The 144,179-nt window shown below is 31.9% G+C and overlaps 10 protein-coding genes, 1 long non-coding RNA gene and 11 pseudogenes across 15 annotated transcripts in view; 20 read left to right on the forward strand and 2 right to left on the reverse strand.

Annotated features, from left to right (window-relative positions):
- Nucleotides 1-15,917: 15,917 nt before the first annotated feature.
- On the forward strand, nt 15,918-16,579 carry LOC145042295 (auxin-responsive protein SAUR21-like). The gene has a single exon (XM_078990697.1). It carries the CDS (start codon nt 15,991-15,993, stop codon nt 16,408-16,410), a length of 420 nt encoding a protein of 139 aa, XP_078846823.1. The 5' UTR covers nt 15,918-15,990; the 3' UTR covers nt 16,411-16,579.
- A 1,592-nt stretch (nt 16,580-18,171) lies between these two features.
- Nucleotides 18,172-18,752, forward strand: LOC145042296 (auxin-responsive protein SAUR22 pseudogene; annotated as a pseudogene).
- Nucleotides 18,753-26,592: 7,840 nt separating this feature from the next.
- Nucleotides 26,593-27,253, forward strand: LOC145042297 (auxin-responsive protein SAUR21-like). The gene has a single exon (XM_078990698.1). It carries the CDS (start codon nt 26,665-26,667, stop codon nt 27,082-27,084), a length of 420 nt encoding a protein of 139 aa, XP_078846824.1. The 5' UTR covers nt 26,593-26,664; the 3' UTR covers nt 27,085-27,253.
- A 1,664-nt stretch (nt 27,254-28,917) lies between these two features.
- Nucleotides 28,918-29,498, forward strand: LOC145042298 (auxin-responsive protein SAUR22 pseudogene; annotated as a pseudogene).
- A 7,980-nt stretch (nt 29,499-37,478) lies between these two features.
- Nucleotides 37,479-38,057, forward strand: LOC145042299 (auxin-responsive protein SAUR21-like). Its single transcript, XM_078990700.1, has one exon. The coding sequence runs from the start codon at nt 37,481-37,483 to the stop codon at nt 37,886-37,888; it is 408 nt and encodes a 135-aa protein (XP_078846826.1). The 5' UTR covers nt 37,479-37,480; the 3' UTR covers nt 37,889-38,057.
- Nucleotides 38,058-39,586: 1,529 nt separating this feature from the next.
- On the forward strand, nt 39,587-40,156 carry LOC145042300 (auxin-responsive protein SAUR22 pseudogene; annotated as a pseudogene).
- A 7,886-nt stretch (nt 40,157-48,042) lies between these two features.
- LOC145042301 (auxin-responsive protein SAUR21-like) lies at nt 48,043-48,703 on the forward strand. The gene has a single exon (XM_078990701.1). It carries the CDS (start codon nt 48,115-48,117, stop codon nt 48,532-48,534), a length of 420 nt encoding a protein of 139 aa, XP_078846827.1. The 5' UTR covers nt 48,043-48,114; the 3' UTR covers nt 48,535-48,703.
- A 1,640-nt stretch (nt 48,704-50,343) lies between these two features.
- On the forward strand, nt 50,344-50,924 carry LOC145042302 (auxin-responsive protein SAUR22 pseudogene; annotated as a pseudogene).
- Nucleotides 50,925-58,781: 7,857 nt separating this feature from the next.
- On the forward strand, nt 58,782-59,442 carry LOC145042303 (auxin-responsive protein SAUR21-like). Its single transcript, XM_078990702.1, has one exon. The coding sequence runs from the start codon at nt 58,854-58,856 to the stop codon at nt 59,271-59,273; it is 420 nt and encodes a 139-aa protein (XP_078846828.1). The 5' UTR covers nt 58,782-58,853; the 3' UTR covers nt 59,274-59,442.
- Nucleotides 59,443-61,030: 1,588 nt separating this feature from the next.
- Nucleotides 61,031-61,611, forward strand: LOC145042304 (auxin-responsive protein SAUR22 pseudogene; annotated as a pseudogene).
- Nucleotides 61,612-69,447: 7,836 nt separating this feature from the next.
- LOC145042306 (auxin-induced protein X15-like) lies at nt 69,448-70,160 on the forward strand (annotated as a pseudogene).
- Nucleotides 70,161-71,649: 1,489 nt separating this feature from the next.
- Nucleotides 71,650-72,219, forward strand: LOC145042307 (auxin-responsive protein SAUR22 pseudogene; annotated as a pseudogene).
- A 7,863-nt stretch (nt 72,220-80,082) lies between these two features.
- On the forward strand, nt 80,083-80,743 carry LOC145042308 (auxin-responsive protein SAUR21-like). The gene has a single exon (XM_078990703.1). It carries the CDS (start codon nt 80,155-80,157, stop codon nt 80,572-80,574), a length of 420 nt encoding a protein of 139 aa, XP_078846829.1. The 5' UTR covers nt 80,083-80,154; the 3' UTR covers nt 80,575-80,743.
- Nucleotides 80,744-82,251: 1,508 nt separating this feature from the next.
- On the forward strand, nt 82,252-82,832 carry LOC145042309 (auxin-responsive protein SAUR22 pseudogene; annotated as a pseudogene).
- A 7,901-nt stretch (nt 82,833-90,733) lies between these two features.
- LOC145042310 (auxin-responsive protein SAUR21-like) lies at nt 90,734-91,366 on the forward strand. The gene has a single exon (XM_078990705.1). The coding sequence runs from the start codon at nt 90,778-90,780 to the stop codon at nt 91,195-91,197; it is 420 nt and encodes a 139-aa protein (XP_078846831.1). The 5' UTR covers nt 90,734-90,777; the 3' UTR covers nt 91,198-91,366.
- A 1,478-nt stretch (nt 91,367-92,844) lies between these two features.
- On the forward strand, nt 92,845-93,384 carry LOC145042311 (auxin-responsive protein SAUR22 pseudogene; annotated as a pseudogene).
- A 3,427-nt stretch (nt 93,385-96,811) lies between these two features.
- Nucleotides 96,812-99,310, reverse strand: LOC145039850 (uncharacterized). The gene has a single exon (XM_078987856.1). It carries the CDS (start codon nt 99,308-99,310, stop codon nt 96,812-96,814), a length of 2,499 nt encoding a protein of 832 aa, XP_078843982.1.
- Nucleotides 99,311-109,470: 10,160 nt separating this feature from the next.
- On the forward strand, nt 109,471-110,131 carry LOC145042312 (auxin-responsive protein SAUR21-like). The gene has a single exon (XM_078990706.1). It carries the CDS (start codon nt 109,543-109,545, stop codon nt 109,960-109,962), a length of 420 nt encoding a protein of 139 aa, XP_078846832.1. The 5' UTR covers nt 109,471-109,542; the 3' UTR covers nt 109,963-110,131.
- A 1,501-nt stretch (nt 110,132-111,632) lies between these two features.
- LOC145042313 (auxin-responsive protein SAUR22 pseudogene) lies at nt 111,633-112,211 on the forward strand (annotated as a pseudogene).
- Nucleotides 112,212-122,685: 10,474 nt separating this feature from the next.
- On the forward strand, nt 122,686-123,933 carry LOC145042314 (auxin-responsive protein SAUR21 pseudogene; annotated as a pseudogene).
- Nucleotides 123,934-137,240: 13,307 nt separating this feature from the next.
- Nucleotides 137,241-138,438, forward strand: LOC145039851 (protein FAR-RED ELONGATED HYPOCOTYL 3-like). The gene is made up of 2 exons (XM_078987857.1): nt 137,241-137,711; nt 137,830-138,438. Exons 1-2 carry the CDS (start codon nt 137,241-137,243, stop codon nt 138,436-138,438), a joined length of 1,080 nt encoding a protein of 359 aa, XP_078843983.1.
- Nucleotides 138,439-142,978: 4,540 nt separating this feature from the next.
- LOC145042315 (uncharacterized) overlaps nt 142,979-144,179 on the reverse strand; it is a 4,715-nt gene continuing 3,514 nt past the window's right edge. For all 5 annotated transcript variants that reach the window (XR_013680647.1, XR_013680646.1, XR_013680644.1 and 2 more), the window contains 4 exons: nt 144,034-144,179; nt 143,746-143,858; nt 143,472-143,609; nt 142,979-143,394 (listed from right to left, as the gene is read on the reverse strand). The exon at nt 144,034-144,179 is cut by the window's right edge and continues 35 nt beyond it. This is a non-coding gene — a long non-coding RNA (uncharacterized LOC145042315). The remainder of the gene's footprint in view (nt 143,395-143,471; nt 143,610-143,745; nt 143,859-144,033) is intronic.

Here is a 144,179-nt window from a genome sequence, read left to right on the forward strand (position 1 = left end):
TAAACCATGAGCGTGCATAAAAAGAATGCCCAAATCTGACTTCGTATGAGGAAGTTATGATTTTTCGAAGTTTCGACTTAGCGGTATGCAGCCCGAATGCTCGATTTGAGACCGAGTGGTTTTTAGCCGAAACAATCTAAATGAGAATTGAAGATCTCATTAATTGTAGTAAAACGATAAAAAGATAGGCAAAAACGGACGTCGGATGAAGAAGTTATGATTTTATAACGAAGTTTTCCTGTCCCGGCCTACTAAAAATAAGTAATAAAAATAAAGTCAAAATTAGCCGACGGAGTCTAAACGAAAGTTGTAGAGCGTAGTCTCACCTTCGCGTGGATATAATGAACGTCGAAAACGGGGTTCGTATGAAGAAGATATGAATTTCCAAAGTTTATTAAATAATTTGTATTTAAATTTAATCTTTAATTCCCGCCTTATCCGAAGGGGAGTCACCGGGCTCATCCTGAGTACGCCCCGTGTACAACGAAGAGTGTCGACACTCGCACTCGAGGACTTCGGATGATGTACGCCATGACGAACTCGGAGCAGTACGCCCCGCGTACGGCGAGGCCTCAGCCTCCTATAAATAGGATGCGAGGGCAGCCAGCTTCTTTGCTATTTTTCTCCATTCTCTTTCCCGTTTTGCATCGATTTGCGTGCCAGAAGTACCTCGAAGCCCCGGCAATATTCCCGAGTCCCGAAGCAAGTCCCGAGATCCCGAAGATCCCGAGAAATGCGGTTTTCGAGCCGAAGCTCTGCCCGCGAGAAGTTCGATTTTTGTAGAGATCTTCTAGATCTGCTGAGGATTACTACTTTTGCAAGTCGTAGTGCTGTCCAATCATCTTCTGATCAGGTGAGTGTATACTACCTTTCATAAACGCATAATAATACAAGTATGGTTTGAGTGTATTAAGTATATTGTTGTTTATATGTGTGAGTGTGTTGTTACTTTCTCCTAACGTATAATTATGAAGTATTTTATACGAGATACGTGTTATATGTATATTTTGTTGTTATATGCGTGAATGTATATTCACTTTCTTCTATCTCATAGATATGATTTATTCTCTATGAAATACGTGTTATGTGTATGTGTCTCATCTGTTGTTTTGGAATATGTATTGAACGAGAATGCTATGCAGGTTTTAAACTATGTATAAAAATATATATTTTTGTCTACTAATATGTTGGGTAGAACATGGGTAGATAGTTGGTGTGTAATAAACAGATGAGAGGCCTCGATATCATTGTAATCCAGTCATCTAGCGGAATTCAGATGACGACCACGGACTTTTCTAAACAGTCCAGTGGAACGCTAGCAAGCTCATAACCTGTCGGTGTTAATGAACTTGGGTGTTCATTCGCTGTATTCCATCCCCTCATGGTTGCCTTATTTGACTTATATTGCTGAGGAACCCCCGAAGCATGTGTTGTCGCCCCGATGAAATATTCTTAGACTAGGTCCCTTATGTTAGTTGTCTTAGGGATGTAAGGTGAGAATAACGGGAATGGGTAATCGGGTTATTGTTGGTTGGTGGAAATTAAATATAATTATTTATTGTGGGTTGAAAACCCTATATGCTCACCTGGATCCCAAGCCTCACTCACTCAGTTTTCTTTGTATCACATGTATTAATACGAAGACATATTTCACAGAGAGATTTAAGGGAGATATAAATCAATTGTGTAATTAAATGTAAGTTCTGTTTATGCTTATATGTCTGTATCGGAACATGACATCCCGAGGTTTTATTATTAAATGAAAATACATTCTCTTTGAGAAATGTTTTGATAAGTTATTATCTTATCTTGTTTTGGGAACAAATTTCGCAACCATTTTCTTTAAAAGATTACTCTGATTTTATAAAACAAAGCATAAACAAATCGGTCTTTTCTGGCCGTAAAAATGGGGATGTCACAATATACACAGAGGGAACTAATGCGAAATGAAATTTTTGAATAAAATTTTTATAGGTATTATTACATGATTTTTTGGTACGGTATTGAACTAATGGACCAACAAATACACTTTTAATGACTTTTATTGCGGTTATAGGAGCCGCACAAGTTAACGCTTTAAATGGTGTGGTTGGTTGGTGTATTCATGTGAAATTCTTTTACTAGTATGGTTTTAACTACAACCATACCAAAAAAAAAAACCCTATCGCACCAAAAAAATAGGTTATGTACTAGTCTTGTCATAAATGGTTGATATGAAATGGAATGAAAATTCTGGTCTTATATATGTCTAATACTACAAAAAGTGTAATTAGGTCAAAAGTGACAAAAATAAGAAAGTATGATTGTTATTACCTTTATATATGTTATTATAAGTCATCTATTTTATTAGAAATGAGTTTCATGGAAATGAGGGCAAAATGAGAAGAATTTTGAAAAATTAAAATTTACATGAAATAATGAAAGTAGTAAAATTGGAGCTATGGGAAGCTAACCAAATGAAGGTGTTTAGGAACAAACATGCTTGAAAAGGAAAGAGGACGTGTAAGATTAAACAATGTAAAATGAATCAGCTTAATTGGTAAAACATTGAGCAAATTATAAGCTTGCAAAGTTAAAAGACAATTCATTTATAAGTTATACTTTTTTTTTTCTTTCAAAATTCCATGGTACTAACTTTGGAGGTTACTAGCTATAGAGCTAGAATGATTCAGAAAAATCTATAAAATGAAAGTTTTAAACATCGTTTCAACAGAAACATAGAAAAATGATTAAAGAAATTTGGAACTAAAATGAAGTAGTTATGGTCATTTAAAAAAAGTTAAGTTAACGCATAAAATTTATAGAAAGTGAGTATGAACCTATGTTTATGAGTTAATAGCTAAATATTTCTACATATTCAGCCAAAGATGTCTGAAGAGAAGTTGCCACACACTTTACTAACTTTCCACGTATATAAGATTCATTGAAATCCGGTATCATATGAAGAATCTATGGTTGTTACAAAATGAGAAGAAAAATAAGAAAGAAAGATAGAGAACGGCTATATTTTTCTAAGTTTAGGAAAACAACCATTAAGTGCCCTATCCCATCTGTTCGGCTAATGACCCTCCACCAATCAAGCAAGCGGTGGGTGTGAGTGTACACCCATTAAGCACCATTTTATAAGCAGCAACCTTATACCCACCTTATAGCCCGACTTCGTGAATGAGGCCTACTAGAGATAAGACTAGCTTATTCTTATATATATATATATATATATATATATATATATATATATATATATATACACACACACACACACACACACACATACATACATTAATCTTGTAATAATATAATAGTATATGGTTGAATTTTAAACTTGTAAAACTCTAAGGATTTGAAATTTAAATTGCTCAAAATTAAACTTTTAATCATAAAATTTAAATTTCAAAATTTAAGGACAAGTTTTGAACTTTTCAAAACAAAAGGGATCGAAAAACAAATAATTTAAATTAAACAATTAATTTCATAATTATCTATATTTGACTTAATCCAATTTTAGTTACAAGATAATTACCAAATAATATAGATAATCCATATTTATCATATAAATAAACTATTATTCAAAAGATTTGAAATTATGTATTGTTTTGGTAAGGATAATCATTCAAATACAATAAATTCGGATTTTATCTTTAAAAAATGATTTAGGCATTAATCCCATAACAAAACAGCAACAAAATCCCGAAATATCATCTGCCAGACGCACAGACTCGCCGAGTGGGGCCAACTCGCCGAGTCCAGATACTAACTCGCCGAGTTGAGTCGAGAATAGGCAAGAAAAAACGATTTTTAGCTATCAAACAGTTAAAGCATCACATACAACAGAAACCAATCAAGGCTCTGATACCATTGATGGGTTTTATGCATAAGAACAATCCTATGTGCTCATACAAACCCTAATGCTTGGATCTAGGTTTCTCTATTGTACATGCAATGAATCCAAGACTTACAACCCTAGATCTAACATGTATAATTCGAAATTATCATTATAAGAGTAGATCTAAGTGTTTACATCTTTCGAATTGCTTGGAATTCAAGATTAATGTGATTGTCCCCCCTTTGTCATTAAACAATGAACCGTATAAATACAAAAGGATCCCTAATAGAAAGGAAAGGATATACACCATCAATTACATAAATACATATACAAAATATATCTCACTAAGAGTCCCCCTCAGTCTTAGCGGTAGGAAGACGGACACTGAGACTGTCTCTAAAATCGAGAAATAGCTGTCGCGGAAGACCTTTAGTAAATATGTCAGTATATTGATAAGTAGATGGAATATTAAGAGCTCGAATCTGACCAATGGCGACCTTTTCACGAACAAAGTGTATATCCATTTCAATGTGCTTAGTACGTTGGTGTTGCACAGGATTATCGGATAAATAGACAGCAGAGACATTGTCACAATAGACGATCGTGGCACGTTTCAGAGGGGCATGTAGCTCGAGAAGAAGGTTGCGAAGCCAACAGGCTTCAACAAATACATTAGCAACACCACAGTATTCGGCTTCAGCACTGGATCTTGAAAGAGTAGCTTGATGTTTGGCAGACCATGAGATGAGATTGTCACCGAGAAAAACGCAATATCCGGATGTGGAGCGGCGGGTGTCCGGGCAACCGCCCCAATCAGCATCAGTATAAGACACTGGCTGAGTGGAAGGAGAGGAAAATAATGTGAGACCATGATCTAGGGTGCCTTTGATGTACCGTATAATCCGTTTTAAGGCATTAAGGTGGCCGATTTTCGGAGCGTGCATAAAGAGGCAGATCTGTTGCATGGCGTATGCAATGTTTGGACGTGTGAATGTAAGATATTAGAGGGCTCCCTCAAGACTCCGATATAGAGATGGATCAGCCACAGGATCACCAACATGAAGACTTAGTTTGGAATTAGTGTCAACGGGAGTGGTGACGGGTTTGCATGTTTCCATGTTGGCACGTTTGAGGATTTCTTCAACGTATTTATGTTGAGATAAGAACATGGTGTTCCTGGTGCGCGTGACAGCAATTCCAAGGAAGTAAGATAGTGGGCCAAGATCAATCATGTCGAATTCCCGTTTTAGAGCACCGAGGAGCCAAGTCTTGAGTGTTGTAGATGAGGTAGCTAACACTATGTCATCGACATACAACAGTAGATAAGCTGTCTCATGTTGTTTTTGGTAGATAAATAAGGAATTGTCACTCTTGCTGCACACAAATCCAATAGTTAGTAAATAAGATGCGAATCGTTGATACCATGCACGCGGTGCCTGTTTCAACCCATACAAGGATTTCTTTAATTTGCAAACATGGTCCGGATAACTAGTGTTAAAAAAACCAGGTGGCTGGTGCATATATACGATTTCCTTCAATTGACCATGTAAGAAAGCGTTTTTCACATCCAATTGATGTACATCCCAATCTCGTGCCATGGCGAGACTAAGGACAGTGCGAATAGTGGCAGGTTTGACAACCGGGCTGAAGGTTTCATCGCAATCAATACCAACCTCTTGTATTTTTCCATTCACTACAAGTCGTGCCTTGTAGCGCTCCAAAGTGCCATCTGCCTTAAACTTGTGCCGAAATAACCAGTGACATCGAATAACATTGTGATTGGATGGTCTGGGCACAAGATCCCATGTTCCCTATTTCAATAAAGCATTATATTCAGTAGTGATAGCATCGAGCCAGTTTTGATCTTGCAAAGCGACCCGTGGGTTGGATGGGATTGGGGATATTTGTTGAGTGTGGAGTGTGTATTTGGGGTTTGGTTTGACAATTCCACTTTTAGATCATGTATGCATGTGAGAGGATGGTGGAGGGTTAGGGATAATCGGCGGTGATGGTGGTGGGGAGGTGGGGAAGGTGGAGGTGAGAGTTGTGGTGAATTTTGAGGTACGGGTGGGGGTGAAGGTGGTGGGGAGGGTTATGTTGTATTCGTTGGGATGAGTTGAGGGTGAATTAAGTATGGTGATGGGTCGTTTGCATCTAGAAACTCATAGGATTCAACTCGATATTTTTCAATATTAGAATAAGGGAAAATGTGTTCATGAAAAGTGACATGGCGAGAGATTAGTGGTTTGGAGTTATCGAGTGGTAGGCATAGATAACCACGATGATAGTCGGGATACCCAAGGAATATACAAGGGAGGGATCGTGGGGCTAGTTTGTGGGGGATGGTGGATGTGGTGTTAGAGTAACATAGACACCCTAATGTTCATAAATGTTTATATGTGGGGGTACGAAGGTAAAGAACTTGCTGTTGCTGCTGTGCGGGTGAGAATCTAATGTTTGGACGAGGCCCCATAATTCCAACCTGAGGAGCAGTAGGGTACGGGCAAGGTGGGGCGGACCAGGGGTATGGGGGAAACCAACCGGGCCATTACCATGGGGTCTACTGCGACGAGAATCTACCGTTTCCACGTCCGCGTCCTCTGCCGCCTCGTTGTCCGCCGCGAGACCAGCGTCTTCCGCCACGCTGATTACCCCGGTGTTGACCACGGCCATTGTAGCCTGAGGTATGGTTATTAGTGCCGTTGTTAGAGTGTTCAGAAGTACCGAAGTCAGCTCGTTGAGTGACAAGAGCTTGGGGAATGGTGGGGTCAGGCTTGTTACGGCGGGCTTCTTCAAGGAGAAGGGAGGATTGCGCTTTTGTAAAGCTGGGAAGGGGGTTGGTTTGTTGTATAATGGTAGCGACAGTATCGTAGTCCCCCTTTGTAAGACCGGAGATGAGTTGGAGGACCATCTTCGTTTCTGACACTGGGTTTCCAACGTTTTCTAGTTGATCGGCTAGGTTCTTGAGGCGTGCACAATATTTAGTGATGTTAGAGAAGGCAGAGAGATGGGTGTTGTTAAATTGTGCCTCGAGGTAAACCGCACGAGTGTTTTTATTATCAAGAAATATCTCCTGAAGACGCTTCCAAAGGTCAAGGGCCGATGCACTAGGTTTCATGATGGTGTGAACGAGATCAGGTGTTATGGTGGTGTAGATCCATGATTTTACAAGGGCATCAAGACGATCCCATGTGTCCTTATCAACATCGGTGGGTTTGGGGGCTTTGTCATCGATATGATCCTTCACGTTGTAAGCACAAACGTGAATGTTGAAGAATTCCACCCATGAAGGATAGTGATCATCAGACCGGTTGAGAATGAGAGGTATGCCATTCTTGATGTTGCTCACTGTGAATGTCGGGTGGAATGTGGATTTGGTGGTTGCTGCGTCGTCTGGCATGTCGAGGAGATAAGAAGGAGCTATGGAGGGGGAGGGAAAAAGAACAGAGGTCGACTGCTGTGAAGGGTGCGACGGCTTAGGGACGGCTTAGGGTTAGGCCAAAAGAGGCTCTGATACCATCAAGATTAATGTGATTGTCCCCCCTTGTCATTAAATAATGAACCGTATAAATACAAAAGGATCCCTAATAGAAAGGAAAGGATATACACCATCAATTACATAAATACATATACAAAATATATCTCGCTAAGAGGAATGTTTTGAATCGTCTTGATCTTGAGCTTAGAGTCACAATTGTAACTCCTCTAATGGTTTACAAACCCCACAAGCAAGACGGCTATTAAGAGAGAGGAGGAAGAACACTAAAAATCAGCCCTAGGGATTCTTTTGGAGTCAAGCATCCGAAAATTGCATCCAACGGTCTCTATTTATAGTGTAGGCTTCTAGGGTTTCAGTCTAAACCCTAATGGACAACTTAGTCACCAAGCAGCCCATAGAACCTTCTAGATTAGGGCCTTTGGACAAAAATATGATGGATCCCCATCATAATTTCGTTCCCCCCTTAGTCCATTAGGTTTTCCAGCCCAAAACTCAACTATCATACATTTGATAGTTTATGCCCCTTTATTTAATTAATCTATTTTAGTTACCAAATTAATTCCTAATTAATTTATGACTAATACTAATTAAATAAACATGATCTCTCTTTTAATATATTATTCTTATAATATATTAATAAACCATAATATCCTCTCACTTTCTTAAATAACTTTGTCAAGTTGCTTTGGTGAAGGCAACCGAAAAGGACCATGAATAACCGGATCAAGTACATACCAAATATAGTTACGGACTTAGACACTAATCCAACAAGATTAATATAGGATCTAAATTATATCAATGATGAAAGATTAACAAAAGGATGTTAAATCTTATAACCAGTAGGGTTGGTCCATTAGGGTTGGTCCATTGGTTTTGCATGCCCACAACTAGATAAGAAAAATAAACCCCCTATGTTTGTACCTTATGACATTCCTAACAAATTTATAATTTTTTTTTTAAAAAAAAAAAGTAGAAAAATTTATAATTAAAGAAAATAAATATTAAAAAAAAAGACACAATCCAAAATGCATATGTCGTTTTTAAGGTTTGAACTCTCACAATCGAGTGTGGATAAAGTGCCATATACATTAAGAATGTTTCTTTTATCAACTTATTCAATTGTCTGATATAAGTAAATGTCGATTTTACCTGTATTGGGAATGATGATAAATAACAAATTCTTAACATAATAGATGTATAAATTAATAATTTTTTTGAACAACAATATATAAATGTAACTATATTTAATCACCAATATATTCAATTACTTAAATTAAACACCATTTACATATGTTTAACATATGATGGTAACCAAATTGAATTAATCATGGCATAACCAACCACATATATTGTGTCTTTATGAACAAAAAAGGAAAGGCCATTTAAGAGCACAAGTCTCTAAAGACAAAGTTTTCCAAACCTGTAACTATACATGATGAAGGGCTCTTGTGTCATCCTATAAGCATCTTCCTTATTGGCAAGTTTTCAAAGAACAATTTGAGATGCAACAAGATAATAAAAAAATGGATTAGCACCAAATAAACACCAAAAGTTAAGATAGAAAGAAAGATGTACAAAACAACCACATCAACGAAGGAAATGGTAAATAATCTTATTTGAATCAACATCAAATCGGCTAAAAGGTATACATGTATTAAAATATAAGGTTATTTGCTAAAATGACAATATTAAGTCTAATATTTTTAAAATTTTATTGACAAACACCGAAAATTGCTAGCAACTTTATCAATTAGAGAAGTCACAAAGTTAAAAAATAAAAAAATATATAAAAAAAACTTTAATTCAACCACACTGTAAAAAGAATCTTAAAAAATGTTTTAAAAAAAAAATCCCAAAGAGTTTTTATTTGGATATGATAAATCATTTCAAAAAACCATTAAATTTTCGAACTTATAGGTAGGCGAATCGAAGGTTGAATACTCCTTGCCCACACAATTGGTTGGAAAGCCACAAAATTAATAACTATGATATAACAACCTCATGATAAAAAAAAGTCCAGAGGGAAACCGAATTGGGATATCAATTAAAACATCCATCCTCAAAATGTACCAATGTCAACATCGATCGACTAAAGTGCAAGTTTGTACATTGAGAAAGAGAAGATCAAAATTTTGGGATATTTCAATATCAAAACGTTTAGGGTCCCAAAATGAAGACTTTTCCTGTCTTTCAGCATAAATCTAAAACTTGACAAGATAGTCAATTTTTTTCATTGCTCTGTGGGGTTCTGTAGGGATGGTCAACATATGATCAACGACACTAAACATGATGCGGTACGTCTCAAAAGTTCAAGACACGCGTAGTAATTGAGTTCGTCTAGACCAAGTATAAAGGGGAACATATATACCTTGATGATGGTAACGTCGAACGGCTGGTCTGAGTTCTTGGGGGTGGCAACCATCGGTGAGAAGATAAGGCGGTGACTATGGTTGTACCGAGACTAAAGACTAACAGGAAGAAAAGAGAGAAGATGTGGATTGGATGCTGAAGTGAGATAATCTGGAAAAATCTGTTAGAAACTTGATATTATATTAAAAGGTGTTTCCACATCAATCCCAATTCTCATTAAAGAAAACGAACATATACTTGTACAACATACATAGGCCGAATGTCAACATTAATGGGTCGGGTATGTATAAATACATAGATATACATACTGAAATGGGCTAACAAATATGCAACCTATAAGAGTTACATGGAGTATTGAGAGATAACAAGATTTTTAACCCAAGCTACCAAATTAAGATTAAATTTTTTCTTTCCGTTCAAAATCTACAAAAATAAAAATAAATAAAAATAAAAATAAAAATAAACCACGTTCAAACAACTCTCCTTTTTTCGGGTTAGATGAAAGAAACAACACCGATTTACGATCTAGGTGAATGCTCTTAACCCGGATTTACGATCAAATGAAGGGCTTATGACTATAAAATGAAAAAATCTATAAAATGAAGGGCTTATGACTATAAAATGAAAAAATAAACCACGTTCAAACAGCTCTCCGTTCAAACCACGTTCAAAATCTAGGTGAATGCTCTTAACCCGGATTTACGATCAAATGAAGGGCTTATGACTATAAAATAAAAAAACGAGGTAACACACCGATCATTTTCATTTGTATGTATCAATTTCAAAATCATGAAAGTTCACATGAACCCGAAGCACTTATTTACAAGTTTTAAATTATCATACGTTAATTACTCAAAGATAGTAATTGACATGTTATTAAGGCATACTAACATGTTTTAATCAAGTGTTATTGCTATATAATCATGATGCAAATTGTGATTATATACTCCATAAAGTTCATCATGATTAATCTTGAATTTTTGAAATTTGAATAGTAATTATGAAGTGATTAGTGTATGATTAGTAATTAAATGCTTATGATCATATGTGAGCTAAAGGTTTTTATGTTTATTGAACTCCGATACTTATATAAAGTTAAAAAGAGGATTATAGTATGTATATTCTTTTATCCTTTGACTTTAACCAGATAAAAAAATGTTTATGTTGTGTTGTATCTCCGAACAAAAAGCTTACTGTAGTTTTTGATGTTGTAAGTAGAATTTGTTACATTGTGTATTGTGTATATTACTTATTAACAATTAACATTTAACAATAAAGATTACAAAGGGCTTTATTCATTGGACATATCAATGATTATAAATATTAAATAATTTTAAATAAAGGAAAATACATAATGAAACGCTGCAATGCAAAACATAAAACTGATTTAAAAATATTCATTTTGGGCATGCTTTTGTTTTTTTTTACCAAAAACTTCTTATTGAAACTTGAAAATAACATACTCACGTCCTATCATTACAAACTGATTTTTTAAAAAAAAAAATGTTTTTTTAGTTGTTTTATAAACATATAATCAATATATTTTGTTTATTTTTCATCATACTATTTTTATTTTTGAATTGTTTCATTTTAATATCTTTTTAGACATTTATTATTATTTTGTTAATATATTGATGATACGTATATTATATTACAACGATTATTATTATATTAAACGAGTATTAATAATCATTAGTGTTTCATGTTTTTACACATAATAATTTTTTATACTTCTTTTAAAAGTTGTTTAATATTAAAACACATTTAATATATATTATTTTTTGAAATTAATATATATATATATATATATATATATATATATATATATATATATATATATATATATATATATAAACACACACACGCACGCTTTTATAATATTCTTTAAACTAAAATTTATACCTAGCTATGTTATTTTTATTACTGTATTTTATTAAATAAACTTAAATTTGTTATTAGCGTGTCTAGACGTTTGTTTATATTTTTAATATAATGATAACAAAGTAAATAATAAATAAAATGTTTACTAAGTCATACAACGCACTAGAGTTTCGTGGTTTAGGGTTTGGGATCTGGAGGCTGGAAATAAGGCCATCAAGTGGGAATTAGGATGCTTAAATAGGGTGCAAAAGCCCAGAATTTGGTTTCATCTTGGCAGCCCTACTCTTCGAGTGGAGGCTCTCAAATTATCGAGTAGACGACTTAAAATTCCGCGGCCATTCTGGTTTCAACTCGACAAATTTCTGGCTCCCGACTCGTCGAATAGCTCTATAAGAGAGAATAAATTATGATTAAATGCGTACCATGAACCAGACGTTACAATGTTCCTATGCTATGTGTACGATGTTGACCTCTTTTAACCACTTAAGTAACTTTATTTGTGTCCAGTTTCAATCACTTTAATTCAAAAAAAAAAAAAAAAAAAAAACACTTCCTAAAGTTATGTATGTGTGCTCATGCTGAGAAAACTAGGTGAATGCTCTTAACCCGGATTTAAGATCAAATGAAAGGGCTTATGACTATAAAATGAGAAAACGAGGTAACACACCGATTATTTTCATTTGTATGTATCAATTTCAAAATCATGAAAATTCACATGAACCCGAAGCACTTATTTACAAGTTTCAAATTATCATACGTTAATTACTCAAAGATAGGAATTGACATGTTATTAAGGCATAGTAACATGTTTTAATCAAGTGCTATTGTTATATGATCATGATGCAAATTGTGATTATATACTCCATAAAGTTCATAATGATTAATCTTGAATTTTTGAAATTTGAATACTAATTATGAAGTGATTAGTGTATGATTAGTAATTAAATGCTTATGATCATATGTGATCTACAGGTTTCTATGTTTATTGAACTCTGATACTAATATAAAGTTAAAAAGAGGATTATAGTGTGTATATTATTTTAACCTTTGACTTTAACCAGATAAAAATATGTTTATGTTTTTTTTTATCTTCGAACAAAAAGCTTACTGTAATTTTTGATGTTGTAAATGGAATTTGTTACATTGTGTATTTTGTATATTACTTATTAACAATTAACATTTAACAACAAAGATTACAAAGGGCTGTATCCGTTGGACATATTAATGATTATAAATATTAAATAATTTTAAATAAAGGAAAATACATAATGAAACGCTGCAATGCAAAACATAAAACTGATTTAAAAATATTCATTTTGGACGTGCTTTTTTTTCACCAAAAACTTCTTATTGAAACTTGAAAATGACAGACTAATTTTTTTTTTAAAAAAAAAAGTTTTTTAGTTGTTTTATAAATATATAATCAATATATTTTATTTATTTTTTATCATACTATTTTTATTTTTGAATTGTTTCATTTTAATATCTTTTTAGACATTTATTATTATATTGTTAACATATTGATGATACTTATATTATATTACAACGATTATTATTATATTAAACGAATATTAATAATCATTAATTAATGTTTCATTTTTTTACACATAATAATTTTTTTATACTTCTTTTAAAAGTTGTTTAATATTAAAACACATTTAATGTATATTATTTTTCGCAATTATATATATATATATATATATATATATATATATATATATATATATATATATATATATATATATATTATTGTAATATGCTTTAAACTAAAATTAATATCTAGCTATGTTATTTTTATTACTGTATTTTATTAAATAAACTTAAATTTGTTATTAGCATGTCGATACGTTTATTTATATTTTTAATATAATGATCACAAAGTAAATAATAAAAAAATGTTTACTAAATCATATCATATTGGTTAATATAGATATCTATTTTTGAATTAAGGTGAAGTTTTAACATATACACTCGAGAGTTATTCATACAACATAAACTTTTTGTAAAAAATCCATTCAAAATAGTCAAACCGCTATAATATTCATAAAATTCACTATTAATATTAAAAAAACACAAATATGTCCACAACATTACAAAAAGAAATAATTTAAAGAAAAATACTACTCCAAGCCTTTTTAGATGCAAAATCACTAATAATACTATCAAGATCAAATGTATTTCACATATCTTTCTTTATATATAATATTGCCAAACCGTTTAACGTTTCTTGTAACATCGACGAATTTAAATAATTCTTCAATAACTTCAACTTTGAAAAACGTTTCTCTCAATAGACGCAACAGTGATATTAATGGTTAGCAAAATACTATATGCAATAAATGTATTTGGGTAACAATCAACAACTTTAACAAATTCCAAAATTCCAGTAGCAAAAGCTACATTATTAGGTAAAATCATTTTCAATATTTTTAATTCTACAAAAAGTTTATTTGAATCCACAATTAAAAAGTGGAAGCCTTATCAGTTATCAAACTCAAAGCAAGCTATAAAAATAAGTAACAAAAATTATAAATATGATAACTAAATAAATCGCAAATCTAATAACCACCAATAAATAAGATACAATGTTACTTTGTTGTAGGATATCTAATAATCTATTAATAGTTTGAAGGTTTGAACTATGAAGCTAAAATTTTGTTATTCTTAAAGAAATAAGTCAGAACTAAGAATCAATACATTATAAATCTAATATATTCAAAGAAAAGAAACAAAAATATGATATACAAATAAATTTCTTAAACAAAATTATAGTATACAAAATACCTAATTGAGTGAAAATTCTTATTTCTACAACAGATAGCATTGATTTTCACTAACTCGGAATATACAACTTCAGAAATCTGATATATAAAGAAAAGAAACAAAAATCAGAAACTAAAAATCTGATATAACCTAAAAGTTTGGAAATTAGAATGAGAAAGAAAAACAAGAAACTAAAAATTGCATGCATGATGTCAATTTATGTGTGCCTGTGTCACAACTCGCAATCACAACTCCCCAGTACGAGCGGCCGACCCAATATGTTCGCTTGACAATCGTCCATCAGTGTCTACACTCTAGACTCAGAGACTCTCCGGATGGCAATTATCCATCATTCGAGACTACAAACGAGACAACAAATTAGTGATATGGAGATTTGGATTTTGGAATCGTCAAATCGAGAAAGAAGCGGTCAAGTAGAAGAGGAATTGGTAATTACAAATTAGTTGTTAGCGATTAGGTAAAGTGTTGATTGTGAGACGAGAAAGAAGGACTAATAGAGATGATTATGCCGATACAATTCTCAAGGCATCAATTGATTATATGGCGACCAAATAGGATATTTCCCACATTTCTACTTCCTTCCTTAGACTTTTGTACTACACGTTCAACAACAGCAAACAAAGCAGCCCATTATGTTAATTTTTTGGGCTAATCTGATTTTATAAGCTGGACTAATTTTGGGGCTTACACAAATATGCAGATAAATAAAAATTATATGAATATATACTACATATTCTAAAAAAATTGGGCCCCCTAGAGGTGTAGGCCCTGGGCGGTCGCCCGGGTTGCCCACCGTCAGGATTGGCCCTGGGCAGAAGACTAGGTCACTAATTCTGAGTAAAGTCAGAATTAAACCCAGCAGGTTGTACCGAGAATGAAGACTAACACGAAGAAAAGAGAGAAGATATGGATTGGAGGTTGAAGTGAGATAATCACGAAAAATTTGTTGCCTATTTGATATTATATTAAAACGTGTTTCCACATCAATCCCAATTCTCATTAAAGAAAACGAATATATACTTGTACAACATACATAGGCTGAATGTCAACATTAATGGGTCGGGTATGTATAAATACATAGATATACATACAAAACATACAAAACAAAACCACATTCAAACAGCTCTCCCTTTTTCGGGTTAGATAAAAAAAAAACAACATTTTCGACCAATCCCCCATAAGAACATCCCATGACACTCTCGATTCCCATTTAGTTAGTGTGGAACATTTTCTACAAAAGCAAATTAGTAGCTGGTTGATTCATATGCCTAATTAGATTTGATCCCTTTTCATTTTTTATAGTGTTCACCACGTCACCAGCTAAAATGCTTGTATGGTTGTACATAAAAAAAAAAAAAAAAAAATTATAAAGATGCAAAATGTTACAATTTTATATGAAACATAGCCATGTGAATAATAATGGTGCATGTCCTTTTGCTCACTCTTTTCCCCTTACATTGCTGCAGAAAATATGTGGCATACTTCATTCAACGTCTAAGCCTTTGGGTCCAATAACAACTTGGAAGACAAAACCATGTGATCTTGCATTTTGCAAGAATGTGTCACAATTAATCTCTTCCTAAAATTCCTACAATTACCCACTCTTATTGAAATCTTCTTACACCTATATATAATGCATCCAACTATGCCGATATCAAGCAAAACTCCTCCAAAAATCCACCACAGAACCTGTCACAAAACAAAATCCTTTCATATTGCATTTTTTCACCAAAACAAATTAAGTGACCGGACCCTTCATGTATACATGGCTATTCGTATGCCTGGGATCATTCAAGCAAAGAAAGTTCTTGGTCGATCATTGTCCAATGGAAGCCGTCACATCATCCCAAAAGGATATTTTGCAGTTTATGTTGGTGATCAAGAGAAAAGACGATTTGTTGTTCCTTTATCATTATTAAACCAGCATTCGTTCCAAGACTTGCTACATGAAGCAGAGGAAGAATTTGGATATGATCATCCAATGGGTGGCCTCACAATTCCGTGTCGTGAGGAAGTGTTCATTGATGTTGCCTGCCGCCTTTGCTCGTTATGATGAAGAGCTAGGCATGCATCGTGTTTGCTAACAGTTTTGTACAGTCAAAATCACCATGAGGATTAATTACTTGTAAATCAGAGGGAGTAATGTGGTCTCCATATTAATTGTATGATAAACAAATTTAATTAGTTTCTGCATTAATACATTAATGACGAGCATACTTCAACTTATGGTGTTCATGTCTATGCCATTAGGGCTTTCTTTATCAATGTCCTCTAATTAAACCCACCAGAACAACTTACTTACTTTTGTTCTTTAGCTTGTATCGTCAATCTGTTAAAAAAAGTGTGTATGCCGCATCTTTCTCCATATACTGAATGTGACTATAGCCTTAAGGTCTGGATCAGTTGTTTCTTCAACACCACCTACCCAAGAGCTATCAGTTATTGTTCTTTTACTGTAACCTGTTATGATGGGGACTGATTGGTGAAGAGAAGTCAGCCGATGATCAATGATGAATAGTTCGATAAAAATTCATGGTAGGATCACACATGTTAGTGAATGAACTCAAGGAAACAACTTTGTAAAGGGCCTGCTTATGTCTTTCTTGAGGAAGCTCGGAAGTTTAAAGAAAAGAACTCATACCATGGTACTTAGGCCATCTCCAATGGATTAAACCCATGAAGAGTTGTATGGATTGCCATGTTTGAAAAGAAATTTACACATTCAATTTAATTATTAAAAAATTCATAAATTTTCATTACAATTATGTCACTGAACTCGACACACTCTCTCCACTATATTATATTCACATTTAATCTATTAAACTCTCATACAACTCCTATATACAACTACCATTATGACCATATTACTAATTACGAAGGTTTCAATATAAAATCGAGCTACAAGTCTTGATTCCATGAAAACTATGGAAAAAGGCAAGGCATTGAGTTTCAAATATTATAATCACAAAAGAATTCCAACACAGACTCCTCTTGGAACATCCTAAACATCATCATATCCTACTTTCTTCCCAAGAGATTTATTCCGTTAAAAATCTTAATTACTCAAGCAACATGACAATCATTGACAACCTACCAAAATAGTTAGAAAGGCCCCACAACACATGGTATATATATATATATATATATATATATATATATATATATATATATATATATATATATATATATATATATTTCAACATAACAAGCTACTGCAGCTTGTAATCAATAAATGAATAATATAAAAACACAATGGGTCACTTACGTAGTTGATTTCAGAGTTACAGAAAAGCAAACAGCCAATCGGTTATAAGTTAAAGTCAAATAGCGGATCCTTTTATATTGATCATTGATAACAGAACAACCTTCAGAAGATATATTCAGGAGGGAAAAGACAAATATTTAAGTGCATACTATGAGTTTAATTCATATATCAGATTAGATATGAGCATTAATGTCTTTTTGGATGTTTTGTTGATTTCAGGACCTGAAATCGTGGACTTGTTGCTCTTGAAAAAAAGATGCCTAACCTTCTGATATTTTTGACAAGCATGACCATGTGAGAAATAATGATGTTTGTCCATAAGACTCACTTGTACATGGGCCCATAGTGTAGCTCAAGCTTGGCCACTCAGCATTACTGAAATTTTGTGGCATACTTCATTGTACATATATAATTCTTTGGGACCAATAACAAGTTGGAAGACAAAACCATGTGATTTTTCTTTTTTGTAGAATGTGTCACCATCTCTTCTTTGAAATTCCAACTATTATTCGATATTCACTGAAATCTTCATACACCTATAAAATGGATACAATTGGGCTGATATGAAGCACAACTCCTCCCAAAATACATCACAGCATCTTTCACATAAAAGAAATCCTTTGAGAAGAAAGAGACCCTAGCCTTCATATAAAAATGGCCATTCGTATGCCTCGAATCATTCAGGCCAAAAAAGTTCTCGGTCGATCCTTCTCCAATGGAAGACGCTCATCATTATCATCATCGGTAGACATCATCCCCAAAGGACATTTTGCAGTTTATGTTGGCGATCAAGAAAGAAGACGATTTGTTGTTCCTTTATCATTATTAGAGCAGCCTTCATTCCAAGATCTGCTACGTCAATCAGAGGAAGAATTTGGTTATGATCATCCAATGGGTGGCCTCACAATTCCATGTCGTGAGGATGTCTTCATTCATGTTGCTTCTGGCCTGATCTGCTCATTATGACCAAGAATTTTGCATTCTATTCGCTAACATATAACATAATTTTGTACAGTAGAAACTACCATGAAACCTAAGTATTTGTAAAGCAGTCTCCAAATTGTATGATAACCAACATTAGTTTCACCATTAACATAGCAACGAAGAACATCATTCAAATTTTGTATCTATATATGCATATGCCACCTTCCTTTATTAAAGTACCCTTATAAAGTGCTCAAAATCACATACTTCAGACTTTCTACGTCTATCTCACAAATGTTCAAAAAAGGTGTTGCAGAGCAGAGCGAATTAAAAATTTTGAATGAGAAACCATTTTCAAATGAGACTCTTTTTTCTATATAGTTAATGCCACATTTCTTCTGCGATAAGACAGCCACACGACTTCAATCAAGCGCCCAATTTCGCTGAACTCGACACAAAGACTCATCTAGATATATGGCTTCCTCGTGTGATCCACTTTACACAATCTCATCGGCGCGACATCATCACGACCTTCCAATTCGCGCTATAGGCAGCGAGTGAGAGGGATTTAAGACCATTTTTTAGTAAAAATTCGATTCCATCAAAACCAGGCCTTAAACACTTGTATTTCTCCATTATCTTTGGACCGCAAAAATCATATATGATTTTTGTATCTATTGACTGAGCCCATGGTCTTTCTTGCTTTTGGCTTTCTACAAAAATATTGGTGATTTTTTCTTAATATCAATCTTTCTTTACTAATTATTGTTGATTCTCATTTAGAAAGTAATGGTTCCATACATTGGAGGTATTATTTTGGATTATCAAACCGTATGGAGATGCATGTTCGATTATTTGGAACTTTGAATTTAACCAATATTGATAAACTTTGTTATTTTTGCTCATTTTTAACGAATATTATTGTGAAAAGCTTGCTAAAAACTAGTAGGACAAAGACGACATACGAAGGTTCTTTTTGACACGCCACAATTCGAGGTTTTTTTTTTTTTTTTATATATATATATATATATATTTATTTATTTTAAATAGTTAATTTTGGCATGTCAAAAAATATTATATAAACAAGTTTATATGTTAGGTTCGTAAAGAGCTACTCAAACTCGCGTTTCAACAAACTTTAAAATCTTTAATTAAATCGTCCCTTCGTATATGTTCATTTCCCTAGACTAAGGGCTAAGGAGCCAAAAGCGGATATAGAAGATAAGTAGCCTGTTGGTTAGCTAGTTAGTTGGTGCAATACCTTTATTTATTTATTTATTTATTTTTTTTTTTTTGTAAAAGTAAGCTACATTATTATAGAAATCATTTGTTTAAGCGTTTAACATTATTAACTAGTGTGAGTATGGAACCACACCTTTTATAACCACACCAATTGAACTTGCAATCACCTCCATTAAGCCTCCATAGATGATGCTCTTCAAGATCTCAAAAGATTTAGAACGGCGTCTTTATGTTTGACCTTGGATCAATGTAGGAGAGGTGGCTACTCGAATATCTTTCATGTTTTATTGGTGTTTTACTTTTACCACCCAAATGAGAAAGGACATCATGAATAAGCAGTGAGTCTTTTGGCTTTGAATAGGTTCCTACACTCGACCCATCAGTTTAACCTGCAGAACATCGATTCATATTATAAGATTTTTAACCACAGAAAAACTAGTAATTAAAAGATCGACATAATAAAGGATTTCACTTGGTTCTCCGACTTCGGGATCAGTAACAACATTGTTGGGTTATAACTCAAAAGATGCTAAAAGGCTTCCCTTCTTACATTTAACCGAAGTGTAAGACTTAAGTCGGTACATAGATAAAAATAAACAACTAACTTACAACATGAACCAAGCAGAATATAGTGTTTGAGGGTGGTAGTAATGGTGCTTCGAATGTTGGTAAACAAGAGGTCGTGGTGACTAGAGCTTGTCTACGTAAACTTGAATGAAATATTATAATGAAGAGGGAAGGGTATCCGGAGGGAACTAGCGCGAAATGAAATTTTTGAATAAAACTTTTAGAGGGATTATTACATGATATTTTGGTGCAGTATTGAATTAATGCACCAACAAATACGCCTTTAATGCCTTTATTGCGATTATAGGAGCCGCACCAATTACCTATTTAAATGGTGTGGTTGGTTCGTGTATTGATGCGGAATTGTTTTACTAGTATGGTTTTAGCTACAACCGTACCAAAAAAAATACCTTATCGCACCAAAAAAATATGTTATGTACTAGTGTTGTCATAAATTGTTGATATGAAATGGAATCAAAATTCTAGTCTTATATATGTGTAATACTACAAAAAGTGAAATTAGGTCAAAAGTGACAAAAATAAGAAAGTATGATTGTTATTACCTTTATATATGTTATTATAAGTCATATAATTTATTAGAAATGAGTTTCATGGAAATAAGGGTAAAATGAGAAGAATTATGAAAAATTAAAATTTACATGAAATAATGAAATTAGTAAATTTTGAGCTATGGGAGGCTAATCAAAGGAAGGTGTTCAGCAACAAAAAAAAGTTGAAAAGGAAAGAGTACATATAAGATTAAACAATGTAAAATGAATCAACTTAATTGGTAAAACATTGAACATATTATGAGCTTGCAAAGTTAGAAGACAATTCATTCATAAGTTATGGGTTTTTTTTTCCAAAATTCAAAGGTACTAATTTTAGAGGTCAATAGCTACAGAGCTAGAATAATTCAGAAAAATCTATAAAACGAAAGTTATAAACATTATGTAAACAGAAACATAGAAAAATGATTCAAGAAATTTGGAATTAAAATGAAGTAGTTATGATCATTTAAAAAAGTTAAGTTAACACATAAAATTTATAGAAAACCAATATTAACCTATGTTTATGAGTTAATAACTCAATATTTCTACATATCCAAAGATGTCTAAAGAGAAGTTGCAAGACACTTTAGTAACATTCCACGGATATAAGATTCATTAAAATCCAATATCTTATGAAGAATTTATGGTTGTTAAAAGATGAGAAGAAAAATAAGAAAGAAAGATGGAGAACGGCTAAATTTTTCTAAGTGTAGGAGAAAGGTCATGTGGGGCGCGCTACAAAATGGGTAAATAGCATCATTTAATCATAGTCTAACTTCACAAGCATTGTGGCCGTGTTAGACACAAGCCTAAGCCAAAACATGTTGCATGTGGATACTCACCCCCAAACACAAGCAGTGCATGGGTGCACGTGAGTGCTACCCCAAACCGTGAAATTTCAAGACATGTTATTACCTACATGTTTAAAACATCCCAAAAATACAATCCAAAAAATTCATTTAAACATATAAATAAAAACCATAATCGTCATTCATCATACAAAATCATTAGTCGTGTATCTCAAAATTATCATAGAAAACTATCTATATATCAAAATCATGTGACAAAACATCAGAGTAAATCATCTCAGGCTAAAAGTTGTGGTGTGTGCCATGCAGTCATCCCGAGCTCTTCCCCTTGCTAGCGGAAGTAGCTGAAACCACAACTGAAAACTGTAAGCACGAAGCTTAGTGAGTCACCTGAGACTATCATATAACATACACATAATCATATAATAGCATACATTTGGCCTTGCCCACTACATCGGGCGTCGCCCGACATCGGACCGAAGTTCGGCATCGAGCCCCACTCGACATTGGACCGAAGTCCGGTATGCACATAACATATCAACAAGCATATGACATAAGCACATAATATAAACATATAAACATTTATCGGGCTTGCCCTGATATCGGACCGAAGCCGGAACATATAAAACACAACATGTAATCTAAATATTCCTTGGGCTTTCCCTGGCATCGGACAGAAGCATGGAACATATAACATACATATGCTAGAATCACGAAGACATCAAGCATACAAAACATTCCTCGGGCTTGCCCCAACATCGGACCGAAGTTAGGAAGCATACAAGGCACTAGAGTTTCGTGGTTTAGGGTTTGACACTTGGAGGCAGGAAATAAGGCCATCAAGTGGGAATTAGGATGCTTAAATAGGGTGCAAAATCCAGAATTTGGTTTCATCTTGGCAACCCTACTCTTCGAGTCGAGTCTCTCAAATTATCGAGTAGACGACTTAAAATCCCGCGGCCATTCTGGTTTCAACTCGACAAATTTCTGGCTCCCAACTCGTCGAGTAGCTCTATAAGAGTGAATAAATTATGATTAAATGCGTACCATGAACCAGGCGTTACAATGTTCATATGCTATGTGTACGATGTTGACCTCTTTTAACCACTTAAGTAACTTTATCTGTGTCCAGTTTCAATCACTTTAATTCAATTTAAAAAAAAAAAAAAACACTTCCTAAAGTCATGTATGTGTGCTCATGCTGAGAAAACTAGGTGAATGCACTTAACCCGGATTTAAGATCAAATGAAATGGCTTATGACTATAAAATGAAAAAACAAGGTACCACACCGATCATTTACATTTGTATGTATCATTTTCAAAACCATTAAAGTTCACATGAAACCGAAGCACTTATTTACAAGTTTCAAATTATCATACGTTAATTACTCAAAGATAGCAATTGACATGTTATTAAGGCATACTAACATGTTTTAATCAAGTGCTATTGCTATATGATCATGATGCAAATTGTGATTATATACTCCATAAAGTTCATCATGATTAATTTTGAATTTTTGAAATTTGAATACTAATGATGAAGTGATTAGTGTATGATTAGTAATTAAATGCTTATGATCATATGTGATCTAAAGGTTTTTATGTTTATTGAACTCCGATACTAATATAAAGTTAAAAAGAGGATTATAGTGTGTATATTATTTTATCCTTTGACTTTAACGAGATAAAAAAATGTTTATGTTGTGTTATATTTCTGAACAAAAAGCTTACTGTAATTTTTGATGTTGTAAATAGAATTTGTTACATTGTGTATTGTGTATATTACTTATTAACAATTAACATTTAACAATAAAGATTACAAAGGGCTGTATTCGTTGGACATATTAATGATTATAAATATTAAATAATTTTAAATAAAGGAAAATACATAATGAAACGCTGCAATGCAAAACATAAAACTGATTTAAAAATATTCATTTTGGACGTGTTTTTTTTACCAAAAACTTCTTATTGAAACTTGAAACTCACAGACTAATTTTTTTTAAAAAAAAAAATATTTTTTAGTTTTATAAATATATAATCAATATATTTTGTTTATTTTTCATCATACTATTTTTATTTTTGAATTGTTTCATTTTAATATCTTTTTAGACATTTATTGTTATATTGTTAAAATATTGATGATACTTATATTATATTACAACGATTATTATTATATTAAACGAATATTAATAATCATTAATTTGTTCATTTTTTTACACATAATAATTTTTTATACTTCTTTTAAAAGTTGTTTAATATTAAAACACATTTGATGTATATTATTTTTCGCAATTAATATATATATATATATATATATATATATATATATATAAATGTATATATATGTTTTTATAATATGCTTTAAACTAAAATTAATACCTAGCTTAAATAAACTTAAATTTGTTATTAGTATGTCTAGACGTTTATTTATATTTTTAATATAATGATCACAAAGTAAATAATAAAAAAATGTTTAGTAAATCATATCATAGTGGTTAATATAGATATCTATTTTTGAATTAACGTGAAGTTTTAACATATACACTAGAGAGTTATTCATACAACATAAAGTTTTTGTAAAAAATCCATTCGCTAACTATGCGAACTTATACTATTATAATTAAACTAATAGACATTCGAGACTTATCATACAACATAAACATTTACATAGTATTTTGGATTTTTTACGAAATAAATATATATTTTATAATAAAACTAATATTATATTTTTATAAGGATATGGATTGAAAATGACATTAATATAAATAAATATGTAAGTTTAATGTTTGAAAAAATGTAGGCTATAGTCTCTGAACTTCTAGATAATTATGACTGCAATAAAACTTCACATTTTTCCAGAATTATTTTGAATTGGAAATAACGCTTAACGCATTTTATTTCATTAAAAACAATTTTTTTAACTCAAAATATCAAACGCCCTTTTATTAGTATCTTATGACAACACTACATTTATATTTTTTGACCAAAATATAAATATATTTTTAATCCAAAACCGCATATTTATATATTAAAATAAAAAACAAGTTATTTTTATTTTTAATTCAAAAATAAACGTAGTTTTATATTTAACTAAAAACACTATATAATTTTATTTGTAGCTCAAAATAATAGATGTAAATTACCTATATATCGTAATAAAAAACTATATTTTTTTGTTATTTTATTAAAATTATCTATTTTATTATAATAATTAGTTTTATAAGTAAGTCTAATTGATGGAATTCCTTTTGATCGAAAGAAAAAACAAAGTCATGTAATCATTGTTGTGTAGACCCCTCATTGCTTTTAGTCGTTAATATGATCCACTCCTGATTTATTCTTAAAATGTTCCAACCATGGTTACAAATTTTCACCTTACCATCTAAGTTTCTACAAATCCTGAAAACACCATAAAATATTTAGGCGATCTACCCCTTATAAAAATCAAATAAGTGTAATTATATTTGTTGCACTACCCCACCCCTTAAATCCTAAAACCTAAAGATAACTATCAATGTCATTCAAAAAGGAAACTAAATTTTGTTGAGAACTATTCCTTATAGTGAAACCAATCCCCGTCGTAAAATTATTTATCAATTTGAAATTATTCATCATAAAATATAGTCTAACTTGATGAAAGATGACTAATATAATTGAGCAGGTTTAGCTCAACTGAAAACATGAACATCAAAATCCATAAAAGTGGAACCGAACGAAAAAAATCTAAAACTCAACCAAAACAACCTGAATTCGAACAAAAAAAGAAAACATAAAGAGTCTGTAGACCAATCAACGACCGAGACACCCAAAATAGATCAAAGACAATCAATTAGACGGCTAGGAACATCTAATTAATCGTTGGAATGAAACTATTTGCCGACAGCCGTATCGCGCAGGTAAGCTACTAGTCAGAATTAACAATAATCCATGAATTACTCCTAATGAAAAGGCATGAGACTAGGTCACAAATTCTGAGTCACGTAACAATTAAACCCAACAGGTTGTACCGAGAATGAAGACTAACAGGAAGAAAAGAGAGAAGATATGGATTGGAGGTTGAAGTGAGATAATCACAAAAAATTTGTTGCCTATTTGATATTATATTAAAACGTGTTTCCACATCAATCCCAATTCTCATTAAAGAAAACGAATATATACTTGTACAACATACATAGGGTGAATGTCAACATTAATGGGTCGGGTATGTATAAATACATAGATATACATACCGAAATGGGCTAACAAATATGCAAGCTATAAGATTTACATGGAGTTTTGAGAGATAACTAGATTTTTAACCCAAGCTATGAAATTAAGATTAAATTTTTTTTTTCTGTTTAAAATCTATAAAAAAAAAAATAAAAAAAAAAAAATTAAATAAAATAAAATTAAAAAAAAAAAACAAAAACAAAACAAAACCACATTCAAACAGCTCTCCCTTTTTCGGGTTAGATAAAAAAAAACAACATTTTCGACCAATCCCCCATAAGAACATCCCATGACACTCTCGATTCCCATTTAGTTAGTGTGGAACATTTTCTACAAAAGCAAATTAGTAGCTGGTTGATTCATATGCCTAATTAGATTTGATCCCTTTTCATTTTTGATAGTGTTCACCACGTCACCAGCTAAAATGCTTGTATGGTTGTACATAAAAAAAAAAAAAAAAAAAAAAAATTATAAAGATGCAAAATGTTACAATTTTATATGAAACATAGCCATGTGAATAATAATGGTGCATGTCCTTTTGCTCACTCTTTTCCCCTTACATTGCTGCAGAAAATATGTGGCATACTTCATTCAACGTCTAAGCCTTTGGGTCCAATAACAACTTGGAAGACAAAACCATGTGATCTTGCATTTTGCAAGAATGTGTCACAATTAATCTCTTCCTAAAATTCCTACAATTACCCACTCTTATTGAAATCTTCTTACACCTATATATAATGCATCCAACTATGCCGATATCAAGCAAAACTCCTCCAAAAATCCACCACAGAACCTGTCACAAAACAAAATCCTTTCATATTGCATTTTTTCACCAAAACAAATTAAGTGACCGGACCCTTCATGTATACATGGCTATTCGTATGCCTGGGATCATTCAAGCAAAGAAAGTTCTTGGTCGATCATTGTCCAATGGAAGCCGTCACATCATCCCAAAAGGATATTTTGCAGTTTATGTTGGTGATCAAGAGAAAAGACGATTTGTTGTTCCTTTATCATTATTAAACCAGCATTCGTTCCAAGACTTGCTACATGAAGCAGAGGAAGAATTTGGATATGATCATCCAATGGGTGGCCTCACAATTCCGTGTCGTGAGGAAGTGTTCATTGATGTTGCCTGCCGCCTTTGCTCGTTATGATGAAGAGCTAGGCATGCATCGTGTTTGCTAACAGTTTTGTACAGTCAAAATCACCATGAGGATTAATTACTTGTAAATCAGAGGGAGTAATGTGGTCTCCATATTAATTGTATGATAAACAAATTTAATTAGTTTCTGCATTAATACATTAATGACGAGCATACTTCAACTTATGGTGTTCATGTCTATGCCATTAGGGCTTTCTTTATCAATGTCCTCTAATTAAACCCACCAGAACAACTTACTTACTTTTGTTCTTTAGCTTGTATCGTCAATCTGTTAAAAAAAGTGTGTATGCCGCATCTTTCTCCATATACTGAATGTGACTATAGCCTTAAGGTCTGGATCAGTTGTTTCTTCAACACCACCTACCCAAGAGCTATCAGTTATTGTTCTTTTACTGTAACCTGTTATGATGGGGACTGATTGGTGAAGAGAAGTCAGCCGATGATCAATGATGAATAGTTCGATAAAAATTCATGGTAGGATCACACATGTTAGTGAATGAACTCAAGGAAACAACTTTGTAAAGGGCCTGCTTATGTCTTTCTTGAGGAAGCTCGGAAGTTTAAAGAAAAGAACTCATACCATGGTACTTAGGCCATCTCCAATGGATTAAACCCATGAAGAGTTGTATGGATTGCCATGTTTGAAAAGAAATTTACACATTCAATTTAATTATTACAAAATTCATAAATTTTCATTACAATTATGTCACTGAACTCGACACACTCTCTCCACTATATTATATTCACATTTAATCTATTAAACTCTCATACAACTCCTATATACAACTACCATTATGACCATATTACTAATTACGAAGGTTTCAATATAAAATCGAGCTACAAGTCTTGATTCCATGAAAACTATGGAAAAAGGCAAGGCATTGAGTTTCAAATATTATAATCACAAAAGAATTCCAACACAGACTCCTCTTGGAACATCCTAAACATCATCATATCCTACTTTCTTCCCAAGAGATTTATTCCGTTAAAAATCTTAATTACTCAAGCAACATGACAATCATTGACAACCTACCAAAATAGTTAGAAAGGCCCCACAACACATGGTATATATATATATATATATATATATATATATATATATATATATATATATATATATATATATATATATATATATATATATATATATATATATATATATATATATATATATATATATATATATATATATATATATATATATATTTCAACATAACAAGCTACTGCAGCTTGTAATCAATAAATGAATAATATAAAAACACAATGGGTCACTTACGTAGTTGATTTCAGAGTTACAGAAAAGCAAACAGCCAATCGGTTATAAGTTAAAGTCAAATAGCGGATCCTTTTATATTGATCATTGATAACAGAACAACCTTCAGAAGATATATTCAGGAGGGAAAAGACAAATATTTAAGTGCATACTATGAGTTTAATTCATATATCAGATTAGATATGAGCATTAATGTCTTTTTGGATGTTTTGTTGATTTCAGGACCTGAAATCGTGGACTTGTTGCTCTTGAAAAAAAGATGCCTAACCTTCTGATATTTTTGACAAGCATGACCATGTGAGAAATAATGATGTTTGTCCATAAGACTCACTTGTACATGGGCCCATAGTGTAGCTCAAGCTTGGCCACTCAGCATTACTGAAATTTTGTGGCATACTTCATTGTACATATATAATTCTTTGGGACCAATAACAAGTTGGAAGACAAAACCATGTGATTTTTCTTTTTTGTAGAATGTGTCACCATCTCTTCTTTGAAATTCCAACTATTATTCGATATTCACTGAAATCTTCATACACCTATAAAATGGATACAATTGGGCTGATATGAAGCACAACTCCTCCCAAAATACATCACAGCATCTTTCACATAAAAGAAATCCTTTGAGAAGAAAGAGACCCTAGCCTTCATATAAAAATGGCCATTCGTATGCCTCGAATCATTCAGGCCAAAAAAGTTCTCGGTCGATCCTTCTCCAATGGAAGACGCTCATCATTATCATCATCGGTAGACATCATCCCCAAAGGACATTTTGCAGTTTATGTTGGCGATCAAGAAAGAAGACGATTTGTTGTTCCTTTATCATTATTAGAGCAGCCTTCATTCCAAGATCTGCTACGTCAATCAGAGGAAGAATTTGGTTATGATCATCCAATGGGTGGCCTCACAATTCCATGTCGTGAGGATGTCTTCATTCATGTTGCTTCTGGCCTGATCTGCTCATTATGACCAAGAATTTTGCATTCTATTCGCTAACATATAACATAATTTTGTACAGTAGAAACTACCATGAAACCTAAGTATTTGTAAAGCAGTCTCCAAATTGTATGATAACCAACATTAGTTTCACCATTAACATAGCAATGAAGAACATCATTCAAATTTTGTATCTATATATGCATATGCCACCTTCCTTTATTAAAGTACCCTTATAAAGTGCTCAAAATCACATACTTCAGACTTTCTACGTCTATCTCACAAATGTTCAAAAAAGGTGTTGCAGAGCAGAGCGAATTAAAAATTTTGAATGAGAAACCATTTTCAAATGAGACTCTTTTTTCTATATAGTTAATGCCACATTTCTTCTGCGATAAGACAGCCACACGACTTCAATCAAGCGCCCAATTTCGCTGAACTCGACACAAAGACTCATCTAGATATATGGCTTCCTCGTGTGATCCACTTTACACAATCTCATCGGCGCGACATCATCACGACCTTCCAATTCGCGCTATAGGCAGCGAGTGAGAGGGATTTAAGACCATTTTTTAGTAAAAATTCGATTCCATCAAAACCATGCCTTAAACACTTGTATTTCTCCATTATCTTTGGACCGCAAAAATCATATATGATTTTTGTATCTATTGACTGAGCCCATGGTCTTTCTTGCTTTTGGCTTTCTACAAAAATATTGGTGATTTTTTCTTAATATCAATCTTTCTTTACTAATTATTGTTGATTCTCATTTAGAAAGTAATGGTTCCATACATTGGAGGTATTATTTTGGATTATCAAACCGTATGGAGATGCATGTTCGATTATTTGGAACTTTGAATTTAACCAATATTGATAAACTTTGTTATTTTTGCTCATTTTTAACGGATATTATTGTGAAAAGCTTGCTAAAAACTAGTAGGACAAAGACGACATACGAAGGTTCTTTTTGACACGCCACAATTCGAGGTTTTTTTTTTTTTTTTTTTTTTTTTTATATATATATATATATATATATTTATTTATTTATTTTAAATAGTTAATTTTGGCATGTCAAAAAATATTATATAAACAAGTTTATATGTTAGGTTCGTAAAGAGCTACTCAAACTCGCGTTTCAACAAACTTTAAAATCTTTAATTAAATCGTCCCTTCGTATATGTTCATTTCCCTAGACTAAGGGCTAAGGAGCCAAAAGCGGATATAGAAGATAAGTAGCCTGTTGGTTAGCTAGTTAGTTGGTGCAATACCTTTATTTATTTATTTATTTATTTTTTTTTTTTTGTAAAAGTAAGCTACATTATTATAGAAATCATTTGTTTAAGCGTTTAACATTATTAACTAGTGTGAGTATGGAACCACACCTTTTATAACCACACCAATTGAACTTGCAATCACCTCCATTAAGCCTCCATAGATGATGCTCTTCAAGATCTCAAAAGATTTAGAACGGCGTCTTTATGTTTGACCTTGGATCAATGTAGGAGAGGTGGCTACTCGAATATCTTTCATGTTTTATTGGTGTTTTACTTTTACCACCCAAATGAGAAAGGACATCATGAATAAGCAGTGAGTCTTTTGGCTTTGAATAGGTTCCTACACTCGACCCATCAGTTTAACCTGCAGAACATCGATTCATATTATAAGATTTTTAACCACAGAAAAACTAGTAATTAAAAGATCGACATAATAAAGGATTTCACTTGGTTCTCCGACTTCGGGATCAGTAACAACATTGTTGGGTTATAACTCAAAAGATGCTAAAAGGCTTCCCTTCTTACATTTAACCGAAGTGTAAGACTTAAGTCGGTACATAGATAAAAATAAACAACTAACTTACAACATGAACCAAGCAGAATATAGTGTTTGAGGGTGGTAGTAATGGTGCTTCGAATGTTGGTAAACAAGAGGTCGTGGTGACTAGAGCTTGTCTACGTAAACTTGAATGAAATATTATAATGAAGAGGGAAGGGTATCTGGAGGGAATTAGCGCGAAATGAAATTTTTGAATAAAACTTTTAGAGGGATTATTACATGATATTTTGGTGCAGTATTGAATTAATGCACCAACAAATACGCTTTTAATGCCTTTATTGCGATTATAGGAGCCGCACCAATTACCTATTTAAATGGTGTGGTTGGTTCGTGTATTGATGCGGAATTGTTTTACTAGTATGGTTTTAGCTACAACCGTACCAAAAAAAATACCTTATCGCACCAAAAAAATATGTTATGTACTAGTGTTGTCATAAATTGTTGATATGAAATGGAATCAAAATTCTAGTCTTATATATGTGTAATACTACAAAAAGTGAAATTAGGTCAAAAGTGACAAAAATAAGAAAGTATGGTTGTTATTACCTTTATATATGTTATTATAAGTCATATAATTTATTAGAAATGAGTTTCATGGAAATAAGGGTAAAATGAGAAGAATTATGAAAAATTAAAATTTACATGAAATAATGAAATTAGTAAATTTTGAGCTATGGGAGGCTAACCAAAGGAAGGTGTTCAGCAACAAAAAAAAGTTGAAAAGGAAAGAGTACATATAAGATTAAACAATGTAAAATGAATCAACTTAATTGGTAAAACATTGAACATATTATGAGCTTGCAAAGTTAGAAGACAATTCATTCATAAGTTATGGGTTTTTTTTTTCCAAAATTCAAAGGTACTAATTTTAGAGGTCAATAGCTACAGAGCTAGAATAATTCAGAAAAATCTATAAAACGAAAGTTATAAACATTATGTAAACAGAAACATAGAAAAATGATTCAAGAAATTTGGAATTAAAATGAAGTAGTTATGATCATTTAAAAAAGTTAAGTTAACACATAAAATTTATAGAAAACCAATATTAACCTATGTTTATGAGTTAATAACTCAATATTTCTACATATCCAAAGATGTCTAAAGAGAAGTTGCAAGACACTTTAGTAACATTCCACGGATATAAGATTCATTAAAATCCAATATCTTATGAAGAATTTATGGTTGTTAAAAGATGAGAAGAAAAATAAGAAAGAAAGATGGAGAACGGCTAAATTTTTCTAAGTGTAGGAGAAAGGTCATGTGGGGCGCGCTACAAAATGGGTAAATAGCATCATTTAATCATAGTCTAACTTCACAAGCATTGTGGCCGTGTTAGACACAAGCCTAAGCCAAAACATGTTGCATGTGGATACTCACCCCCAAACACAAGCAGTGCATGGGTGCACGTGAGTGCTACCCCAAACCGTGAAATTTCAAGACATGTTATTACCTACATGTTTAAAACATCCCAAAAATACAATCCAAAAAATTCATTTAAACATATAAATAAAAACCATAATCGTCATTCATCATACAAAATCATTAGTCGTGTATCTCAAAATTATCATAGAAAACTATCTATATATCAAAATCATGTGACAAAACATCAGAGTAAATCATCTCAGGCTAAAAGTTGTGGTGTGTGCCATGCAGTCATCCCGAGCTCTTCCCCTTGCTAGCGGAAGTAGCTGAAACCACAACTGAAAACTGTAAGCACGAAGCTTAGTGAGTCACCTGAGACTATCATATAACATACACATAATCATATAATAGCATACATTTGGCCTTGCCCACTACATCGGGCGTCGCCCGACATCGGACCGAAGTTCGGCATCGAGCCCCACTCGACATTGGACCGAAGTCCGGTATGCACATAACATATCAACAAGCATATGACATAAGCACATAATATAAACATATAAACATTCATCGGGCTTGCCCTGATATCGGACCGAAGCCGGAACATATAAAACACAACATGTAATCTAAATATTCCTTGGGCTTTCCCTGGCATCGGACAGAAGCATGGAACATATAACATACATATGCTAGAATCACGAAGACATCAAGCATACAAAACATTCCTCGGGCTTGCCCCAACATCGGACCGAAGCTAGGAAGCATACAAGGCACTAGAGTTTCGTGGTTTAGGGTTTGACACTTGGAGGCAGGAAATAAGGCCATCAAGTGGGAATTAGGATGCTTAAATAGGGTGCAAAATCCAGAATTTGGTTTCATCTTGGCAACCCTACTCTTCGAGTCGAGTCTCTCAAATTATCGAGTAGACGACTTAAAATCCCGCGGCCATTCTGGTTTCAACTCGACAAATTTCTGGCTCCCAACTCGTCGAGTAGCTCTATAAGAGTGAATAAATTATGATTAAATGCGTACCATGAACCAGGCGTTACAATGTTCATATGCTATGTGTACGATGTTGACCTCTTTTAACCACTTAAGTAACTTTATCTGTGTCCAGTTTCAATCACTTTAATTCAATTTAAAAAAAAAAAAAACACTTCCTAAAGTCATGTATGTGTGCTCATGCTGAGAAAACTAGGTGAATGCTCTTAACCCGGATTTAAGATCAAATGAAATGGCTTATGACTATAAAATGAAAAAACAAGGTACCACACCGATCATTTTCATTTGTATGTATCATTTTCAAAACCATTAAAGTTCACATGAACCCGAAGCACTTATTTACAAGTTTCAAATTATCATACGTTAATTACTCAAAGATAGCAATTGACATGTTATTAAGGCATACTAACATGTTTTAATCAAGTGCTATTGCTATATGATCATGATGCAAATTGTGATTATATACTCCATAAAGTTCATCATGATTAATTTTGAATTTTTGAAATTTGAATACTAATGATGAAGTGATTAGTGTATGATTAGTAATTAAATGCTTATGATCATATGTGATCTAAAGGTTTTTATGTTTATTGAACTCCGATACTAATATAAAGTTAAAAAGAGGATTATAGTGTGTATATTATTTTATCCTTTGACTTTAACGAGATAAAAAAATGTTTATGTTGTGTTATATTTCTGAACAAAAAGCTTACTGTAATTTTTGATGTTGTAAATAGAATTTGTTACATTGTGTATTGTGTATATTACTTATTAACAATTAACATTTAACAATAAAGATTACAAAGGGCTGTATTCGTTGGACATATTAATGATTATAAATATTAAATAATTTTAAATAAAGGAAAATACATAATGAAATGCTGCAATGCAAAACATAAAACTGATTTAAAAATATTCATTTTGGACGTGTTCTTTTTACCAAAAACTTCTTATTGAAACTTGAAACTCACAGACTAATTTTTTTTTTAAAAAAAAATATTTTTTAGTTTTATAAATATATAATCAATATATTTTGTTTATTTTTCATCATACTATTTTTATTTTTGAATTGTTTCATTTTAATATCTTTTTATACATTTATTGTTATATTGTTAAAATATTGATGATACTTATATTATATTACAACGATTATTATTATATTAAACGAATATTAATAATCATTAATTTGTTCATTTTTTTTACACATAATAATTTTTTATACTTCTTTTAAAAGTTGTTTAATATTAAAACACATTTGATGTATATTATTTTTCGCAATTAATATATATATATATATATATATATATATATATATATATATATATATATATATATATATATATATATATATATATATATATAAATGTATATATATGTTTTTATAATATGCTTTAAACTAAAATTAATACCTAGCTTAAATAAACTTAAATTTGTTATTAGTATGTCTAGACGTTTATTTATATTTTTAATATAATGATCACAAAGTAAATAATAAAAAAATGTTTAGTAAATCATATCATAGTGGTTAATATAGATATCTATTTTTGAATTAACGTGAAGTTTTAACATATACACTAGAGAGTTATTCATACAACATAAAGTTTTTGTAAAAAATCCATTCGCTAACTATGCGAACTTATACTATTATAATTAAACTAATAGACATTCGAGACTTATCATACAACATAAACATTTACATAGTATTTTGGATTTTTTACGAAATAAATATATATTTTATAATAAAACTAATATTATATTTTTATAAGGATATGGATTGAAAATGACATTAATATAAATAAATATGTAAGTTTAATGTTTGAAAAAATGTAGGCTATAGTCTCTGAACTTCTAGATAATTATGACTGCAATAAAACTTCACATTTTTCCAGAATTATTTTGAATTGGAAATAACGCTTAACGCATTTTATTTCATTAAAAACAATTTTTTTTAACTCAAAATATCAAACGCCCTTTTATTAGTATCTTATGACAACACTACATTTATATTTTTTGACCAAAATATAAATATATTTTTAATCCAAAACGGCATATTTATATATTAAAATAAAAAACAAGTTATTTTTATTTTTAATTCAAAAATAAACGTAGTTTTATATTTAACTAAAAACACTATATAATTTTATTTTTAGCTCAAAATAATAGATGTAAATTACCTATATATCGTAATAAAAAACTATATTTTTTTGTTATTTTATTAAAATTATCTATTTTATTATAATAATTAGTTTTATAAGTAAGTCTAGTTGATGGAATTCCTTTTGATCGAAAGAAAAAACAAAGTCATGTAATCATTGTTGTGTAGACCCCTCATTGCTTTTAGTCGTTAATATGATCCACTCCTGATTTATTCTTAAAATGTTCCAACCATGGTTACAAATTTTCACCTTACCATCTAAGTTTCTACAAATCCTGAAAACACCATAAAATATTTAGGCGATCTACCCCTTATAAAAATCAAATAAGTGTAATTATATTTGTTGCACTACCCCACCCCTTAAATCCTAAAACCTAAAGATAACTATCAATGTCATTCAAAAAGGAAACTAAATTTTGTTGAGAACTATTCCTTATAGTGAAACCAATCCCCGTCGTAAAATTATTTATCAATTTGAAATTATTCATCATAAAATATAGTCTAACTTGATGAAAGATGACTAATATAATTGAGCAGGTTTAGCTCAACTGAAAACATGAACATCAAAATCCATAAAAGTGGAACCGAACGAAAAAAGTCTAAAACTCAACCAAAACAACCTGAATTCGAACAAAAAAAGAAAACATAAAGAGTCTGTAGACCAATCAACGACCGAGACACCCAAAATAGATCAAAGACAATCAATTAGACGGCTAGGAACATCTAATTAATCGTTGGAATGAAACTATTTGCCGACAGCCGTATCGCGCAGGTAAGCTACTAGTCAGAATTAACAATAATCCATGAATTACTCCTAATGAAAAGGCATGAGACTAGGTCACAAATTCTGAGTCACGTAACAATTAAACCCAACAGGTTGTACCGAGAATGAAGACTAACAGGAAGAAAAGAGAGAAGATATGGATTGGAGGTTGAAGTGAGATAATCACAAAAAATTTGTTGCCTATTTGATATTATATTAAAACGTGTTTCCACATCAATCCCAATTCTCATTAAAGAAAACGAATATATACTTGTACAACATACATAGGCTGAATGTCAACATTAATGGGTCGGGTATGTATAAATACATAGATATACATACCGAAATGGGCTAACAAATATGCAAGCTATAAGATTTACATGGAGTTTTGAGAGATAACTAGATTTTTAACCCAAGCTATGAAATTAAGATTAAATTTTTTTTTTCTGTTTAAAATCTATAAAAAAAAAAATAAAAAAAAAAAAATTAAATAAAATAAAATTAAAAAAAAAAAACAAAAACAAAACAAAACCACATTCAAACAGCTCTCCCTTTTTCGGGTTAGATAAAAAAAAACAACATTTTCGACCAATCCCCCATAAGAACATCCCATGACACTCTCGATTCCCATTTAGTTAGTGTGGAACATTTTCTACAAAAGCAAATTAGTAGCTGGTTGATTCATATGCCTAATTAGATTTGATCCCTTTTCATTTTTTATAGTGTTCACCACGTCACCAGCTAAAATGCTTGTATGGTTGTACATAAAAAAAAAAAAAAAAAAAATTATAAAGATGCAAAATGTTACAATTTTATATGAAACATAGCCATGTGAATAATAATGGTGCATGTCCTTTTGCTCACTCTTTTCCCCTTACATTGCTGCAGAAAATATGTGGCATACTTCATTCAACGTCTAAGCCTTTGGGTCCAATAACAACTTGGAAGACAAAACCATGTGATCTTGCATTTTGCAAGAATGTGTCACAATTAATCTCTTCCTAAAATTCCTACAATTACCCACTCTTATTGAAATCTTCTTACACCTATATATAATGCATCCAACTATGCCGATATCAAGCAAAACTCTTCCAAAAATCCACCACAGAACCTGTCACAAAACAAAATCCTTTCATATTGCATTTTTTCACCAAAACAAATTAAGTGACCGGACCCTTCATGTATACATGGCTATTCGTATGCCTGGGATCATTCAAGCAAAGAAAGTTCTTGGTCGATCATTGTCCAATGGAAGCCGTCACATCATCCCAAAAGGATATTTTGCAGTTTATGTTGGTGATCAAGAGAAAAGACGATTTGTTGTTCCTTTATCATTATTAAACCAGCATTCGTTCCAAGACTTGCTACATGAAGCAGAGGAAGAATTTGGATATGATCATCCAATGGGTGGCCTCACAATTCCGTGTCGTGAGGAAGTGTTCATTGATGTTGCCTGCCGCCTTTGCTCGTTATGATGAAGAGCTAGGCATGCATCGTGTTTGCTAACAGTTTTGTACAGTCAAAATCACCATGAGGATTAATTACTTGTAAATCAGAGGGAGTAATGTGGTCTCCATATTAATTGTATGATAAACAAATTTAATTAGTTTCTGCATTAATACATTAATGACGAGCATACTTCAACTTATGGTGTTCATGTCTATGCCATTAGGGCTTTCTTTATCAATGTCCTCTAATTAAACCCACCAGAACAACTTACTTACTTTTGTTCTTTAGCTTGTATCGTCAATCTGTTAAAAAAAGTGTGTATGCCGCATCTTTCTCCATATACTGAATGTGACTATAGCCTTAAGGTCTGGATCAGTTGTTTCTTCAACACCACCTACCCAAGAGCTATCAGTTATTGTTCTTTTACTGTAACCTGTTATGATGGGGACTGATTGGTGAAGAGAAGTCAGCCGATGATCAATGATGAATAGTTCGATAAAAATTCATGGTAGGATCACACATGTTAGTGAATGAACTCAAGGAAACAACTTTGTAAAGGGCCTGCTTATGTCTTTCTTGAGGAAGCTCGGAAGTTTAAAGAAAAGAACTCATACCATGGTACTTAGGCCATCTCCAATGGATTAAACCCATGAAGAGTTGTATGGATTGCCATGTTTGAAAAGAAATTTACACATTCAATTTAATTATTAAAAAATTCATAAATTTTCATTACAATTATGTCACTGAACTCGACACACTCTCTCCACTATATTATATTCACATTTAATCTATTAAACTCTCATACAACTCCTATATACAACTACCATTATGACCATATTACTAATTACGAAGGTTTCAATATAAAATCGAGCTACAAGTCTTGATTCCATGAAAACTATGGAAAAAGGCAAGGCATTGAGTTTCAAATATTATAATCACAAAAGAATTCCAACACAGACTCCTCTTGGAACATCCTAAACATCATCATATCCTACTTTCTTCCCAAGAGATTTATTCCGTTAAAAATCTTAATTACTCAAGCAACATGACAATCATTGACAACCTACCAAAATAGTTAGAAAGGCCCCACAACACATGGTATATATATATATATATATATATATATATATATATATATATATATATATATATATATATATATATATATATATATATATATATATATTTCAACATAACAAGCTACTGCAGCTTGTAATCAATAAATGAATAATATAAAAACACAATGGGTCACTTACGTAGTTGATTTCAGAGTTACAGAAAAGCAAACAGCCAATCGGTTATAAGTTAAAGTCAAATAGCGGATCCTTTTATATTGATCATTGATAACAGAACAACCTTCAGAAGATATATTCAGGAGGGAAAAGACAAATATTTAAGTGCATACTATGAGTTTAATTCATATATCAGATTAGATATGAGCATTAATGTCTTTTTGGATGTTTTGTTGATTTCAGGACCTGAAATCGTGGACTTGTTGCTCTTGAAATAGTGTAGCTCAAGCTTGGCCACTCAGCATTACTGAAATTTTGTGGCATACTTCATTGTACATATATAATTCTTTGGGACCAATAACAAGTTGGAAGACAAAACCATGTGATTTTTCTTTTTTGTAGAATGTGTCACCATCTCTTCTTTGAAATTCCAACTATTATTCGATATTCACTGAAATCTTCATACACCTATAAAATGGATACAATTGGGCTGATATGAAGCACAACTCCTCCCAAAATACATCACAGCATCTTTCACATAAAAGAAATCCTTTGAGAAGAAAGAGACCCTAGCCTTCATATAAAAATGTCCATTCGTATGCCTCGAATCATTCAGGCCAAAAAAGTTCTCGGTCGATCCTTCTCCAATGGAAGACGCTCATCATTATCATCATCGGTAGACATCATCCCCAAAGGACATTTTGCAGTTTATGTTGGCGATCAAGAAAGAAGACGATTTGTTGTTCCTTTATCATTATTAGAGCAGCCTTCATTCCAAGATCTGCTACGTCAATCAGAGGAAGAATTTGGTTATGATCATCCAATGGGTGGCCTCACAATTCCATGTCGTGAGGATGTCTTCATTCATGTTGCTTCTGGCCTGATCTGCTCATTATGACCAAGAATTTTGCATTCTATTCGCTAACATATAACATAATTTTGTACAGTAGAAACTACCATGAAACCTAAGTATTTGTAAAGCAGTCTCCAAATTGTATGATAACCAACATTAGTTTCACCATTAACATAGCAATGAAGAACATCATTCAAATTTTGTATCTATATATGCATATGCCACCTTCCTTTATTAAAGTACCCTTATAAAGTGCTCAAAATCACATACTTCAGACTTTCTACGTCTATCTCACAAATGTTCAAAAAAGGTGTTGCAGAGCAGAGCGAATTAAAAATTTTGAATGAGAAACCATTTTCAAATGAGACTCTTTTTTCTATATAGTTAATGCCACATTTCTTCTGCGATAAGACAGCCACACGACTTCAATCAAGCGCCCAATTTCGCTGAACTCGACACAAAGACTCATCTAGATATATGGCTTCCTCGTGTGATCCACTTTACACAATCTCATCGGCGCGACATCATCACGACCTTCCAATTCGCGCTATAGGCAGCGAGTGAGAGGGATTTAAGACCATTTTTTAGTAAAAATTCGATTCCATCAAAACCAGGCCTTAAACACTTGTATTTCTCCATTATCTTTGGACCGCAAAAATCATATATGATTTTTGTATCTATTGACTGAGCCCATGGTCTTTCTTGCTTTTGGCTTTCTACAAAAATATTGGTGATTTTTTCTTAATATCAATCTTTCTTTACTAATTATTGTTGATTCTCATTTAGAAAGTAATGGTTCCATACATTGGAGGTATTATTTTGGATTATCAAACCGTATGGAGATGCATGTTCGATTATTTGGAACTTTGAATTTAACCAATATTGATAAACTTTGTTATTTTTGCTCATTTTTAACGAATATTATTGTGAAAAGCTTGCTAAAAACTAGTAGGACAAAGACGACATACGAAGGTTCTTTTTGACACGCCACAATTCGAGGTTTTTTTTTTATATATATATATATATATATATATATATATATATATATATATATATATTTATTTATTTTAAATAGTTAATTTTGGCATGTCAAAAAATATTATATAAACAAGTTTATATGTTAGGTTCGTAAAGAGCTACTCAAACTCGCGTTTCAACAAACTTTAAAATCTTTAATTAAATCGTCCCTTCGTATATGTTCATTTCCCTAGACTAAGGGCTAAGGAGCCAAAAGCGGATATAGAAGATAAGTAGCCTGTTGGTTAGCTAGTTAGTTGGTGCAATACCTTTATTTATTTATTTATTTATTTTTTTTTTTTGTAAAAGTAAGCTACATTATTATAGAAATCATTTGTTTAAGCGTTTAACATTATTAACTAGTGTGAGTATGGAACCACACCTTTTATAACCACACCAATTGAACTTGCAATCACCTCCATTAAGCCTCCATAGATGATGCTCTTCAAGATCTCAAAAGATTTAGAACGGCGTCTTTATGTTTGACCTTGGATCAATGTAGGAGAGGTGGCTACTCGAATATCTTTCATGTTTTATTGGTGTTTTACTTTTACCACCCAAATGAGAAAGGACATCATGAATAAGCAGTGAGTCTTTTGGCTTTGAATAGGTTCCTACACTCGACCCATCAGTTTAACCTGCAGAACATCGATTCATATTATAAGATTTTTAACCACAGAAAAACTAGTAATTAAAAGATCGACATAATAAAGGATTTCACTTGGTTCTCCGACTTCGGGATCAGTAACAACATTGTTGGGTTATAACTCAAAAGATGCTAAAAGGCTTCCCTTCTTACATTTAACCGAAGTGTAAGACTTAAGTCGGTACATAGATAAAAATAAACAACTAACTTACAACATGAACCAAGCAGAATATAGTGTTTGAGGGTGGTAGTAATGGTGCTTCGAATGTTGGTAAACAAGAGGTCGTGGTGACTAGAGCTTGTCTACGTAAACTTGAATGAAATATTATAATGAAGAGGGAAGGGTATCTGGAGGGAACTAGCGCGAAATGAAATTTTTGAATAAAACTTTTAGAGGGATTATTACATGATATTTTGGTGCAGTATTGAATTAATGCACCAACAAATACGCTTTTAATGCCTTTATTGCGATTATAGGAGCCGCACCAATTACCTATTTAAATGGTGTGGTTGGTTCGTGTATTGATGCGGAATTGTTTTACTAGTATGGTTTTAGCTACAACCGTACCAAAAAAAATACCTTATCGCACCAAAAAAATATGTTATGTACTAGTGTTGTCATAAATTGTTGATATGAAATGGAATCAAAATTCTAGTCTTATATATGTGTAATACTACAAAAAGTGAAATTAGGTCAAAAGTGACAAAAATAAGAAAGTATGATTGTTATTACCTTTATATATGTTATTATAAGTCATATAATTTATTAGAAATGAGTTTCATGGAAATAAGGGTAAAATGAGAAGAATTATGAAAAATTAAAATTTACATGAAATAATGAAATTAGTAAATTTTGAGCTATGGGAGGCTAATCAAAGGAAGGTGTTCAGCAACAAAAAAAAGTTGAAAAGGAAAGAGTACATATAAGATTAAACAATGTAAAATGAATCAACTTAATTGGTAAAACATTGAACATATTATGAGCTTGCAAAGTTAGAAGACAATTCATTCATAAGTTATGGGTTTTTTTTTCCAAAATTCAAAGGTACTAATTTTAGAGGTCAATAGCTACAGAGCTAGAATAATTCAGAAAAATCTATAAAACGAAAGTTATAAACATTATGTAAACAGAAACATAGAAAAATGATTCAAGAAATTTGGAATTAAAATGAAGTAGTTATGATCATTTAAAAAAGTTAAGTTAACACATAAAATTTATAGAAAACCAATATTAACCTATGTTTATGAGTTAATAACTCAATATTTCTACATATCCAAAGATGTCTAAAGAGAAGTTGCAAGACACTTTAGTAACATTCCACGGATATAAGATTCATTAAAATCCAATATCTTATGAAGAATTTATGGTTGTTAAAAGATGAGAAGAAAAATAAGAAAGAAAGATGGAGAACGGCTAAATTTTTCTAAGTGTAGGAGAAAGGTCATGTGGGGCGCGCTACAAAATGGGTAAATAGCATCATTTAATCATAGTCTAACTTCACAAGCATTGTGGCCGTGTTAGACACAAGCCTAAGCCAAAACATGTTGCATGTGGATACTCACCCCCAAACACAAGCAGTGCATGGGTGCACGTGAGTGCTACCCCAAACCGTGAAATTTCAAGACATGTTATTACCTACATGTTTAAAACATCCCAAAAATACAATCCAAAAAATTCATTTAAACATATAAATAAAAACCATAATCGTCATTCATCATACAAAATCATTAGTCGTGTATCTCAAAATTATCATAGAAAACTATCTATATATCAAAATCATGTGACAAAACATCAGAGTAAATCATCTCAGGCTAAAAGTTGTGGTGTGTGCCATGCAGTCATCCCGAGCTCTTCCCCTTGCTAGCGGAAGTAGCTGAAACCACAACTGAAAACTGTAAGCACGAAGCTTAGTGAGTCACCTGAGACTATCATATAACATACACATAATCATATAATAGCATACATTTGGCCTTGCCCACTACATCGGGCGTCGCCCGACATCGGACCGAAGTTCGGCATCGAGCCCCACTCGACATTGGACCGAAGTCCGGTATGCACATAACATATCAACAAGCATATGACATAAGCACATAATATAAACATATAAACATTCATCGGGCTTGCCCTGATATCGGACCGAAGCCGGAACATATAAAACACAACATGTAATCTAAATATTCCTTGGGCTTTCCCTGGCATCGGACAGAAGCATGGAACATATAACATACATATGCTAGAATCACGAAGACATCAAGCATACAAAACATTCCTCGGGCTTGCCCCAACATCGGACCGAAGTTAGGAAGCATACAAGGCACTAGAGTTTCGTGGTTTAGGGTTTGACACTTGGAGGCAGGAAATAAGGCCATCAAGTGGGAATTAGGATGCTTAAATAGGGTGCAAAATCCAGAATTTGGTTTCATCTTGGCAACCCTACTCTTCGAGTCGAGTCTCTCAAATTATCGAGTAGACGACTTAAAATCCCGCGGCCATTCTGGTTTCAACTCGACAAATTTCTGGCTCCCAACTCGTCGAGTAGCTCTATAAGAGTGAATAAATTATGATTAAATGCGTACCATGAACCAGGCGTTACAATGTTCATATGCTATGTGTACGATGTTGACCTCTTTTAACCACTTAAGTAACTTTATCTGTGTCCAGTTTCAATCACTTTAATTCAATTTAAAAAAAAAAAAAAAAAACACTTCCTAAAGTCATGTATGTGTGCTCATGCTGAGAAAACTAGGTGAATGCTCTTAACCCGGATTTAAGATCAAATGAAATGGCTTATGACTATAAAATGAAAAAACAAGGTACCACACCGATCATTTTCATTTGTATGTATCATTTTCAAAACCATTAAAGTTCACATGAACCCGAAGCACTTATTTACAAGTTTCAAATTATCATACGTTAATTACTCAAAGATAGCAATTGACATGTTATTAAGGCATACTAACATGTTTTAATCAAGTGCTATTGCTATATGATCATGATGCAAATTGTGATTATATACTCCATAAAGTTCATCATGATTAATTTTGAATTTTTGAAATTTGAATACTAATGATGAAGTGATTAGTGTATGATTAGTAATTAAATGCTTATGATCATATGTGATCTAAAGGTTTTTATGTTTATTGAACTCCGATACTAATATAAAGTTAAAAAGAGGATTATAGTGTGTATATTATTTTATCCTTTGACTTTAACGAGATAAAAAAATGTTTATGTTGTGTTATATTTCTGAACAAAAAGCTTACTGTAATTTTTGATGTTGTAAATAGAATTTGTTACATTGTGTATTGTGTATATTACTTATTAACAATTAACATTTAACAATAAAGATTACAAAGGGCTGTATTCGTTGGACATATTAATGATTATAAATATTAAATAATTTTAAATAAAGGAAAATACATAATGAAACGCTGCAATGCAAAACATAAAACTGATTTAAAAATATTCATTTTGGACGTGTTTTTTTTACCAAAAACTTCTTATTGAAACTTGAAACTCACAGACTAATTTTTTTTTTTAAAAAAAATATTTTTTAGTTTTATAAATATATAATCAATATATTTTGTTTATTTTTCATCATACTATTTTTATTTTTGAATTGTTTCATTTTAATATCTTTTTAGACATTTATTGTTATATTGTTAAAATATTGATGATACTTATATTATATTACAACGATTATTATTATATTAAACGAATATTAATAATCATTAATTTGTTCATTTTTTTACACATAATAATTTTTTATACTTCTTTTAAAAGTTGTTTAATATTAAAACACATTTGATGTATATTATTTTTCGCAATTAATATATATATATATATATATATATATATATATATATATATATATATATATATATATATAATGTATATATATGTTTTTATAATATGCTTTAAACTAAAATTAATACCTAGCTTAAATAAACTTAAATTTGTTATTAGTATGTCTAGACGTTTATTTATATTTTTAATATAATGATCACAAAGTAAATAATAAAAAAATGTTTAGTAAATCATATCATAGTGGTTAATATAGATATCTATTTTTGAATTAACGTGAAGTTTTAACATATACACTAGAGAGTTATTCATACAACATAAAGTTTTTGTAAAAAATCCATTCGCTAACTATGCGAACTTATACTATTATAATTAAACTAATAGACATTCGAGACTTATCATACAACATAAACATTTACATAGTATTTTGGATTTTTTACGAAATAAATATATATTTTATAATAAAACTAATATTATATTTTTATAAGGATATGGATTGAAAATGACATTAATATAAATAAATATGTAAGTTTAATGTTTGAAAAAATGTAGGCTATAGTCTCTGAACTTCTAGATAATTATGACTATGACTGCAATAAAACTTCACATTTTTCCAGAATTATTTTGAATTGGAAATAACGCTTAACGCATTTTATTTCATTAAAAACAATTTTTTTTAACTCAAAATATCAAACGCCCTTTTATTAGTATCTTATGACAACACTACATTTATATTTTTTGACCAAAATATAAATATATTTTTAATCCAAAACCGCATATTTATATATTAAAATAAAAAACAACTTATTTTTATTTTTAATTCAAAAATAAACGTAGTTTTATATTTAACTAAAAACACTATATAATTTTATTTGTAGCTCAAAATAATAGATGTAAATTACCTATATATCGTAATAAAAAACTATATTTTTTTGTTATTTTATTAAAATTATCTATTTTATTATAATAATTAGTTTTATAAGTAAGTCTAATTGATGGAATTCCTTTTGATCGAAAGAAAAAACAAAGTCATGTAATCATTGTTGTGTAGACCCCTCATTGCTTTTAGTCGTTAATATGATCCACTCCTGATTTATTCTTAAAATGTTCCAACCATGGTTACAAATTTTCACCTTACCATCTAAGTTTCTACAAATCCTGAAAACACCATAAAATATTTAGGCGATCTACCCCTTATAAAAATCAAATAAGTGTAATTATATTTGTTGCACTACCCCACCCCTTAAATCCTAAAACCTAAAGATAACTATCAATGTCATTCAAAAAGGAAACTAAATTTTGTTGAGAACTATTCCTCATAGTGAAACCAATCCCCGTCGTAAAATTATTTATCAATTTGAAATTATTCATCATAAAATATAGTCTAACTTGATGAAAGATGACTAATATAATTGAGCAGGTTTAGCTCAACTGAAAACATGAACATCAAAATCCATAAAAGTGGAACCGAACGAAAAAAATCTAAAACTCAACCAAAACAACCTGAATTCGAACAAAAAAAGAAAACATAAAGAGTCTGTAGACCAATCAACGACCGAGACACCCAAAATAGATCAAAGACAATCAATTAGACGGCTAGGAACATCTAATTAATCGTTGGAATGAAACTATTTGCCGACAGCCGTATCGCGCAGGTAAGCTACTAGTCAGAATTAAAATACTAAACAATAATCCATGAATTACTCCTAATGAAAAGGCATGAGACTAGGTCACAAATTCTGAGTCACGTCACAATTAAACCCAACAGGTTGTACCGAGAATGAAGACTAACAGGAAGAAAAGAGAGAAGATATGGATTGGAGGTTGAAGTGAGATAATCACAAAAAATTTGTTGCCTATTTGATATTATATTAAAACGTGTTTCCACATCAATCCCAATTCTCATTAAAGAAAACGAATATATACTTGTACAACATACATAGGGTGAATGTCAACATTAATGGGTCGGGTATGTATAAATACATAGATATACATACCGAAATGGGCTAACAAATATGCAAGCTATAAGATTTACATGGAGTTTTGAGAGATAACTAGATTTTTAACCCAAGCTATGAAATTAAGATTAAATTTTTTTTTTTCTGTTTAAAATCTATAAAAAAAAAGAATAAAATAAAATAAAATAAAATAAAATTAAAAAAAAAAAAAACAAAAACAAAACAAAACCACATTCAAACAGCTCTCCCTTTTTCGGGTTAGATAAAAAAAAACAACATTTTCGACCAATCCCCCATAAGAACATCCCATGACACTCGATTCCGATTTAGTTAGTGTGGAACATTTTCTTCAAAAGCAAATTAGTAGCTGGTTGATTCATATGCCTAATTAGATTTGATCCCTTTTCATTTTTGATAGTGTTCACCACGTCACCAGCTAAAATGCTGGAATGGTTGTACATAAAAAAAAAAATTATAAAGATGCAAAATGTTACAATTTTATATGAAACATAGCCATGTGAATAATAATGGTGCATGTCCTTTTGCTCACTCTTTTCCCCTTACATTGCTGCAGAAAATATGTGGCATACTTCATTCAACGTCTAAGCCTTTGGGTCCAATAACAACTTGGAAGACAAAACCATGTGATCTTGCATTTTGCAAGAATGTGTCACAATTAATCTCTTCCTAAAATTCCTACAATTACCCACTCTTATTGAAATCTTCTTACACCTATATATAATGCATCCAACTATGCCGATATCAAGCAAAACTCCTCCAAAAATCCACCACAGAACCTGTCACAAAACAAAATCCTTTCATATTGCATTTTTTCACCAAAACAAATTAAGTGACCGGACCCTTCATGTATACATGGCTATTCGTATGCCTGGGATCATTCAAGCAAAGAAAGTTCTTGGTCGATCATTGTCCAATGGAAGCCGTCACATCATCCCAAAAGGATATTTTGCAGTTTATGTTGGTGATCAAGAGAAAAGACGATTTGTTGTTCCTTTATCATTATTAAACCAGCATTCGTTCCAAGACTTGCTACATGAAGCAGAGGAAGAATTTGGATATGATCATCCAATGGGTGGCCTCACAATTCCGTGTCGTGAGGAAGTGTTCATTGATGTTGCCTGCCGCCTTTGCTCGTTATGATGAAGAGCTAGGCATGCATCGTGTTTGCTAACAGTTTTGTACAGTCAAAATCACCATGAGGATTAATTACTTGTAAATCAGAGGGAGTAATGTGGTCTCCATATTAATTGTATGATAAACAAATTTAATTAGTTTCTGCATTAATACATTAATGACGAGCATACTTCAACTTATGGTGTTCATGTCTATGCCATTAGGGCTTTCTTTATCAATGTCCTCTAATTAAACCCACCAGAACAACTTACTTACTTTTGTTCTTTAGCTTGTATCGTCAATCTGTTAAAAAAAGTGTGTATGCCGCATCTTTCTCCATATACTGAATGTGACTATAGCCTTAAGGTCTGGATCAGTTGTTTCTTCAACACCACCTACCCAAGAGCTATCAGTTATTGTTCTTTTACTGTAACCTGTTATGATGGGGACTGATTGGTGAAGAGAAGTCAGCCGATGATCAATGATGAATAGTTCGATAAAAATTCATGGTAGGATCACACATGTTAGTGAATGAACTCAAGGAAACAACTTTGTAAAGGGCCTGCTTATGTCTTTCTTGAGGAAGCTCGGAAGTTTAAAGAAAAGAACTCATACCATGGTACTTAGGCCATCTCCAATGGATTAAACCCATGAAGAGTTGTATGGATTGCCATGTTTGAAAAGAAATTTACACATTCAATTTAATTATTAAAAAATTCATAAATTTTCATTACAATTATGTCACTGAACTCGACACACTCTCTCCACTATATTATATTCACATTTAATCTATTAAACTCTCATACAACTCCTATATACAACTACCATTATGACCATATTACTAATTACGAAGGTTTCAATATAAAATCGAGCTACAAGTCTTGATTCCATGAAAACTATGGAAAAAGGCAAGGCATTGAGTTTCAAATATTATAATCACAAAAGAATTCCAACACAGACTCCTCTTGGAACATCCTAAACATCATCATATCCTACTTTCTTCCCAAGAGATTTATTCCGTTAAAAATCTTAATTACTCAAGCAACATGACAATCATTGACAACCTACCAAAATAGTTAGAAAGGCCCCACAACACATGGTATATATATATATATATATATATATATATATATATATATATATATATATATATATATATATATATATATATATATATATATATATATATATATATATATATATATATATATATATATTTCAACATAACAAGCTACTGCAGCTTGTAATCAATAAATGAATAATATAAAAACACAATGGGTCACTTACGTAGTTGATTTCAGAGTTACAGAAAAGCAAACAGCCAATCGGTTATAAGTTAAAGTCAAATAGCGGATCCTTTTATATTGATCATTGATAACAGAACAACCTTCAGAAGATATATTCAGGAGGGAAAAGACAAATATTTAAGTGCATACTATGAGTTTAATTCATATATCAGATTAGATATGAGCATTAATGTCTTTTTGGATGTTTTGTTGATTTCAGGACCTGAAATCGTGGACTTGTTGCTCTTGAAAAAAAGATGCCTAACCTTCTGATATTTTTGACAAGCATGACCATGTGAGAAATAATGATGTTTGTCCATAAGACTCACTTGTACATGGGCCCATAGTGTAGCTCAAGCTTGGCCACTCAGCATTACTGAAATTTTGTGGCATACTTCATTGTACATATATAATTCTTTGGGACCAATAACAAGTTGGAAGACAAAACCATGTGATTTTTCTTTTTTGTAGAATGTGTCACCATCTCTTCTTTGAAATTCCAACTATTATTCGATATTCACTGAAATCTTCATACACCTATAAAATGGATACAATTGGGCTGATATGAAGCACAACTCCTCCCAAAATACATCACAGCATCTTTCACATAAAAGAAATCCTTTGAGAAGAAAGAGACCCTAGCCTTCATATAAAAATGGCCATTCGTATGCCTCGAATCATTCAGGCCAAAAAAGTTCTCGGTCGATCCTTCTCCAATGGAAGACGCTCATCATTATCATCATCGGTAGACATCATCCCCAAAGGACATTTTGCAGTTTATGTTGGCGATCAAGAAAGAAGACGATTTGTTGTTCCTTTATCATTATTAGAGCAGCCTTCATTCCAAGATCTGCTACGTCAATCAGAGGAAGAATTTGGTTATGATCATCCAATGGGTGGCCTCACAATTCCATGTCGTGAGGATGTCTTCATTCATGTTGCTTCTGGCCTGATCTGCTCATTATGACCAAGAATTTTGCATTCTATTCGCTAACATATAACATAATTTTGTACAGTAGAAACTACCATGAAACCTAAGTATTTGTAAAGCAGTCTCCAAATTGTATGATAACCAACATTAGTTTCACCATTAACATAGCAACGAAGAACATCATTCAAATTTTGTATCTATATATGCATATGCCACCTTCCTTTATTAAAGTACCCTTATAAAGTGCTCAAAATCACATACTTCAGACTTTCTACGTCTATCTCACAAATGTTCAAAAAAGGTGTTGCAGAGCAGAGCGAATTAAAAATTTTGAATGAGAAACCATTTTCAAATGAGACTCTTTTTTCTATATAGTTAATGCCACATTTCTTCTGCGATAAGACAGCCACACGACTTCAATCAAGCGCCCAATTTCGCTGAACTCGACACAAAGACTCATCTAGATATATGGCTTCCTCGTGTGATCCACTTTACACAATCTCATCGGCGCGACATCATCACGACCTTCCAATTCGCGCTATAGGCAGCGAGTGAGAGGGATTTAAGACCATTTTTTAGTAAAAATTCGATTCCATCAAAACCAGGCCTTAAACACTTGTATTTCTCCATTATCTTTGGACCGCAAAAATCATATATGATTTTTGTATCTATTGACTGAGCCCATGGTCTTTCTTGCTTTTGGCTTTCTACAAAAATATTGGTGATTTTTTCTTAATATCAATCTTTCTTTACTAATTATTGTTGATTCTCATTTAGAAAGTAATGGTTCCATACATTGGAGGTATTATTTTGGATTATCAAACCGTATGGAGATGCATGTTCGATTATTTGGAACTTTGAATTTAACCAATATTGATAAACTTTGTTATTTTTGCTCATTTTTAACGAATATTATTGTGAAAAGCTTGCTAAAAACTAGTAGGACAAAGACGACATACGAAGGTTCTTTTTGACACGCCACAATTCGAGGTTTTTTTTTTTTTTTTTATATATATATATATATATATTTATTTATTTTAAATAGTTAATTTTGGCATGTCAAAAAATATTATATAAACAAGTTTATATGTTAGGTTCGTAAAGAGCTACGCAAACTCGCGTTTCAACAAACTTTAAAATCTTTAATTAAATCGTCCCTTCGTATATGTTCATTTCCCTAGACTAAGGGCTAAGGAGCCAAAAGCGGATATAGAAGATAAGTAGCCTGTTGGTTAGCTAGTTAGTTGGTGCAATACCTTTATTTATTTATTTATTTATTTTTATTTTTTTTTTGTAAAAGTAAGCTACATTATTATAGAAATCATTTGTTTAAGCGTTTAACATTATTAACTAGTGTGAGTATGGAACCACACCTTTTATAACCACACCAATTGAACTTGCAATCACCTCCATTAAGCCTCCATAGATGATGCTCTTCAAGATCTCAAAAGATTTAGAACGGCGTCTTTATGTTTGACCTTGGATCAATGTAGGAGAGGTGGCTACTCGAATATCTTTCATGTTTTATTGGTGTTTTACTTTTACCACCCAAATGAGAAAGGACATCATGAATAAGCAGTGAGTCTTTTGGCTTTGAATAGGTTCCTACACTCGACCCATCAGTTTAACCTGCAGAACATCGATTCATATTATAAGATTTTTAACCACAGAAAAACTAGTAATTAAAAGATCGACATAATAAAGGATTTCACTTGGTTCTCCGACTTCGGGATCAGTAACAACATTGTTGGGTTATAACTCAAAAGATGCTAAAAGGCTTCCCTTCTTACATTTAACCGAAGTGTAAGACTTAAGTCGGTACATAGATAAAAATAAACAACTAACTTACAACATGAACCAAGCAGAATATAGTGTTTGAGGGTGGTAGTAATGGTGCTTCGAATGTTGGTAAACAAGAGGTCGTGGTGACTAGAGCTTGTCTACGTAAACTTGAATGAAATATTATAATGAAGAGGGAAGGGTATCCGGAGGGAACTAGCGCGAAATGAAATTTTTGAATAAAACTTTTAGAGGGATTATTACATGATATTTTGGTGCAGTATTGAATTAATGCACCAACAAATACGCCTTTAATGCCTTTATTGCGATTATAGGAGCCGCACCAATTACCTATTTAAATGGTGTGGTTGGTTCGTGTATTGATGCGGAATTGTTTTACTAGTATGGTTTTAGCTACAACCGTACCAAAAAAAATACCTTATCGCACCAAAAAAATATGTTATGTACTAGTGTTGTCATAAATTGTTGATATGAAATGGAATCAAAATTCTAGTCTTATATATGTGTAATACTACAAAAAGTGAAATTAGGTCAAAAGTGACAAAAATAAGAAAGTATGATTGTTATTACCTTTATATATGTTATTATAAGTCATATAATTTATTAGAAATGAGTTTCATGGAAATAAGGGTAAAATGAGAAGAATTATGAAAAATTAAAATTTACATGAAATAATGAAATTAGTAAATTTTGAGCTATGGGAGGCTAATCAAAGGAAGGTGTTCAGCAACAAAAAAAAGTTGAAAAGGAAAGAGTACATATAAGATTAAACAATGTAAAATGAATCAACTTAATTGGTAAAACATTGAACATATTATGAGCTTGCAAAGTTAGAAGACAATTCATTCACAAGTTATGGGTTTTTTTTTCCAAAATTCAAAGGTACTAATTTTAGAGGTCAATAGCTACAGAGCTAGAATAATTCAGAAAAATCTATAAAACGAAAGTTATAAACATTATGTAAACAGAAACATAGAAAAATGATTCAAGAAATTTGGAATTAAAATGAAGTAGTTATGATCATTTAAAAAAGTTAAGTTAACACATAAAATTTATAGAAAACCAATATTAACCTATGTTTATGAGTTAATAACTCAATATTTCTACATATCCAAAGATGTCTAAAGAGAAGTTGCAAGACACTTTAGTAACATTCCACGGATATAAGATTCATTAAAATCCAATATCTTATGAAGAATTTATGGTTGTTAAAAGATGAGAAGAAAAATAAGAAAGAAAGATGGAGAACGGCTAAATTTTTCTAAGTGTAGGAGAAAGGTCATGTGGGGCGCGCTACAAAATGGGTAAATAGCATCATTTAATCATAGTCTAACTTCACAAGCATTGTGGCCGTGTTAGACACAAGCCTAAGCCAAAACATGTTGCATGTGGATACTCACCCCCAAACACAAGCAGTGCATGGGTGCACGTGAGTGCTACCCCAAACCGTGAAATTTCAAGACATGTTATTACCTACATGTTTAAAACATCCCAAAAATACAATCCAAAAAATTCATTTAAACATATAAATAAAAACCATAATCGTCATTCATCATACAAAATCATTAGTCGTGTATCTCAAAATTATCATAGAAAACTATCTATATATCAAAATCATGTGACAAAACATCAGAGTAAATCATCTCAGGCTAAAAGTTGTGGTGTGTGCCATGCAGTCATCCCGAGCTCTTCCCCTTGCTAGCGGAAGTAGCTGAAACCACAACTGAAAACTGTAAGCACGAAGCTTAGTGAGTCACCTGAGACTATCATATAACATACACATAATCATATAATAGCATACATTTGGCCTTGCCCACTACATCGGGCGTCGCCCGACATCGGACCGAAGTTCGGCATCGAGCCCCACTCGACATTGGACCGAAGTCCGGTATGCACATAACATATCAACAAGCATATGACATAAGCACATAATATAAACATATAAACATTCATCGGGCTTGCCCTGATATCGGACCGAAGCCGGAACATATAAAACACAACATGTAATCTAAATATTCCTTGGGCTTTCCCTGGCATCGGACAGAAGCATGGAACATATAACATACATATGCTAGAATCACGAAGACATCAAGCATACAAAACATTCCTCGGGCTTGCCCCAACATCGGACCGAAGTTAGGAAGCATACAAGGCACTAGAGTTTCGTGGTTTAGGGTTTGACACTTGGAGGCAGGAAATAAGGCCATCAAGTGGGAATTAGGATGCTTAAATAGGGTGCAAAATCCAGAATTTGGTTTCATCTTGGCAACCCTACTCTTCGAGTCGAGTCTCTCAAATTATCGAGTAGACGACTTAAAATCCCGCGGCCATTCTGGTTTCAACTCGACAAATTTCTGGCTCCCAACTCGTCGAGTAGCTCTATAAGAGTGAATAAATTATGATTAAATGCGTACCATGAACCAGGCGTTACAATGTTCATATGCTATGTGTACGATGTTGACCTCTTTTAACCACTTAAGTAACTTTATCTGTGTCCAGTTTCAATCACTTTAATTCAATTTAAAAAAAAAAAAAAAACACTTCCTAAAGTCATGTATGTGTGCTCATGCTGAGAAAACTAGGTGAATGCACTTAACCCGGATTTAAGATCAAATGAAATGGCTTATGACTATAAAATGAAAAAACAAGGTACCACACCGATCATTTACATTTGTATGTATCATTTTCAAAACCATTAAAGTTCACATGAACCCGAAGCACTTATTTACAAGTTTCAAATTATCATACGTTAATTACTCAAAGATAGCAATTGACATGTTATTAAGGCATACTAACATGTTTTAATCAAGTGCTATTGCTATATGATCATGATGCAAATTGTGATTATATACTCCATAAAGTTCATCATGATTAATTTTGAATTTTTGAAATTTGAATACTAATGATGAAGTGATTAGTGTATGATTAGTAATTAAATGCTTATGATCATATGTGATCTAAAGGTTTTTATGTTTATTGAACTCCGATACTAATATAAAGTTAAAAAGAGGATTATAGTGTGTATATTATTTTATCCTTTGACTTTAACGAGATAAAAAAATGTTTATGTTGTGTTATATTTCTGAACAAAAAGCTTACTGTAATTTTTGATGTTGTAAATAGAATTTGTTACATTGTGTATTGTGTATATTACTTATTAACAATTAACATTTAACAATAAAGATTACAAAGGGCTGTATTCGTTGGACATATTAATGATTATAAATATTAAATAATTTTAAATAAAGGAAAATACATAATGAAACGCTGCAATGCAAAACATAAAACTGATTTAAAAATATTCATTTTGGACGTGTTTTTTTTACCAAAAACTTCTTATTGAAACTTGAAACTCACAGACTAATTTTTTTAAAAAAAAAAAAATATTTTTTAGTTTTATAAATATATAATCAATATATTTTGTTTATTTTTCATCATACTATTTTTATTTTTGAATTGTTTCATTTTAATATCTTTTTAGACATTTATTGTTATATTGTTAAAATATTGATGATACTTATATTATATTACAACGATTATTATTATATTAAACGAATATTAATAATCATTAATTTGTTCATTTTTTTACACATAATAATTTTTTATACTTCTTTTAAAAGTTGTTTAATATTAAAACACATTTGATGTATATTATTTTTCGCAATTAATATATATATATATATATATATATATATATATATATATATATATATATATATATATATAAATGTATATATATGTTTTTATAATATGCTTTAAACTAAAATTAATACCTAGCTTAAATAAACTTAAATTTGTTATTAGTATGTCTAGACGTTTATTTATATTTTTAATATAATGATCACAAAGTAAATAATAAAAAAATGTTTAGTAAATCATATCATAGTGGTTAATATAGATATCTATTTTTGAATTAACGTGAAGTTTTAACATATACACTAGAGAGTTATTCATACAACATAAAGTTTTTGTAAAAAATCCATTCGCTAACTATGCGAACTTATACTATTATAATTAAACTAATAGACATTCGAGACTTATCATACAACATAAACATTTACATAGTATTTTGGATTTTTTACGAAATAAATATATATTTTATAATAAAACTAATATTATATTTTTATAAGGATATGGATTGAAAATGACATTAATATAAATAAATATGTAAGTTTAATGTTTGAAAAAATGTAGGCTATAGTCTCTGAACTTCTAGATAATTATGACTGCAATAAAACTTCACATTTTTCCAGAATTATTTTGAATTGGAAATAACGCTTAACGCATTTTATTTCATTAAAAACAATTTTTTTAACTCAAAATATCAAACGCCCTTTTATTAGTATCTTATGACAACACTACATTTATATTTTTTGACCAAAATATAAATATATTTTTAATCCAAAACCGCATATTTATATATTAAAATAAAAAACAAGTTATTTTTATTTTTAATTCAAAAATAAACGTAGTTTTATATTTAACTAAAAACACTATATAATTTTATTTGTAGCTCAAAATAATAGATGTAAATTACCTATATATCGTAATAAAAAACTATATTTTTTTGTTATTTTATTAAAATTATCTATTTTATTATAATAATTAGTTTTATAAGTAAGTCTAATTGATGGAATTCCTTTTGATCGAAAGAAAAAACAAAGTCATGTAATCATTGTTGTGTAGACCCCTCATTGCTTTTAGTCGTTAATATGATCCACTCCTGATTTATTCTTAAAATGTTCCAACCATGGTTACAAATTTTCACCTTACCATCTAAGTTTCTACAAATCCTGAAAACACCATAAAATATTTAGGCGATCTACCCCTTATAAAAATCAAATAAGTGTAATTATATTTGTTGCACTACCCCACCCCTTAAATCCTAAAACCTAAAGATAACTATCAATGTCATTCAAAAAGGAAACTAAATTTTGTTGAGAACTATTCCTTATAGTGAAACCAATCCCCGTCGTAAAATTATTTATCAATTTGAAATTATTCATCATAAAATATAGTCTAACTTGATGAAAGATGACTAATATAATTGAGCAGGTTTAGCTCAACGAAAACATGAACATCAAAATCCATAAAAGTGGAACCGAACGAAAAAAATCTAAAACTCAACCAAAACAACCTGAATTCGAACAAAAAAAGAAAACATAAAGAGTCTGTAGACCAATCAACGACCGAGACACCCAAAATAGATCAAAGACAATCAATTAGACGGCTAGGAACATCTAATTAATCGTTGGAATGAAACTATTTGCCGACAGCCGTATCGCGCAGGTAAGCTACTAGTCAGAATTAACAATAATCCATGAATTACTCCTAATGAAAAGGCATGAGACTAGGTCACAAATTCTGAGTCACGTAACAATTAAACCCAACAGGTTGTACCGAGAATGAAGACTAACAGGAAGAAAAGAGAGAAGATATGGATTGGAGGTTGAAGTGAGATAATCACAAAAAATTTGTTGCCTATTTGATATTATATTAAAACGTGTTTCCACATCAATCCCAATTCTCATTAAAGAAAACGAATATATACTTGTACAACATACATAGGGTGAATGTCAACATTAATGGGTCGGGTATGTATAAATACATAGATATACATACCGAAATGGGCTAACAAATATGCAAGCTATAAGATTTACATGGAGTTTTGAGAGATAACTAGATTTTTAACCCAAGCTATGAAATTAAGATTAAATTTTTTTTTTCTGTTTAAAATCTATAAAAAAAAAAATTAAAAAAAAAAAATTAAATAAAATAAAATTAAAAAAAAAAAAACAAAAACAAAACAAAACCACATTCAAACAGCGGGTTAGATAAAAAAAAACAACATTTTCGACCAATCCCCCATAAGAACATCCCATGACACTCTCGATTCCCATTTAGTTAGTGTGGAACATTTTCTACAAAAGCAAATTAGTAGCTGGTTGATTCATATGCCTAATTAGATTTGATCCCTTTTCATTTTTGATAGTGTTCACCACGTCACCAGCTAAAATGCTTGTATGGTTGTACATAAAAAAAAAAAAAAAAAAAAAAAAATTATAAAGATGCAAAATGTTACAATTTTATATGAAACATAGCCATGTGAATAATAATGGTGCATGTCCTTTTGCTCACTCTTTTCCCCTTACATTGCTGCAGAAAATATGTGGCATACTTCATTCAACGTCTAAGCCTTTGGGTCCAATAACAACTTGGAAGACAAAACCATGTGATCTTGCATTTTGCAAGAATGTGTCACAATTAATCTCTTCCTAAAATTCCTACAATTACCCACTCTTATTGAAATCTTCTTACACCTATATATAATGCATCCAACTATGCCGATATCAAGCAAAACTCCTCCAAAAATCCACCACAGAACCTGTCACAAAACAAAATCCTTTCATATTGCATTTTTTCACCAAAACAAATTAAGTGACCGGACCCTTCATGTATACATGGCTATTCGTATGCCTGGGATCATTCAAGCAAAGAAAGTTCTTGGTCGATCATTGTCCAATGGAAGCCGTCACATCATCCCAAAAGGATATTTTGCAGTTTATGTTGGTGATCAAGAGAAAAGACGATTTGTTGTTCCTTTATCATTATTAAACCAGCATTCGTTCCAAGACTTGCTACATGAAGCAGAGGAAGAATTTGGATATGATCATCCAATGGGTGGCCTCACAATTCCGTGTCGTGAGGAAGTGTTCATTGATGTTGCCTGCCGCCTTTGCTCGTTATGATGAAGAGCTAGGCATGCATCGTGTTTGCTAACAGTTTTGTACAGTCAAAATCACCATGAGGATTAATTACTTGTAAATCAGAGGGAGTAATGTGGTCTCCATATTAATTGTATGATAAACAAATTTAATTAGTTTCTGCATTAATACATTAATGACGAGCATACTTCAACTTATGGTGTTCATGTCTATGCCATTAGGGCTTTCTTTATCAATGTCCTCTAATTAAACCCACCAGAACAACTTACTTACTTTTGTTCTTTAGCTTGTATCGTCAATCTGTTAAAAAAAGTGTGTATGCCGCATCTTTCTCCATATACTGAATGTGACTATAGCCTTAAGGTCTGGATCAGTTGTTTCTTCAACACCACCTACCCAAGAGCTATCAGTTATTGTTCTTTTACTGTAACCTGTTATGATGGGGACTGATTGGTGAAGAGAAGTCAGCCGATGATCAATGATGAATAGTTCGATAAAAATTCATGGTAGGATCACACATGTTAGTGAATGAACTCAAGGAAACAACTTTGTAAAGGGCCTGCTTATGTCTTTCTTGAGGAAGCTCGGAAGTTTAAAGAAAAGAACTCATACCATGGTACTTAGGCCATCTCCAATGGATTAAACCCATGAAGAGTTGTATGGATTGCCATGTTTGAAAAGAAATTTACACATTCAATTTAATTATTACAAAATTCATAAATTTTCATTACAATTATGTCACTGAACTCGACACACTCTCTCCACTATATTATATTCACATTTAATCTATTAAACTCTCATACAACTCCTATATACAACTACCATTATGACCATATTACTAATTACGAAGGTTTCAATATAAAATCGAGCTACAAGTCTTGATTCCATGAAAACTATGGAAAAAGGCAAGGCATTGAGTTTCAAATATTATAATCACAAAAGAATTCCAACACAGACTCCTCTTGGAACATCCTAAACATCATCATATCCTACTTTCTTCCCAAGAGATTTATTCCGTTAAAAATCTTAATTACTCAAGCAACATGACAATCATTGACAACCTACCAAAATAGTTAGAAAGGCCCCACAACACATGGTATATATATATATATATATATATATATATATATATATATATATATATATATATATATATATATATTTCAACATAACAAGCTACTGCAGCTTGTAATCAATAAATGAATAATATAAAAACACAATGGGTCACTTACGTAGTTGATTTCAGAGTTACAGAAAAGCAAACAGCCAATCGGTTATAAGTTAAAGTCAAATAGCGGATCCTTTTATATTGATCATTGATAACAGAACAACCTTCAGAAGATATATTCAGGAGGGAAAAGACAAATATTTAAGTGCATACTATGAGTTTAATTCATATATCAGATTAGATATGAGCATTAATGTCTTTTTGGATGTTTTGTTGATTTCAGGACCTGAAATCGTGGACTTGTTGCTCTTGAAAAAAAGATGCCTAACCTTCTGATATTTTTGACAAGCATGACCATGTGAGAAATAATGATGTTTGTCCATAAGACTCACTTGTACATGGGCCCATAGTGTAGCTCAAGCTTGGCCACTCAGCATTACTGAAATTTTGTGGCATACTTCATTGTACATATATAATTCTTTGGGACCAATAACAAGTTGGAAGACAAAACCATGTGATTTTTCTTTTTTGTAGAATGTGTCACCATCTCTTCTTTGAAATTCCAACTATTATTCGATATTCACTGAAATCTTCATACACCTATAAAATGGATACAATTGGGCTGATATGAAGCACAACTCCTCCCAAAATACATCACAGCATCTTTCACATAAAAGAAATCCTTTGAGAAGAAAGAGACCCTAGCCTTCATATAAAAATGGCCATTCGTATGCCTCGAATCATTCAGGCCAAAAAAGTTCTCGGTCGATCCTTCTCCAATGGAAGACGCTCATCATTATCATCATCGGTAGACATCATCCCCAAAGGACATTTTGCAGTTTATGTTGGCGATCAAGAAAGAAGACGATTTGTTGTTCCTTTATCATTATTAGAGCAGCCTTCATTCCAAGATCTGCTACGTCAATCAGAGGAAGAATTTGGTTATGATCATCCAATGGGTGGCCTCACAATTCCATGTCGTGAGGATGTCTTCATTCATGTTGCTTCTGGCCTGATCTGCTCATTATGACCAAGAATTTTGCATTCTATTCGCTAACATATAACATAATTTTGTACAGTAGAAACTACCATGAAACCTAAGTATTTGTAAAGCAGTCTCCAAATTGTATGATAACCAACATTAGTTTCACCATTAACATAGCAATGAAGAACATCATTCAAATTTTGTATCTATATATGCATATGCCACCTTCCTTTATTAAAGTACCCTTATAAAGTGCTCAAAATCACATACTTCAGACTTTCTACGTCTATCTCACAAATGTTCAAAAAAGGTGTTGCAGAGCAGAGCGAATTAAAAATTTTGAATGAGAAACCATTTTCAAATGAGACTCTTTTTTCTATATAGTTAATGCCACATTTCTTCTGCGATAAGACAGCCACACGACTTCAATCAAGCGCCCAATTTCGCTGAACTCGACACAAAGACTCATCTAGATATATGGCTTCCTCGTGTGATCCACTTTACACAATCTCATCGGCGCGACATCATCACGACCTTCCAATTCGCGCTATAGGCAGCGAGTGAGAGGGATTTAAGACCATTTTTTAGTAAAAATTCGATTCCATCAAAACCATGCCTTAAACACTTGTATTTCTCCATTATCTTTGGACCGCAAAAATCATATATGATTTTTGTATCTATTGACTGAGCCCATGGTCTTTCTTGCTTTTGGCTTTCTACAAAAATATTGGTGATTTTTTCTTAATATCAATCTTTCTTTACTAATTATTGTTGATTCTCATTTAGAAAGTAATGGTTCCATACATTGGAGGTATTATTTTGGATTATCAAACCGTATGGAGATGCATGTTCGATTATTTGGAACTTTGAATTTAACCAATATTGATAAACTTTGTTATTTTTGCTCATTTTTAACGGATATTATTGTGAAAAGCTTGCTAAAAACTAGTAGGACAAAGACGACATACGAAGGTTCTTTTTGACACGCCACAATTCGAGGTTTTTTTTTTTTTTTTTTTTTTATATATATATATATATATATATTTATTTATTTTAAATAGTTAATTTTGGCATGTCAAAAAATATTATATAAACAAGTTTATATGTTAGGTTCGTAAAGAGCTACTCAAACTCGCGTTTCAACAAACTTTAAAATCTTTAATTAAATCGTCCCTTCGTATATGTTCATTTCCCTAGACTAAGGGCTAAGGAGCCAAAAGCGGATATAGAAGATAAGTAGCCTGTTGGTTAGCTAGTTAGTTGGTGCAATACCTTTATTTATTTATTTATTTATTTTTTTTTTTTGTAAAAGTAAGCTACATTATTATAGAAATCATTTGTTTAAGCGTTTAACATTATTAACTAGTGTGAGTATGGAACCACACCTTTTATAACCACACCAATTGAACTTGTAATCACCTCCATTAAGCCTCCATAGATGATGCTCTTCAAGATCTCAAAAGATTTAGAACGGCGTCTTTATGTTTGACCTTGGATCAATGTAGGAGAGGTGGCTACTCGAATATCTTTCATGTTTTATTGGTGTTTTACTTTTACCACCCAAATGAGAAAGGACATCATGAATAAGCAGTGAGTCTTTTGGCTTTGAATAGGTTCCTACACTCGACCCATCAGTTTAACCTGCAGAACATCGATTCATATTATAAGATTTTTAACCACAGAAAAACTAGTAATTAAAAGATCGACATAATAAAGGATTTCACTTGGTTCTCCGACTTCGGGATCAGTAACAACATTGTTGGGTTATAACTCAAAAGATGCTAAAAGGCTTCCCTTCTTACATTTAACCGAAGTGTAAGACTTAAGTCGGTACATAGATAAAAATAAACAACTAACTTACAACATGAACCAAGCAGAATATAGTGTTTGAGGGTGGTAGTAATGGTGCTTCGAATGTTGGTAAACAAGAGGTCGTGGTGACTAGAGCTTGTCTACGTAAACTTGAATGAAATATTATAATGAAGAGGGAAGGGTATCTGGAGGGAATTAGCGCGAAATGAAATTTTTGAATAAAACTTTTAGAGGGATTATTACATGATATTTTGGTGCAGTATTGAATTAATGCACCAACAAATACGCTTTTAATGCCTTTATTGCGATTATAGGAGCCGCACCAATTACCTATTTAAATGGTGTGGTTGGTTCGTGTATTGATGCGGAATTGTTTTACTAGTATGGTTTTAGCTACAACCGTACCAAAAAAAATACCTTATCGCACCAAAAAAATATGTTATGTACTAGTGTTGTCATAAATTGTTGATATGAAATGGAATCAAAATTCTAGTCTTATATATGTGTAATACTACAAAAAGTGAAATTAGGTCAAAAGTGACAAAAATAAGAAAGTATGGTTGTTATTACCTTTATATATGTTATTATAAGTCATATAATTTATTAGAAATGAGTTTCATGGAAATAAGGGTAAAATGAGAAGAATTATGAAAAATTAAAATTTACATGAAATAATGAAATTAGTAAATTTTGAGCTATGGGAGGCTAACCAAAGGAAGGTGTTCAGCAACAAAAAAAAGTTGAAAAGGAAAGAGTACATATAAGATTAAACAATGTAAAATGAATCAACTTAATTGGTAAAACATTGAACATATTATGAGCTTGCAAAGTTAGAAGACAATTCATTCATAAGTTATGGGTTTTTTTTTTCCAAAATTCAAAGGTACTAATTTTAGAGGTCAATAGCTACAGAGCTAGAATAATTCAGAAAAATCTATAAAACGAAAGTTATAAACATTATGTAAACAGAAACATAGAAAAATGATTCAAGAAATTTGGAATTAAAATGAAGTAGTTATGATCATTTAAAAAAGTTAAGTTAACACATAAAATTTATAGAAAACCAATATTAACCTATGTTTATGAGTTAATAACTCAATATTTCTACATATCCAAAGATGTCTAAAGAGAAGTTGCAAGACACTTTAGTAACATTCCACGGATATAAGATTCATTAAAATCCAATATCTTATGAAGAATTTATGGTTGTTAAAAGATGAGAAGAAAAATAAGAAAGAAAGATGGAGAACGGCTAAATTTTTCTAAGTGTAGGAGAAAGGTCATGTGGGGCGCGCTACAAAATGGGTAAATAGCATCATTTAATCATAGTCTAACTTCACAAGCATTGTGGCCGTGTTAGACACAAGCCTAAGCCAAAACATGTTGCATGTGGATACTCACCCCCAAACACAAGCAGTGCATGGGTGCACGTGAGTGCTACCCCAAACCGTGAAATTTCAAGACATGTTATTACCTACATGTTTAAAACATCCCAAAAATACAATCCAAAAAATTCATTTAAACATATAAATAAAAACCATAATCGTCATTCATCATACAAAATCATTAGTCGTGTATCTCAAAATTATCATAGAAAACTATCTATATATCAAAATCATGTGACAAAACATCAGAGTAAATCATCTCAGGCTAAAAGTTGTGGTGTGTGCCATGCAGTCATCCCGAGCTCTTCCCCTTGCTAGCGGAAGTAGCTGAAACCACAACTGAAAACTGTAAGCACGAAGCTTAGTGAGTCACCTGAGACTATCATATAACATACACATAATCATATAATAGCATACATTTGGCCTTGCCCACTACATCGGGCGTCGCCCGACATCGGACCGAAGTTCGGCATCGAGCCCCACTCGACATTGGACCGAAGTCCGGTATGCACATAACATATCAACAAGCATATGACATAAGCACATAATATAAACATATAAACATTCATCGGGCTTGCCCTGATATCGGACCGAAGCCGGAACATATAAAACACAACATGTAATCTAAATATTCCTTGGGCTTTCCCTGGCATCGGACAGAAGCATGGAACATATAACATACATATGCTAGAATCACGAAGACATCAAGCATACAAAACATTCCTCGGGCTTGCCCCAACATCGGACCGAAGCTAGGAAGCATACAAGGCACTAGAGTTTCGTGGTTTAGGGTTTGACACTTGGAGGCAGGAAATAAGGCCATCAAGTGGGAATTAGGATGCTTAAATAGGGTGCAAAATCCAGAATTTGGTTTCATCTTGGCAACCCTACTCTTCGAGTCGAGTCTCTCAAATTATCGAGTAGACGACTTAAAATCCCGCGGCCATTCTGGTTTCAACTCGACAAATTTCTGGCTCCCAACTCGTCGAGTAGCTCTATAAGAGTGAATAAATTATGATTAAATGCGTACCATGAACCAGGCGTTACAATGTTCATATGCTATGTGTACGATGTTGACCTCTTTTAACCACTTAAGTAACTTTATCTGTGTCCAGTTTCAATCACTTTAATTCAATTTAAAAAAAAAAAAAACACTTCCTAAAGTCATGTATGTGTGCTCATGCTGAGAAAACTAGGTGAATGCTCTTAACCCGGATTTAAGATCAAATGAAATGGCTTATGACTATAAAATGAAAAAACAAGGTACCACACCGATCATTTTCATTTGTATGTATCATTTTCAAAACCATTAAAGTTCACATGAACCCGAAGCACTTATTTACAAGTTTCAAATTATCATACGTTAATTACTCAAAGATAGCAATTGACATGTTATTAAGGCATACTAACATGTTTTAATCAAGTGCTATTGCTATATGATCATGATGCAAATTGTGATTATATACTCCATAAAGTTCATCATGATTAATTTTGAATTTTTGAAATTTGAATACTAATGATGAAGTGATTAGTGTATGATTAGTAATTAAATGCTTATGATCATATGTGATCTAAAGGTTTTTATGTTTATTGAACTCCGATACTAATATAAAGTTAAAAAGAGGATTATAGTGTGTATATTATTTTATCCTTTGACTTTAACGAGATAAAAAAATGTTTATGTTGTGTTATATTTCTGAACAAAAAGCTTACTGTAATTTTTGATGTTGTAAATAGAATTTGTTACATTGTGTATTGTGTATATTACTTATTAACAATTAACATTTAACAATAAAGATTACAAAGGGCTGTATTCGTTGGACATATTAATGATTATAAATATTAAATAATTTTAAATAAAGGAAAATACATAATGAAACGCTGCAATGCAAAACATAAAACTGATTTAAAAATATTCATTTTGGACGTGTTCTTTTTACCAAAAACTTCTTATTGAAACTTGAAACTCACAGACTAATTTTTTTTTTAAAAAAAAATATTTTTTAGTTTTATAAATATATAATCAATATATTTTGTTTATTTTTCATCATACTATTTTTATTTTTGAATTGTTTCATTTTAATATCTTTTTATACATTTATTGTTATATTGTTAAAATATTGATGATACTTATATTATATTACAACGATTATTATTATATTAAACGAATATTAATAATCATTAATTTGTTCATTTTTTTACACATAATAATTTTTTATACTTCTTTTAAAAGTTGTTTAATATTAAAACACATTTGATGTATATTATTTTTCGCAATTAATATATATATATATATATATATATATATATATATATATATATATATATATATATATATAAATGTATATATATGTTTTTATAATATGCTTTAAACTAAAATTAATACCTAGCTTAAATAAACTTAAATTTGTTATTAGTATGTCTAGACGTTTATTTATATTTTTAATATAATGATCACAAAGTAAATAATAAAAAAATGTTTAGTAAATCATATCATAGTGGTTAATATAGATATCTATTTTTGAATTAACGTGAAGTTTTAACATATACACTAGAGAGTTATTCATACAACATAAAGTTTTTGTAAAAAATCCATTCGCTAACTATGCGAACTTATACTATTATAATTAAACTAATAGACATTCGAGACTTATCATACAACATAAACATTTACATAGTATTTTGGATTTTTTACGAAATAAATATATATTTTATAATAAAACTAATATTATATTTTTATAAGGATATGGATTGAAAATGACATTAATATAAATAAATATGTAAGTTTAATGTTTGAAAAAATGTAGGCTATAGTCTCTGAACTTCTAGATAATTATGACTGCAATAAAACTTCACATTTTTCCAGAATTATTTTGAATTGGAAATAACGCTTAACGCATTTTATTTCATTAAAAACAATTTTTTTTAACTCAAAATATCAAACGCCCTTTTATTAGTATCTTATGACAACACTACATTTATATTTTTTGACCAAAATATAAATATAATTTTAATCCAAAACCGCATATTTATATATTAAAATAAAAAACAAGTTATTTTTATTTTTAATTAAAAAATAAACGTAGTTTTATATTTAACTAAAAACACTATATAATTTTATTTGTAGCTCAAAATAATAGATGTAAATTACCTATATATCGTAATAAAAAACTATATTTTTTTGTTATTTTATTAAAATTATCTATTTTATTATAATAATTAGTTTTATAAGTAAGTCTAATTGATGGAATTCCTTTTGATCGAAAGAAAAAACAAAGTCATGTAATCATTGTTGTGTAGACCCCTCATTGCTTTTAGTCGTTAATATGATCCACTCCTGATTTATTCTTAAAATGTTCCAACCATGGTTACAAATTTTCACCTTACCATCTAAGTTTCTACAAATCCTGAAAACACCATAAAATATTTAGGCGATCTACCCCTTATAAAAATCAAATAAGTGTAATTATATTTGTTGCACTACCCCACCCCTTAAATCCTAAAACCTAAAGATAACTATCAATGTCATTCAAAAAGGAAACTAAATTTTGTTGAGAACTATTCCTCATAGTGAAACCAATCCCCGTCGTAAAATTATTTATCAATTTGAAATTATTCATCATAAAATATAGTCTAACTTGATGAAAGATGACTAATATAATTGAGTAGGTTTAGCTCAACTGAAAACATGAACATCAAAATCCATAAAAGTGGAACCGAACGAAAAAAATCTAAAACTCAACCAAAACAACCTGAATTCGAACAAAAAAAGAAAACATAAAGAGTCTGTAGACCAATCAACGACCGAGACACCCAAAATAGATCAAAGACAATCAATTAGACGGCTAGGAACATCTAATTAATCGTTGGAATGAAACTATTTGCCGACAGCCGTATCGCGCAGGTAAGCTACTAGTCAGAATTAAAATACTAAACAATAATCCATGAATTACTCCTAATGAAAAGGCATGAGACTAGGTCACAAATTCTGAGTCACGTCACAATTAAACCCAACAGGTTGTACCGAGAATGAAGACTAACAGGAAGAAAAGAGAGAAGATATGGATTGGAGGTTGAAGTGAGATAATCACAAAAAATTTGTTGCCTATTTGATATTATATTAAAACGTGTTTCCACATCAATCCCAATTCTCATTAAAGAAAACGAATATATACTTGTACAACATACATAGGCTGAATGTCAACATTAATGGGCCGGGTATGTATAAATACATAGATATACATACCGAAATGGGCTAACAAATATGCAAGCTATAAGATTTACATGGAGTTTTGAGAGATAACTAGATTTTTAACCCAAGCTATGAAATTAAGATTAAATTTTTTTTTTCTGTTTAAAATCTATAAAAAAAAAAAATAAAAAAAATAAAATAAAATAAAATAAAATTAAAAAAAAAAAAAAAAACAAAAACAAAACAAAACCACATTCAAACAGCTCTCCCTTTTTCGGGTTAGATAAAAAAAAACAACATTTTCGACCAATCCCCCATAAGAACATCCCATGACACTCTCGATTCCCATTTAGTTAGTGTGGAACATTTTCTACAAAAGCAAATTAGTAGCTGGTTGATTCATATGCCTAATTAGATTTGATCCCTTTTCATTTTTGATAGTGTTCACCACGTCACCAGCTAAAATGCTTGTATGGTTGTACATAAAAAAAAAAAAAAAAAAAAAAAAAATTATAAAGATGCAAAATGTTACAATTTTATATGAAACATAGCCATGTGAATAATAATGGTGCATGTCCTTTTGCTCACTCTTTTCCCCTTACATTGCTGCAGAAAATATGTGGCATACTTCATTCAACGTCTAAGCCTTTGGGTCCAATAACAACTTGGAAGACAAAACCATGTGATCTTGCATTTTGCAAGAATGTGTCACAATTAATCTCTTCCTAAAATTCCTACAATTACCCACTCTTATTGAAATCTTCTTACACCTATATATAATGCATCCAACTATGCCGATATCAAGCAAAACTCCTCCAAAAATCCACCACAGAACCTGTCACAAAACAAAATCCTTTCATATTGCATTTTTTCACCAAAACAAATTAAGTGACCGGACCCTTCATGTATACATGGCTATTCGTATGCCTCGGATCATTCAAGCAAAGAAAGTTCTTGGTCGATCATTGTCCAATGGAAGCCGTCACATCATCCCAAAAGGATATTTTGCAGTTTATGTTGGTGATCAAGAGAAAAGAAAGATTTGTTGTTCCTTTATCATTATTAAACCAGCATTCGTTCCAAGACTTGCTACATGAAGCAGAGGAAGAATTTGGATATGATCATCCAATGGGTGGCCTCACAATTCCGTGTCGTGAGGAAGTGTTCATTGATGTTGCCTGCCGCCTTTGCTCGTTATGATGAAGAGCTAGGCATGCATCGTGTTTGCTAACAGTTTTGTACAGTCAAAATCACCATGAGGATTAATTACTTGTAAATCAGAGGGAGTAATGTGGTCTCCATATTAATTGTATGATAAACAAATTTAATTAGTTTCTGCATTAATACATTAATGACGAGCATACTTCAACTTATGGTGTTCATGTCTATGCCATTAGGGCTTTCTTTATCAATGTCCTCTAATTAAACCCACCAGAACAACTTACTTACTTTTGTTCTTTAGCTTGTATCGTCAATCTGTTAAAAAAAGTGTGTATGCCGCATCTTTCTCCATATACTGAATGTGACTATAGCCTTAAGGTCTGGATCAGTTGTTTCTTCAACACCACCTACCCAAGAGCTATCAGTTATTGTTCTTTTACTGTAACCTGTTATGATGGGGACTGATTGGTGAAGAGAAGTCAGCCGATGATCAATGATGAATAGTTCGATAAAAATTCATGGTAGGATCACACATGTTAGTGAATGAACTCAAGGAAACAACTTTGTAAAGGGCCTGCTTATGTCTTTCTTGAGGAAGCTCGGAAGTTTAAAGAAAAGAACTCATACCATGGTACTTAGGCCATCTCCAATGGATTAAACCCATGAAGAGTTGTATGGATTGCCATGTTTGAAAAGAAATTTACACATTCAATTTAATTATTAAAAAATTCATAAATTTTCATTACAATTATGTCACTGAACTCGACACACTCTCTCCACTATATTATATTCACATTTAATCTATTAAACTCTCATACAACTCCTATATACAACTACCATTATGACCATATTACTAATTACGAAGGTTTCAATATAAAATCGAGCTACAAGTCTTGATTCCATGAAAACTATGGAAAAAGGCAAGGCATTGAGTTTCAAATATTATAATCACAAAAGAATTCCAACACAGACTCCTCTTGGAACATCCTAAACATCATCATATCCTACTTTCTTCCCAAGAGATTTATTCCGTTAAAAATCTTAATTACTCAAGCAACATGACAATCATTGACAACCTACCAAAATAGTTAGAAAGGCCCCACAACACATGGTATATATATATATATATATATATATATATATATATATATATATATATTTCAACATAACAAGCTACTGCAGCTTGTAATCAATAAATGAATAATATAAAAACACAATGGGTCACTTACGTAGTTGATTTCAGAGTTACAGAAAAGCAAACAGCCAATCGGTTATAAGTTAAAGTCAAATAGCGGATCCTTTTATATTGATCATTGATAACAGAACAACCTTCAGAAGATATATTCAGGAGGGAAAAGACAAATATTTAAGTGCATACTATGAGTTTAATTCATATATCAGATTAGATATGAGCATTAATGTCTTTTTGGATGTTTTGTTGATTTCAGGACCTGAAATCGTGGACTTGTTGCTCTTGAAATAGTGTAGCTCAAGCTTGGCCACTCAGCATTACTGAAATTTTGTGGCATACTTCATTGTACATATATAATTCTTTGGGACCAATAACAAGTTGGAAGACAAAACCATGTGATTTTTCTTTTTTGTAGAATGTGTCACCATCTCTTCTTTGAAATTCCAACTATTATTCGATATTCACTGAAATCTTCATACACCTATAAAATGGATACAATTGGGCTGATATGAAGCACAACTCCTCCCAAAATACATCACAGCATCTTTCACATAAAAGAAATCCTTTGAGAAGAAAGAGACCCTAGCCTTCATATAAAAATGTCCATTCGTATGCCTCGAATCATTCAGGCCAAAAAAGTTCTCGGTCGATCCTTCTCCAATGGAAGACGCTCATCATTATCATCATCGGTAGACATCATCCCCAAAGGACATTTTGCAGTTTATGTTGGCGATCAAGAAAGAAGACGATTTGTTGTTCCTTTATCATTATTAGAGCAGCCTTCATTCCAAGATCTGCTACGTCAATCAGAGGAAGAATTTGGTTATGATCATCCAATGGGTGGCCTCACAATTCCATGTCGTGAGGATGTCTTCATTCATGTTGCTTCTGGCCTGATCTGCTCATTATGACCAAGAATTTTGCATTCTATTCGCTAACATATAACATAATTTTGTACAGTAGAAACTACCATGAAACCTAAGTATTTGTAAAGCAGTCTCCAAATTGTATGATAACCAACATTAGTTTCACCATTAACATAGCAATGAAGAACATCATTCAAATTTTGTATCTATATATGCATATGCCACCTTCCTTTATTAAAGTACCCTTATAAAGTGCTCAAAATCACATACTTCAGACTTTCTACGTCTATCTCACAAATGTTCAAAAAAGGTGTTGCAGAGCAGAGCGAATTAAAAATTTTGAATGAGAAACCATTTTCAAATGAGACTCTTTTTTCTATATAGTTAATGCCACATTTCTTCTGCGATAAGACACCCCCACACGACTTCAATCAAGCGCCCAATTTCGCTGAACTCGACACAAAGACTCATCTAGATATATGGCTTCCTCGTGTGATCCACTTTACACAATCTCATCGGCGCGACATCATCACGACCTTCCAATTCGCGCTATAGGCAGCGAGTGAGAGGGATTTAAGACCATTTTTTAGTAAAAATTCGATTCCATCAAAACCAGGCCTTAAACACTTGTATTTCTCCATTATCTTTGGACCGCAAAAATCATATATGATTTTTGTATCTATTGACTGAGCCCATGGTCTTTCTTGCTTTTGGCTTTCTACAAAAATATTGGTGATTTTTTCTTAATATCAATCTTTCTTTACTAATTATTGTTGATTCTCATTTAGAAAGTAATGGTTCCATACATTGGAGGTATTATTTTGGATTATCAAACCGTATGGAGATGCATGTTCGATTATTTGGAACTTTGAATTTAACCAATATTGATAAACTTTGTTATTTTTGCTCATTTTTAACGAATATTATTGTGAAAAGCTTGCTAAAAACTAGTAGGACAAAGACGACATACGAAGGTTCTTTTTGACACGCCACAATTCGAGGTTTTTTTTTTTTTTTCTTTTTTTTTTTTTATAAATATATTTATTTATTTTAAATAGTTAATTTTGGCATGTCAAAAAATATTATATAAACAAGTTTATATGTTAGGTTCGTAAAGAGCTACTCAAACTCGCGTTTCAACATACTTTAAAATCTTTAATTAAATCGTCCCTTCGTATATGTTCATTTCCCTAGACTAAGGGCTAAGGAGCCAAAAGCGGATATAGAAGATAAGTAGCCTGTTGGTTAGCTAGTTAGTTGGTGCAATACCTTTATTTATTTATTTGTTTGTTTTTTTTTTTTTTGTAAAAGTAAGCTACATTATTATAGAAATCATTTGTTTAAGCGTTTAACATTATTAACTAGTGTGAGTATGGAACCACACCTTTTATAACCACACCAATTGAACTTGCAATCACCTCCATTAAGCCTCCATAGATGATGCTCTTCAAGATCTCAAAAGATTTAGAACGGCGTCTTTATGTTTGACCTTGGATCAATGTAGGAGAGGTGGCTACTCGAATATCTTTCATGTTTTATTGGTGTTTTACTTTTACCACCCAAATGAGAAAGGACATCATGAATAAGCAGTGAGTCTTTTGGCTTTGAATAGGTTCCTACACTCGACCCATCAGTTTAACCTGCAGAACATCGATTCATATTATAAGATTTTTAACCACAGAAAAACTAGTAATTAAAAGATCGACATAATAAAGGATTTCACTTGGTTCTCCGACTTCGGGATCAGTAACAACATTGTTGGGTTATAACTCAAAAGATGCTAAAAGGCTTCCCTTCTTACATTTAACCGAAGTGTAAGACTTAAGTCGGTACATAGATAAAAATAAACAACTAACTTACAACATGAACCAAGCAGAATATAGTGTTTGAGGGTGGTAGTAATGGTGCTTCGAATGTTGGTAAACAAGAGGTCGTGGTGACTAGAGCTTGTCTACGTAAACTTGAATGAAATATTATAATGAAGAGGGAAGGGTATCTGGAGGGAACTAGCGCGAAATGAAATTTTTGAATAAAACTTTTAGAGGGATTATTACATGATATTTTGGTGCAGTATTGAATTAATGCACCAACAAATACGCTTTTAATGCCTTTATTGCGATTATAGGAGCCGCACCAATTACCTATTTAAATGGTGTGGTTGGTTCGTGTATTGATGCGGAATTGTTTTACTAGTATGGTTTTAGCTACAACCGTACCAAAAAAAATACCTTATCGCACCAAAAAAATATGTTATGTACTAGTGTTGTCATAAATTGTTGATATGAAATGGAATCAAAATTCTAGTCTTATATATGTGTAATACTACAAAAAGTGAAATTAGGTCAAAAGTGACAAAAATAAGAAAGTATGGTTGTTATTACCTTTATATATGTTATTATAAGTCATATAATTTATTAGAAATGAGTTTCATGGAAATAAGGGTAAAATGAGAAGAATTATGAAAAATTAAAATTTACATGAAATAATGAAATTAGTAAATTTTGAGCTATGGGAGGCTAACCAAAGGAAGGTGTTCAGCAACAAAAAAAAGTTGAAAAGGAAAGAGTACATATAAGATTAAACAATGTAAAATGAATCAACTTAATTGGTAAAACATTGAACATATTATGAGCTTGCAAAGTTAGAAGACAATTCATTCATAAGTTATGGGTTTTTTTTTTCCAAAATTCAAAGCTACTAATTTTAGAGGTCAATAGCTACAGAGCTAGAATAATTCAGAAAAATCTATAAAACGAAAGTTATAAACATTATGTAAACAGAAACATAGAAAAACGATTCAAGAAATTTGGAATTAAAATGAAGTAGTTATGATCATTTAAAAAAGTTAAGTTAACACATAAAATTTATAGAAAACCAATATTAACCTATGTTTATGAGTTAATAACTCAATATTTCTACATATCCAAAGATGTCTAAAGAGAAGTTGCAAGACACTTTAGTAACATTCCACGGATATAAGATTCATTAAAATCCAATATCTTATGAAGAATTTATGGTTGTTAAAAGATGAGAAGAAAAATAAGAAAGAAAGATGGAGAACGGCTAAATTTTTCTAAGTGTAGGAGAAAGGTCATGTGGGGCGCGCTACAAAATGGGTAAATAGCATCATTTAATCATAGTCTAACTTCACAAGCATTGTGGCCGTGTTAGACACAAGCCTAAGCCAAAACATGTTGCATGTGGATACTCACCCCCAAACAGAAGCAGTGCATGGGTGCACGTGAGTGCTACCCCAAACCGTGAAATTTCAAGACATGTTATTACCTACATGTTTAAAACATCCCAAAAATACAATCCAAAAAATTCATTTAAACATATAAATAAAAACCATAATCGTCATTCATCATACAAAATCATTAGTCGTGTATCTCAAAATTATCATAGAAAACTATCTATATATCAAAATCATGTGAAAAAACATCAGAGTAAATCATCTCAGGCTAAAAGTTGTGGTGTGTGCCATGCAGTCATCCCGAGCTCTTCCCCTTGCTAGCGGAAGTAGCTGAAACCACAACTGAAAACTGTAAGCACGAAGCTTAGTGAGTCACCTGAGACTATCATATAACATACACATAATCATATAATAGCATACATTTGGCCTTGCCCACTACATCGGGCGTCGCCCGACATCGGACCGAAGTTCGGCATCGAGCCCCACTCGACATTGGACCGAAGTCCGGTATGCACATAACATATCAACAAGCATATGACATAAGCACATAATATAAACATATAAACATTCATCGGGCTTGCCCTGATATCGGACCGAAGCCGGAACATATAAAACACAACATGTAATCTAAATATTCCTTGGGCTTTCCCTGGCATCGGACAGAAGCATGGAACATATAACATACATATGCTAGAATCACGAAGACATCAAGCATACAAAACATTCCTCGGGCTTGCCCCAACATCGGACCGAAGCTAGGAAGCATACAAGGCACTAGAGTTTCGTGGTTTAGGGTTTGACACTTGGAGGCAGGAAATAAGGCCATCAAGTGGGAATTAGGATGCTTAAATAGGGTGCAAAATCCAGAATTTGGTTTCATCTTGGCAACCCTACTCTTCGAGTCGAGTCTCTCAAATTATCGAGTAGACGACTTAAAATCCCGCGGCCATTCTGGTTTCAACTCGACAAATTTCTGGCTCCCAACTCGTCGAGTAGCTCTATAAGAGTGAATAAATTATGATTAAATGCGTACCATGAACCAGGCGTTACAATGTTCATATGCTATGTGTACGATGTTGACCTCTTTTAACCACTTAAGTAACTTTATCTGTGTCCAGTTTCAATCACTTTAATTCAATTTAAAAAAAAAAAAAAAAAACACTTCCTAAAGTCATGTATGTGTGCTCATGCTGAGAAAACTAGGTGAATGCTCTTAACCCGGATTTAAGATCAAATGAAATGGCTTATGACTATAAAATGAAAAAACAAGGTACCACACCGATCATTTTCATTTGTATGTATCATTTTCAAAACCATTAAAGTTCACATGAACCCGAAGCACTTATTTACAAGTTTCAAATTATCATACGTTAATTACTCAAAGATAGCAATTGACATGTTATTAAGGCATACTAACATGTTTTAATCAAGTGCTATTGCTATATGATCATGATGCAAATTGTGATTATATACTCCATAAAGTTCATCATGATTAATTTTGAATTTTTGAAATTTGAATACTAATGATGAAGTGATTAGTGTATGATTAGTAATTAAATGCTTATGATCATATGTGATCTAAAGGTTTTTATGTTTATTGAACTCCGATACTAATATAAAGTTAAAAAGAGGATTATAGTGTGTATATTATTTTATCCTTTGATTTTAACGAGATAAAAAAATGTTTATGTTGTGTTATATCTCTGAACAAAAAGCTTACTGTAACTTTTGATGTTGTAAATAGAATTTGTTACCTTGTGTATTGTGTATATTACTTATTAACAATTAACATTTAACAATAAAGATTACAAAGGGTTGTATTCGTTGGACATATTAGTGATTATAAATATTAAATAATTTTAAATAAAGGAAAATACATAATGAAACGCTGCAATGCAAAACCTAAAACTGATTTAAAAATATTCATTTTGGACGTGTTTTTTTTACCAAAAACTTCTTATTGAAACTTGAAACTCACAGACTAATTTTTTTTAAAAAAAAAATATTTTTTAGTTTTATAAATATATAATCAATATATTTTGTTTATTTTTCATCATACTATTTTTATTTTTGAATTGTTTCATTTTAATATCTTTTTAGACATTTATTGTTATATTGTTAAAATATTGATGATACTTATATTATATTACAACGATTATTATTATATTAAACGAATATTAATAATCATTAATTTGTTCATTTTTTTACACATAATAATTTTTTATACTTCTTTTAAAAGTTGTTTAATATTAAAACACATTTAATGTATATTATTTTTCGCAATTAATATATATATATATATATATATATATATATATATATATATATGTATATGTATATATATGTTTTTATAATATGCTTTAAACTAAAATTAATACCTAGCTTAAATAAACTTAAATTTGTTATTAGTATGTCTAGACGTTTATTTATATTTTTAATATAATGATCACAAAGTAAATAATAAAAAAATGTTTACTAAATCATATCATAGTGGTTAATATAGATATCTATTTTTGAATTAACGTGAAGTTTTAACATATACACTAGAGAGTTATTCATACAACATAAAGTTTTTGTAAAAAATCCATTCGCTAACTATGCGAACTTATACTATTATAATTAAACTAATAGACATTCGAGACTTATCATACAACATAAACATTTACATAGTATTTTGGATTTTTTACGAAATAAATATATATTTTATAATAAAACTAATATTATATTTTTATAAGGATATGGATTGAAAATGACATTAATATAAAGGATCAAATATGTAAGTTTAATGTTTGAAAAAATGTAGGCTATAGTCTCTGAACTTCTAGATAATTATGACTGCAATAAAACTTCACATTTTTCCAGAATTATTTTGAATTGGAAATAACGCTTAACGCATTTTATTTCATTAAAAACAATTTTTTTTAACTCAAAATATCAAACGCCCTTTTATTAGTATCTTATGACAACACTACATTTATATTTTTTGACCAAAATATAAATATATTTTTAATCCAAAACCGCATATTTATATATTAAAATAAAAAACAAGTTGTTTTTATTTTTAATTCAAAAATAAACGTAGTTTTATATTTAACTAAAAACACTATATAATTTTATTTGTAGCTCAAAATAATAGATGTAAATTACCTATATATCGTAATAAAAAACTATATTTTTTTGTTATTTTATTAAAATTATCTATTTTATTATAATAATTAGTTTTATAAGTAAGTCTAATTGATGGAATTCCTTTTGATCGAAAGAAAAAACAAAGTCATGTAATCATTGTTGTGTAGACCCCTCATTGCTTTTAGTCGTTAATATGATCCACTCCTGATTTATTCTTAAAATGTTCCAACCATGGTTACAAATTTTCACCTTACCATCTAAGTTTCTACAAATCCTGAAAACACCATAAAATATTTAGGCGATCTACCCCTTATAAAAATCAAATAAGTGTAATTATATTTGTTGCACTACCCCACCCCTTAAATCCTAAAACCTAAAGATAACTATCAATGTCATTCAAAAAGGAAACTAAATTTTGTTGAGAACTATTCCTCATAGTGAAACCAATCCCCGTCGTAAAATTATTTATCAATTTGAAATTATTCATCATAAAATATAGTCTAACTTGATGAAAGATGACTAATATAATTGAGCAGGTTTAGCTCAACTGAAAACATGAACATCAAAATCCATAAAAGTGGAACCGAACGAAAAAAATCTAAAACTCAACCAAAACAACCTGAATTCGAACAAAAAAAGAAAACATAAAGAGTCTGTAGACCAATCAACGACCGAGACACCCAAAATAGATCAAAGACAATCAATTAGACGGCTAGGAACATCTAATTAATCGTTGGAATGAAACTATTTGCCGACAGCCGTATCGCGCAGGTAAGCTACTAGTCAGAATTAACAATAATCCATGAATTACTCCTAATGAAAAGGCATGAGACTAGGTCACAAATTCTGAGTCACGTCACAATTAAACCCAACAGGTTGTACCGAGAATGAAGACTAACAGGAAGAAAAGAGAGAAGATATGGATTGGAGGTTGAAGTGAGATAATCACAAAAAATTTGTTGCCTATTTGATATTATATTAAAACGTGTTTCCACATCAATCCCAATTCTCATTAAAGAAAACGAATATATACTTGTACAACATACATAGGCTAAATGTCAACATTAATGGGCCGGGTATGTATAAATACATAGATATACATACCGAAATGGGCTAACAAATATGCAAGCTATAAGATTTACATGGAGTTTTGAGAGATAACTAGATTTTTAACCCAAGCTATGAAATTAAGATTAAATTTTTTTTTTCTGTTTAAAATCTATAAAAAAAAAATAAAAAAAATAAAATAAAATAAAATAAAATTAAAAAAAAAAAACAAAAACAAAACAAAACCACATTCAAACAGCTCTCCCTTTTTCGGGTTAGATAAAAAAAAACAACATTTTCGACCAATCCCCCATAAGAACATCCCATGACACTCTCGATTCCCATTTAGTTAGTGTGGAACATTTTCTACAAAAGCAAATTAGTAGCTGGTTGATTCATATGCCTAATTAGATTTGATCCCTTTTCATTTTTGATAGTGTTCACCACGTCACCAGCTAAAATGCTTGTATGGTTGTACATAAAAAAAAAAAAAAAAAAAAAAAAAATTATAAAGATGCAAAATGTTACAATTTTATATGAAACATAGCCATGTGAATAATAATGGTGCATGTCCTTTTGCTCACTCTTTTCCCCTTACATTGCTGCAGAAAATATGTGGCATACTTCATTCAACGTCTAAGCCTTTGGGTCCAATAACAACTTGGAAGACAAAACCATGTGATCTTGCATTTTGCAAGAATGTGTCACAATTAATCTCTTCCTAAAATTCCTACAATTACCCACTCTTATTGAAATCTTCTTACACCTATATATAATGCATCCAACTATGCCGATATCAAGCAAAACTCCTCCAAAAATCCACCACAGAACCTGTCACAAAACAAAATCCTTTCATATTGCATTTTTTCACCAAAACAAATTAAGTGACCGGACCCTTCATGTATACATGGCTATTCGTATGCCTGGGATCATTCAAGCAAAGAAAGTTCTTGGTCGATCATTGTCCAATGGAAGCCGTCACATCATCCCAAAAGGATATTTTGCAGTTTATGTTGGTGATCAAGAGAAAAGACGATTTGTTGTTCCTTTATCATTATTAAACCAGCATTCGTTCCAAGACTTGCTACATGAAGCAGAGGAAGAATTTGGATATGATCATCCAATGGGTGGCCTCACAATTCCGTGTCGTGAGGAAGTGTTCATTGATGTTGCCTGCCGCCTTTGCTCGTTATGATGAAGAGCTAGGCATGCATCGTGTTTGCTAACAGTTTTGTACAGTCAAAATCACCATGAGGATTAATTACTTGTAAATCAGAGGGAGTAATGTGGTCTCCATATTAATTGTATGATAAACAAATTTAATTAGTTTCTGCATTAATACATTAATGACGAGCATACTTCAACTTATGGTGTTCATGTCTATGCCATTAGGGCTTTCTTTATCAATGTCCTCTAATTAAACCCACCAGAACAACTTACTTACTTTTGTTCTTTAGCTTGTATCGTCAATCTGTTAAAAAAAGTGTGTATGCCGCATCTTTCTCCATATACTGAATGTGACTATAGCCTTAAGGTCTGGATCAGTTGTTTCTTCAACACCACCTACCCAAGAGCTATCAGTTATTGTTCTTTTACTGTAACCTGTTATGATGGGGACTGATTGGTGAAGAGAAGTCAGCCGATGATCAATGATGAATAGTTCGATAAAAATTCATGGTAGGATCACACATGTTAGTGAATGAACTCAAGGAAACAACTTTGTAAAGGGCCTGCTTATGTCTTTCTTGAGGAAGCTCGGAAGTTTAAAGAAAAGAACTCATACCATGGTACTTAGGCCATCTCCAATGGATTAAACCCATGAAGAGTTGTATGGATTGCCATGTTTGAAAAGAAATTTACACATTCAATTTAATTATTAAAAAATTCATAAATTTTCATTACAATTATGTCACTGAACTCGACACACTCTCTCCACTATATTATATTCACATTTAATCTATTAAACTCTCATACAACTCCTATATACAACTACCATTATGACCATATTACTAATTACGAAGGTTTCAATATAAAATCGAGCTACAAGTCTTGATTCCATGAAAACTATGGAAAAAGGCAAGGCATTGAGTTTCAAATATTATAATCACAAAAGAATTCCAACACAGACTCCTCTTGGAACATCCTAAACATCATCATATCCTACTTTCTTCCCAAGAGATTTATTCCGTTAAAAATCTTAATTACTCAAGCAACATGACAATCATTGACAACCTACCAAAATAGTTAGAAAGGCCCCACAACACATGGTATATATATATATATATATATATATATATATATATATATATATATATATATATATATATATATATATATATATATATTTCAACATAACAAGCTACTGCAGCTTGTAATCAATAAATGAATAATATAAAAACACAATGGGTCACTTACGTAGTTGATTTCAGAGTTACAGAAAAGCAAACAGCCAATCGGTTATAAGTTAAAGTCAAATAGCGGATCCTTTTATATTGATCATTGATAACAGAACAACCTTCAGAAGATATATTCAGGAGGGAAAAGACAAATATTTAAGTGCATACTATGAGTTTAATTCATATATCAGATTAGATATGAGCATTAATGTCTTTTTGGATGTTTTGTTGATTTCAGGACCTGAAATCGTGGACTTGTTGCTCTTGAAATAGTGTAGCTCAAGCTTGGCCACTCAGCATTACTGAAATTTTGTGGCATACTTCATTGTACATATATAATTCTTTGGGACCAATAACAAGTTGGAAGACAAAACCATGTGATTTTTCTTTTTTGTAGAATGTGTCACCATCTCTTCTTTGAAATTCCAACTATTATTCGATATTCACTGAAATCTTCATACACCTATAAAATGGATACAATTGGGCTGATATGAAGCACAACTCCTCCCAAAATACATCACAGCATCTTTCACATAAAAGAAATCCTTTGAGAAGAAAGAGACCCTAGCCTTCATATAAAAATGGCCATTCGTATGCCTCGAATCATTCAGGCCAAAAAAGTTCTCGGTCGATCCTTCTCCAATGGAAGACGCTCATCATTATCATCATCGGTAGACATCATCCCCAAAGGACATTTTGCAGTTTATGTTGGCGATCAAGAAAGAAGACGATTTGTTGTTCCTTTATCATTATTAGAGCAGCCTTCATTCCAAGATCTGCTACGTCAATCAGAGGAAGAATTTGGTTATGATCATCCAATGGGTGGCCTCACAATTCCATGTCGTGAGGATGTCTTCATTCATGTTGCTTCTGGCCTGATCTGCTCATTATGACCAAGAATTTTGCATTCTATTCGCTAACATATAACATAATTTTGTACAGTAGAAACTACCATGAAACCTAAGTATTTGTAAAGCAGTCTCCAAATTGTATGATAACCAACATTAGTTTCACCATTAACATAGCAATGAAGAACATCATTCAAATTTTGTATCTATATATGCATATGCCACCTTCCTTTATTAAAGTACCCTTATAAAGTGCTCAAAATCACATACTTCAGACTTTCTACGTCTATCTCACAAATGTTCAAAAAAGGTGTTGCAGAGCAGAGCGAATTAAAAATTTTGAATGAGAAACCATTTTCAAATGAGACTCTTTTTTCTATATAGTTAATGCCACATTTCTTCTGCGATAAGACAGCCACACGACTTCAATCAAGCGCCCAATTTCGCTGAACTCGACACAAAGACTCATCTAGATATATGGCTTCCTCGTGTGATCCACTTTACACAATCTCATCGGCGCGACATCATCACGACCTTCCAATTCGCGCTATAGGCAGCGAGTGAGAGGAATTTAAGACCATTTTTTAGTAAAAATTCGATTCCATCAAAACCAGGCCTTAGACACTTGTATTTCTCCATTATCTTTGGACCGCAAAAATCATATATGATTTTTGTATCTATTGACTGAGCCCATGGTCTTTCTTGCTTTTGGCTTTCTACAAAAATATTGGTGATTTTTTCTTAATATCAATCTTTCTTTACTAATTATTGTTGATTCTCATTTAGAAAGTAATGGTTCCATACATTGGAGGTATTATTTTGGATTATCAAACCGTATGGAGATGCATGTTCGATTATTTGGAACTTTGAATTTAACCAATATTGATAAACTTTGTTATTTTTGCTCATTTTTAACGAATATTATTGTGAAAAGCTTGCTAAAAACTAGTAGGACAAAGACGACATACGAAGGTTCTTTTTGACACGCCACAATTCGAGGTTTTTTTTTTTTTTTTATATATATATATATATATTTATTTATTTATTTTAAATAGTTAATTTTGGCATGTCAAAAAATATTATATAAACAAGTTTATATGTTAGGTTCGTAAAGAGCTACTCAAACTCGCGTTTCAACAAACTTTAAAATCTTTAATTAAATCGTCCCTTCGTATATGTTCATTTCCCTAGACTAAGGGCTAAGGAGCCAAAAGCGGATATAGAAGATAAGTAGCCTGTTGGTTAGCTAGTTAGTTGGTGCAATACCTTTATTTATTTATTTATTTATTTTTTTTTTTTGTAAAAGTAAGCTACATTATTATAGAAATCATTTGTTTAAGCGTTTAACATTATTAACTAGTGTGAGTATGGAACCACACCTTTTATAACCACACCAATTGAACTTGCAATCACCTCCATTAAGCCTCCATAGATGATGCTCTTCAAGATCTCAAAAGATTTAGAACGGCGTCTTTATGTTTGACCTTGGATCAATGTAGGAGAGGTGGCTACTCGAATATCTTTCATGTTTTATTGGTGTTTTACTTTTACCACCCAAATGAGAAAGGACATCATGAATAAGCAGTGAGTCTTTTGGCTTTGAATAGGTTCCTACACTCGACCCATCAGTTTAACCTGCAGAACATCGATTCATATTATAAGATTTTTAACCACAGAAAAACTAGTAATTAAAAGATCGACATAATAAAGGATTTCACTTGGTTCTCCGACTTCGGGATCAGTAACAACATTGTTGGGTTATAACTCAAAAGATGCTAAAAGGCTTCCCTTCTTACATTTAACCGAAGTGTAAGACTTAAGTCGGTACATAGATAAAAATAAACAACTAACTTACAACATAAACCAAGCAGAATATAGTGTTTGAGGGTGGTAGTAATGGTGCTTCGAATGTTGGTAAACAAGAGGTCGTGGTGACTAGAGCTTGTCTACGTAAACTTGAATGAAATATTATAATGAAGAGGGAAGGGTATCTGGAGGGAACTAGCGCGAAATGAAATTTTTGAATAAAACTTTTAGAGGGATTATTACATGATATTTTGGTGCAGTATTGAATTAATGCACCAACAAATACGCTTTTAATGCCTTTATTGCGATTATAGGAGCCGCACCAATTACCTATTTAAATGGTGTGGTTGGTTCGTGTATTGATGCGGAATTGTTTTACTAGTATGGTTTTAGCTACAACCGTACCAAAAAAAATACCTTATCGCACCAAAAAAATATGTTATGTACTAGTGTTGTCATAAATTGTTGATATGAAATGGAATCAAAATTCTAGTCTTATATATGTGTAATACTACAAAAAGTGAAATTAGGTCAAAAGTGACAAAAATAAGAAAGTATGGTTGTTATTACCTTTATATATGTTATTATAAGTCATATAATTTATTAGAAATGAGTTTCATGGAAATAAGGGTAAAATGAGAAGAATTATGAAAAATTAAAATTTACATGAAATAATGAAATTAGTAAATTTTGAGCTATGGGAGGCTAACCAAAGGAAGGTGTTCAGCAACAAAAAAAAGTTGAAAAGGAAAGAGTACATATAAGATTAAACAATGTAAAATGAATCAACTTAATTGGTAAAACATTGAACATATTATGAGCTTGCAAAGTTAGAAGACAATTCATTCATAAGTTATGGGTTTTTTTTTTCCAAAATTCAAAGGTACTAATTTTAGAGGTCAATAGCTACAGAGCTAGAATAATTCAGAAAAATCTATAAAACGAAAGTTATAAACATTATGTAAACAGAAACATAGAAAAATGATTCAAGAAATTTGGAATTAAAATGAAGTAGTTATGATCATTTAAAAAAGTTAAGTTAACACATAAAATTTACAGAAAACCAATATTAACCTATGTTTATGAGTTAATAACTCAATATTTCTACATAGCCAAAGATGTCTAAAGAGAAGTTGCAAGACACTTTAGTAACATTCCACGGATATAAGATTCATTAAAATACAATATCTTATGAAGAATTTATGGTTGTTAAAAGATGAGAAGAAAAATAAGAAAGAAAGATGGAGAACGGCTAAATTTTTCTAACTGTAGGAGAAAGGTCATGTGGGGCGCGCTACAAAATGGGTAAATAGCATCATTTAATCATAGTCTAACTTCACAAGCATTGTGGCCGTGTTAGACACAAGCCTAAGCCAAAACATGTTGCATGTGGATACTCACCCCCAAACAGAAGCAGTGCATGGGTGCACATGAGTACTACCCCAAACCGTGAAATTTCAAGACATGTTATTACCTACATGTTTAAAACATCCCAAAAATACAATCCAAAAAATTCATTTAAACATATAAATAAAAACCATAATCGTCATTCATCATACAAAATCATTAGTCGTGTATCTCAAAATTATCATAGAAAACTATCTATATATCAAAATCATGTGACAAAACATCAGAGTAAATCATCTCAGGCTAAAAGTTGTGGTGTGTGCCATGCAGTCATCCCGAGCTCTTCCCCTTGCTAGCGGAACTAGCTGAAACCACAACTGAAAACTGTAAGCACGAAGCTTAGTGAGTCACCTGAGACTATCATATAACATACACATAATCATATAATAGCATACATTTGGCCTTGCCCACTACATCGGGCGTCGCCCGACATCGGACCGAAGTTCGGCATCGAGCCCCACTCGACATTGGACCGAAGTCCGGTATGCACATAACATATCAACAAGCATATGACATAAGCACATAATATAAACATATAAACATTCATCGGGCTTGCCCTGATATCGGACCGAAGCCGGAACATATAAAACACAACATGTAAGCTAAATATTCCTTGGGCTTTCCCTGGCATCGGACAGAAGCATGGAACATATAACATACATATGCTAGAATCACGAAGACATCAAGCATACAAAACATTCCTCGGGCTTGCCCCAACATCGGACCGAAGTTCGGAAGCATACAAGGCACTAGAGTTTCGTGGTTTAGGGTTTGACACTTGGAGGCAGGAAATAAGGCCATCAAGTGGGAATTAGGATGCTTAAATAGGGTGCAAAATCCAGAATTTGGTTTCATCTTGGCAACCCTACTCTTCGAGTCGAGTCTCTCAAATTATCGAGTAGACGACTTAAAATCCCGCGGCCATTCTGGTTTCAACTCGACAAATTTCTGGCTCCCAACTCGTCGAGTAGCTCTATAAGAGTGAATAAATTATGATTAAATGCGTACCATGAACCAGGCGTTACAATGTTCATATGCTATGTGTACGATGTTGACCTCTTTTAACCACTTAAGTAACTTTATCTGTGTCCAGTTTCAATCACTTTAATTCAATTTAAAAAAAAAAAAAAAAAAAAACACTTCCTAAAGTCATGTATGTGTGCTCATGCTGAGAAAACTAGGTGAATGCTCTTAACCCGGATTTAAGATCAAATGAAATGGCTTATGACTATAAAATGAAAAAACAAGGTACCACACCGATCATTTTCATTTGTATGTATCATTTTCAAAACCATTAAAGTTCAGATGAACCCGAAGCACTTATTTACAAGTTTCAAATTATCATACGTTAATTACTCAAAGATAGCAATTGACATGTTATTAAGGCATACTAACATGTTTTAATCAAGTGCTATTGCTATATGATCATGATGCAAATTGTGATTATATACTCCATAAAGTTCATCATGATTAATTTTGAATTTTTGAAATTTGAATACTAATGATGAAGTGATTAGTGTATGATTAGTAATTAAATGCTTATGATCATATGTGATCTAAAGGTTTTTATGTTTATTGAACTCCGATACTAATATAGAGTTAAAAAGAGGATTATAGTGTGTATATTATTTTATCCTTTGATTTTAACGAGATAAAAAAATGTTTATGTTGTGTTATATCTCTGAACAAAAAGCTTACTGTAATTTTTGATGTTGTAAATAGAATTTGTTACATTGTGTATTGTGTATATTACTTATTAACAATTAACATTTAACAATAAAGATTACAAAGGGCTGTATTCGTTGGACATATTAGTGATTATAAATATTAAATAATTTTAAATAAAGGAAAATACATAATGAAACGCTGCAATGCAAAACATAAAACTGATTTAAAAATATTCATTTTGGACGTGTTTTTTTTACCAAAAACTTCTTATTGAAACTTGAAACTCACAGACTAATTTTTTTAAAAAAAAAAATATTTTTTAGTTTTATAAATATATAATCAATATATTTTGTTTATTTTTCATCATACTATTTTTATTTTTGAATTGTTTCATTTTAATATCTTTTTAGACATTTATTGTTATATTGTTAAAATATTGATGATACTTATATTATATTACAACGATTATTATTATATTAAACGAATATTAATAATCATTAATTTGTTCATTTTTTTACACATAATAATTTTTTATACTTCTTTTAAAAGTTGTTTAATATTAAAACACATTTGATGTATATTATTTTTCGCAATTAATATATATATATATATATATATATATATATATATATATATATATATATATATATAAATGTATATATATGTTTTTATAATATGCTTTAAACTAAAATTAATACCTAGCTTAAATAAACTTAAATTTGTTATTAGTATGTCTAGACGTTTATTTATATTTTTAATATAATGATCACAAAGTAAATAATAAAAAAATGTTTAGTAAATCATATCATAGTGGTTAATATAGATATCTATTTTTGAATTAACGTGAAGTTTTAACATATACACTAGAGAGTTATTCATACAACATAAAGTTTTTGTAAAAAATCCATTCGCTAACTATGCGAACTTATACTATTATAATTAAACTAATAGACATTCGAGACTTATCATACAACATAAACATTTACATAGTATTTTGGATTTTTTACGAAATAAATATATATTTTATAATAAAACTAATATTATATTTTTATAAGGATATGGATTGAAAATGACATTAATATAAAGGATCAAATATGTAAGTTTAATGTTTGAAAAAATGTAGGCTATAGTCTCTGAACTTCTAGATAATTATGACTGCAATAAAACTTCACATTTTTCCAGAATTATTTTGAATTGGAAATAACGCTTAACGCATTTTATTTCATTAAAAACAATTTTTTTTAACTCAAAATATCAAACGCCCTTTTATTAGTATCTTATGACAACACTACATTTATATTTTTTGACCAAAATATAAATATATTTTTAATCCAAAACGGCATATTTATATATTAAAATAAAAAACAAGTTATTTTTATTTTTAATTCAAAAATAAACGTAGTTTTATATTTAACTAAAAACACTATATAATTTTATTTTTAGCTCAAAATAATAGATGTAAATTACCTATATATCGTAATAAAAAACTATATTTTTTGTTATTTTATTAAAATTATCTATTTTATTATAATAATTAGTTTTATAAGTAAGTCTAGTTGATGGAATTCCTTTTGATCGAAAGAAAAAACAAAGTCATGTAATCATTGTTGTGTAGACCCCTCATTGCTTTTTGTCGTTAATATGATCCACTCCTGATTTATTCTTAAAATGTTCCAACCATGGTTACAAATTTTCACCTTACCATCTAAGTTTCTACAAATCCTGAAAACACCATAAAATATTTAGGCGATCTACCCCTTATAAAAATCAAATAAGTGTAATTATATTTGTTGCACTACCCCACCCCTTAAATCCTAAAACCTAAAGATAACTATCAATGTCATTCAAAAAGGAAACTAAATTTTGTTGAGAACTATTCCTTATAGTGAAACCAATCCCCGTCGTAAAATTATTTATCAATTTGAAATTATTCATCATAAAATATAGTCTAACTTGATGAAAGATGACTAATATAATTGAGCAGGTTTAGCTCAACTGAAAACATGAACATCAAAATCCATAAAAGTGGAACCGAACGAAAAAAGTCTAAAACTCAACCAAAACAACCTGAATTCGAACAAAAAAAGAAAACATAAAGAGTCTGTAGACCAATCAACGACCGAGACACCCAAAATAGATCAAAGACAATCAATTAGACGGCTAGGAACATCTAATTAATCGTTGGAATGAAACTATTTGCCGACAGCCGTATCGCGCAGGTAAGCTACTAGTCAGAATTAACAATAATCCATGAATTACTCCTAATGAAAAGGCATGAGACTAGGTCACAAATTCTGAGTCACGTAACAATTAAACCCAACAGGTTGTACCGAGAATGAAGACTAACAGGAAGAAAAGAGAGAAGATATGGATTGGAGGTTGAAGTGAGATAATCACAAAAAATTTGTTGCCTATTTGATATTATATTAAAACGTGTTTCCACATCAATCCCAATTCTCATTAAAGAAAACGAATATATACTTGTACAACATACATAGGCTGAATGTCAACATTAATGGGTCGGGTATGTATAAATACATAGATATACATACCGAAATGGGCTAACAAATATGCAAGCTATAAGATTTACATGGAGTTTTGAGAGATAACTAGATTTTTAACCCAAGCTATGAAATTAAGATTAAATTTTTTTTTTCTGTTTAAAATCTATAAAAAAAAAAATAAAAAAAAAAAAATTAAATAAAATAAAATTAAAAAAAAAAAAACAAAAACAAAACAAAACCACATTCAAACAGCTCTCCCTTTTTCGGGTTAGATAAAAAAAAACAACATTTTCGACCAATCCCCCATAAGAACATCCCATGACACTCTCGATTCCCATTTAGTTAGTGTGGAACATTTTCTACAAAAGCAAATTAGTAGCTGGTTGATTCATATGCCTAATTAGATTTGATCCCTTTTCATTTTTGATAGTGTTCACCACGTCACCAGCTAAAATGCTTGTATGGTTGTACATAAAAAAAAAAAAAAAAAAAAAAAAAAATTATAAAGATGCAAAATGTTACAATTTTATATGAAACATAGCCATGTGAATAATAATGGTGCATGTCCTTTTGCTCTCTCTTTTCCCCTTACATTGCTGCAGAAAATATGTGGCATACTTCATTCAACGTCTAAGCCTTTGGGTCCAATAACAACTTGGAAGACAAAACCATGTGATCTTGTATTTTGCAAGAATGTGTCACAATTAATCTCTTCCTAAAATTCCTACAATTACCCACTCTTATTGAAATCTTCTTACACCTATATATAATGCATCCAACTATGCCGATATCAAGCAAAACTCCTCCAAAAATCCACCACAGAACCTGTCACAAAACAAAATCCTTTCATATTGCATTTTTTCACCAAAACAAATTAAGTGACCGGACCCTTCATGTATACATGGCTATTCGTATGCCTCGGATCATTCAAGCAAAGAAAGTTCTTGGTCGATCATTGTCCAATGGAAGCCGTCACATCATCCCAAAAGGATATTTTGCAGTTTATGTTGGTGATCAAGAGAAAAGACGATTTGTTGTTCCTTTATCATTATTAAACCAGCATTCGTTCCAAGACTTGCTACATGAAGCAGAGGAAGAATTTGGATATGATCATCCAATGGGTGGCCTCACAATTCCGTGTCGTGAGGAAGTGTTCATTGATGTTGCCTGCCGCCTTTGCTCGTTATGATGAAGAGCTAGGCATGCATCGTGTTTGCTAACAGTTTTGTACAGTCAAAATCACCATGAGGATTAATTACTTGTAAATCAGAGGGAGTAATGTGGTCTCCATATTAATTGTATGATAAACAAATTTAATTAGTTTCTGCATTAATACATTAATGACGAGCATACTTCAACTTATGGTGTTCATGTCTATGCCATTAGGGCTTTCTTTATCAATGTCCTCTAATTAAACCCACCAGAACAACTTACTTACTTTTGTTCTTTAGCTTGTATCGTCAATCTGTTAAAAAAAGTGTGTATGCCGCATCTTTCTCCATATACTGAATGTGACTATAGCCTTAAGGTCTGGATCAGTTGTTTCTTCAACACCACCTACCCAAGAGCTATCAGTTATTGTTCTTTTACTGTAACCTGTTATGATGGGGACTGATTGGTGAAGAGAAGTCAGCCGATGATCAATGATGAATAGTTCGATAAAAATTCATGGTAGGATCACACATGTTAGTGAATGAACTCAAGGAAACAACTTTGTAAAGGGCCTGCTTATGTCTTTCTTGAGGAAGCTCGGAAGTTTAAAGAAAAGAACTCATACCATGGTACTTAGGCCATCTCCAATGGATTAAACCCATGAAGAGTTGTATGGATTGCCATGTTTGAAAAGAAATTTACACATTCAATTTAATTATTACAAAATTCATAAATTTTCATTACAATTATGTCACTGAACTCGACACACTCTCTCCACTATATTATATTCACATTTAATCTATTAAACTCTCATACAACTCCTATATACAACTACCATTATGACCATATTACTAATTACGAAGGTTTCAATATAAAATCGAGCTACAAGTCTTGATTCCATGAAAACTATGGAAAAAGGCAAGGCATTGAGTTTCAAATATTATAATCACAAAAGAATTCCAACACAGACTCCTCTTGGAACATCCTAAACATCATCATATCCTACTTTCTTCCCAAGAGATTTATTCCGTTAAAAATCTTAATTACTCAAGCAACATGACAATCATTGACAACCTACCAAAATAGTTAGAAAGGCCCCACAACACATGGTATATATATATATATATATATATATATATATATATATATATATATATTTCAACATAACAAGCTACTGCAGCTTGTAATCAATAAATGAATAATATAAAAACTCAATGGGTCACTTACGTAGTTGATTTCAGAGTTACAGAAAAGCAAACAGCCAATCGGTTATAAGTTAAAGTCAAATAGCGGATCCTTTTATATTGATCATTGATAACAGAACAACCTTCAGAAGATATATTCAGGAGGGAAAAGACAAATATTTAAGTGCATACTATGAGTTTAATTCATATATCAGATTAGATATGAGCATTAATGTCTTTTTGGATGTTTTGTTGATTTCAGGACCTGAAATCGTGGACTTGTTGCTCTTGAAATAGTGTAGCTCAAGCTTGGCCACTCAGCATTACTGAAATTTTGTGGCATACTTCATTGTACATATATAATTCTTTGGGACCAATAACAAGTTGGAAGACAAAACCATGTGATTTTTCTTTTTTGTAGAATGTGTCACCATCTCTTCTTTGAAATTCCAACTATTATTCGATATTCACTGAAATCTTCATACACCTATAAAATGGATACAATTGGGCTGATATGAAGCACAACTCCTCCCAAAATACATCACAGCATCTTTCACATAAAAGAAATCCTTTGAGAAGAAAGAGACCCTAGCCTTCATATAAAAATGGCCATTCGTATGCCTCGAATCATTCAGGCCAAAAAAGTTCTCGGTCGATCCTTCTCCAATGGAAGACGCTCATCATTATCATCATCGGTAGACATCATCCCCAAAGGACATTTTGCAGTTTATGTTGGCGATCAAGAAAGAAGACGATTTGTTGTTCCTTTATCATTATTAGAGCAGCCTTCATTCCAAGATCTGCTACGTCAATCAGAGGAAGAATTTGGTTATGATCATCCAATGGGTGGCCTCACAATTCCATGTCGTGAGGATGTCTTCATTCATGTTGCTTCTGGCCTGATCTGCTCATTATGACCAAGAATTTTGCATTCTATTCGCTAACATATAACATAATTTTGTACAGTAGAAACTACCATGAAACCTAAGTATTTGTAAAGCAGTCTCCAAATTGTATGATAACCAACATTAGTTTCACCATTAACATAGCAATGAAGAACATCACACAACAAGGAAAAAGGCCATTACCGGCGACAAAAGTCGCCGGTAAAAGTCCCAAATGTCGCCGGTAATGATAATAGCGGCGACGCGTCGCCGGTAATGAGTCGCCGGTACTGACTCGTCGCTATTGATCAACTTGTCGCCGCTAAAGATAATAGTCGCCGCTATTAGTATGTCGCCGCTACTGACAATTGTTGCCGCTAATAATATTGTCGCCGGTAATGACATATGTCGCCGCTAATAGTGTCGCCGGGAAAAGTTGTCGCCGGTAATGATAACTGTCGCCGGTAAAAGTGTCGCCGGTAATTTGTTTTTCAATTTTTTTTTTTAAATAACGATTTTCGTTGCCGGTGATAATATCGCAGATAAAAGTGTTGCCGGTGATAATATCGCAGGTAAAAGTGTCGCCGGTAATAACAATATTCGATTAAATATCAAAACCAATAGTGTCGACGCTAATTACAAAACAAACATCCTATTAAATATCAAACATAATAGTGTCAAACAAACATCCAATATACAATTAAATATCAAAAGTCATACTATCCGAGTAGCAAAACAACAACATATGCAAATAAAACCCATTCTTTACATACCCTCATCGCTGTTCCCATCGTTTCCTTGATTGTTTTGGGATTGAAAAAACGAATAAAGCTCATCCCTACATGCCGGGTCGGCGAGCATTGCACGAAGATTTTCCAACTACATAATTAATAACAATATATATAAAATTATAAGTTAGATCGTCAAACATAAACAAAGTACATTGCTATATTTTCCAACTACATAATTAATAACATAAACTATCAAAATACATTGTTATTTTTAAAGTAAGATAGAAAACCAAAGTACATTGCTATATTTTGCACTTGGGACAAAAACTAAATTACCAAACTTTTTAGTAAATAACCACCACAAAACCAAAACTACCAAATCAACATGCATTTTACGATGCTAAAGTAGATTGCTATTTTACCTGTGATGGTTGTGATGGTGGTTGTGATGGTTGCGAAGGCTGTGGAATCGTCGGGAGACCAGAAGGTTTGCGGCCAATGCCTCTAATGTGGCCTCGTCGCTCTCCTAATACTTTCTCGAACGTAGCTCTTTCTTGAGTTGGCGTAAACTCACTTTCACCTTGAGTTTGTTCTAGCAGCTCTTCAACTAACCGATTCTGTAACTCCCAAAAGTGAGTAACAATTAAGTATAAATAAACATTTAAATATATGATAAAATTATAATTAAATACTTACATATTGTTGTTCCGATTCAGCAGTAACAAATACACCATTCTTATCGGTGTGAGCTTTGCGAAATGTTTCCACTCTCTTAAGGTTCTGTTTAAGTTTAAAAATTAGATTATATTTTAAATAAATAATTACATGTATCGTACGGTACCTTCTTATAGCAAGTACTGCTATACGAGCTCGAACCCCCACGATTCACAGTTGTTTGCTTTTCACGGATTTTTTTGTTCCTTTCTGAAGCAATTTTGTGTTCGTCAGTTTGAAAATACTCAACTGTCTTCTCCCAGTTATCAACAAGCATACCATCCGGAGGATTTGCCAATGCTCTCGGGATATCTTCATACCCTCCGACCATGTTGAAATATTCTTTTGCGTCGGCTTTACGCTCTCGAAAACCTCTTAACAAGGCTGCTTGAAAACTCTCTGTCAATAAAGTAGCTTGTGCATCCTGGTACATTTGATTGAGATCAAACTTTGTCTACAATTAAAAAAAAAAAGTTAACCAAGTAAGAAACAATTATAGTTAAACCTATAAAATATATTTAAATAAATAATTACCGCTAAATGTTGTAATACAGTTTCCTTTATTTCAGGGGAAACTCTTTTCCAACTCCATTTGTCGAAAGGGACCATCTGCCACATTGTTTTCCCAACTTCTCGGGAAAACATGTCTCCCGCCTCTCCTACGGGATTAAATGTGATATCTCTATCAAATTGCATGGCTATTGGTTTCCCCTGGTTCTGCAAGATTGCTTTTTCAAGCTTTATATTTTTTGCTTTTCCTCGAGCTTTCCTTCGGGCACGTCCCTCAACTACAAATGTAATTAAAATTATTAGAAACGACATTTAATTTATGATAATTGAACAAAAATAGTAAATAAAAATTCATGATAAGACTTACCGTCCTGCTCGTGCTGGCCAGGACCTCTACCACCTGGGAAAGGTGGGTCCTCAGCTCCGTCTCCCCCATGTCCACGACCCATGACAGCAGCCATGGTAAACATAAACAACAGCCACACTCTCATCATTTCCTGAAAAATTATAAGATATACAAATACAATTTTTATTATAGATACACATTACATAGGAATAAACATTTAGATAGGAATAAACATTTCCATTTAAACTAGAAATCCAAATACAGTTCATATTATAAACACATATTACAAATACATATTACATAAGAACTATTCTAATCAGAATCTTTCTCATATCCTTCAGTGTCTTCTTCGGTATCATAGTCAGAATCGGTGTCATCGTAATCAGTATCGCAATCAGAAACATCATTGACTCTACCAGTTGGCGGAGGAACTTCAGATGCACTTTCTACATCAACAATGACTCTAGGAATGTTTTGAAAGTACATGCTGAAATCGATAAAAAGTGGAGCATCGGATGAAGAGATATTTTGAAGTACATCGACATCGTCTACATTTTCGTGTGAGACATTGTCAACATTTTGAACAAGGTCATCGTTCGATGGTAGATCCCAAATACTTCGATGATTAACATGCTCGACAACACACCGATGGTTATTGTTTGGCTCTCTGATGTAGAACACTTGTTTGGCTTGTGACGCATATATGAGTTGATCATCTTTGTATGCTTCGCGTCGTGTGTCGATACTGGTGAAACTATCACTAGAAATAACTCCTATTTGAGTATCAAACCACTTGCAACGAAATAGTACAGTTGAATAATCATGTGTATACCTCAACTCTATAATCTCTTCTAACTGACCATAATACTTCTCGCCTTTCTCACCCACCGCTAAAACCCCAGAGTTTTGTGTTGTACGTTGTGTGTCACGACTAAGTACCATAAACCTAACACCATTGACTATGCATGCGGTGTAAGAATAGGCATTCATTTGCGGGCCCATTGCAAGAACCGACAACTCTTCGTGGAATTCTGGAGATTTTTCTATTTTCATTTGATGAACCTAACAATTATAAATTAATATGTATTATGTATTCGTTAGATCAATGAAAAAAATTTGTTTATTAATTTATATTACCTTTTCACGAAACCAATTACAAAATTCTCTCTTTTCATCACTTTGGGGATGCTCAGATTTGAATTTCCTATGTTGATGACCAAAAGATATAGATTTTAAAAAGATAAAATATAAAATTAAGAATGAAAGTTAGAGATAAGATTAATTACTTGATATACTGTCTGACTTCTTCACAGCTATTCAATACAAACCATTCCATGTTATGCATTTCCGTTAAATTAAGAGTTTTGATTTGAGTTGTGCTGGTCGGTCGACATTTAGACTCAAACATCCAAAACTTTGTTTTTTCAATGACAACATCTACATTTCTTTCCGGACGATTCTTTACATCTCGAAGGTACATTGAACAAAATGATAAAGCTTCTTCAGCAACATAACCCTCAGCTATAGAACCTTCTGGCTTCGCCTTGTTTCTGACATAGTTTTTTAGTTTTTTCATATATCTCTCGAATGGAAACATCCATCTCATACAAACCGGGCCTCCAGCAATTGCTTCATCAGGTAAATGCAAAAGTAAATGAACCATAATGTCAAAAAACGCCGGAGGATAAATCAATTCTAACTTGCACAAGATTGCAATAATGTCTACTTTTGCTTTCCTCATATCCTCCACCTTCAATGTTCTGGAACAAAGTTGCTTGAAAAACGTACAAAGGTCTACAATAGGTGTATAAGTATCTTTGTCTAACAACCCTCTTACTCCAATCGGTATCAAACGTTGAATAAGAATGTGGTGGTCATGCGATTTCAACCCAATAATGTTAGTATTGGTATCGTTCACTTTCTTACTAATGTTAGAACCAAACCCATCCGGCAACTTAACCTCTTTTATAAATTGACAAAAGAGTTGTCGACTAGATTTCGTGAAAGAGTATCTTGCCTGGGGTCTATGAAACTTGTCACCATTTTTTTGCAACCATTCATTTCTCCGAATGTTTAGAATTCTCAAGTCCTCTCGTGCATTTGATGTGTCTTTGCTTTTATCGTTCATTAGGAGAGTACCTAACAAACTCTCATCCACATTTTTTTGGACATGCATGACATCTATGTTGTGTTTCAACTGTAGAGAAGACCAATACTCTAGTTCAAAGAAAATGCTTCGCTTCGACCAGTTCAACTCATAATCTTGCCGCTTTGGCTCCCCGCCTCCATGCTCAGGATGTTTACCCGGTTTACGAGTTAGTAGACGACCTAGTTGCTCTTGTATGTCATCATTATTAAAGTGTCTCGGAGCGGGTCTTGTCTCTTCCATCCCATTAAAGTCCAACCTCTTTCTTAACGGATCATTAGCATCTAGGAAACGACGATGACCGATGTATACGACTTTGTTTGTTGCACGGTACGAAGGAGTGTCTTCATTGCAAGTAGCACATGCTCTATACCCTTGCCCACTCCAACCCGATAAACTACTACGAGCTGGCCAATCGTTTATTGTCCACAACAACATAGCTCTCATCGTGAAGAATGTGTTTGTCGCCGCATCTTTAATACGTACGCCTGAGTTCCACAAATGTTTAAGCTCTTCCACCAACGGTCTAAGGAAAACATCCATATCCTTACCTGGAGCTTTCGGTCCTGGAATCAACAAAGTCAACATGAATGATGACTCTTTCATACAAAGCCAGGGTGGCAGATTGTATGTGGTGAGTATGACCGGCCATGTGCTATGTGGATTACACATGTTTCCAAATGGATTGAAACCGTCAGCTGAAAGACCTAGGCGTACGTTACGGGGTTCACTCGAGAAGTCGGGGTATTTTTTATCAAAATCTTGCCAATGTTCCCCATCAACAGGATGAATCATCACACCATCTTCTGAACGTCTGGTACTATGCCAAATCATATTTTTGGCAGTGTGCCTCGAACAATATAAACGTCGTAGTCTAGGGGTCACAGGAAAGTACCGTAACACCTTATGAGGTACTTTCTTACCCTTGGTGTTTTTATCGATCCATCGGCTCTCTTTACAAACGGGACAAACTTGCAATGAATCATGTTCTTTCCAAAAGAGACAACAATCGTTTTTACACACATGTATCGACTCATACCCCAGGCCAATAGACTTTAGTTTCTTCTTGGCTAGATAATGTGAAAGGGGAACCTTGTTGCCTTTGGGAAATGCTAATTGCAAGAGCTCAAGGAGTTGATCAAATGAACTATCAGTCCATTTGTTGTTCACCTTGATATGCATTAACTTTGCTAGAAACTCAAGGGAAGAAAAGATGCAACCAGTATACAATTGAGTTTCCATTTCCTCCAACAACTGTGCAAAATCATCATCCACACCGCTACCCCTTGTATTCGAGGTTCCTTCATCGATGTTGGTATCATTTTCTCTCGACTCCCACATCACATCGTCGATTAAATCGGCCATTTCGTTACTTGGCAAAACAACGGGAGGAATAAAAGATTCACCATGATAGATCCAAATTTTGTACGCCTTACTGAAACCATTTATAAATATATGGCGTTCAACTACAGTCGGGTACTTGAAGTAACGGTTATCACATTTTTCACACGCACATCTGATTTTACCATTACTATCAACGTGCAACTTCGACTTCTCAATAAAAGCTTTGAGTCCTGCTTGGAACTCGGGATGGTTTCGATATGGATTAGTAGTCCAGCTTTTATCAATAGACATGATGTTGCTGAAACATAATTTTGGGTTTAGAGTTTAGTATACAGAATTAGCATTGTTTTTTTTCAATCCACATTTTTTTACATCTAAAATAATACAAAAATTAAGTAATAAAGAAATGAAAAAAATAAATTAAAAATTTTTATTTATGCATTTTTTTAATTATTTTTAATTAAAATTACTTGTAAGTTAGCTTGGGTAAAAACTAGAAGCTTTCTAGTTTGTGTATATAAGTTTTTAAACAATTTTATAGTTTTTTTTTGTGTTTTTTTTTTCAATTTATAAAAATAATGTATTTTTTTTCAATTATAGCATCCTACTTATAAGAAAACCACATACTTTTACATACGTATTATGTTGTTATGTTGTATTTTTTACCGTCGAGATTAAAATGTATATAAGTTTTTAAAGATTTTTATAATTTTTTTTGTGTTTTTTTTTCCAATTATAAGTTAACTATATAACTTATTGGTTAATTAATTTGGAGTTAGCTTGGGTAAAAACTAGAAGCTTTCTAGTTTTTGTATATAAGTTTTTAAACAATTTTATAGTTTTTTTTTGTGTTTTTTTTTTCAAATTATAAAAATAATGTAATTTTTTTTTATTTCAATTATAGCATCCTACTTATACCAAAACCACATAGTTTTACATACGTATTATGTTGTTGTGTTGTATTTTTTACCGTCGAGATTAAAATGTATATAAGTTTTTAAAGATTTTTATAATTTTTTTTGTGTTTTTTTTTCCAATTATAAGTTAACTATATAACTTATTGGTTAATTAATTTGGAGTTAGCTTGGGTAAAAACTAGAAGCTTTCTAGTTTTTTGTATATAAGTTTTTAAACAATTTTATAGTTTTTTTTTGTGTTTTTTTTTTTCAAATTATAAAAATAATGTATTTTTTTTTATTTCAATTATAGCATCCTACTTATACCAAAACCACATAGTTTTACATAATACATAAGAAGGTGAAATTCACATACTTTTACATACATATACCACATATACATCAAATACAAATACACACAAAATAACATCCTATTTAAACCAAATACACATAATTTCACATATATACATAATAACATCCTATTTATACCAAATACAAAAGTTTCACAATCATATATCACATTTACAACAAACATACATACATTCACATACACACAATAACATTCTACTTATAACAAATACATATAACTTCTACTAATATACCACATATACATCAAACACACATACATTGGAATATATATACCAAATTCACATATATTCAAACAAATACAAAATATACAATCCAATTTTCACATATGACAATTATCACATAATTTCACATATAAATATAACTTGAAGCTATACAACTAATTGCAATTAAATAACCACAAACAAAAAATTGAATAACTTGCTTCTAATCCAAAACAATACCACCAAAAACAAAAATATGAACAATTTATTATCATTCAATCACTACATAAAGCTACAAATCAAAATTCATACAAAATAAAAAAGAAATCATAAAAAAAAAAACTTACCTTTCTTCAACAAATGGAGGCACCTACAAATTGATCACAAAGCTTTAACCACTTGCTTGGAACAATGCTTCTAATCCAAAACAACACCACCAAAAATAAAGAACATGAGCAATTTATTATCATTCATACAACACAAAAATGAAATCATCAAAATAAAACTTACCTTTCTTCAAGAAATGGAGGTAGAAATTGATCCCAAACCTTTAACCACACCTAGGGACACTTGCTTGGAACAATGAAGGGAGAAATTTGCTAGAAAGAAGGAGATTGAAGAAGAAATCGGAAAAATGGTGAAGGAGCTCAAAGCAAACAGAAAGGGAGAAAGGGAAATGAAGAAGGCTGTAATCTGCGTGCGTTTTTTTTTTTTATCTGGGATCATCAATAGCGGCGACACCTTTAGCGGCGACATTTGTTAATAGCGGCGACAAACTGGAGGGAAGGGTACCGCGTCATTTTTAGCATACAATTAGCGGCGACTTTTTTAGGGTTTTAGCGGCGACACGCATGTCGCCGGTATTAGGTTAGACCGGATAAGGCACCCCACCCGTTGGATTGGATATCTCATCGAACGGTTGAGATGCAATGTAGGGGGAAAGTGCGGATTCGGGTGACAACTCTTTAGCGGCGACACCTTTAGCGGCGACTATGGGCTTTACCGGCGACTATAGCTATAGTCGCCGGTAAAGCCCATAGTCGCCGCTAAAGGTGTCGCCGCTAAAGGATATATTTCTTGTAGTGTCATTCAAATTTTGTATCTATATATGCATATGCCACCTTCCTTTATTAAAGTACCCTTATAAAGTGCTCAAAATCACATACTTCAGACTTTCTACGTCTATCTCACAAATGTTCAAAAAAGGTGTTGCAGAGCAGAGCGAATTAAAAATTTTGAATGAGAAACCATTTTCAAATGAGACTCTTTTTTCTATATAGTTAATGCCACATTTCTTCTGCGATAAGACAGCCACACGACTTCAATCAAGCGCCCAATTTCGCTGAACTCGACACAAAGACTCATCTAGATATATGGCTTCCTCGTGTGATCCACTTTACACAATCTCATCGGCGCGACATCATCACGACCTTCCAATTCGCGCTATAGGCAGCGAGTGAGAGGGATTTAAGACCATTTTTTAGTAAAAATTCGATTCCATCAAAACCAGGCCTTAAACACTTGTATTTCTCCATTATCTTTGGACCGCAAAAATCATATATGATTTTTGTATCTATTGACTGAGCCCATGGTCTTTCTTGCTTTTGGCTTTCTACAAAAATATTGGTGATTTTTTCTTAATATCAATCTTTCTTTACTAATTATTGTTGATTCTCATTTAGAAAGTAATGGTTCCATACATTGGAGGTATTATTTTGGATTATCAAACCGTATGGAGATGCATGTTCGATTATTTGGAACTTTGAATTTAACCAATATTGATAAACTTTGTTATTTTTGCTCATTTTTAACGAATATTATTGTGAAAAGCTTGCTAAAAACTAGTAGGACAAAGACGACATACGAAGGTTCTTTTTGACACGCCACAATTCGAGGTTTTTTTTTTTTTTTATATATATATATATATATATATTTATTTATTTTAAATAGTTAATTTTGGCATGTCAAAAAATATTATATAAACAAGTTTATATGTTAGGTTCGTAAAGAGCTACTCAAACTCGCGTTTCAACAAACTTTAAAATCTTTTATTAAATCGTCCCTTCGTATATGTTCATTTCCCTAGACTAAGGGCTAAGGAGCCAAAAGCGGATATAGAAGATAAGTAGCCTGTTGGTTAGCTAGTTAGTTGGTGCAATACCTTTATTTATTTATTTATTTTTATTTTTTTTGTAAAAGTAAGCTACATTATTATAGAAATCATTTGTTTAAGCGTTTAACATTATTAACTAGTGTGAGTATGGAACCACACCTTTTATAACCACACCAATTGAACTTGCAATCACCTCCATTAAGCCTCCATAGATGATGCTCTTCAAGATCTCAAAAGATTTAGAACGGCGTCTTTATGTTTGACCTTGGATCAATGTAGGAGAGGTGGCTACTCGAATATCTTTCATGTTTTATTGGTGTTTTACTTTTACCACCCAAATGAGAAAGGACATCATGAATAAGCAGTGAGTCTTTTGGCTTTGAATAGGTTCCTACACTCGACCCATCAGTTTAACCTGCAGAACATCGATTCATATTATAAGATTTTTAACCACAGAAAAACTAGTAATTAAAAGATCGACATAATAAAGGATTTCACTTGGTTCTCCGACTTCGGGATCAGTAACAACATTGTTGGGTTATAACTCAAAAGATGCTAAAAGGCTTCCCTTCTTACATTTAACCGAAGTGTAAGACTTAAGTCGGTACATAGATAAAAATAAACAACTAACTTACAACATGAACCAAGCAGAATATAGTGTTTGAGGGTGGTAGTAATGGTGCTTCGAATGTTGGTAAACAAGAGGTCGTGGTGACTAGAGCTTGTCTACGTAAACTTGAATGAAATATTATAATGAAGAGGGAAGGGTATCTGGAGGGAACTAGCGCGAAATGAAATTTTTGAATAAAACTTTTAGAGGGATTATTACATGATATTTTGGTGCAGTATTGAATTAATGCACCAACAAATACGCTTTTAATGCCTTTATTGCGATTATAGGAGCCGCACCAATTACCTATTTAAATGGTGTGGTTGGTTCGTGTATTGATGCGGAATTGTTTTACTAGTATGGTTTTAGCTACAACCGTACCAAAAAAAATACCTTATCGCACCAAAAAAATATGTTATGTACTAGTGTTGTCATAAATTGTTGATATGAAATGGAATCAAAATTCTAGTCTTATATATGTGTAATACTACAAAAAGTGAAATTAGGTCAAAAGTGACAAAAATAAGAAAGTATGGTTGTTATTACCTTTATATATGTTATTATAAGTCATATAATTTATTAGAAATGAGTTTCATGGAAATAAGGGTAAAATGAGAAGAATTATGAAAAATTAAAATTTACATGAAATAATGAAATTAGTAAATTTTGAGCTATGGGAGGCTAACCAAAGGAAGGTGTTCAGCAACAAAAAAAAGTTGAAAAGGAAAGAGTACATATAAGATTAAACAATGTAAAATGAATCAACTTAATTGGTAAAACATTGAACATATTATGAGCTTGCAAAGTTAGAAGACAATTCATTCATAAGTTATGGGTTTTTTTTTTCCAAAATTCAAAGGTACTAATTTTAGAGGTCAATAGCTACAGAGCTAGAATAATTCAGAAAAATCTATAAAACGAAAGTTATAAACATTATGTAAACAGAAACATAGAAAAATGATTCAAGAAATTTGGAATTAAAATGAAGTAGTTATGATCATTTAAAAAAGTTAAGTTAACACATAAAATTTATAGAAAACCAATATTAACCTATGTTTATGAGTTAATAACTCAATATTTCTACATACCTAAAGATGTCTAAAGAGAAGTTGCAAGACACTTTAGTAACATTCCACGGATATAAGATTCATTAAAATCCAATATCTTATGAAGAATTTATGGTTGTTAAAAGATGAGAAGAAAAATAAGAAAGAAAGATGGAGAACGGCTAAATTTTTCTAAGTGTAGGAGAAAGGTCATGTGGGGCGCGCTACAAAATGGGTAAATAGCATCATTTAATCATAGTCTAACTTCACAAGCATTGTGGCCGTGTTAGACACAAGCCTAAGCCAAAACATGTTGCATGTGGATACTCACCCCCAAACACAAGCAGTGCATGGGTGCACGTGAGTGCTACCCCAAACCGTGAAATTTCAAGACATGTTATTACCTACATGTTTAAAACATCCCAAAAATACAATCCAAAAAATTCATTTAAACATATAAATAAAAACCATAATCGTCATTCATCATACAAAATCATTAGTCGTGTATCTCAAAATTATCATAGAAAACTATCTATATATCAAAATCATGTGACAAAACATCAGAGTAAATCATCTCAGGCTAAAAGTTGTGGTGTGTGCCATGCAGTCATCCCGAGCTCTTCCCCTTGCTAGCGGAAGTAGCTGAAACCACAACTGAAAACTGTAAGCACGAAGCTTAGTGAGTCACCTGAGACTATCATATAACATACACATAATCATATAATAGCATACATTTGGCCTTGCCCACTACATCGGGCGTCGCCCGACATCGGACCGAAGTTCGGCATCGAGCCCCACTCGACATTGGACCGAAGTCCGGTATGCACATAACATATCAACAAGCATATGACATAAGCACATAATATAAACATATAAACATTCATCGGGCTTGCCCTGATATCGGACCGAAGCCGGAACATATAAAACACAACATGTAATCTAAATATTCCTTGGGCTTTCCCTGGCATCGGACAGAAGCATGGAACATATAACATACATATGCTAGAATCACGAAGACATCAAGCATACAAAACATTCCTCGGGCTTGCCCCAACATCGGACCGAAGTTAGGAAGCATACAAGGCACTAGAGTTTCGTGGTTTAGGGTTTGACACTTGGAGGCAGGAAATAAGGCCATCAAGTGGGAATTAGGATGCTTAAATAGGGTGCAAAATCCAGAATTTGGTTTCATCTTGGCAACCCTACTCTTCGAGTCGAGTCTCTCAAATTATCGAGTAGACGACTTAAAATCCCGCGGCCATTCTGGTTTCAACTCGACAAATTTCTGGCTCCCAACTCGTCGAGTAGCTCTATAAGAGTGAATAAATTATGATTAAATGCGTACCATGAACCAGGCGTTACAATGTTCATATGCTATGTGTACGATGTTGACCTCTTTTAACCACTTAAGTAACTTTATCTGTGTCCAGTTTCAATCACTTTAATTCAATTTAAAAAAAAAAAAAAAAAAAAAACACTTCCTAAAGTCATGTATGTGTGCTCATGCTGAGAAAACTAGGTGAATGCTCTTAACCCGGATTTAAGATCAAATGAAATGGCTTATGACTATAAAATGAAAAAACAAGGTACCACACCGATCATTTTCATTTGTATGTATCATTTTCAAAACCATTAAAGTTCACATGAACCCGAAGCACTTATTTACAAGTTTCAAATTATCATACGTTAATTACTCAAAGATAGCAATTGACATGTTATTAAGGCATACTAACATGTTTTAATCAAGTGCTATTGCTATATGATCATGATGCAAATTGTGATTATATACTCCATAAAGTTCATCATGATTAATTTTGAATTTTTGAAATTTGAATACTAATGATGAAGTGATTAGTGTATGATTAGTAATTAAATGCTTATGATCATATGTGATCTAAAGGTTTTTATGTTTATTGAACTCCGATACTAATATAAAGTTAAAAAGAGGATTATAGTGTGTATATTATTTTATCCTTTGACTTTAACGAGATAAAAAAATGTTTATGTTGTGTTATATTTCTGAACAAAAAGCTTACTGTAATTTTTGATGTTGTAAATAGAATTTGTTACATTGTGTATTGTGTATATTACTTATTAACAATTAACATTTAACAATAAAGATTACAAAGGGCTGTATTCGTTGGACATATTAATGATTATAAATATTAAATAATTTTAAATAAAGGAAAATACATAATGAAACGCTGCAATGCAAAACATAAAACTGATTTAAAAATATTCATTTTGGACGTGTTTTTTTTACCAAAAACTTCTTATTGAAACTTGAAACTCACAGACTAATTTTTTTTTTTAAAAAAAATATTTTTTAGTTTTATAAATATATAATCAATATATTTTGTTTATTTTTCATCATACTATTTTTATTTTTGAATTGTTTCATTTTAATATCTTTTTAGACATTTATTGTTATATTGTTAAAATATTGATGATACTTATATTATATTACAACGATTATTATTATATTAAACGAATATTAATAATCATTAATTTGTTCATTTTTTTACACATAATAATTTTTTATACTTCTTTTAAAAGTTGTTTAATATTAAAACACATTTGATGTATATTATTTTTCGCAATTAATATATATATATATATATATATATATATATATATATATATATATATATATATATATATATATATATATATATAAATGTATATATATGTTTTTATAATATGCTTTAAACTAAAATTAATACCTAGCTTAAATAAACTTAAATTTGTTATTAGTATGTCTAGACGTTTATTTATATTTTTAATATAATGATCACAAAGTAAATAATAAAAAAATGTTTAGTAAATCATATCATAGTGGTTAATATAGATATCTATTTTTGAATTAACGTGAAGTTTTAACATATACACTAGAGAGTTATTCATACAACATAAAGTTTTTGTAAAAAATCCATTCGCTAACTATGCGAACTTATACTATTATAATTAAACTAATAGACATTCGAGACTTATCATACAACATAAACATTTACATAGTATTTTGGATTTTTTACGAAATAAATATATATTTTATAATAAAACTAATATTATATTTTTATAAGGATATGGTTTGAAAATGACATTAATATAAATAAATATGTAAGTTTAATGTTTGAAAAAATGTAGGCTATAGTCTCTGAACTTCTAGATAATTATGACTGCAATAAAACTTCACATTTTTCCAGAATTATTTTGAATTGGAAATAACGCTTAACGCATTTTATTTCATTAAAAACAATTTTTTTTAACTCAAAATATCAAACGCCCTTTTATTAGTATCTTATGACAACACTACATTTATATTTTTTGACCAAAATATAAATATATTTTTAATCCAAAACGGCATATTTATATATTAAAATAAAAAACAAGTTATTTTTATTTTTAATTCAAAAATAAACGTAGTTTTATATTTAACTAAAAACACTATATAATTTTATTTTTAGCTCAAAATAATAGATGTAAATTACCTATATATCGTAATAAAAAACTATATTTTTTTGTTATTTTATTAAAATTATCTATTTTATTATAATAATTAGTTTTATAAGTAAGTCTAGTTGATGGAATTCCTTTTGATCGAAAGAAAAAACAAAGTCATGTAATCATTGTTGTGTAGACCCCTCATTGCTTTTAGTCGTTAATATGATCCACTCCTGATTTATTCTTAAAATGTTCCAACCATGGTTACAAATTTTCACCTTACCATCTAAGTTTCTACAAATCCTGAAAACACCATAAAATATTTAGGCGATCTACCCCTTATAAAAATCAAATAAGTGTAATTATATTTGTTGCACTACCCCACCCCTTAAATCCTAAAACCTAAAGATAACTATCAATGTCATTCAAAAAGGAAACTAAATTTTGTTGAGAACTATTCCTTATAGTGAAACCAATCCCCGTCGTAAAATTATTTATCAATTTGAAATTATTCATCATAAAATATAGTCTAACTTGATGAAAGATGACTAATATAATTGAGCAGGTTTAGCTCAACTGAAAACATGAACATCAAAATCCATAAAAGTGGAACCGAACGAAAAAAGTCTAAAACTCAACCAAAACAACCTGAATTCGAACAAAAAAAGAAAACATAAAGAGTCTGTAGACCAATCAACGACCGAGACACCCAAAATAGATCAAAGACAATCAATTAGACGGCTAGGAACATCTAATTAATCGTTGGAATGAAACTATTTGCCGACAGCCGTATCGCGCAGGTAAGCTACTAGTCAGAATTAACAATAATCCATGAATTACTCCTAATGAAAAGGCATGAGACTAGGTCACAAATTCTGAGTCACGTAACAATTAAACCCAACAGGTTGTACCGAGAATGAAGACTAACAGGAAGAAAAGAGAGAAGATATGGATTGGAGGTTGAAGTGAGATAATCACAAAAAATTTGTTGCCTATTTGATATTATATTAAAACGTGTTTCCACATCAATCCCAATTCTCATTAAAGAAAACGAATATATACTTGTACAACATACATAGGCTGAATGTCAACATTAATGGGTCGGGTATGTATAAATACATAGATATACATACCGAAATGGGCTAACAAATATGCAAGCTATAAGATTTACATGGAGTTTTGAGAGATAACTAGATTTTTAACCCAAGCTATGAAATTAAGATTAAATTTTTTTTTTCTGTTTAAAATCTATAAAAAAAAAAATAAAAAAAAAAAAATTAAATAAAATAAAATTAAAAAAAAAAAACAAAAACAAAACAAAACCACATTCAAACAGCTCTCCCTTTTTCGGGTTAGATAAAAAAAAACAACATTTTCGACCAATCCCCCATAAGAACATCCCATGACACTCTCGATTCCCATTTAGTTAGTGTGGAACATTTTCTACAAAAGCAAATTAGTAGCTGGTTGATTCATATGCCTAATTAGATTTGATCCCTTTTCATTTTTTATAGTGTTCACCACGTCACCAGCTAAAATGCTTGTATGGTTGTACATAAAAAAAAAAAAAAAAAAAAAATTATAAAGATGCAAAATGTTACAATTTTATATGAAACATAGCCATGTGAATAATAATGGTGCATGTCCTTTTGCTCACTCTTTTCCCCTTACATTGCTGCAGAAAATATGTGGCATACTTCATTCAACGTCTAAGCCTTTGGGTCCAATAACAACTTGGAAGACAAAACCATGTGATCTTGCATTTTGCAAGAATGTGTCACAATTAATCTCTTCCTAAAATTCCTACAATTACCCACTCTTATTGAAATCTTCTTACACCTATATATAATGCATCCAACTATGCCGATATCAAGCAAAACTCCTCCAAAAATCCACCACAGAACCTGTCACAAAACAAAATCCTTTCATATTGCATTTTTTCACCAAAACAAATTAAGTGACCGGACCCTTCATGTATACATGGCTATTCGTATGCCTGGGATCATTCAAGCAAAGAAAGTTCTTGGTCGATCATTGTCCAATGGAAGCCGTCACATCATCCCAAAAGGATATTTTGCAGTTTATGTTGGTGATCAAGAGAAAAGACGATTTGTTGTTCCTTTATCATTATTAAACCAGCATTCGTTCCAAGACTTGCTACATGAAGCAGAGGAAGAATTTGGATATGATCATCCAATGGGTGGCCTCACAATTCCGTGTCGTGAGGAAGTGTTCATTGATGTTGCCTGCCGCCTTTGCTCGTTATGATGAAGAGCTAGGCATGCATCGTGTTTGCTAACAGTTTTGTACAGTCAAAATCACCATGAGGATTAATTACTTGTAAATCAGAGGGAGTAATGTGGTCTCCATATTAATTGTATGATAAACAAATTTAATTAGTTTCTGCATTAATACATTAATGACGAGCATACTTCAACTTATGGTGTTCATGTCTATGCCATTAGGGCTTTCTTTATCAATGTCCTCTAATTAAACCCACCAGAACAACTTACTTACTTTTGTTCTTTAGCTTGTATCGTCAATCTGTTAAAAAAAGTGTGTATGCCGCATCTTTCTCCATATACTGAATGTGACTATAGCCTTAAGGTCTGGATCAGTTGTTTCTTCAACACCACCTACCCAAGAGCTATCAGTTATTGTTCTTTTACTGTAACCTGTTATGATGGGGACTGATTGGTGAAGAGAAGTCAGCCGATGATCAATGATGAATAGTTCGATAAAAATTCATGGTAGGATCACACATGTTAGTGAATGAACTCAAGGAAACAACTTTGTAAAGGGCCTGCTTATGTCTTTCTTGAGGAAGCTCGGAAGTTTAAAGAAAAGAACTCATACCATGGTACTTAGGCCATCTCCAATGGATTAAACCCATGAAGAGTTGTATGGATTGCCATGTTTGAAAAGAAATTTACACATTCAATTTAATTATTAAAAAATTCATAAATTTTCATTACAATTATGTCACTGAACTCGACACACTCTCTCCACTATATTATATTCACATTTAATCTATTAAACTCTCATACAACTCCTATATACAACTACCATTATGACCATATTACTAATTACGAAGGTTTCAATATAAAATCGAGCTACAAGTCTTGATTCCATGAAAACTATGGAAAAAGGCAAGGCATTGAGTTTCAAATATTATAATCACAAAAGAATTCCAACACAGACTCCTCTTGGAACATCCTAAACATCATCATATCCTACTTTCTTCCCAAGAGATTTATTCCGTTAAAAATCTTAATTACTCAAGCAACATGACAATCATTGACAACCTACCAAAATAGTTAGAAAGGCCCCACAACACATGGTATATATATATATATATATATATATATATATATATATATATATATATATATATATATATATATATATATATTTCAACATAACAAGCTACTGCAGCTTGTAATCAATAAATGAATAATATAAAAACACAATGGGTCACTTACGTAGTTGATTTCAGAGTTACAGAAAAGCAAACAGCCAATCGGTTATAAGTTAAAGTCAAATAGCGGATCCTTTTATATTGATCATTGATAACAGAACAACCTTCAGAAGATATATTCAGGAGGGAAAAGACAAATATTTAAGTGCATACTATGAGTTTAATTCATATATCAGATTAGATATGAGCATTAATGTCTTTTTGGATGTTTTGTTGATTTCAGGACCTGAAATCGTGGACTTGTTGCTCTTGAAATAGTGTAGCTCAAGCTTGGCCACTCAGCATTACTGAAATTTTGTGGCATACTTCATTGTACATATATAATTCTTTGGGACCAATAACAAGTTGGAAGACAAAACCATGTGATTTTTCTTTTTTGTAGAATGTGTCACCATCTCTTCTTTGAAATTCCAACTATTATTCGATATTCACTGAAATCTTCATACACCTATAAAATGGATACAATTGGGCTGATATGAAGCACAACTCCTCCCAAAATACATCACAGCATCTTTCACATAAAAGAAATCCTTTGAGAAGAAAGAGACCCTAGCCTTCATATAAAAATGGCCATTCGTATGCCTCGAATCATTCAGGCCAAAAAAGTTCTCGGTCGATCCTTCTCCAATGGAAGACGCTCATCATTATCATCATCGGTAGACATCATCCCCAAAGGACATTTTGCAGTTTATGTTGGCGATCAAGAAAGAAGACGATTTGTTGTTCCTTTATCATTATTAGAGCAGCCTTCATTCCAAGATCTGCTACGTCAATCAGAGGAAGAATTTGGTTATGATCATCCAATGGGTGGCCTCACAATTCCATGTCGTGAGGATGTCTTCATTCATGTTGCTTCTGGCCTGATCTGCTCATTATGACCAAGAATTTTGCATTCTATTCGCTAACATATAACATAATTTTGTACAGTAGTAACCACCATGAAACCTAAGTATTTGTAAAGCAGTCTCTAAATTTTATGATAACCAACATTTGTTTCACCATTAACATAACAATGAAGAACATCATTCAAATTTTGGTATCTATATATTCATATGCCACCTTGCTTTTTTAATGTAATCTTATAAGGTGCGTACTTCTTATAAGGTGCTCAAAATCACGTACTTCAAACTTTCTACATCGATCTCAAAAGTATTCAAAAATGGTGTTTATTTCACATCATTTTCTATATAGTTAATACCACATTTCTTCTGCGATAAGACAACCACATGACTTCAATCAAGCGCCCGATTTCGCTGAACTCAGCACAAAGATATACTGTACGGCTTCCTCGTGTGATCCACATTCCACAATCTCATCGGCGTGATGATGCGACATCATCACGACCTTCCAATTCATGTTATAGGCAGTGATACGGATTTAAGACCATTTTTCACTCAAAAATTGATTCCATCAAAATCAGGCCTTAAACACTTGTATTTCTCCATTTTCATTGGACCGTAAATATCATATATGATTTTTGTATCTCTTGATGATTAATTTACTCAGCCCATGGTCTTCATGCTTTGGGCTTTCTACAAAAATCTTGGTGATTTTGTCTTAATATCAATATTTCATTACTAATAAATGTTGATTCTCATTTATATAGTATTGGTTCTATACATTGGAGGTATTATTTTTGATTATCAAACCATATGGAAATGTATGTTCGATTATTTGGAACTTTAAACTTGGAGTTTTGATAAACACTCTGTTTTTATTCATTTTAATGAATATTATAGTGAAAGGCTCGCTAAAAACTAGCACGGAAAAGACGACATACGAACGTTCTTTCTGACAGGCCACAATTAGAATTTTTTTTAATTGTTATTTTCGGCATGTCAAAAAATATTTTATAAACAAATTTATAAGCTAGATTTTTAAAGAGCTACTTAAACTCCCATTTCAACAAAATTTAAAATCTTTTTTAAAATGCTCCCTTCATATATGTTCATTTCCCTATACCAAGGGCAAAGGAGCCAAAAGCGAAGATAGAAGAAAAGCAGTCTGTTGGTTAGCTAGTTAGGTGGTGCAATACTTTTTTTTTTTTTTTTTTTAGTAAAAGTAAGTTGCACTATTATAGAAAACAGTTGTTTATGCGGTTAACATGATTAAGCAGTGTGAGTATGGAATCACACCTTTTATAACTGCACCGTTTAAACTTGCAATCACCTCCATTAAACCTCCATAGACGATGCTCTTCAAGATCTCAAAAGATTTAGAATGGCGTCTTTATGTTTGACGATGGATCAATGGAGGAGAGGTGGCTACTAGAATATCTTTCATGTTTTTATTGGTGTTTTACTTTTACCACCCAAATGAGAAAGGACATTATTAGTAGTCGGTGAGTCTTTTGGCTTTGAATATGCTCCTACACTCGATCCATCATTTTCACGTACAACATTAGTTCATATTTAAGATTTTTAACCACTCAAAACTAGTATTTAAAAGATAGACATAATAAAAGATTGCACTTGGTTCCCCGACTTCTGGATCATTAGGATTTTTAGCAACAAAAAACTAGTTATAACTCGAAAGATGCTAAAACGTTTCCCTTCTTACATTTAACCGAACTGTAAGACTTATGTCGGTACACAGATAAAAAAACAACTAACTTACAACAAGAACCAGGCATAGTGATCAGGGTGATAGCGATGGTGCTTCGAATGTTGGTAAACAAGAGGTTCGGGTGACTCGAGCTTGTCTACATAAGCTTGAATGAAATATTAGAATGAAGAGGGAAGAATTGGGAAGGGTGTCTATATATACACGGAACTAACGCGAAATGAAAATTTTCGACTAAAGCACCAATGAAAACGCTTTTAACGCCTTTTATTGTGGTAATAGGAACCACACTAATAAATGCTTTAAATGGTGTGGTTGGTTGGTGTATTGATGTGAAATTCTCTTATTAGTACGGTTATAGTTACAACCGCACTAAAAAAACTTATCGCACCAAAAAGTTTTAGGCTACCACTGCACCAAAAACAATCACTATCGCACCAAAAAAATAGGTTATGTTGTCATAAATGTTTGATATGAAATGGATTGAAAATTCTAGTCTTATATATGTGTAATCTTCAAAAAATGTAATTAGGTCAAAAGCGGCAAAAATAAGAAACTATGATTGTTATTACTGTTATATGGAAATGAGTTTCATGGAAATGAGGGTAAAATGTGAAGAATTGAGGAAAAAAAATTTAGATGAAAGACGACATATGAAGGTTCTTTTTGACACATCACAATTCGAGTTTTTTTTATTTAAATGTTTTTTTCGGCATGTCAAAAAATATTTTATATACAAATTTATAAGCTAGATTTTTAAAGAGCTACTCAAACTCGCATTTCAACAAACTTTAAAATCTTTTATTAAAATCCTCCCTTCATATATGTTCATTTCCTTAGACCAAGGGCCAAGGAGCAAAAAAAGAAGATAAAAGAAAAGTAGTATGTCGGTTAACTAGTTAGTTGGTGCAATACTTTTTTTTTTTTTTTTTTTTGTTATAAAAGTAAGCTACCCTATTATAGAAATCATTTGTTTATGTGGTTAACATGATTAACTCGTGTGAGTCTGAAGCCTCACTTTTTATAACCACACCAATTGAACTTGCAATCACCTCCATTAAGCCTCTATAGATGATGCTCTTCAAGATCTTAAAAGATTTAGAATGGCATCTTTATAGTTAACCTTGGATCAATGCAAGAGAGGTGGCTACTCGAATATGTTTCATGTTTTATTGCTGTTTTACTTTTACCACCCAAATGAGAAAGGACATCATTAATAAGCGGCAAATCTTTTGGCTTTGAATAAGTTACTACACTCGGTCCACCAGTTTCACTTGCACAACATCCATTCATATTATAAGATTTTTAACCACAAAAAAACTAGTAATTAAAAGATAGACATAATAAAGGATTTCACTTGGTTCCTCGACTTCTGGATCATTAACAACATTGTTGGGTTACAACTCGAAAGATGCTAAAACACTTCCCTTCTTACATTTAACCGAAGTGTAAGACTTACGTCGGTACACAGATAAAAATAAACAACTAACTTACAACATAAGCAAAGCAGAATATAGTGTTGAGGGTGGTAGTGATAGTGCTTCGAATTTCGGTAAATAAGAGGTTGTGGTGACTAGAGCTTGTCTGCGTAAGCTTGAATGAAATATTAGAATGAAGAAGGAAGATTTGGGAAGGGTATTTATATACACAGAGGGAACTAGTGCGAAATGAAACTTTTAGTGTTGTCATAAATGGTTGATATGAATTGGAATGAAAATTCTAGTATTATATACGTGTAATACTACAAAAAGTGTAATTAGGTCAAAAGTGACAAAAATAAGAAAATATGATTGTTATTAACTTTATATATATATATATATATGTGTGTGTGTGTGTGTGTGTTATTATAAGTCATACTTTATTAGAAATGAGTTTCATGGAAATGAGGGCAAAATGAGAAGAATTTTGAAAAATTAAAATTTACATGAAATGATGAAAGTAGTAAATTTGGAGCTATGAGAAGCAAACCAAACGAAGGTGTTAAGGAACAAACAAGATTGAAAAGGAAAGAGGACGTATAAGATTAAACAATGTAAAATGAATCAGCTTAATTGGTAAAACATTGAGCAAATTCTGAGCTTGCAAAGTTAAAAGACAATTCATTTATAAGTTATGCGTTTTTTTTCAAAATTCCATGGTACTATTATTAGAGGTTACTAGCTACAGATAGTAACCTTTAATTCCATGGTACTATCTTTAGAATGCTTAAGAAAAATCTATAAAACAAAATTTATAAACATTGTGTCACCAAAAACATAGAAAAATGATTCAAGAAATTTGGAATTAAAATGAAGTAGTTATGATCATTGAAAAAAGTCAACACATAAAATTTATAGAAAACGAGTATGAACCTATGTTTATGAGTTAACGACTAAATATTTGTACATATTCAGCCAAAGATGTCTGAAGAGAAGTTGCCACACACTTTACTAACTTTCCACAGATATAAGATTCATTGAAACCCGATATCATATGAAGAATCTATGGTTGTTACAAGATGAGAAGAAAAATAAGAAAGAAAGATGGAGAACGACTAAATTTTTCTAAGTGTAGGAGAACGGCCATGTGGGTCGTGCCACAAAATGGGTAAATAGCATCATTTAATCATATTCTAGCTTCACAAGCCACGTGCCTGTGTTTGACACAAGCCCAAGCCAAAACATGTTGCAAGTGGACACTCACCCTAAAACACAAGCAATGCATGGGTGCACGTGAGTGATCCCCCAAGCCGTGAAACTTCGACACATGTTAATACATACATGTTTGAAACATCCCAAAAATACGTTCCAAAAATTTCATTTCAACGTATAAATAAAAACCATAATCGTTGTTCATCATATAAAATCATAAGTCGTGTATCTAAAGATTATCATAGAAAACTATCTATATATCAAAATCATGTGACAAAACATCAGAGTAAATCATCTCAGGCTAAAAGTTGTGGTGTGTGCGATGCAGTCATCCCGAGCTCTTCCCCTTGCTAGCGGAAGTACCTGAAACCAAAACTGAAAATTGTAAACACGAAGCTTAGTGAGTCTCCCAAACTACCATATACCATAAAGATAATTATATAATAGCATACATTGGGCCTTGCCCACTATATCGAGCCTCGCGCGACTTCGGAACAAATTCCGGCATCGGGCCCCGCCCGACATTGGACCGAAGTCTGGTATACATGTAACATACCAACAAGCATATAACATAAGCACATAAACATAAACATATAAACATTCATTGGGTTTTCCCCGGTATCAAACTGAAGCCCGGGACATATAACACATAACATATAAGCTAAATATTCCTCGGGCTTTCCCTAGCATCGGACAAAAGCTTGGAACATATAACATACACAAGAAAGAATCACGAAGACATCAAGCATACAAAAAATTCCTCGGGCTTGCCGCGACATCAGACCAAAGTTCAGAAGCATACAATCTACATCAGGCTAACCCTTACATCGAAACGAAGTCCGGCATACGCTAACATACATAAACGGGGTCGTCTAACATACATAAGCAAGCCGACTTTGGTCCCCTCAGCCAGTTCCTAATGGAGAAAACTCACCTCACAAAGCTGGCTGCTGAATCTCTTGGTAAGGGATCTCTATCGGCTGCTTCCGCGACTCCTTAGCTAACATCATCACAATAACACTTAATCAATATCCAAAATCTTTCTTAGGGTAAAATGACTACCTTACCCTTGGTCAAAGTCAACGTTCTGGTCAAATTCAACATTCTAGGCTGACCCAACTCGCTGAGTTGACCCATCAACTCGTCTAGTCATCCCCCTGACTCACCGAGTTCCTGTGCTACTCGTAGTCGCAATAAAACGAGTCATCTCGTCGAGTCCCTCCTCAGACTCGTCGAGTTCTACCTGGTACATAATCGGGACAAAACGACTCAACTCGTCGAGTTCCTCAATGGACTCGACAAGTTCCTCGGTCTGTTTGGGCTTTCTTAAAGGATTAAGCCCTTACTCTTCAGATCTAAGCTTCTTATCTCTCATGCATACTGAAATAGTCCTTTTAAGGGTAAAGTTTCGAACTTTACCCGTTAGTACTTCTATTTCATGGGTTTAGCTCAAACCCTAACCCTTTAGCACCTAGATCTTGGTCCACAAGCCATCCAAACTCAAAACTAAGGCATATTCTCTGAGATCTAGACTCTAAGCACTACATGAACACGTAAAGTTCCTGACTTTCCTCCTATGCATGGCCTCTTGGAGCTTTAAAAGGCTTAAATGACAACTTATACCGTGCATGGGGATTCCATGGCCATTAAGTTTGCACATTTATGCCATGTGAGCCCCTCAAGGTCATATATCTGAAAGTATATCCACTTGGGACGTCCATGTCCCAAAGATCATGTTTTCTTGAACTAAAAACCCCATAAAATGATAAAAATGAGATCTAACAATCTATTAAGAAAGCTTGAGACTTGCTTACCAAAAAATGTTGAAGATGAGTTGTTGTTTCTGGATCTGCTAGCTTTCTTTTGAATCCCCAAGCTCCTCCTTCTTGAACAAGCTTCAAAACACACAATATTCACTAAAAAATAACTCACAAGCTCATACAAGGCACTAGGGTTTCGTGTTTTAGGGTTTGGGACTTGGAGGCTGGAAATAAGGCCAGCAAGTGGGGATTAGTATGGTTAACTAGGGTGCACAACCCCGGAATTTGGTTTCATCCTGGCAGCTCTACTCATCGAGTCGAGGCTCTCAACTTATCGAGTAGACTACTTAAAATCTCGTGGCCATTCTGGTTTCAACTCGATGAGTTTGGGGCTCCCAACACATCGAGTAACTCTATAAGAGTGAATAAATTATGATTAAATGCATACCATGAACCAGGCGTTACAATGTTCATATGCTATGTGTACGATGTTGACATCTTTTAACCACCTAATTAACCTTATATGTGTCTAGTTTCAGTCATTTTAATTTAAAAAAAAAAAAAAAAAAAAAAAAAAACAGTTCCTATAGTTATGTATGTGTGCTCATGCTGAGAAAACTAGGTGAACGCTCTTAACCCGGATTTAAGATCAAATGAAAGGGCTTATGACTATAAAATGAAAAAATAAGGTAACACACCAATCAATTTCATTTGTATGTATCAATTTCAAAATCATAAAAGTTCACATGAACCCAAAGCACTTATTTACAAGTTTCAAATTATCATAGGTTAATTACTCAAAGATAGTAATTTACATGTTATTAAGGCATATTAACATGTTTTAATCAAGGGCTATTGCTATATGATCATGATGCAAATTGTGATTACAGACTCCATCAAGTTCATCATGATTAATCTTGAATTTTTGAAATTTGAATACTAATTATGAATTCATTAGTGTATGATTAGTAATTAAATGCTTATGATCATATGTAATCTAAAGGTTTCTATGTTTATTGAGCTCCGATACTAATATAAAGCTAAAAAAGAGGATTATAGTGTGGATATGTTTTTATCCTTTGACTTTAACCAGATAAAAAAATGTTTATGTTGTGTTATATCTCCGAATAAAAAGCTTACTATAATTTTTGATGTTGTAAATAGAATTTGTTACATTATGTATTGTCTATATTACTTATTAACAATTAACAGTTAACAATAAAGATTACAAAGGGCTTTATTTGTCGGACATATTAATGATTATAAATATTAAATAATTTTAAATAAAGGAAAATACATAATAAAATGTTGCAATGCAAAACATAAAAGTGATTTAAAAATATTCATTTTGGATGTGCTTTTTTTACCAAAAACTTCTTATTGAAACTTGAAAAATAACATACTCACATCCTATCATTACAAACTAACTTTTTTTATTCAAAAAAAATGTTTTTTAGTTGTTATATATATATATATATATATATATATATATATATATATATATATATATATATATATATATATATATATATATATATATTCAATATATTATGTTTATTTTTCATCATATATACTATTTTTATTTTTGAATTGTTGCATTTTAATATCTTTTTAGATGTTTCTTAATATTTTGATAATATATTGATGATACTTATATTATATTACAACTATTATTATTATATTACGAATATTAATAATCATTAATGTTTCTTTTTTTAAACATAATAATTTTTTATACTTCTTTTAAAAGTTGTTTAATATTAAAACACATTTAATATATATTATTTTTTGAAATTAATATATATATATATATATATATATATATATGTATATATATATATATATATATATATATATATATATATATATATATATAATCACGTTTTTATAATATGCTTTAAACTAAAGTTAATACCTAGCTATGTTATTTTTATTACTGTAGTTTATTAAATAAACCTAAATCTGTTATTTGCATGTCTAGTCGTTTGTTTATATTTTTAATAGAATGATAACAATGTAAATAATAAACAAAATGTTAACTAAGTTATATCATATTGATTAATATAGATATCTATTTTTGAATTAAGGTGAGGTTATAACATATACATTTGAGAGTTATTCATACAACATAAACTTTTTGTAAAAAAATCCATTCGCTATTTGTATGAACTTATTCTGTTATAGTTAAACTAATAGACATTCGAGATTTATCATACAACATAAACATTTAAATAGTATTTTGGATTTTCTACGAAATGGTTGTATATATTTTAGAATAAAATTAATATTATATTTTTATAAGGATATGGATTGAAAATGACATTAATATAAAGGATCAAAGATGTAAGTTTAATGTTTGAAAAAATATAGGCCAAAGTCTCTGAATTTCTAGGTAATTATGATTGAGTATAATTTCACAATTTTTCATAAGTATTTTGAATTGAAAATAATGCTTATGGCATTTTATTTCATTAAAAACAAATTTATTTATTTTTTAACTCAAAATATGAAAGGCCCTTTTATTAGTATCTTATAACAACACTACATTTATATTTTTCGACCAAAATATAAATATATTTTTAATCCAAAATGTCGTATTTATATATTAAAACAAAAAGCAAGTTATTTCTATTTTTAATCCTAAAATAAATGTACTTTTAAATTTAACTAAAATAATTATATAATTTTATTTTTAACTCAAAATAATAGATGTAAATTACCTGTGTATCGTAATAAAAAACTATATATATATATATATATATATATATATATATATATATATATATATATATATATATATAATTTTTTTTGTTATTTTATTAATATTATTTATTTTATTATAATAATTAGTTTTATAAGTCAGTCTAATTGATGGAATTCATTTTGATCGAAAGAAAAAACAAAGTCATGTAATCATTATTGTGTAGACCCCTCATTGCTTTTGGTCGTTAATAAGATCCACTCCTTATTTATTCTTAAAATGTTCTAACCATGGTTACAAATTGTCACCTTACCATCTAAGTTTCTACAAATCCTGAAAACACAACAAAATATTAACAGCGATCCACCCCTTATAAAAATCAAATAAGTGTAATTGTTGCACTACCCCGCCCCCTTAAACCCTAAAACCTAAAGATAACTATCAATGTCATTCAAAAAGAAAACTAAATTCTATTTAGAACTATTCCTCGTAGTGAAACTAATCCCCGTTGTAAAATTATTTGTCAATTTGAAACTATTCGTCATAAAATATAGTCGAATTTGAGGAAAGATGACTAATATAATTGATCGGGTTTAGCTCAACTGAAAACATGAACATCAAAATCCACAAAAGTGGAACCGAATGAAAAAACTAAAACTGAACCGAAACAACTAAAATTCGAACAAAAAAAGAAAACGTAAAGAGTCTGTAGACCAATCAACGACCGAGACACCGGAAATAGATTGAAGACAATCAATTAGACGGCCACGAACATCTAATTAATCGCTGCTGGCCGCCGCATCGCGAGGGTAAGCTACCGGTCAGAATTAAAATACTAGACAATAACTCATGAATTACTCCGAAAGAAAAGGCAGGAGACTCGGTCACTAATTCTGAGTAAAGTCAGAATTAAACCCAACAGGTTGTACCGAGAATGAAGACTAACAGGAAGAAAAGAGAAAAGATATTGATTCGTGGTTGAAGTGAGATAATCAGGAAAATTTTGTTGCCTATTTTATATTATATTAAAACGTGTTTCCACATCAATCCCAATTCTCATTAAAGAAAACGAATATATACTTATACAACATACATAGGCCGAATGTCAACATTAATGGGTCGGGTATGCATAAATACATAGATATACATACCGAAATGGGCTAACAAATATGCAAGCTATAAGATTTACATGGAGTTTTGAGAGATAATAAGATTTTTAACCCAAGCTACCAAATTAAGATTAAAATTGTTCTTTCTGTTTAAAATCTTCAAAAAAAAAAAAAAAAAAAAAAAAAAAAAAACCGACGTTCAAACAGCTCTCCCTCTTTCGGGTTAAGATGAAAGAAACAACATTTTCTTCTGAATGACCAATCCCACATAACAACATCCCATGACACTCTCGATTCCCATTTAGTTAGAGTGGAACATTTTCTTCAAAAGCAAATTAGAAGCTAGTTGAGTCATATGCTTAATTAGATTTGACCCCTTTTCATTTTTGATAGTGTTCACCACGTCACCAGCTAAACTGGTGGAATGGTTGTACATCAAAAAATAAATAAATTATAAAGATGCAAAATGTTACGATTTTTTATGAAACATAGCCATGTGAATAATAATGGTGCATGTCCTTCAGAATCCAATATACATATGGGCCATAGTTTTGCTCAATCTTTTCCACTTACATTGCAGAAAATATGTGGCATACTTCATTCAACGTCTAATCCTTTGGGTCCAATAACAACTTGGAAGACAAAACCATGTGATCTTGCATTTTGCAAGAATGTGTCACAATCTCTGCGCTAAAATTCCTACTATTAACCAATCTTATTGAAATCTTCTTACACCTATATAATGCATACAATTGTGCTGATATCAAGCACAACTTCTCCAAAACTCCTCCACGGCACCTGTCACAAAAGCATAATCCTTTCATATTGCATATCTTCACCAAAACAAATTAAGTGACTGTTCCCTTCATATATACATGGCTATTCGTATGCCTCGGATCATTCAAGCAAAGAAAGTTCTTGGTCGATCATTGTCCAATGGAAGCCGTCACATCATCCCAAAAGGACATTTTGCAGTTTATGTTGGTGATCAAGAGAAAAGACGATTTGTTGTTCCTTTATCATTATTAAACCAGCATTCGTTCCAAGACTTGCTACATGAAGCAGAGGAAGAATTTGGATATGATCATCCAATGGGTGGCCTCACAATTCCATGTCGTGAGGAAGTGTTCATTGATGTTGCCTGCCGCCTTTGCTCGTTATGATGAAGAGCTAGGCATGCATCGTGTTTGCTAACAGTTTTGTACAGTCACAATCACCATGAGGATTAATTACTTGTAAATCAGAGGGAGTAATGTGGTCTCCAAATTAATTGTAAGATTAAAAAAGTTAGTTTCAGCATTAATACATTAATGACGAACATAGTTCAACTTATGGTGTTCATGTCTTTGCCATTAAGGCTTTCTTTATCAATGTCCTCTAAGCCCACCAGAACCACTTACTTCTTTTCTTTAGCTTGTATCGTGAATCTGTTAAAAAAAGTGTGTATGCCACATCTTTCTCCATATACTGAATGTGACTATAGCTTTAAGGCCTGGATCAGTTGTTTCTTCAACACCACCTGCCCAAGACCTATCTGTTATTGTTCTTTTCCTCTAACCTGTTATGATAGGGACTGATTGGTGAAGAGAAATCGGCCGATGACCAATGATGAATAGTTCGATAAAAATTCATGGTAGGATCACACATGTTAGTGTATGAACTCAAGGAAACGACTTTGTAAAGGGTCTGCTTATGTCTTTCTTGAGGAAGCTCGGAAGTTTAAAGAAAAGAACTCATATAGCAAACACGATGGTACGTAGCTGCAGCTTCTGATGGCAAAATATTAGGCATATTTTTATTAGATTATGACCATATTACTAATTAGGAACTAGGAAGGTTTCAATATAAAGTCTATTCCATGATCTCCTACATCAATCAGAGGAAGAATTAGGTTATGATCATCCAATGGGTGGCCTCACAATTCCATGTCGTGAGGATGTCTTCATTCATGTTGCTTCTGGCCTGATCTGCTCATTATGACCAAGAATTTTGCATTCTATTCGCTAACATATACATAATTTTGTACAGAAGAAAGCACCATGAAACCTAAGTATTTGTAAAGCAGTCTCAAAATTGTATGATAACCAACATTAGTTTCACTATGAATTCAAATTTTGGTATCTATGTTGGGTTAATCGGTTTGTTAGCTTTTCTCACGTGCATGGCTGAAACTTTAGATTTAATAATTTATGTTTTATGCTTTAGATAGTAGTTTTTGTATTTAGAATTGGTCTATACTTTTGACCGGATTCTATGGAATTCTACAGGACTTTAGGTAGAGTAAGTAGCATGGGTTTAGGTGGGTATCTAAGAATCTATATATACAGTCTTTGTTGATATGAATAAAGCAGCCTCTAGAGTCGAAATTACATAGTTCTCTTTCATTCTTTATTCTCACATAAATCAATCAGAGTGTGTCGATTGTTTTCCAGTGAACAAAGGGCCTGATTTTCCAACTATCTATGTATGCATATGCTACCTTTCATTATTAATGCCTTCTTTTAAGGTGCTCAAAATCACGTACTACAAACGTTCTACATCCATCTCACAAGTGTTCAAAACAGGTGTTTATTTGACATCTTTTTCTATGTAGTTAATAGCAGTTTTCACTAGTCATAAGAAATTACATTTCATTTGTTGAGAACGATTCCTTCCAGTTCTGCGATAAGACAGCCATGCGACTGCAATCAAGCGCCTTCCAATTCGCGTACTGTGCGGCTTCCTCGTGTGAACCACATTCTACAATATCGGCGCAACATCATAGCCGCCTTCCAATTCGTGTTATAGGCAGTGACAGGATTTAAGATCATTTTTCACTCAAAATTCGATTCCACCAAAATCGGGCATTAAGTACTTGTATTTCTCCATTTTCTTTGGACCCTAAGTATCATATTTGACTTTTGTATCACCTGATGATTAATTTACTCATCCCATGGTCTTCCTGCTTTGGGCTTTCTACAAAAATTTTGGTGATTTTTTTCTTAGTATCAATATTTCTTTAGTAATTATTGTTGATTCTCATTTAGATAGCATTGGTACCATACATTGGAGGTGTCACTACAAGATTAAAGACCTTAGGGAACGACAAAAGTGGTCGCCATAGGGTGCAAATTCGTCGCTATAGACCCTAGAGACGACATGTCCCGCTTTACCGGTAGAGGCGCTTTGTCGTCACTTTAGCATAAAAAGTAAAAAATGTTTGGTCAACTCTATAGCGATGATATGTCATCCCTACAAGGTCACCTATAGCTAGGGCTGTTAATCGGATTAACCCGATCGGGTTTCGGGTTAAACGGATCGGGTTTGTCGGGTTTTTTTAGAAAATATATTTACCCAAAACCCAACCGTGGTAAGGTACGGGTTAGTCGGGTTCGGGTTAATAGGATCAGGTTAATCAGGTTAGTCGGGTTTTAATACATAATGCACATGTATGAAGACTTAAAACGTAAAGTTGGTATACAATATGAATTTTTGGAGTTTCTTTTACCATATTAGTATAGTAATGTAAACAATGAATAAAATTGGTAAAACTATTACAACACAGCCGTACTGTATTATGAGGAGAGGAAAGTTATACAATTTTATACATCTATATACATAGTAATTTTACTCTCTAGCTTGTTTAAATAAGAAATATGTATTAGTTGTAAAATTTCATAGAATCTTAAATTTATGTCATTCAACGCAGTAAAAAAAAATTTGGTTTGGGTTGACCCGAAACCTGAATTGTTTTGAAAAAATCAACCCTAAACCTGACACTAATAACAATTCGGGTTAATCGGTTTAATCCAAATAACCCGGTTAAGAGTTCTGACCCTATTAAACCCGATTCTAATTATTTGGGTTCGGGTCGGGTTAATCGAGTTCGGGTTTTTTGACACCCCTACCTATAGCGATGATTTTTGTCGTCCCTATAGGTTTCGTCTCTATAGATGAATATTATTGTAGTGTGTTATTTTGGATTATCAAACCATATGGACATGTTCGTTAATTTGGAACTTTAAACTTGGACTGGCTTTCACCGTTATCGATAAATTTTGTTATTTTTGTTCATTTTTTAAAAACTCCCAGGACAAAGACGACATACGAAGGTTCTGTTTGACAGCTACAATTCGAGTTTTATATATATATATATATATATATATATATATATATATATATATATATATATATATATATATATATATATATATATATATATGGATAACTTATATTGAGAACACTAAAAGGTTGAGAAACGCGAGAACAAATGTGGACGAATCGTTTCATAAGGGTCAAAAATAGGAAAGTATATACTTACGTGAATAGTAATTAGGCAGCATAAACATAACATAAACGTATTTAATAACACGTAACAGACGTTTTCCATGATTGAAGCTAGAACGATGAAGAAAGTCAATTGGATAAAAGTTATTGAAACCATATTCGTTATTGCTGCAATCCATAACGCCGACATCAAACGCGTAATCAAAATCTGCAAAATATTACATCAATATTGTTGTCGTTATCTGGATTTAAATTACGATTCGTTGATTGAATTCTGTTGCGATGAAGCACACCGAATGTGCGGATTGTTATGGCGATGAAAGTCAATTCACTGATCGATATTCTTGATGAAGGTAAAGGTACATGTGCTTGATTTCAGAAATTATTATTTCAATGTAATCATATTGCGAAACGAAAAAGGACAGTTAGATTCTGCTAAAACAAAATAGAGATGTTCAATTCGACGGAATTGATTTATGGTGATGAATTATACAGATGTGAAGTATATGTATATTACCAGTAAAAGCAGTAGCGATTGAGTTAAATGTTGTATGGGAATTAGATGTTGGAATATGATAATCAATAATGAATGAGTATTGTGTATTGCAGAGAATAAATTAAATTTAGTGTTGATTATGATGTTGTGTATATATGTAGCTAATTAACTTGTGGCAAACATATAGTTATTTTTTCCAAATTTTTCTGGTCGTAGGTTGATTCATAGCTGAATAGGTTGATTAAAACTCAAGGTCTTCTGCAATAATTTAAGAACTTATGCTCACCTGCTATCCTTCTAAGCACATGAGAATAATTATATTGAGTGTTGATTATGATGTTATGTATGTAAGTAGCTAATTAACTTGTGGCAAACATATAGTTGTTTTTTCCAAAGTTTGTGGTCGTAGGTTAATTCATAGTTGAATAGGTTGATTAACACTTAGACCCTTATTCAATGATGATTATTGTTGGATTAGTGTCTAAGTCCATAACTATTTTGGTATGTACTTGACCCGATGGTGCATGGTCCTTTTGGGTTGCCTTCACCAAAGCAACTTGATTGGAGAAATATATAGAGAGAGAGAGGATAATATGATTTATTAATATGTTATAAGAATAATATATTAAAGGAGAAATCATATTTGTTTAATTAATATTGGTCAATAATTAATTAGGAATTAATTTTGTGATCAAATGTAATTAATTAAACTAGAGGGGCTGATTTGTAATTATGTGATAGTTACAAAATAAGGTAAGGATTATCTTATTTATATGGTGGACGAATTTAAGGTTGGAAAGCCTTAGAATTCGAGTATGATAAGGATTCAAGGATTATCTTATTGGTTGCTTAATGGATAATCAGCTAGATAAGGATAATGACTGAAACCCTATCTCTACACCTATATAAACACCCCTAGGGTCATGAATTCGTGTATCTCTTCCCAATAAGTCCTAAGGATGAATTCTAACCTCTCTCCTCTCTCTTTATACCTTCTCCATTTGCTTATCGTGTTTGTGAGCCATTAGAGGAGTGACACTTGTGACTCTAAGCATTCCAAAGTCAATCCAAGGTGGAATTGGGATTGTTATTGCTATATAACAATCAAGGTATGATCTTAAACCTAATTACATATTAATATGATTACTTGTATGCTAGAATTAGGGTTTATAGTCATGGATTCAAAGCATGTACAATAGAGAAACCTAGATCCAAGCATTAGGGTTTGTATGAGCACATAGGATGTCTTATTACCAAAACCCATCAGTGGTATCAGAGCCATTGGTTTGGTTTCAATTGTAAGAACTTGATATATTAGTGTTTATTGCCAATAAACCCTAGGAGGCTAGGGTGTTTTGAGATTAGGGTTTGCAAACCCTAATTTGCAAGAGTTTGAATAAGACCTTCAAATCCTTTCCTTAAACCCTTAAATTTCGAAATCTAGGGTTTGTTAGAAATTTGCCTCCTCCCCAAGATAAGATCCTAATTTTTAGGGATTTGGATTATTCCATATCTTGTAATTATCCTCTAATTGTTATATATGGTAATTCAAGATCTTGCATTATCCATCCATATTTTCGAAATCTATATAGATATTTAAGGGATTAGGATAACTTAAATGTATAAATGGTAATTATCCTCATTATTTAGATAATCCCTTATGATTTAATAATTAAATTAATAGTCTAATTCAAGATAATTATTAAATCAAGAGTTTTAATATTTAAAATTTTAATTTAAATGTCATAAATTTGAAATTTTAAGATAGATTAAAACTGAATTGTTTTGAAATGTTTCAAAACTTGCCCTCAAGTTTTGGAATTTAAAAGTTGATTAAAAGTTTAATTAGGAATGTTAAATTCTAAAACCCTAGAAATGTTTTGAAAAGTTCAAATACACCCTTATGGTTTTATTAATTAATTAAGGAGTATAATTAAAAGAGATTTAATAAATCCATAAAAGTTTAGGTTAACCATTTAATTGAATTAAAAGTGTAATTATTAAAGTTAACCACATAGTATTTTAAAAGTATAAAATGCACCCTATACTATATATATAACATTAAAAGTCTAACATTATATATATGTATGAGTAAAAGTCAGTCTTACCGTTAGTAGGCCTCATTCACGAAGCTGGTCTATAAGGGGTGTTTAAGGAAATTGCCTATAAAATGGCGATTGAATGGGTATCCACTCTTACCCACCGCACTTTTGACTAGTGGAGGGTCGTTAGCTGAATAGGTAGGATAGGATGAAACCTTCCATTATAAGTATAATGAAATAAAAAGTAACTAAATGTTTTTACAAATTCCCAATCTTAGTTACTTAGGCAAAGTGAATTGATGCAATTCCATGAAATTACACTTTGTGCCCTTGCGAAGACGTTAGTGGAGCGTGCGTGGTTTACCGGCACACTAAATGGTTCTAAGCAAAGGTAGCAAAGGGTGACTCAATGTTTGTCATAGTTCGGTGGAGCGTGTGTGGTTTACCGGCACATCGAATAGGTGATTGTAACATGTGAGGGCACCATGTAGTTTGCATGGTTATTCACACCCGCTTTGTGATCCTCGGCATCCCAGTCACAAACAAGAGGGGCATATCGAGATTTAAGCATGCCATTGAAATGTTCAATGAATCTCAAAGGATCTAGGAGTTTTCATAGATTTAAAACTTAAATTTCTTTTTCGTTTTTCATGGTGGAAATTAGTGAATCGTCATTCACTTACCTTCAAATGTTCTGCAATTTGGGTTACGGCATCCCTCTCCCGAGTTGTAGGATATTGTATTGGGTCCTAGCCTTGGAATTTCATTTGGGTGATTTACCAAGGACTCAATCAATCAACTAACTTGAATTCGTTTTTCTCCCGATGTCAAAGTTCGACAACTATGGTCTTCTCAAATCCCGTGGAACAAGTATTCCACATGAAGATGATATTCCATGATTCGATCGAGGAACAAGAAATCATGCTTCACTTCCTCCTCCTCCTCCAATTATTCTCCCTAACCCACAAGATTGTAAAATTGAAAGGTTCAATATCACTCAAGCCCTTTTGGCAAGTAAATATAAAGAGAGCAAGTCGGTGTGTGCACACGTCTTAGGGATGAAGTCACACATTGATAGATTAAGAATGATGGGATCCGTTGTCGATGAAGCGATGGTTGTTGATTGGGTTCTTCAGTCACTTCCTAACTCGTATAGTGAGTTCGTAAGAGAGTACTATATGATGAACCACAACGTGACACTCATAGATCTCACCTACATGCTTATTGCTGCTGAATCAGCAATGGTTTGGTGCAATAGAAAAAGCAAAGTTAATTGGCGAATCTGCCTTCAAAACCTCTATGGATATAGACAATGGCAATGAAAGACATGCAATGATCGAAAAGTTTGATCATAAGAGAAAGGCAATGTTTGAAGTAGTTCCATGTGTTGTTCCTAAAGAGTCAATTTGCTTTTATTGCCAAGAGAAGGGGCATTGGAGACAAAGTTGCCCAATTTATCTAAGAGATCTAAGAGATAGGAGAGTCAAAAGTATGACTTCGCTTCAGGTAAAATACACTATCTAACTCCATTAAGTTCCTATTCATTGATTCTTAATACATGATGTGATAAGATTGCATTTGAATGTTTTGAAGGATAGGTGAAAAGAAAGGAAGCTTGATAAGAGAGCAAGATGAATCTAATCACAAGAGATGGATCTTGATCGCATGGACTTGAAGATTGGATTTTGAGCTTAGATAGTTATGATAAAGTTGTTAGAAATTTTCCTTTTACATAGTTTTCAATAGATTTTGCATTGTAAGGACAAATGTTTTTCCGCTATTTTTTTTTATAAATAAAATAAATTTTGACTTATTTATTTGTTTACTTCCTTGCAACGAAATCGTTTTGAAAACTGATGTTTTCATATTTCTACAACGAATGGATATGATTCTTATTTATGGAAATGTATAGAATTTACCAAATAGGGAGAGTTTCTCATCGCCCAAAGTTTCAATTGGACAGAAATTTGGAATCACGCAACTTGGTTGCATGATGAATGAGAAATTTCATATTTGGAAATTAGACAAATTCGTTGACAAAGTGTCAAGTGAAGGACTAGGAGATCGAGTATACAAAGTTGTGTGTTGATCAAGTTCACCATAAGAGTAACAAAGATATTCGTCATGATTTACTAAAGGCTTAGTAAATATGATTACACTTACAAGATTAAGTGTAATTCTGAATTGATTAAAGGGTTTAGATCAATAGTAGAACGAATAAGAAGAATCAAGTAGGCAGAAAGATAAAAGTTTCTCCATTCTAAGAAGAAGGGAGAGTAGCTTTTATGCTTTATAATGGGTCTTAATGATTAAGAACCATATTTCAATTGATCCTCTAAGTAAGTCTTAGTACAATTGTATGTTTAAGAAGAGGAATCAAAGATTGAAGAAATGGTCAAATCAAGAAGTCAATCATACTTCGTTCCAAAACAAGTCTTAAAGTCAAGATTGTGACATTGAGTGAATAGTATTAAGAAGGTTTATAACATTCATCAATTGTGGAAAGTTGTGATGTCTTGGATAAGACAAAGACCAACTAAGACCAAAATTATGAAGTGTTTTGTTTTGATATAAGCTACACTAACTCTTGAATCTTTGTTTATCAAAAAAAATGTTTTGATAAGAGAATCGTATATGTCAAGGAGTCAGTGGGAGTCTTAATAGTCTTGAAAAGTTTCAAGAACAAATCAAATAAGCCTTATCGATCATCACTAGCACACGAGTTGAGGTTTACAACCTATCGTGAAGACATTATTTTGTTTCTGTGCCAATCCAATCGAGTTAATTATGCATGTGAGTCCTATGAGTTCTCATTTGAATGCATAAAAGGCAAGGACCTTGATCAATGGAAAGTACATTGATAGGAAAAGGTGAGCTACTTAACTACTTGGAAGACGTGGTGGGCAGCTGTGCTACCATAAGGCAAGAAATCAAGATTAAGAAAGTTCGATCCATATGAGTTTGAATTTGTCGTAAACTTTAGTTTTAACAAATTCACATGGATAGGAACAAATACACCATTTAAATCTAAGTGTCATAAGATTTCCTCCTTCATGAAAATGATTGTGAGGAAATGCTTTCACTAAGAAAGATTTCAAGAAGATAGTGATTGTAAAATTACATTCTCGAATTCGATTATGGTTACGGTATCCCTTTCCATAATTTGAATTGTGAGGTTTGGCAATTAGTCTTAATTGTTGAGACACACATATGAACTATCTAAAGGCAAAGGTGTATAAGTTCAAGAAGCCTTGATAAAAGATTATCAAAGCATTAAGTATTAGAAACATGGACTTAAGAAATTCAATAGGTGTTGTTTTCTGAAAGTTAAGATGTTTATGAATACATGTCAAAGCTAGTGGGAGCATAAGTGTTATGTTTTACAATAATCATCATGATAGTAGGAGCATAAATATTATGATTGTATGATTATTAAGGCACGTATTGCAAAGTTGGCAATATTAATTATAGAAAACAAGAGTTAAACCTTGCAAAGTAGTAAGGGTTATAAAGTTGTTTTGCTATAATTAAGGGAGAGAATATTATGCTTCATTTCAAATCTAAAGGATTAGGTTGTGGAATGTTAATAAATTTAGTCAAAGGTACATTGTGTGTTCTTAAAATTTTGATTATGATTATGGCATTCCTCTTCACAATTCGAATTTTGAGAACATAGCAAATAAAACATTATGCGTCGTGTCCCATACGCTTCGGGTATAGGATCGATTGCAAATGCTTTAATGTTTGACCATTCTAAAATTTTCCAAATGTCTAGCGCAATTAGAGGGAAAAGGGACTAGAATTGGTTTTGACTAAAATAATTAAACAACTATCAAAGGACAATCAAAAGTTCGACGAGGATTGGTCGCTTGTGAGTAGTTGGAAGTATAGTATTGGAAAATATGGAAATGTTTCCATATTGGATGGACCATATCGACATCATTACAAATAGAAAAGATTCTATTAAGAATGAGCTGTCATGAGGAAAATATGGAAGCGTGTTCATATTAGGAAGTAAATATTGAAAATCTATGTCTAGATTAGAAACTTTTATGCAAAAGGATGTTCAAAGGAATGTACTTTGAGAGAGAGACATCATATCTAAGGAATTGTCTTGTAACAATCTCCGATAGAGGACTTTGTAATATAATTGGCAATAGTTTTTGTGACTTTGGTGCAGTGACATTACGAAAGGATCGTTGCATAAAGTGTTAGAATCTAGCATATTCTATAAGTAGCAAGAATTTGATATTCTTACACTTATGAAAAAGGATTTGGAGTTGTAAAATGAGAATGATTGGAAATGTGTTCAATTTGTCTATTTCACAAAAGTAAGAACCATAGGTAAACATTTTGTGCATGCTAGGAGCATGGGACAAGTGTTGGAATTCAAGTAAGAAGTTGATTACCCGAAACGACAAATAATGAGTAATGGATATGGTGATAAATAAAAGGAGTTTTATTTATACTCAAAGGGTTGAGGCTATATGGGATTAGTATTATTCTTGTGTTTCACTTTGCATGTTTTGACTTCCAGAATAATTGAGTTTATTAAGAATAATCGAATTATTCGAACGGGCCACAGTCATTCATATGTTGGAAGTAGATATGAATGAAGACTGTCATGAATTGGTGTGTGGATTGTCTAAAGAGCATTAGACATAAGCAAATGTTTGCTGCAACATTCATGAGTGCTTATGAATATGAATTTGAGCATTGGATTAAACCCACGCTCACTTGGATCACTCCATGAATTGTATTACGAGTGATTGGTGAGACGATAACATCTTATATTCTTGAAACCGAGATGTGTGAGTTGTATCTTGCGAATCGGTTGCACATTGATAATATGTAAACGCACTAGTAACTTGGTGTTATAAAACATATTGTTGTGTGTGATTTGGTTAGTGAGTGCAAGCAAGCATTGTATCAAAGTTTATCAGTTCCTTTTATTCAAAGAATAAAAAGCGATATCTTTGGGCCCCTCGATGGTTTAGTGATGACATACGTAAATGCTCGGTCGGGCTAGGGCTAATTTGATTTGTTCAATTAGTCTGTCGTCATAAATCGGAAATCGAGATATAGTACAAAGAGAATGATTAGAAATCATATCTCATACGATATCTAGAATGGAGGAATATATGATCCCTTATCTAAGGACACGCGTATCTGATATGATCAGAGTTGACAGCGGCTTTGGAAAGCTACGATTGCATATCAGGATCTGAAGTCATACGCAGAATAGTTGTTAGACTTATCCAAGTGGGAGACTGTTGGATTAGTGTCTAAGTCCATAACTATTTTGGTATGTACTTGACCCGATGGTGCATGGTCCTTTTGGGTTGCCTTCACCAAAGCAACTTGATTGGAGAAATATATAGAGAGAGAGGATAATATGATTTATTAATATGTTATAAGAATAATATATTAAAGGAGAAATCATATTTGTTTAATTAATATTGGTCAATAATTAATTAGGAATTAATTTTGTGATCAAATGTAATTAATTAAACTAGAGGGGCTGATTTGTAATTATGTGATAGTTACAAAATAAGGTAAGGATTATCTTATTTATATGGTGGACGAATTTAAGGTTGGAAAGCCTTAGAATTCGAGTATGATAAGGATTCAAGGATTATCTTATTGGTTGCTTAATGGATAATCAACTAGATAAGGATAATGACTGAAACCCTATCTCTACACCTATATAAACACCCCTAGGGTCATGAATTCGTGTATCTCTTCCCAAGAAGTCCTAAGGACGAATTCTAACCTCTCTCCTCTCTCTTTATACCTCCTCCATTTGCTTATGGTGTTTGTGAGCCATTAGAGGAGTGACACTTGTGACTCTAAGCATTCCAAAGTCAATCCAAGGTGGAATTGGGATTGTTATTGCTACATAACAATCAAGGTATGATCTTAAACCTAATTACATATTAATATGATTACTTGTATGCTAGAATTAGGGGTTATAGTCTTGGATTCAAAGCATGTACAATAGAGAAACCTAGATCCAAACATTAGGGTTTGTATGAGCACATAGGATGTCTTATGACCAAAACCCATCAATTATAAGGTGTTGTACGCAAATATATAATTTACCAGTGACAAGTATATACTTGTTATTCCGTTAATTTGTGTAATCTTGATTATATATTAATCATTGCTTGAGTTATGGAATTATGTAGTTTTACATTGAAACATGTTTGAATAGGTTTGAAATCACAAATGATTTAATATAGTTGTTATGAAATTATGGGTATCTATAAATGTTGTTGTACTCACAAATGATTTAATGTAGTTGTAATCAATTGTTGCATAGTCTTGGTTATCAGGCAAAACAGTTATGTTTATTTCAATAGGCTTTGTATTCCATTAGGTTGCATATTCATGGTTATATGTGAATCATTGCTTATTTTAGGGGAGTATGTGGTTTTATGTTGAAACATTTATGAATAGCTATGAAATCATAAATGATTTAGTGTATTTCAGATGGAAGAGGGGGTATTTATAAATGTTATTGTTTCAATCATCATTGAACACAATTGTTGTTTATGGAATTATGTGGGATTATGTTGAAACATTGTTGAATATGGTTGTAATCACAATAGATTTAACGTATTTGTGATTGTACTAGGGTATTTATAAATGTTAGTGTTTCAATATACAATTTAATTAATTTGAATTCCATTTTTTGTGTATTCGTACTATTGAAATCATTGAAGAATATATGTTGAGACCATCATTAATCTGTGCAGCTATTTACTATGCAACACAACTTTTTTATGTCATGGAATTTGATAGTCAACAGTGGTTGTTAATGTTTAATAAATAATATTATAAAATGGTAGTGTTATAAGGTCAATATTTGATATATTTGTTGTGGTGGAAGAGATAACGCTACACAAGAAGTTGAAGGTGGCTACGAAGATACATATGATGAAAATGAGAGTGATAATGAATCATGTCAAAATCTTGATAATTGTGATGGTAATGAAATTTGGTTAGTGTTTATAAAAAGAATTATCTATATAAATATAAGTTATTTGGAACTGTTTGGATCAGGTACAGAATCTAATGAAAATGAAATTGTCAACAATAGCATTCTATATTCACCTAGTGGATCTAATAAGTTGTGGTAACCTTGTGTCGCGAAAGAATTTATGACTTGATGATGAGGTTACATTCGAATCACTAACACACGCAATCAATATGTATAGAAAATATGCAGAGCATGCTAGGTTTGATGTTCGGTTGAACACAACTACAAGGTTTCAGCATGACAAATCAATAAAGATAAAGTATGTTGTTTCATAGAAGCGTAGATAAAATGGATACAAATAATGGTGGAAGGAAACATAGGAATTCAAACTTTATTATAACGGATTGTAGAGCATTGATAAAGTTTGAACGTGTTAGTGTTGGAACAAATGAGTTTCAAATTAGAGAGTTTCAAGAGCTCCACAACCACCCTCTTTATACCATAGAAGAGCGCAGACATTAAAAAAAAAACTAGAAAATTAAATTATACAGACAATGAGTTTATTATACGCGCAACAAAAGCAAACATGGGTGCAACAAAGGCGCATAAACTTCGTGATGCGTTAAAAGGTGGATATGAGTGTGTTGGTCCCGAAGAGAGTGATTACAAAAATTTTAGGAAAAAATTGGGTAACATTATAGGCAACAAGGACGCGTAATTGGTAGTGAATAAAATGAATGAGAGGAAAACATTTTATCCAGATTATTCCTTCGAGTATAAATGTGTCGATAGCGTGTTAAATGCTATGTTCTGGGCTGATGAAACACATAAGGTATTCTACAAGGAGTTTGGAGATGTGATATCTTTTGACGCTACCTTTCGAACAAATAAGTAAGTGTTATGTTGCATTTTATTTTGGTTTATGTGTATTCTGGATTAATTTGTTTGTACAATGTCATTAATGATGACAAATATTAGTATTTAGGTATGAAATAGTATTTGTCCCTTTTACAACTATTGATAATCACAAAAGATCTGTTACTGTTGGTGCTGGCCTACTTAGTAATGAGAAAATAGAGTCTTATTGTTGGTTGCTTGAGCTTTTTTAAAAGCTCATGGAAAAGAACCAACATTGGTGTTAACAGACCAGGATCCAACGATTTTGCAGGAAGTTCAGGCTATATTCCCAAACGCCAAGCATAGACTATGCTTATGACATGTAACGAAAAAACTACACGTGAAGGTATGTTGTATGATAATTGAATTACATCAGGTGAATATGTAATGATATTTGAATTTTGTTGATGAAAGTACATTTATTTTTTAAAATATATGTGTAATTTCAAGTTTAAAATGGATGTGTATCATGTTAGTGGGGATGTTTTGAAAAACACGGATTTCAAAAAACGCTTCAACAAACTAGTATGGAATATATATATATATATATATATATATATATATATATATATATATATATATATATGGATCCAATTGAGTTTGAAACATCGTGGAAGTCATTGATGAAGGATCACAATCTGCATTATAAACGATGGTTTAAAGACATGTATCGTAGGCAGACTTCATGGATACCCGCTTATTTTAAGGACATGCCAATACATGGACGGATGAAAACAACTTCCAGGTCTGAAAGTGCGAATTCATTCTTTAATAAGTACTTGCATCATGGGAATTTCCTTTTGTATTTCATGGTGAACTATGACACGGACACGGGATGTCACGGAAAACCATGTAACATGCAACGTCATCTTGATAATGCAACTAAGAGAAGTAGGCATAAATTTGGGATGGGCATAGGATTAGAGCAACATGTAGCAAAAGTGTATACAAATACAGATTTTCTAGAAGTTCGAAAGGAGATATACAAAGGAGCATGGAATTGTTCAATTGATAGTGTAGAAAATATGAACGGGTGGCAGGTAGTAATGATTACACATTTGGACAAAAGAAGACAAGTGAAAACAAAGTGTAAGGTTAGTTCCTTAAATTCAAATGATTGTAAAAGCATCAGTAATGTTTATATGAATCTAAACAAATAAATATGTTTTTAAAAAAAATGTGTCTAAAGTATGAATTAAAATTTTGATGTAGGTGGAACTGAAGGTGCCAGAAAAGGAAATAAATTGTACATGCGAACTCTTCAAGCGAATGGGTATTTTGTGTCGACGTGTGTTTGCAGTTCTGAAGAATAATCACATTGAGGAGATACCCGAGCAATATATTCTACGAAGGTGGAGAAGGGATATTATTTCTAGCCATTTGTTGGTCAATAAGAATGGGCTTGCTGAAATGGAAGATAAAACTTTTAAATTGTTAACCGAAGCGTATAGTAACATGGAGTACTGTCTAGAGCGTCTTCAGAATGATAAGGGAAAATTAGAATATTTTTTCAAGACAACACGTGCAATGAGGAGGGTGTTTGATCAAGATCCGGTTAATACTATTGCGTTGGATGATAGTGATGAAGCTGTGTTTACGCTATTTGGGGTTAGTATTCCAGAACACATTGAAGTTAATATCCCACCAGTGGTACATAATAAATGGGGTGGGACTAAGAAACGGATGGTTAGTGCAGTGGAAAGGGCAGCTGCATCTTCAAAAAGTGGTCCACGAAAGTGCATAGGATGCAACTTATATGTGAATCATAATTGGAGGACTTGCAAAGTAAGAATTGTGCATGAGAAATCCAATTGTAGTTAGAATAATTTTTAGTTTACTGATGGTTTTGTTTATCATTAATGATTTGTTGACTTATGTTTGCACATCTGCATTTGGATTTTTTTAAATTGAATAACACATTTTGTTTTGTTTGTTGATTTTGTTTTTTGTATCGGATAATTTTTTGGTGCAATCTATTCGAGATAATATGATAATATGATGTTTGTGTCGATTGTATACAACCATGGTATTTACATAGATGGTGATGGGTGTGTTGATTATGTACTTCTATTATGTATGATCATATGTTTTGATGCATATAAGATTTGTTTCGTTTTTGTATGTTAGTTTGTAGAATGGTACAGGTCTGTATGGTTTATTGGAGTAAAATGAAAAAGGAAAAGGCTATGCATGGTATATGTGTATTGTGACAACTATCAATTCAGTTCATTCTCGGACTCATGCATCTTTATAAAAACCATTCATGCACAACATGCCATGACCTAGTAGTATAAATTAGGTCAAAAATCTTGCATAAACTGGGATCCAACTAAGGTCTAGGACTAATATACTTGATACTTACAATTCTAGTAAGTTGCTTAGCTACAATAGGAAATGCCAATAATATAATTAGAATAAAGCTTCAAGCTTTGTTATAATTGAAATAGGGTATAAAACCCTAAAAATAAATTAAAACATTCTAATTATACTTCAACATGTTGAATATCAAACAATATTCCAAAAACCCTAAAGAGCCAAAAATCCAAATTTATAAATCTTAAAGCTTAAAAACTTTATAAAATTTGGCTATAAACTTCCTAATATCAAATTTTATTAATCAAATTATGGATTATACCAATGAAATAGAAATATAAATTATCATGCATTAATCATAATTTATTAGTTAAAAACAAGACTTTTAAATAAATCAAATTGCTTAATAAACATTTTATAAAAATGAATGTTTTTATATAAAATATAGGAGGGAAGTTTATAAAGTTTAAAATTTAGGAGAGAGGAGGCCTAAATGCATGCAAGAGCCGGCCATCCCCTCTCCCCATGCACTCTCTTCCCAAAACTCATGATTAAACTCAAACCCACACTCCACCTCTTCTCTCTTCACTCTTGTCACTTCACTCTCTGCACACACTTCACTCTCTTCCTCTCTTTCTCTCTAAACTCACGAATTTTCTCTCATTACTCTGCCAGATTTCAAGACTTTGAAGACCTTGAAGTGTTCATACTTCTCTTAAGGTCAAAACCAAGGTAAACAACAACATCTTCTTCCATAGTTTCATGGTTAAAGTTCTTTTTCTTCTTAGTCTTCTCTACTTTTCGGATTCTATGCCTTTCCATGGCTAGAAATCTTTATTCTCCCCTTGTGGTTTGTAGATTCTCACCATAACACAATGCATGTGTTTGAAATGGTGAAAATACTGGATCAAATCCATGCAAGGAGTGAAAAAGATGCACATATGATCATGTGACATCAAAATCTAATATTTCATGTTCTTCTCCATTTCTTTTATGTTCATGCATGAACAAAAGCATTTAAACCATTTCTAGTACATCTTGGATGCTCATTCATTCCATGCATGTGTTAGAAATCGGATCTTACCAAAGGCATGCATGATGTTCTTGTTGAAATACCCTAATAATGCACACAAACAAACATGCAAACTGCCAGATTACTTTGTTCGACTTTGAACGGCCATAACTTAGTCATTTATTAACCAAATCATGATATTGTTTTTTTATTGGTTAGTTCCACGAGTTAACTTTCAAACCCAACTAGTCTCACTGTAAAATATTAAATATCCGATTTTTGGCAGATTTTACAAAAAGGTTGCGCATACAGCTCTTTTTCTGTGATCACTATTTGTATCTTGCTTAAACAATGGCCTTAAACCCAACCATAAATCTGAGGAAAAATACCTTAGAAACTTAACATATCTAGTGAATGATGGTTGAAATTTCATGGCTTAAAACCTCACTGAATGGACTACACAAATTCATGAACTTCAGCCACATCTACACTTCATGCATTATTGCATGCAACTTTTCTTAAATTGTTTGGGATCATTACCCTCATTTCTCTTCTGAATACATTCTTAACATTTTTACTTTTGAAAGCTCTTGAATGCATGAGACAATCTGGAAAAGTTCAAAAGCTTTTGTTATTTCTTTGATTTATTAGAATTATTGCTAAAACCAAGTGCATAAATCATATAAAATACTTCCAGAGGTCAATAAATCCTAAATAAATTCATGGATGATCCTTATGGGTAATAATGACCCCTCACCAAATTTCAGCAATTTTTGTTACTGTTTCATATGATTTCTAATTTTATTTTGTTTAGGGCATGATAAATTACAAACCCACTTTAGAAGATGTGAAAATTGTATCTAACAATTTTCGCATACCTTACCTATGATGGGTGACTCCAGAAAATAATGTCAAGATTTTTAATCATGTCTAGCTATTTTTCCCAATTTTTAGTAATTATAATGGTCTAAAAATGGGAAAACTAGTTCTGATTATCCAAAGTTCATGAAAATTTACCAGAATATCATATTATACAGTAGGAGGTTACATAAAAACTTTGAGGATTTTTCTCTACTGTAAACTATTTTTCTCTTATTTTCTAAAGTTAATTGCACTAAAATACACTTAAATACACATAAATACCCAAAACCAGTTTATACATTATGAAAACCACTTTTGATATTTTTCCCAGGTTATTTATACTGTAAATGATGTTACAAAAATTTATGGTGATTTATTTTAACTTTTTAATATTATTTCTTTAATTAATGACTATTTAAAGGAATAAAACAAGGAAAAATAGAAATACCCACTGAAAAATATCTTTTATATTTTTCTCAGCCTAGTTATGTATAATAACAATTAAATAAAAAGTTTGGGTAATTTTGGAAACTGTTTTCTATTTATTTCAATTTTTATTGGAATAAATGCCCATAAATCATAAAATATAATTAAACAGCTTGAAAATCCATTTTTATATTTTTCCCAGCCTTGTATTGTGTAATATCAGTTAAATAAAAAGTTTGAGAATTTTTATTCCTCGAATGCTCTTTTTCGTGAATTTATGTTGTTTTAGAGACTTCAAAATTTGGAAAATTAATATTCCAAGGTTGTAATTAATCGCACGACTTGTAAAATTTCAATATTTCAGCAAAAGTGTAACTAATTGATATAAAATCCAATACTAAAACATAAATTGGCATTTCCCTATATGTAGAGTTTAGTATATTAGCATTAGATTTCGACATGAAAACTCACTAGTGTGTGTGTTTGATGTCGTGAGATCCTGGTAGTAAGACGTTGGTGCATCCCGAAGTACCGCTTGTGCCTACACGAAACATCGTGAGTATTCACGCACTCCCCTATTTTCAGTTTCTATGTTTTCGGGTGGAAAAGCATGTCCAGAAAAACTATTGTTTGCATGATGTATTTAAATTGTTTATTATCAAACTTAATTGCTATTATATTGCTATGTATCCTTATGTATGTTTATGCAACACGGAACATGAGAACTTATCGTACTAAGGCCCTTCCCTTATCTCTAACCATTAACTCTTTGAGCCAATGGTCATTATGGATAGCTCTATTAGGAATTGATAACTCCTCACTCGCCCAAATCGCTGGAGTGCATGATACCATATTCATCTATGGAACGATAAGCATAGATCTCAATAGGGCTTCAGTCATAGGTTTGGTTGAGACTCATTGTTTGCTCATACACATACAACTCGTTTCTCGTTATAGCAATAAACTTGTATTCCTTAATAGCAATCAACTTGTTTATCATTAAAGCAATGTACTTGTTTTTACGAAAGGCCTTGTTGTACGCTCGATTTTATAAACTTGTGAACTCACCAACAATTTTCATAGTTGACGCTTGTTTTACATGCTTTTTCAGGAAATAATTAGTAAGTGGATGTAAAGATTCATCATCATAGAGCATGTTGCATCGTGTTGAAGCTATTATGAAGTTATATTTTGAACAATGTTATTTTGAAAACTTGTATTTTGTTTCTTTTGAAGCTATGGGTTGTAAACTTTTAAATACTGCTATGGTGATGTATCTTTATCTTTTGCAATGAAACCGTTATCGCTGTCATATCTTGCGTTTCCGCTTTAGCGGGGTGTGACATGTATTGATGTGTAAATTAGGTAGGCACATCATTTATGATTGATATTACAAAATTAAGTGGGGTTGTTAGTATTTAAATAAAATTATATAAATTAATACCACACGTGTATCATGTGATGTCAAAGTCTGAAACATTAAGATATTAGTTTCGAGTAACATGTCGAAACAAATTGGGTATGTAATATAGAAGCTAGATATAAAGGGTAAAACTTAACAGTTTTGATTAACAATAACCACAAGAGACATTCATGTAAGATTTATAAATGACATTTTAATCTAATATGAAGACAAAGGGAGGTACATAATTAAAAAACAAAATAGTGTCAGGTTTACTGCATTGAGCCATCTACATAATAGAGTAAAAGTAAATAGCATGTTATTCTTCCCAGAAGGTAAACAAAAAATTCTTATTAACCCAACATTCTTTAACCAAATTTGGTCAGCTTAGCATGTATCCTAGTTGCAACATCATTCAATAGTTGATTTCGATTAGATGCAGTCAGCTTTTGGAATTCTGCTACCTGATGAAGGATTGAATCCTTCAGCAGGTTGTAGTCTGAATTTATGATTTTGCAAAGATAGATGACTCGTAGTCTAGATAATTGGTTGTCCTGTGCAAGCGACTCTGACTTGAATCCAGTTTTGAAATCTATAATGTTTCCACCCATAAACGTCTCCATGTGATGCATAGTAAAAATACCACAGTCAGTGTTATTGTTTACTGTTGACCAGGTTAGTGGGTGATTTGTCTTGGGACATGTGAAAAGGCTTCAGCGTTTGGATGGCGAATAGACCGCAAGTATTGACTCATGTATAAATGCTGGAAATGATATAGGATTATATGTTAAAAATATTGATTTATATATAAAAAAATTTCAATCTGTATTAGTATATTACAATGATATCTGGTAGAAGACCATATATGTGTTGGGTGTCGTCATCTCTTTTGATGTTCTCAATGATCCAAAAGGATGGTTGTTGAAAGTCGAGTACGACAAGGAAAATATGAGAATCACTGACGACTGGCAGGTGTAGCTGAAACAAATACCAAGAATATGATTTAAAATAATTTAATGTTGGTATTCTGAATGCACTCACTAAAGCTTACATCAAGATCTAATAAATTATAAAAAACAATCTGCTTATATGAAAAGTGGGTATAGAAGCATACTAATTGCACATCGTGGAGTGTTGCATCAAAATCGTCAATGGATAGGCTCAGATTTTCATAAAAAATTTTAGACGATCTTCCTCTGTCAACACAGTATTTTCGAGATACAAACTCTGGGAAGAAGATAAATGATGTAATTACAGGGGTTGTTTACAATGTTTATGAGTAGTGTAATATGCAGATGAAATTGAAGGCGTAATGTGAGAATGTGGAAGTCATGTATGTGTAAAACTAAGAAGATTATATTATGACATAGTTGATGAATGCTAATGATTATTAATATTGTACCGTCAACGTGTTATTGGCAAATAGTCTGCAAGGAGATAAATTGGAATGCAAGGCTTCATCGAAATTTAACAGATGGCTCCAACAATCTAGTACGTGTACAAAAAGTTCACATTTAGCGAAAAAGCTTTCCATGTGAAAGCGTTCAG

This window comes from Lactuca saligna, chromosome 4 (genome assembly GCF_052625555.1).
Source record: "Lactuca saligna cultivar CGN05327 chromosome 4, ASM5262555v1, whole genome shotgun sequence".
NCBI classification, from domain to species: Eukaryota; Viridiplantae; Streptophyta; class Magnoliopsida; order Asterales; family Asteraceae; genus Lactuca; species Lactuca saligna.

Bases quoted from the DNA above. Each gene is read 5' to 3' on its own strand.
- LOC145042295 (XM_078990697.1), top strand. From the start codon at position 15,991: ATGCATCCAACTATGCCGATATCAAGCAAAACTCCTCCAAAAATCCAC.
- LOC145042297 (XM_078990698.1), top strand. From the start codon at position 26,665: ATGCATCCAACTATGCCGATATCAAGCAAAACTCCTCCAAAAATCCAC.
- LOC145042299 (XM_078990700.1), top strand. From the start codon at position 37,481: ATGCCGATATCAAGCAAAACTCTTCCAAAAATCCACCACAGAACCTGT.
- LOC145042301 (XM_078990701.1), top strand. From the start codon at position 48,115: ATGCATCCAACTATGCCGATATCAAGCAAAACTCCTCCAAAAATCCAC.
- LOC145042303 (XM_078990702.1), top strand. From the start codon at position 58,854: ATGCATCCAACTATGCCGATATCAAGCAAAACTCCTCCAAAAATCCAC.
- LOC145042308 (XM_078990703.1), top strand. From the start codon at position 80,155: ATGCATCCAACTATGCCGATATCAAGCAAAACTCCTCCAAAAATCCAC.
- LOC145042310 (XM_078990705.1), top strand. From the start codon at position 90,778: ATGCATCCAACTATGCCGATATCAAGCAAAACTCCTCCAAAAATCCAC.
- LOC145039850 (XM_078987856.1), bottom strand. From the start codon at position 99,310: ATGTCTATTGATAAAAGCTGGACTACTAATCCATATCGAAACCATCCC.
- LOC145042312 (XM_078990706.1), top strand. From the start codon at position 109,543: ATGCATCCAACTATGCCGATATCAAGCAAAACTCCTCCAAAAATCCAC.
- LOC145039851 (XM_078987857.1), top strand. From the start codon at position 137,241: ATGAAGGATCACAATCTGCATTATAAACGATGGTTTAAAGACATGTAT. The intron at 137,712-137,829 runs GTTAGTTCCTTA...ATTTTGATGTAG, and splicing joins AAGTGAAAACAAAGTGTAAG to GTGGAACTGAAGGTGCCAGA.